The sequence below is a fragment of the Pristiophorus japonicus genome, chromosome 21 (assembly GCF_044704955.1).
Source record: "Pristiophorus japonicus isolate sPriJap1 chromosome 21, sPriJap1.hap1, whole genome shotgun sequence".
Lineage (NCBI taxonomy): Eukaryota > Metazoa > Chordata > Chondrichthyes > Pristiophoridae > Pristiophorus > Pristiophorus japonicus.
Window position 1 is genome coordinate 79,098,792 of NC_091997.1, and position 136,375 is coordinate 79,235,166.

Consider the following 136,375-nt stretch of genomic DNA (forward strand, 5'->3'; position numbering starts at 1 on the left):
TGGAGGAAGAGAACCTGATGCTGCGCAGGCGGGTGGAGGAGCTGCACAAGCAGGCGTCCAACCTGATGGCCACCAACGAGATGCTGCTGGAGCAGAACGCCCACTACCGGTGCCAGCCCAAGGTGGTGACGCTGGCGGCCGCTGGCGAGCCCCGGCTGACTCTGCCCGCCGTCGGCGACTACAACCACACCATCGTGCAGGCCCACAACCCGCTGGGTGGCCAGCCGTCGCTGAGCCGGTCCGAGCTGGGCGGTGTGCCGTCAGCCGGCGCCGGGCCCCACCCCCCAGCCAGCGCTGCCCCCGGCCCCCACCTCACCTCCGAGCTGGCCCTGGCCCAGACCCTGGCCCAGACCTTGGCCACCCCCGTCTCCATGGCGCCCGTCACCGTCTCCATCGCCCAGCCCATCCCCTGCCTCACCATGAGCCACGCCACCACGCCCATGGTCAGCTACGCCATCGCCTCGCAGAGCATGCGGATCACCCCGTTGCCCCTCTAAGAAGAGCCAACCCACGTCTAGCTCGCTGCAGTGTTTCACCGCCGAGCTCGACTGCAACCACCGCTCCGCGCACCTTCATCGATAGAATCCCAGCGTGCTTAGCAATCTGCTGCGGTAATTCCCGATCCCGGTAACCCCTCCATTTTACCACTGCTGCAAGCGTCCAACTCCACCCCGGATGCCCATAACATTTCCCGCTCTGACTTTGCGGGGTCGGGGTCGAATACTGTGTGTCGCCCCACGTGCCATTGAGCCCGGCTCAGCCCACAACAACATTTCAACTCCGTGCCACACCATCCCGAGCCTCTGCGTGGTCCCAGCCGGCTGGTGTACAGGTGCAATCTCCATGGACACGGCGAGCTCCCACGTTCCCACTTTAACAACGCGCGGACCGTGATCCGTAGCCCAGAACATTTGAGTTCAAGTGTAAACTTTGGCACGCAGCTTCCAAAACCCCTTTTTATGTTTAATTTCAAAAATGCTCAGTGCATTTTGCAACGTGTCTATTTTCTGTTAGCGTATACGAAGAGTTTGAGTGTGATTTTTAACGTTTTTCTGAGGTTTTTCTCACGCCTCGTGCCTGTCCGTTTATAGTCTGCGTATGTTCCACCGCTTCTATGGACCCTAATGTCAAAGTGAACCTTGTGTTTAGAAGATGATCTTGTAAATTCTGCAGTTTAAGAACCCCACCAGCAAATAAACATCAACTGCTTGTGTCTGTCTCCCACGCGGTTTACACTTCTTCAAACAAAAATTCCACGTATTGGCTTCAAAACGTCTTCTGATTTGTCCTAAATATGTGTTCAACTTTTAGACCATCGTGGAGAAGGCATGGCAGATGTGGATATACACATCTTACAGGAGTTGTTCGGGTAGGTAGGGGGCGTAACCTTAAAATTAGAGCCAGGCCGTTGAGTGATGTCAGAAAGTGCTTCTTCACACGCAGGGTGGGATCGGGCAAGGAGTTGTAATAACACCAATCCAGATGGAGAGAAACTGTTCCCATTGGCAGAACGGTCGAGAACCAGAGGAGAGGGCGGGGGAGTGGGATGAGCTGAGGTGCTCTTGCAGAAAGCCGGCATGGGCTCGACGGGCCGAATGGCGGCCCCCTGTGATTCTACGTCTTTTTGGCTACTAAATGTGCTGAGGGAGCTTCTATTTCTGTGTGGGTAGTAATGGCGGTGCACTAGAATATTATGACTTTGGAGCAGGTTACAAATAGGCTGTCAACACCAAAGCCACTCACCTAATGTGAAATTCAAATTGGCAATAGCCAAAAGCGAACCTTTCGTACTTACCTGCTAAAATGCAGTGCGTATCTGAACAGGTGCAAACACTGTACAGAAAAGCACACTTCACTGACGGCTCAGTAACTTTGTCAAGTGAGTGACTGAACCATACGGACCAGAAAGGGCCCAGACGCGATCGCCAGTCTGTGTTTGAGTTCGCCCATCATCGCCACGGTAACAGTCGAGCCCCACGTTTGGTCTCTGCTCTGGATTAATCAACCAGGGTTCCCACTCCTGCCTTCTCCCCAGTGCCTCCTGTAGTCTGCCAACACTCACTCTCTACGCTCGCACTAAGTCTTGGCCCATTGTGTGTAAATACCAGGTACAGTTCCTTTATTTTCTATGGCGGTACTCCATGAAGATCATACAGAGGAGTAGCTCGATTTCATGGAACCGTGGAATGTTACAGCACAGAAGGAGGCCATTCGGCCCGTCCAGCCCTCTGCAAGAGCACTTCAGCTAGTCCCACTCCCCTGCTATCTGAATGTAAATCATTGGCCTATATGGGGGGGTCTGCCTCTGTATATGCAGGGAAATGTTAGTCACAGTTTGAAAAGACCACAAGGAGCACTGCACAGCAAGTCTGGTGTTACAGGAGTCCAGCACTTCCACTGTTTCGGCTCCGTCGCTATTTACATTCATTTGACAGACGGCCAGTGTTCATTTCCAGCCCGTCAAATCCAATTGCATTGGTTGGAAAAATGAAGGTTGTTCAAACTGAGGCCAATCTTTGGCCAAACCTGCACAGCTTCTGTGCAGAAACCGCTGAATTGACAACTCCCAGTTGACCTCGTGGTCACCCAGAATTATTCTCACAAGCTTAACATTTCATAATTGGAAATTTAGAAATAAAAGCTCAACTAACTGCTGCAACGCTGTAATGAACTTCAATATACAGCCGTGTGATTGACACTCAACACTGAATGGTCTGGGAATTGGTAAAACATTTGCGTATCCCCAGCAGAGACTGGCTTCTGCTGCACCAATGTTTCAATACAGGTGTCATCTTAAATTGCACCAAACAAACTCTTCTGTCCAATACTCTCGCACTAACCATAGAATCGTAAGACATTTACAGCACAGAAGGAAGCCATTTTGGCCCATTGTGTCCGCTGACCCTTTCAAGGGGCTTCTGTTACTGGGATTTGTAACTGGCTACTTGGGCGTGAAGTTGTTTGAATGATTCAGACGGTTCAGCAGTCGTGATGTTTTAATGAATGTAAAAGACTTGGATTTATATAGCGCCTTTCACGACCGCCGGTTGTCTCAAAGCGCTTTACAGCCAATGAAGCACTTTTTGGAGTGAGATCACTGTTGTAATGCGGGAATGCAGTAGCCAACTTGTGCGCGTGCAAGCTCCCACACATCATATCGTAGGCAGTCCCTCGAGTCGACTTGTTTCCACGGCAAAAAGTTCACAGGTGTTTCAATGACAAAACCTAATACTCCAGATCCCGAACTAAATCTTGGAAGGGTGGAAGATGCCTGTGCGTGGATTTTTTTTAACGTGTGGTGACCGTTGCACACCAGCCACCACACGGGCTTGACAGAGCTAAGTTTTGGTCCGGTGGCATGGGTTATCCAAGACGACTGGAGACCTGCTCTTCTGCACGGGCCTAGTGCGCACACATATCGCAGTGTGGGCTGGCCTATGTGGTCTATGACTGCAGGTCAAGAAATACTTACCAATGTAACCCAAATTACTGACACTGGCAGCCCCTACTTAGTTCTTTAATTGTACTTCACAATACCCAACATTAGAAATCACAGAAAGGGGATTTTACAGCTGTAGTCCTCTGTGTCCTATTAAAGAGGAATCTGAACTTGTTAAACCAGGTTACTGATTGGCTCTCACTGCCCCGTTAGACCAAGAGCTGTTACTGCAGCTTTGTAGCTGTACTACAGTGTACAATTCTTCCTCAGCAGTAGCAAATTGGCCGGCTGATCCACTCCCGCCAGTATTGCGCCCCCATTGAAGTTAAGTTTTACCATCTCGTGTGTCATTACAGTTGTGTCAGCTTGGCTCAGTCGAGAGCACTCTGAGTCACAGGTGTAAGATCAAGCCGTATTCTAGCACTTGAGCAGATTCTAGGCTGACAATTCGGTACAGTACTGATGGAGGCAGGCGTTCTGGGATGGTCATAACATGAATTTGTAACTCTAATACAGCAATATGGCAATGACCAGATAATCTGTTTTTATGTTGATTGAGGGATAAATATTGGCCAGGACACCGGGGATAACTCCCCTGCTCTTCTTCGAAATAGTGCCATGGGATATTTTACATCCACCTGAGAGAGCAGATGGGGCCTCGGTTTAACGTCTCATCCGAAAGACGGCACCTCCGACAGTGCAGCACTCCCTCAGCACTGCACTGGAGTGTTGGCCTAGATTTATGTGCTCAAGTCCCTGGAGTGGGACTGGAACCAACCTTCTGATGGCGAGGTGAGTGTGCTACCCACTGAGTCACTGGCTGACACTGGGGGTGCGGGAGGGGGGTTGTGGAACTCATATTGGGAAGTATTTAGTGTCTCATTCCGACACAAGCTCGTGAAGCAGGTTAGTTAGAGAAACTCAAGAATATTGTTTGTTAACCAGAGAGGCTGATTACATGAAAAAAAACACCGACATATGGCTATACTTGCTGAAATATCCAGCCCAGTGACCACATGCCTGCCAGACTTAATGATCTGCTCTTAAATGGGATTTCAGTCATGTTAGGGACATAGCCAAGTGAGCACAGCGCAAGTACCGGGATACATCTGGCCTTGACCTGTTGCCGAAGTTCACACGAGACGGTTATTTAGTTGTATTAACCCGGGCGGGTGTCCCCCACCCCTGAACGGCTGCAAACTGTGGTGAGCAGGGTCGGTCGGGGGGTTGGAGAAAGAAAACATTAGTTCCTGCCCCCCAGTCTTTTGTAAGCCCTTACCTTTAAAATTCTTCATCAGGGTCCAGCTCCTTCCCTGCCCCGGTTCCGGCCTGTAGATGAGCCGGCATACCTGCTTCCACTTGGACCAGCACGGCAGCTGTGAAAACTTCCCGGCTGTGCTTCCCTTCTACGCCACTGACTCCTCTCAGGATTGCCAGGAGGCTGGGCCCCTCGCAAGGCCTCACTTGAAGGCCGGGACCCTAATTGGCGGCACTTCTGGCTGGGCTTATGGCGGGACCAGGCCGGAAGGGCGACAGCTCTGTGGCACCTATGTGTTTGAGAACCTCATCTCGGAGACGAGCAAAACTACTCCCTATCGGGATCAGCAGGAACCTGGGACCAACCCGATGATGATGGTTACAGAAAAGGAGTCAACAGGGTGCCATTTATAGTACTGCCCAGTCAGTGTTTATAATGTGTACTTTTATTTGTCATAATCCAATCAGTCTTTATAGCCTCTCGACTCTTCAATTTCTAAGTCAAGTAATTGGAGCTTTTAAATGGTTGTCTTGTCATAGGATGGATTGTCGATATTCTTACTAGAACCAGTCAATAAAATTCTTAATAAGATGGGGGGCACAGTAGCAAAGTGGTTATGTTACTGGCAGTAATCCAGAGGCCTGGACTAATGATCCAGAGACCTGAGTTCAAACCACAGTAGCTGGGGAATTTAAATTCAGTTCATTAAATAAATCTGGAATTAAAAAGTTAGTATCAATAATGGTGATTGGCATAAAAACCCATCTGGTTCACTCATGTCCTTTAGGGAAGGAAATCTGCCGTCCTTACCCGGTCTGGCCTATATGTGACTCCAGACCCACAGCAATGTGGTTGACACTTAACAGCCCTCTGAAATGGCCCAGCGAGCCACTCAGTTGTACAAAACTGCTACGACAAAGCCCGCACTGTGGGAGTATCTTCAACACATGGATTGCAGCGGTTCTAGAAGGGTCACCTCGTCCTCGAGGGCAATTAGGGACGGGCAATAAACACCGGACACCCACATCCCATGAATGAATTTGGACATGCAAATCAATGAAACATTGACCATTAATTTATTACAGCTTTAGTGACTAGAAAGGTTTAAGCGGACTTACGATGGTGTACGTAATGATGCATGGGGCAATATTAATAGCTTTAATTCATTTGAACTTTCGCGATGAGCATTTTTTATTGAATAAAAAGCTCACTAAAGTTTCTTTCAGTACCAGATTAATGACCTGTTCTCAATATTCTGGTGTTCTCATTATTCATTAATCTAACAGTTATATTGGATGTAATCAGTTTGCCCAATTGAAGACAACTCCAGTTCTATCAGATGCTATGGGAATGCCCTGAACTGATGACTTGCACAAATTACATATGTGCAACATAAAATCAAAATCATCTTTCCTGTGGTGATTGTGTTTGTACGGATTTTTTTTGGAGAGGGAGGGGGTGAAAACATAGTTTAGGCTTCAATAATATTTGGAAGCCGTATTAATTGCCCTTGAATCTTCACCACACAGATGGCAGAAAATAGCAAAGATCTCCTTGGCCCATAATTTGCGGTCAGTGGCAAAGCAAAGGCATTCACCGCCAGCCCCGAAGAAAGCTGTCCACAAAGATCTCGCCATCTCTGTGGCGAGGTATTTGGATTTTCCGACGTACGCTCGGGATCCGTGCCATGTAGCAGGAATCCCCGAGTGCGATCTGCTCTGATGTCAACAAGCAGTCCGAGCAGCCAATCACAATGCAGAATTCTCGCAGACCGGAAACCCAGACGTGAATAAGCTTTTATTCTAACTTGAGAAAAATGTTACAGAGAGCAAAACAAAGGTTGGGCCTCTCACATGGGGAAAAAAGATAAATCTGAAATAAATATGACCAAACTTAAAAACATTTTTTTTAACTTTCTTAAAAATTGTAACTTATTATAATGTATAAATTTTACACTCTACAAAATGTAAATTAGTTTTAGGTAGCAGTCAATAATCCAACAATGCCTAACATTTAATGGGGTATTTAACAGCGATTTTACTGCTGAAATGCCCCAGTTATCAGTTTCACTGATTGTCGGCTAAGAGAGTGGGTGGGACACAACACAGCCAGTGTCCGAGCAGTGAATCACTAACCACAACTTCAGGATTTCCGCGTTCGAATGCGTAAAATTCTGAAGTTGCGGTCCGTTTCAAAAGGGTAATAACAGCAAACTGCAAATTCCATCGGATTTATTCCACCCCCCCTTTAGTATCTGTGTTGACGCACTTGGACCACCGTTGCATTTGAATTAGAACTGTGTTCTGCATGATTCCCCACTACTTAGATTGATAACGACTCTATTATGTGGGCTTACTGATCTATATCTAATTTAAAAACGTTTTGCAAAGTGCGCGTGCTCCATTGAAAAGTGCTATACAGCCATCTCCTTTGGGAACGGCAACATTAAAATGTCCACACTTGCCTGCACTGTACATTTCCCATCACCCAATGGGAATTCCAAAGTTTAAATACAACAATGAATATCTGTTACGCTGTTGGGTGTCGCAGTGATCTTGTCCCCACAAATTACACAATCCTGGAAAAATAAATTTCCTCTGTAACCAAAATTTACGATGTCGAAAGTAAGCTTTTAAACAATAAAAAAAACCATAGTTCACTGAAACCTGATTAAATCTATCCCGTGAAAAGACCGTACCCGGCCTTAATGTCTTCATTAAAATTGCTACTTGAAGGCCTTGGCCTCTGCCAAAAGCCTGGGCTTGGACATGATACTCTTGGCTAGAGCTGTTCGCACCCTTAGTATCCTACTTGACCCCGAGATGAGCTTCCAGCCACATATCCGCTCCATCACCAAGACTGCCTACTTCCATCTCAGTAACATCGCCCGACTCAACTCCTGCCTCAGCTCATCTCCTGCTGAAACCTTCATGCCTTTGTTACTTCTAGAGTTGACTCTGCCAATGCTCTATTGGCTGGCCTCCCAGTTTCCACCCTCCATAAGATTGAACTCATCCAAAACTTTGCTGCCCGTATACTAATTCACACCAAGTCCCATTCACCCTTCACGCCTGTGCTCGCTGACCTACGTTGGCTTCCAATCCAGCAACGTCTCAATTATAAAATTCTCATCCTTGTGTTCAAATTCCTCCATTGCCTCACCCTCCCTATCACTAACCTTCAGCCCTACAACCCTTCCAAATCTCTGCGTTCCTCCAATTTTGGCCTCTTGTGTGTCCCCTATTTTAATCACTGCACCATTGGTGGCCGTGCTTTAAGAAGCCTGGATCATAAACTCTGGAATTCCCTTCCTCAGCTTTCTGTGTCTACCTTTCCTCCTTTAAGACGCTCCTTAACATCTATCTCTTTGACCAAGCTCTTGATCACCTGTCCTAATATCCCCTTATGTGGCTCAGTGTCATATTTGTTTGATCATCATCATCATCATAGGCAGTCCCTCAGAATCGAGGAAGACTTGCTTCCACTCTTAACATGAGTTCTTAGGTGGCTGAACATTCCAATATGAGAACCACAGTCCCTGTCACAGGTGGGGCAGATAGTTGTTGAGGGAAGGGATGGGTGGGACTGATTTGCCGCACGCTCCTTCCGCTGCCTGCGCTCCCGGATGCACTTCCTCCACTTAGGGCAGTCTTTGGCCACGGACTCCCAGGTGTCAGTGGGGATGTTGCACTTTTTCAGGGAGGCTTTGAGGGTGTCCTTGTAACGTTTCCTCTGCCCACCTTTGGCTCGTTTGCCGTGAAGGAGCTCCGAGTAGAGCACTTGCTTTGGGAGTCTCGTATCGGACATGCGAACAATGTGGCCTGCCAAGGGAGCTGGTCGAGTGTGGTCAGTGCTTCAATGCTGTGGATGTTGGCCTGATCGAGGACGCTAATGTTGGTGCGTCTGTCCTCCCAGGGGATTTGTAGGATCTTGCGGAGACATCGCTGGTGGTATTTCCCCAGTGACTTGAGGTGTCTACTGTACATGGTCCATGTCTCTGAGCCATACAGGAGGGTGGGTATTACTACAGCCCTGTAGACCATGAGCTAGGTGACATTGACGACGAGATTCAACACCGCCTCCAGTGCGCCAGTGCAGCCTTTGGCCGCCTGAGGGAAAGAGTGTTTGAAGACCAGGCCCTCAAATCTGCCACCAAGCTCATGCTGTTGTGACTCTTAGCTGAATGCAGATTGTACAATATACCCAATTTCCTAGGATGCATTGATGCCATTTATTCAGCTGAAGATGATGCAACATTTTTATTTAGCTTCTAACTTGTTCCGTTTTTCAAAATTGTTTGAAGAAAATCTACAGGACAAGTTACAAAAGCATTATTCAGGTAAAGTTTATGGTGAGGAGGCGTGCTGATTATACACCTATTGTAGTTTTGCAAAATATTTAAAGCGTAGAAACAGACCATTTGGCCCAACAGATGTATGCCGGTGTTTATGCTCCACACGAACCTCCTCCCACCCCTCTCCATTGAACCCCATGAACATAACCTTCTATTCCCTCCTCCTATTGCAGTTTGTTTGGTGTTCCATGTTAAGTGGAGAGGGACTTTACTCATCTGAATTTGAGTTCAATTTTTTTTATTAAACATTAATCTTTGAAGCAATCAGAGAATCGCTACAACAACCTGCATTTACATAGTATCTTTAACTTAGAAAAATTGTCCCATGCTAGATGTCAGCTGTGGCTCAGTGGGTTGTGGGTTCAAGTCCCATTACAGAGATTTGAACACAAAAATCTAGGCTGACACTCCAGTGTGGTGCTGAGGGAGCGCTGCACTGTTGGAGGTACCATCTTTCGGATGAGATGTTAAACCAAGGCCCCGTCTGCTCTCCCAGGTGGAAGTAAAATATCCCATGAGACTATTTAAAGAAGAGCAGGGGAGTTATCCCTGGTGTCCTGGCCAATATTTGTCCCTCAACCAGCATAACAAAAACAGATGATCTGGTCATTATCACATTGCTGTGTGAGGGAGCTTGCTCTGTGCAAATTGGCTGCTGTGTTTCCCACATTGCAACAGTGACTACACTTCAGAAGCATTTCATTGGCTGCAAAGCTCTTTGGGACGTCTGATGGTTGTGAAGGGCGCTATATAAATGTAAGTCTTTTTCTTTCATGCCACTTCAAGCAGCCTGCAGCCCTTTTGTGCAAGCTTACTGCCCAAACATAGCCAGACTGCCCCACAAGAAGGTAAGAATGGACCAACTGAGGGCATAGCCATAAGCTAAGGTGGATTGGCTTCCATTTTATTGATCTCCCCCCCACCGCCACCCCCCCCCCCGTTGAACCCCAAGGATGCAGTTAAATTATCCTGACCCCCAAAAATGCATTTTCCCCAGAGTGCTCAACCACACCAACAGCCGCAAGGTGAAAGAAAGACTTGCATTTGTATCGCAACTTTCATGACCTCAGTACCCAAAGCACTTTACAGCCAATGAAGTATTTTCGAAGTGTAGTCACTATTGTAACGTAGGAAACGTAGCAATTTGTGCACAGAAAGCTCCCACAGACAGCAATGAGATAATGATCAGATCATCTGTTTTTACATGTTGGTTAAAAGACAAATATTGGCCAGATCACTGGGGATAACTCCCCTGCTCTTCTTCGAACTTGCATCATGGGATCTTTTACATCCATCTGAGAGAGCAGACGGGGCCTCGGTTTAACGTCTCATCCGAAAGATGGCACCTCCGACAGTGCGGTACTCCCCTGGAGTGTCAGCCTAGACTTTTGTGCTCAAGTCCCTGGAGTGGGACCAGAACCCACAACCTTCTGACCCAGAGGCGAGTGTGCTGCCCACTGAGCCACAGCTGACACTTCCAAACAGAATGGGAAGTGGGGAAAATGTGAGTTTCCTCAGAATAGCAGAAAGTAAAGCGTGACTTTTCTATCAGGATTTCTACGTTTACATTGTTTAACTTTAGACGTTGCATTTCGCTGGTGTTCTGCTGCTAAGAATGTTCAAAAACCTGCATGGGATTAAAACTATTGGAGTCAGCTTTATGTGCAAGTGTAGTCACTAGATGGCATTGTGTCACATAAGCTTTCTATTTGGCTGAGCCTCGGGAGAAAAAGCAATCGTGCTTGGTCCCACGTGCGTGCATTTTGTCCGAACGCTGTAAGTTCCTCATCCTCAATTATCTGTCCAGCTCCCTTTCACAATTCTTTACCGAATCAGCTCCCACCACCTTTTCAGGACGAGCGTTCCGGATCCTGACAACTCTCAGTGAAAATATTTCCCCATTCCCCCTCTAGGTCTCCTGCCAATGATTTTAAATCTGTGCCCTCTGGTTATTGACCCACTCACCAGAGGGAATAGTTTATCTCTGTCTACTCTATCAAAGTCTCTCAGTATCTTGGTGACCGTCTCTTAACCTTCTCTGTTCCAAGGAGGACAGTCGGAACTTTTTCAACTTCTCCTAACTAAAATCCCTCATCCCTGGTAACCTCCTGGTAGATCCCGTCTTTACTCTTTCTAAGGCCTTTACATCTTTCCGACATCATGGTGCCCAGAATTGTCCACAATACTCGAGCTGAGGCCGAACCAGCGATCTATAAAGTCCTAGAATGAACTCTTTGCTTTTATATTCTGTTCCTCTCCTTATAATCCCAAGTAACCCATATCCTATTTTAACCACCTTATTAACTTGCTGCTCCACCTTTAAGGGTTTATGTATATGGACACCAAGGTCCCTCTGCTCATCTACACTTTTAAAATTCATGCCATTTATAGTATACTGCCTTTCAATAGTGCATCATAGAACGGTTACAGCACGGAAGGCGGCCATTCGGCCCGTCGAGCCCTTTGCCGGCTCTTAGCCAGCCCCGCCCTTTCCCCGTAGCCCTGCAAATCTTTTTCCTTCAGGTACTTATCCAACTCCCTTTTGAAAGCCGCGATTGAGTCTGCCTCCACCACCCTTTCAGGCAGCGCATTCCCGATCCTAACCACTCGCTGCGTGAAAAAGTTTTTCCTTACATCACCTTAAATCTGTGTCCTCTGGTTCTCGACCCTTCTGCCAATGGGAACAGTATCTCTCTATCTACTCTGTCCAGACCCCTCAGGATTTTGAACACCTCCATCAAATCTCCTCTCAACCTTCTCTGCTCCAAGGAGAACAACCCCAGCTTCTCCAGTCTATCCACGTCACTGAAGTCCCTCATCCCTGGAACCATTCTCGTAAATCTTTTCTGCACCCTCTCTAAAGCCTTCACATCCTGCCTAAAGTGTGGTGCCCAGAATTGGACACAATACTCCAGTTGGAGCCGAACCAGTGTTTTATACAAGTTCATCATAATTTCCACACTTTTGTTATGAAGTCCAAGATCCCGTAAGCCTTTTTAACTGCTTTCTCAACCTGCTCTGCCACCTTCAACGATTTATACACACATACCGCCAGGTCTCTCTGTTCGTGCACCCTCTTTAGGATTGTACCATTTAGTTTATATGTCCTGTCCCTATTCTTTCAACTATAATGCACGAGTTCACACTTTTCTGCGTTAAATTTCATCTGCCATGTGTCTGCCCATTTCACCAGCCTGTCTATGTCTTCCTGAAGTCAATCACTCTCCTCCTCACTGTTCACTATACTTCTCCGCATTGAACTGCATCTGCCATGCTTCTGCCCAGTTCGTCATCCTGTCTGTGTCATCCTGCCTTTAACAAATCACTGCTGGCTCCCCTTGCTTAACCAATGCCTTTCCGAATGAAAGTAGATTTTGACCCTGATCCACCGATGTTCGGCTGACTGACCTGTAGTTTCCTGGTTTGTCCCCCTCCCCTTTCTTGAATATTAGTATAAGATTAGCAACCCGTCAGTCCTCCAGCACTAGCCACTGTCTACCCCACCTGTGATAGAGACTGTACATCCTGCATTGGACTCATCAGTCACCTGAGAACTCATATTAGTGTGGAAGCAAGTCATCCTCGACTCCAGGGGATTGCCGGAGAGACTACTTCTATATCCAATGAGAACTGAAAATTTGTGTCCAATGCCTCTGCTATTTCTACCTTTGCTTCTATCAGCAACCTTGGATGCATTCCATCTGGACCAGGCGACTTACCAAATTCCAATAATGCTAATTTTATTAGTACGGCTTCTCCACCTGTTACTATAGTTCACTATCAAAGATTCTGATTTAACTTCCCACATCCAAAAGTGTGTGCATAATATAAACTGATGGCTGATCATCCAGCTCTCCTGGAGAGCTGCTCACACAAACCATGGTGTTACATGCTACAAGAGTCATCATCATCATAGGCAGTCCCTCGGAATCGAGGAAGACTTGCTTCCGCTCTTAACATGAGTTCTTAGGTGGCTGAACAGTCCAATACGAGAACCACAGTCCCTGTCACAGGTGAGACAGATAGTCGTTGAGGGAAGGGGTGGGTGGGACAGGTTTGCCGCACGCTCCTTCCGCTGCCTGCACTTGCTTTCTGCACGCTCTCAGCGACGAGACTCAAGGTGCTCAGCGCCCTCCCGGATGCACTTCCTCCACTTAGGGCGGTCTTTGGCCAGGGATTCCCAGGTGTCGGTGGGGATGTTGCACTTTATCAGGGAGGCTTTGAGGGTGTCCTTGTAATGTTTCCGCTACCCACCTTTCGTTCATTTGCCATGAAGGAGTTCCGAGTAGAGCGCTTGCTTTGGGAGTCTCGTGTCTGGCTTGCGAACAATGTGGCCCGCCCAGCGGAGCTGATCAAATGTGGTCAGTGCTTCGATGCTGGGGATGTCGGCCTGGTCAAGGACGCTAACGTTGGTGCGTCTGTCCTCCCAGGGGATTTGCAGGATCTTGCGGCGACATCGTTGGTGGTATTTCTTCAGCGACTTGAGGTGTCTACTGTACATGGTCCATGTCTCTGAGCCATACAGGAGGGCGGGTATTACAAGGTTTGCAATATACAAGCTGTGGACACTTTCATGGGAGATTTCAACAGGTTTATTTGAAGCAATCAATTGTATTACAGTATGTGGGTGACAAGGTATAAAAGAAAGACTTGCATTTTTTTCGCACCTTTCACAACCTGAGGATGTCCCAAAGCGCTTTACAGCCAATGAAGCACTTTTTCCAAGTGTAGTCATAGTTGTAATGTAGGAAGCATGGCAGCACACAGCAAGCTCCCACAAATAGCAATGTGATAATGATCAGATAATCTGTTTTACTGATGTTGATTGGGGGATAAATGTCAGCCAGGACACTGGGGATAACTCGCTGCTCTTCTTCAAAATAGTGTCAGGGGATCTTTTACGCCCAGGAGTGTGAGGAGCCCCATCACAATGTCACGGCCTTAGAGAGGGTGCAGAGGAGAATTCTCAGAATGGTACCCAGGATGAGGAACTTCAGTTATGTGGAGAGACTGGAGAAGCTGGGTGTTATATATGCAGACTATAGATATACTCTCTGTGTAGTCACTGTATAGTTGCATAAGATGGAGACTTGTTACCTGATGTATTGTCAATAAGGCTTACGCTGTGTATACACTATGCTGGCACCACTAGAGGGTGCAACTGGTGGAGACCGGGGTTTCCTGCTCCTGTGGCAGAGGCTGTCCACCAGAGGGCACTACGGTGGGAGACCTCAGGGTCACCTGCATAGATGTGCAGGGCCCAGTATATAAGGCTGCCCACCATGCTTGTGCCTCACTCTGGAGTTACAAATAAAGGACCAGGGTCACTACAGTTTGAGTACAATACATTGCCTCGTGGAGTCATTCATAAGTGCATTACAGACATAACACTGGGGTTGTTCTCCTTGGAACAGAGAAGGCTAAGGGGAGATATAATACAGGTGTTCAAAATTCTGAGGAGTTTTGATAGAGTCGATAGGCTGAAATTATTTCCACTAGCGGGAGAGTCAGTAACCAGTAAGATAATTGGCAAAAAAATAGAGGGAAGATGAGAATTTTTTTTTTACACAGCGAGCTGGGATGATCTGGAATGCACTGACAAAATGTGGTGGAAGCAGATTGAAAAGGGAATTGGATATATACTCAAAAAAGGAACCATTTGCAGGACTATGGGGAAAGATCAGGGGAATGGGACCAATTGGATATCTCTTTCAGAGAGCCGGAATGGACAGAATAGTCTCTTTCTGAACTGTATGAGCAGTATTCAGTGCTTGGATTTGCAGAGAGCTGAGAGTTGTTGAAGGAAGAGAGGTGTTTGACATGAAAGAGTTAAACAAGCCTCACGGAAGCAGTTTCTGGGATGGAGGAGCAATGGGCCTCCAAGTGAGGCCAAGAATGCCAATTGACGATGAAACAATGAAGTTAAGGCCATCTAAAAAACTTATATTTCTGTAGCTTCTTTCACGACCACCGGACGTCTCAAAGCGCTTCACAATGAATGAAGTTCGTTTGGAGTGTAGTCACTGTTGTAATGTAGGAAACATGGCAAACAATTTGCACACAGCAAGCTCCCACAAACAGCAATGTGATAATGACCAGATAATCTGGTTCTGCTTTGTTGATTGAATGACAAATATTGGCCTCAGGACACCGGGGATAACTCCCCTGCTCTTAACATAGAAACATAGAAACATAGAAAATAGGTGCAGGTGCAGGCCATTCAGCCCTTCTAGCCTGCACCGCCATTCAATGAGTTCATGGCTGAACATGAAACTTCAGTACCCCCTTCCTGCTTTCACGCCATACCCCTTGATCCCCCGAGTAGTAAGGACTTCATCTAACTCCCTTTTGAATATATTTAGTGAATTGGCCTCAACTACTTTCTGTGGTGGAGAATTCCACAGGTTCACCACTCTCTGGGTGAAGAAGTTTCTCCTCATCTCGGTCCTAAATGGCTTACCCCTTATCCTTAGACTGTGACCCCTGGTTCTGGACTTCCCCAACATTGGGAACATTCTTCCTGCATCCAACCTGTCCAAACCCGTCAGAATTTTAAACGTTTCTATGAGGTCCCCTCTCACTCTTCTGAACTCCAGTGAATACAAGCCCAGTTGATCCAGTCTTTCTTGATAGGTCAGTCCCACCATCCCGGGAATCAGTCTGGTGAATCGTCGCTGCACTCCCTCAATAGCAAGAATGTCCTTCCTCAAGTTAGGAGACCAAAACTGTACACAATACTCCAGGTGTGGCCTCACCAAGGCCCTGTACAACTGTAGCAACACCTCCCTGCCCCTGTACTCAAATCCCCTCGCTATGAAGGCCAACATGCCATTTGCTTTCTTAACCGCCTGCTGTACCTGCATGCCAACCTTCAATGACTGATGTACCATGACACCCAGGTCTCGTTGCACCTCCCCTTTTCCTAATCTGTCACCATTCAGATAATAGTCTGTCTCTCTGTTTTTATCACCAAAGTGGATAACCTCACATTTATCCACATTATACTTCATCTGCCACACATTTGCCCACTCACCTAACCTATCCAAGTCACTCTGAAGCCTCATAGCATCCTCCTCGCAGCTCACACTGCCACCCAACTTAGTGTCATCCGCAAATTTGGAGATACTACATTTAATCCCCTCGTCTAAATCATTAATGTACAATGTAAACAGCTGGGGCCCCAGCACAAAACCTTGCGGTACCCCACTAGTCACTGCCTGCCATTCTGAAAAGTACCCATTTACTCCTACTCTTTGCTTCCTGTCTGACAACCAGTTCTCAATCCATGTCAGCACACTACCCCCAATCCCATGTGCTTTAACTTTGCACATTAATCTCCTGTGTGGGACCTTGTCGAAAGCCTTCTGAAAGTCCAAATATACCACATCAACAGGTTCTCCTTTGTCCACTTTACTGGAAACATCCTCAAAAAATTCCAGAAGATTTGTCAAGCATGATCTCCCTTTAACAAATCCATGCTGACTTGGACCTATCATGTCACCATTTTCCAAATGCGCTGCTATGACATCCTTAATAATTGATTCCATCATTTTACCCACTACTGAGGTCAGGCTGACCGGTCTATAATTCCCTGTTTTCTCTCTCCCTCCTTTTTTTAAAAGTGGGGTTACATTGTCTACCTTCCACTCCATAGGAACTGATCCAGAGTCAATGGAATGTTGGAAAATGACTGTCAATGCATCCGCTATTTCCAAGGCCACCTCCTTAAGTACTCTGGGACGCAGTCCATCAGGCCCTGGGGATTTATCGGCCTTCAATCCCATCAATTTCCCCAACACAATTTCCCGACTAATAAAGATTTCCCTCAGTTTCTCCTCCTTACTAGACCCTCTGACCCCTTTTATATCCGGAAGGTTGTTTGTGTCCTCCTTAGTGAATACTGAACCAAAGTACTTGTTCAATTGGTCTGCCATTTCTTTGTTCCCCGTTATGACTTCCCCTGATTCTGACTGCAGGGGACCTACGTTTGTCTTTACTAACCTTTTTCTCTTTACATACCTATAGAAGCTTTTGCAATCCGCCTTAATGTTCCCTGCAAGCTTCTTCTCGGACCCCATTTTCCCTGCCCTAATCAAACCCTTTGTCCTCCTCTGCTGAGTTCTAAATTTCTCCCAGTCCCCAGGTTCGCTGCTATTTCTGGCCAATTTGTATGCCACTTCCTTGGCTTTAATACTATCCCTGATTTCCCTAGATAGCCACGGTTGAGCCACCTTCCCTTTTTTATTTTGACGCCAGACAGGAATGTACAATAATGCCGTGGGATCTTTTACGTCCACCTGAGAGAGCAGACAGGACCTCGGTTTAACGTCTCGTCCGAATGACAACACCTCCGACAGTGCAGCGCTCCCTCAGCACTGCAGGGAGTGTCAGCCTGGATTTTTTTGTGCTCAAGTCCCGAGAGTGGAACTTGAACCCACAGGCAAGTGTGCCATAGCTGACCATCGGGAAAGAAGTGTGACATAATAGAGGAAAATAAGCTTTGAGTACAGGGGCAGGGAGGTGTTACTACAGTTGTACAGGACCTTGGTGAGGCCACACCTGGAGTATTGTGTACAGTTTTGGTCTCCTAACTTGAGGAAGGACATTCTTGCTATTGAGGGAGTGCAGCGAAGGTTCACCAGACTGATTCCCGGGATGGCGGGACTGACATATCAAGAAAGACTGGATCAACTGGGCTTGTATTCACTGGAGTTCAGAAGAATGAGAGGGGATCTCATAGAAACGTTTAAAATTCTGACGGGTTTAGACAGGTTAGATGCAGGAAGAATGTTCCCAATGTTGGGGAAGGCCAATTCACTAAATATATTCAAAAAGGAGTTAGATGTAGTCCTTACTAGGGGGATCAAGGGGTATGGCGAGAAAGCAGGAATGGGGTACTGAAGTTGCATGTTCAGCCATGAACTCATTGAATGGCGGTGCAGGCTCAAAGGGCCGAATGGCCTACTCCTGCACCTATTTTCTATGTTTCATGTCAGCAGTCTCAGGAATAGAGGAAGGATAAGGTTCCAAGTTGAGGCCAAGAATGCCAAGTGATGATGAAGCAATGAGATTGTAACTATTGGGTTTGACTTGCCAGAGCTGTGAGGCAATTGTGCCATTGAAGAATTGGAAGAGACGAGATTGTCACTGTCCCATTGGAAGGCATACCGGATGTCTAGATGCATTGAACTAGTCACTGGTCTATGCTCTGAAGTTGATTAATGTGGAGTGGAAAAGAATGGGTGGTTAATGCCCTCAGTGCGGGCCAAGTCTTTATTTCCGCAATGTCTCGAAATGCTCGCCTAATAGAAACTGAAACGTATTCGCCATAAACAACCAACTGAACCTGGATTTATCGGAGGACCATTTTGTTTTTATATACAGTCTGCTCTTTATTCAAGTTGCATGACAATTCATCTTTTTTGGCAATACTTTCGAACTTTATCTTGCTTAATTCAATTTATTTGAATAATTCAAGTTGTTATTAGCACTAAAAAAAAAAGGATTTCGGATTTTGGCAGCTGGAATATTCTGAACCGGCATGGGACCTGTAAGATTTCATGCCAGTTCATTTCAATCAGGATTATTAAAGCCTGTTCCAGATTGTTTATAAGCAATGCGCCCTGCTATATCTGTGGCAATAAATTCCTGGGGCATAGGTTGGGCAGGAATCGGTTGAAATTCAGGCTTCTTTGGGTATATGTTGAGACATGAATATACACCTGTCAGATAGCAGGGCACCGAAAATAGGAGCTGCAACTATTTTAGTAGAAACTTTAAATCGAGTGCCCCCTCGAACCCACAAATGAACAACTTAACACTGTAACAAAAAACCTTAATCAAATTAGAATTTGGTTGCCGGGGGTGATGATGCACTCCAGTCCCTCCGGCGCCCACCTCTCGCGGAAGGCCGCGAGCGTACCGGTGGAGCTGTAAGCCGCAGGAACAATGTGTTTTATTGGCTTGGAGCTGCGTTGCTGTCGTCGATGCTGAGCCCTATTTAATGGGTATGTATCTTGGACTTGGCTGAAAATCAACGCCACAAGCAACTCGGCTTAGTCATTGTGACGCAGAATAAATTATTGCGATGAAGCCGGGCTCGGAACCTCCCCGGGGCTCAGTGGTTTTTCTTCAGCCCTTAGATTGGAACCGGTTCCAAGGGGTGTCCGGTTTGGTTGCCAGTCTGTCCTGAGTTAGGTGATTTGAGACAGAATGTTGGCAATTGTTTTCAGCATTCCTAGCCAAGGAAGGTGTGGAAGGGTGGGTGGGGGGGGGGGGGTGGGGGGACCCTTAATTGCTCGTTGGAAAGTGTGCATCAGGTGAGGACGGTGTCGGTCTGGGCTGTGCTGCCCCCACAGTCGAGCAGCCTGTCAGCACACACTGTCACACGTGAAGGATGGACACTTCAATGAGGGAATAGAATGGGTTTCCAAAAAGAACAAGTGTGGCTGAAAGATATTTTGCAAACATTAAGAGCTTTGTATAAAGACATGCATTTATAGAACACCTTTCACGACCACCGGAAGTCCCAGAGCACTTTGCAGCCAATTTTTTTGACGTGTAGTTACTGTTGTAATGTAGGAAATGAGACAGTCAATTTGCGTACAGCAAGCTCCCAAAAACAGTAATGTGATAATGACCAGATAATCTGTTTTAATGAAGTTCATTGAGGGATCAATATTGGCCAGGATACCAGGGATAACTCCCCTGCTCCTTCCTCAAAATAGTGCCATGGGATCTTTTACATCCTCTTGAGAGAGCAGACAGGGACTCGGTTTAATGTCTCATCCGAAAGACAGCACCTCCGACAGTGCAACACTCCCTTAGCACTCATCATCATCATCATAAGCAGTCCCTCGGAATCGAGGAAGATTTGCTTCCACTCCTGAAGTGAGTTCTTTGGTGGCTGAACAGTCTAATGTGAGAGCCACAGTCCCTGTCACAGGTGGGACAGATAGTCGTTGAGGGAAGGGGTGGGCGGGACTGGTTTGCCGCACGCTCTTTCTGCTGCCTGCGCTTGATTTCTGCATGCTTTCGGTGACGAGACTCGAGGTGCTCAGCGCCCTCTCGGATGCACTTCCTCCACTTAGGGCGGTCTTTGGCCAGGGACTCCCAGGTGTCAGTGGGGATGGTGCACTTTATCAGGGAGGCTTTGAGGGTGTCCTTGTAGTGTTTCCGCTGCCCACCTTTGGCTCGTTTGCCGTGAAGGAGCTCCGAGTAGAGCACTTGCTTTGGAAATCTCGTGTCTGACATTCGGACTATGTGGCCTGCCCAGCGGAGCTGATTGAGTGTGGTCAGTGCTTCGATGCTGGGGATGTTAGCCTGAGTGAGGACACTGATGTTGGTGCGCCGGTCCTCCCAGGAGATTTGTAGGATCTTGCGACGACATGCAGGCCGTGATCCTTACCAATGGATCCATCACAGACCCAATTCAAGTCCGGACCGGAGTCAAACAGGGCTGCGTCATCACCCCAACCCTCTTCTCAATCTTTCTCGCTGCCATGCTCCACCTCACAGTCAACAAGCTCCCCGCTGAAGTGGAACTAAACTACAGAACCAGTGGGAACCTGTTCAACCTGCGCCATCTCCAGGCCAGATCCAAGACCACCCCAACCTCTGTCGTCGAGCTACAGTACGCGGACGACACCTGCATCTGCGCACATACAGAGGCAGAGCTCCAGGACATAGTCGACGTATTTACTGAGGCGCACAAAAGTATGGGCCTTATGCTAAACATCCGTAAGACAAAGGTCCTCCACCAGCCTGTCCTCACCGCACAGCACTGCCCCCCAGTCATCAAGATCCACGGCACGGCCCTGGACACCGTGGACCACTTTCCATATCTCGGGAGCCTCCTATCAACAAGAGCAGGCATCGACGACGCAATCCAACACCACCTCCAGTGCACCAGTGCAGCCTTCGGTCGCCTGAGGAAAAGAGTGTTTGAAGACCAATTTGAAGACTAATTTACTGGAATTCTTTGAGGATATAACGAGCATGGTGGATAGAGGTGTACCGATGGATGTGGTGTATTTAGATTTCCAAAAGGCATTCGATAAGGTGCCACACAAAAGGTTACTGCAGAAGATAAAGGTACGCGGAGTCAGAGGAAATGTATTAGCATGGATCGAGAATTGGCTGGCTAACAGAAAGCAGAGAGTCGGGATAAATGGGTCCTTTTTGGGTTGGAAATCGGTGGTTAGTGGTGTGCCACAGGGATCGGTGCTGGGACTACAACTGTTTACAATATACATAGATGACTTGGAAGAGGGGACAAAGTGTAGTGTAACAAAATTTGCAGATGACACAAAGATTAGTGGGAAAGCAGGTTGTGTAGAGGACACAGAGAGGCTGCAAAGAGATTTAGATAGGTTAAGCGAATGGGCTAAGGTTTGGCAGATGGAATACAATGTCGGAAAGTGTGAGGTCATCCACCTTGGGAAAAAAAACAGTAAAAGGGAATATTATTTGAATGGGGAGAAGTGCAGAGGGACCTGGGGGTCCTTGTGCATGAATCCCAAAAAGTTAGTTTGCAGGTGCAGCAGGTAATCAGGAAGGCGAATGGAATGTTGGCCTTCATTGCGAGAGGGATGGAGTACAAAAGCAGGGAGGTCCTTCTGCAACTGTATAGGGTATTTGTGAGGCCGCACCTGGAGTACTGCGTGCAGTTTTGGTCGCCTTACTTAAGGAAGGATATACTGGCTTTGGAGGGGGGTACAGAGACGATTCACTAGGCTGATTCCGGAGATAAGGGGGTTACCTTATGATGATAGATTGAGTAGACTGGGTCTTTACTCGTTGGAGTTCAGAAGGATGAGGGGTGATCTTATAGAAACATTTAAAATAATGAAAGGGATAGACAAGATAGAGGCAGAGAGGTTGTTTCCACTGGTCTGGGAGACTAGAACTGGGGGGCACAGCCTCAAAATACGGGGGAGCCAATTTAAAACTGAGTTGAGAAGGAATTTCTTCTCCCAGAGGGTTGTGAATCTGTGGAATTCTCTGCCCAAGGAAGCAGTTGAGGCTAGCTCATTGAATGTATTCAAGTCACAGATAGATAGATTTTTAACTATTAAGGGAATTAAGGGTTATGGGGAGCGGGCGGGTAAGTGGAGCTGAGTCCACGGCCAGGTCAGCCATGATCTTGTTGAATGGTGGAGCAGGCTCGAGGAGCTAGATGACCTACTCCTGTTCCTAATTCTTATGTTCTTATGTAAGACCAGACCCTCCAAACCGCCACCAAGCTCATGGTCTACAGGGCTGTAGTAATACCTGCCCTCCTGTATGACTGAGAGACATGGGCCATGTACAGTAGACACCAAGTTGCTGGAGAAATATCACTAAAGATGTCTCCGCAAGATCCTCAGCACTGCAGTGGGAGTGTCAGCCTAGATTTATGTGCTCACGTTCCTGGAGTGGGACTTGAAGCCACAACCTTCTGACTCAGAGGCAAGAATGCTACCCACTTAGCCAACAATAAAATGCCATCATTTGTTCAAGGTAATCTGCAGGATATTTTCCAATGTTCATCTCTATATGAGTATCTTTTTGAGTCAGTGTCTCAGCCTAGATATCTACATTCACCCCTCACCCCCCGCCCCTTTAAGCCAGAACAAATTTAAAATTGGCGCTAACATTTGGATATAGGCCCAGAAATCCCGGCCTCCCCAGGTCCGTACGGAGTGTGTACGGACCCGGGAAGGCATACAATGCGCATGCGCTGAAAACCAGCTTTTCCGATCTGTCAAGCTGGAGCTCGACAGATCGCACGCATATCGGGAGCGAGGACAGGATTGCGGGATTTATCCCTATCTTGCCCAACAAATGTCCTCAAAACTCTCGCGCCTGTTAAAACATACAAAAATACACTTAAATTAAATTTTAAAAAACACATTTTATTGTTAAAAACCCTGCCTAATAAGGTAAGTTTATTTTAACCCTAATTACAAAACTTTGTTTTTTAAATTGGAAATGTTATTTTTTTCTAAAGCATTTATTAACTTTAATTTCAATGAATTTTAATTAAGTGAGGTGTGCTTATTTTTTTATTGGTGTTTAGTGTGTTTGGTTCTTTTTTCTCATTAATGGCAATGAGAATTCGTAGATACGGAGTTCCCATTGCTATTAATGAGAAAGCTGTGGAATACTGTAACTGATTGGCTGAGCAGTCACACGTGACTGGATCGTCTCCATGGGAACCTGGAGGACGGGAGCGCGTCCCACACGCGGGAAGAGAAGGCCTCCCCACCACAATCCCACGCTCCTCCGGGACCACCAGGTACTTTCGTAGAAAGGTTTCAGGTTGGAGGCATCTGCCCTCCGACTGCAATTTCTGGGCCATGCATGGGCGGTGGTTTTTCACAACAGTGTGAAGAATCCTTCTGCCGTCTCTCTGGCCCAGAATTTGTGGTCAGCGGCAAAGCAAAGACAATTGCCGTGGACCCCGAAGTAAGCTTCGCACACAGATCTTCCGACCTCTCTGTCTAGAAGTTCAGGTTTTCCGAACGTTATTCAAACCAAAGAACTATAGTGGGGATCCCCTCGTGCGAGCTGCCGTGTCGTCAACAAGCTGCCCGAGTAGCCAATCAAAAGGCAAAGTTCTCACTATCAGCAAAGCGAGTGAGCTCTTAGAATTCTAACTAATGCTAGAGAGCGGAAAATAAAGATTGGGGCGCTCACATGGGGAAAATGCAAACCTGAAATAATGAACAAACTTCAAAAAAAATTAAAACATTGTTTAAAAAAGTTTCTTCTGGCTCTGTTGTGCGGGACAGGGTGGGGGGGGGGGGGGGGAGGAGGAGAGAAAGTGGTGGTTAAGGGAGGAAAGAAGGGGGGGGTGTTAAGGGGATGGGAATTGGGGAGAAGGGGGGATTGAGGGGAAAGATAAGGAGGGTTAAGGGGGTGGGAAAGGAGGGTTAAAGATGGGGAAAGGGTAAAGATAAGGGGGGGTTAAGGGGGTGGGACCAGGAGGGGGAGGGGAGCACAGCGAAGCCTGTGGGAGCAGTGAACGACACATTGCAACTTGCGATTCCCCGCACCTGCCAAATCCCAAAGTTGCGCTGTTTCAAAGGCGGAATGATGGGGAGCGCTGTCAGTTTGCCCTCATCCCCACCGCAGATTCCGGGTCAATGTTTCAGGCCGATGACCTTTCATCAGAATGCTCATTGGTTCAAGCAATTTAAAGTTGATTAATCCGAAGGATCCGACAACTCAAGTTTGTCAGCACGAACTTCCTGACAGCCTTTCAGAAGTTGTGAATGTGCCAGTCGAGAATCAAAGAAAGAGGCCATTCGGCCCATCGTGACTGTGCTAACCAATTAAACCCATTCCCATGACACAAAGTGTCACCTGTGGGTTGCACTCTCGCCTCTGAGTCAGAAGGTTGTGGGTTCAAGTCCCACTCCAGGGACTTGAGCGCATAAATCTCGGCTGACACTCCAGTGACACTTCTAGGTGTCCTGGCCAATATTTATCCCTCAATCAACATAACAAAAACAGATTATCTGGTCATTGTCATGATGGTGTTTGTGGGAGCTTGCTGTGCACAAATTGGCTGCTGTGTTTCCCACATTACAATAGTGACCTCACTCCAAAAAGTACTTCATTAGCTGTAAAGCGCTTTAAGACATCCGGTGGTCATGAAAGAAACATAGAAAATAGGTGCAGGAGTCGGCCATTTGGCCCTTCTAGCCTGCACCGCCATTCAATGAGTTCATGGCTGAACATGCAACTTCAGTACCCCATTCCTGCTTTCTCGTCATACCCCTTGATCCCCCTAGTAGTAAGAACTACATCTAACTCCTTTTTGAATATATTTAGTGAATTGGCCTCAACAACTTTCTGTGGTAGAGAATCCCACTGGTTCACCACTCTCTGGGTGAAAAAGTTACTCCTCATCTCGGTCCTAAATGGCTTACCCCTTATCCTTAGACTGTGACCCCTGGTTCTGGACTTCCCCAACATTGGGAACATTCTTCCTGCATCTAACCTGGCTAGACCCGTCAGAAAGGCGCTATATAAATCCAAGTCTTTTACATTTATTAAAACATCTCGACTGCTGAACCATCTCAATCATTCAAATAACTTCATGCCCAAGTAGCCAGTTACAAATCCCAGTAACTGAAACTCCTTGACATGGTCAGCGCGGACACGATGGGCCAAAATGGCTTCCTTCTGTGCTGTAAATGTCTCATGAGTCTATGGTTAGTGCGAGAGTATTGCACAGAAGAGTTTGTTTGGTGCAATTTAAAATGACACCTGTATTGAAACATTGGTGCAGCAGAAGCCAGTCCCTGCTGGGGAAACGCTAATGTTTTATCAATTCCCAGACCATTCAGTGTTGATATAGTCAATCACACGGCTGTACATTGAAGTTCATTACAGCGTTGCAGCAGTTAGTCGAGTGTTTTTTAAATTTCCAATTATGAAATGTTAAGCTTGTGAGAATAATTCTGGGTGATCTCGAGGTTAACTGGGAGTTGTCAATTCAGCGGTTTCTGCACAGAAGCTGTGCAGGATTGGCCTCAGTTTCAACAACCTTCATTTTTCCAACCAATGCAATTGGATTTGACGGGCTGGAAACGAACACTGGCTCTCTGTCAGATAAATGTAAATAGTGACGGAGCTGAAACAGTGGGAGTGCTGGACTCCTGTAACACCACCGACTCGCTGTGCAGTGCTCCTTGTGGTCTTTTAAAAACTGTTACCAACCAATATTTTCCTGCATATACAGATGTAGGCACTATAGTTCGGTATCAATTTAGCCGTTGCAATCTCTCACCCCAGGTGCTCTTACAGAGAGCCGGCTCAGGCTCGACGGGCCGAATGGCCGCCTTCTGTGCTGTAACCATTCCATGATTCTATGAAATCGAGTGGCCCCTCTATATGATCTTCATGGAGTACTACCACAGAAAATAAAGGAACTGTACCTGGGTATCTACACACAATAGGATGGAGTATAAAAGCAGGGAAGTCATGCTACAGTTACACAAGGTATTGATGAAGCCACACCTGGAATACTGCGCGCAGTTTTGGTTTCCATATTTACGAAAGGATATACTTGCTTTGGAGGCAGTTCAGAGAAGGTTCACTAAGTTGATTCCGGGGATGAGGGGGTTGACGTATGAGGTTGGGCCTCTGCTCATTGGAATTCAGAAGAATGAGAGGTGATCTTATCGAAATGTATAAGATTATGAGGGGGCTTGACAAGGTGGATGCATAGAGGATGTTTCCACTGATGGGGGAGACTAGAACTAGAGGGCACGATCTTAGAATAAGGGGCCGCCTATTTAAAACTGAAAAGAGGAGAAATTTCTTCTGAGGGTTGTAAATCTGTGGAATTCACTGCCTCAGAGAGCTGTGGAAGCTGGGACATTGAATAAATTTAACACAGAAATAAACAGATTCTTAAACGATAAGGGGATAAGAGGTTATGGGGAGTGGGCAGCAAAGTGGACCCGAGTCCATGATCGGATCAGCCATGATCTTATTGAATGGCGGAGCAGGCCCGAGGGGCCGAATGGCCGACTCCTGTTCCTATTTCTTATGTTCTTACAATGGGCCAAGACTTATTGCGATTGTAGAGAGTGAGTGTTGGCAGACTACGGGACCACAGGACGCACTGGGGAGAAGGCAGGAGTGGGAACCCTGGTTGATTAATCCAGGGCAGAGACCAAACGTGGGGTCCGACTGTCACCGTGGCGATGATGGGCGAACTCAAACACAGACTGGCGATCGCTTCTGGGCCCTTTCTGGTCCGTATGGTCCAGTCACTCATTTGACAAAAGTTATTGCGCCATCAGCGAAGTGTGCTTTTCTGTAGTGTTTGCACTTGTTCAGATACTCACGGCATTTTAGCAGAAAATGCAAAAGGTTTGCTTCTGCCTGTTGCCAATTTGAATTTCACATTCGGAAAGTGGCACTGGTGCTGGTACCCTATTGTAACCTGCGCCAATGTCATCAATTTCCAGTGCACTTCCCACCAATTACACACACACACACACACACAGACTGAAATAGAAGCTCCCTCAGCACATTTAGTAACCAAAAAGACATAGAATCACAGAATGATTACAGCACAGGAGGCCATTCGGCCCGTCAAGCCTGTGCCGGCTCTCTGCAAGAGCACCTCAGCTCGTCCCACTCCCCCGCCCTTTCCTCTGATTCTCAACCGTTCTGCCAATGGCAACAGTTTTTCTTCATCTGGATTGGTGTTATCACCCTGTGTGTGAAGCAGCACTTTCTAACATCACTCCTGAACGGCCTGGCTCTAATTTTAACAGAAAATATTCCCTCTTGTTCGAGACTCTTCCCACCAAAGGAAATAGTCTGTTCTCTATCTACCTTAACAACTCCTTTAATCCTTTTCAAATGTGTATATCCACATCTGCCATGCCTTCTCCACTATGGTCCAAAAGTTGGACACATATTTCCATTGGTGGAGGGGTCTATTACGAGGGGACATAGCTTTAACGTGGTTGGTGGAAGGTTTAGAGGGGATCTGAGGGGAGGGCTTCTTTACGCAGAGGGTTGTGGGGATCTGGAACTCACTGCCTGGAAGAGTGGTGGATGCAGAAACCCTCACCACTTTTAAGAGATGGTTGGAAGGACACTTAAAGTGCCGTAACCTGCAGGGTTATGGACCTAGAGCTGGTAATTGGGATTAGACCTTTTGTTGGACAGCGCAGATATAATGGCAAGTGCTGCAGGGAATCGAATACGGCCAGGGTGATCTCCTGGAATAGTTTCGATCACCTGGATGGGTCGGAATTTTCTCAGATTTTTTCTCCCTAAATTAGCCTGGGTTTTTAATCTGGTTTTTGCCTCTCCCAGGAGATCCCATGACTCCGGTTGGGGTGGAGTGTAGAATGTTTCAGTATAAGGGGTGTTGCAGTGGTGTGAGGCCAGCAAGGTGCTCTTTACCTTTCCGCCATTGTTCATTGTTCATAGGTTTATATGTAACCTTCAGGGCTGCTGACCGAGGGCCGAGCGGCTCTTTGTCGGCCGGCGCGGACACGATAGGCCGAAATGGCCTCCTCCTGCGCTGTAAATTTATGTGTTTCTATATTTAGGACAAATCAGAAGACGTTTTGAAGCCAATACGTGGAATTTTTGTTTGAAGAAGTGTAAACCGCGTGGGAGACAGACACAAGCAGTTGATGTTTATTTGCTGGTGGGGTTCTTAAACTGCAGAATTTACAAGATCATCTTCTAAACACAAGGTTCACTTTGACATTAGGGTCCATAGAAGTGGTGGAACATACGCAGGCTGTAAACGGACAGGCATGAGGCGTGAGAAAAACGTTAAAAATCACACTCAAACTCTTCATATACGCTAACAGAAAATAGACACGCTGCACAATGCACTGAGCATTTTTGAAAAGGGGGACAGAAGATCTTTTGGAAGCTGCATGCCAAAGTTTACACTTGAACTCAAATGTTCTGGGCTACGGATCACGGTCCGCGCGTTGTTAAAGTGGGAACGTGGGAGCTCGCCGTGTCCATGGAGATTGCACCTGTACACCAGCCGGCTGGTACCACGCAGAGGCTCGGGATGGTGTGGCACGGAGTTGAAATGTTGTTGTGGGCTGAGCCGGGCTCAATGGCACGTGGGGCGACACACAGTATTCAACCCCGACCCCGCAAAGTCAGAGCGGGAAATGTTATGGGCATCCGGGGTGGAGTTGGACGCTTGCAGCAGTGGTAAAATGGAGGGGTTACCGGGATCGGGAATTACCGCAGCGAATGCTAAGCACGCTGGGATTCTATCGATGAAGGTGCGCGGAGCGGTGGTTGCAGTCGAGCTCGGCGGTGAAACACTGCAGCGAGCTAGCCGTGGGTTGGCTCTTCTTAGAGGGGCAACGCCGTGATCCGCATGCTCTGCGAGGCGATGGCGTAGCTGACCATGGGCGTGGTGGCGTGGCTCATGGTGAGGCAGGGGATGGGCTGGGCGATGGAGACGGTGACGGGCGCCATGGAGACGGGGGTGGCCAAGGTCTGGGCCAGGGTTTGGGCCAGGGCCAGCTCGGAGGTGAGGTGGGGGCCGGGGGCAGCGCTGGCTGGGGGGTGGGGCCCGGCGCCGGCTGACGGCACACCGCCCAGCTCGGACCGGCTCAGCGACGGCTGGCCACCCAGCGGGTTGTGGGCCTGCACGATGGTGTGGTTGTAGTCGCCGACGGCGGGCAGAGTCAGCCGGGGCTCGCCAGCGGCCGCCAGCGTCACCACCTTGGGCTGGCACCGGTAGTGGGCGTTCTGCTCCAGCAGCATCTCGTTGGTGGCCATCAGGTTGGACGCCTGCTTGTGCAGCTCCTCCACCCGCCTGCGCAGCATCAGGTTCTCTTCCTCCAGGTAGCGGTAGTCGACGGGAAAGGGCCGCGGCACGCCATAGTCGTACGAGTCGAAGCGCAGGCTCTCCACCGCCCGCCGCCGCTTCAGCAGCGGGTCGCCCAGATCGCCGGCACCGAACGGCTCGAAGCGGGCCAGACTGCCGGCGCCCTCCGGCTCAAGGTGGCGGAACTTGCAGCTGCCGCCCCGCTGGCAGTCGCCGTTCTGGTGGTCGCGGCAGACGGGCACCTCCCCCCGGCCGGCGGGCAGCTCCTCTGAGCCCGGCTCGCCCAGCTCCGGGTGCTGGTACTTGCAGCGCTTGCCCCGCTTGCAGACATTGCGCAGGAAGTCGCGGCACACGTTGGTCGCGCTGTGGCCGGCCGTGTCGCCGCCGCTGGTGAAGGCACCGTCCTTCTCCGGCATTCTGGTTTGTATATTTATTGCAAAGTAGAGTATTGCCGCTCTCCGCAGTCTGAAAAAGAAAGAAGGAAAGTTTCAGCTCTCGTGGCTCAGTGGGCAGCACTCCCGCCTCTGAGTCAGAAGGTTGTGGGTTCAAGTCCCACTCTAGAGACTTCAGCACATAAACCTAGGCTGACACTCCCAGTGCAGTGCTGAGGGAGCGCTGCACTGTCGGAGGTGCCGTCTTTTGGACGAGACATTAAACCGAGGCCCCGTCTGCTCTCTCAGGCAGCTGTAAAAGATACAACGGCACTATTTCGAAGAAGTGCAGGTGAGTTATCCTCGGTGTCCTGGGACCAATATTTATCCCAGAATTATCTGGTCATTATTACATTGCTGTTTGTGGGAGCTTGCTGTGCACAAATTGGCTGCCGCAGTCCTTCATTACAAGTGACTGCACTCCAAAGTTACTTCATTGGCTGTAAAGTGCTTTGAGACATCCGTTGGTTGTGAAAGGTGCTATATAAATGCAAGTCTTTTTTAAACTTTTGAGAATGTGGTGGGGAGTTCCCCCCCGCAGAGGATCCACTCAAAAGAAACACCCGATTTTACAAGGAAAATGAGCACAGTATTTTAATTAGAGTACCCCTCCCCATCCTTCTTGCTTTCTCTCTCTGTATCCCTCCCATCCGTCAACAACCGAGCTCTCCTCCCCAACCTTCCACCCTCCCTCTCTCCTCTCTCTCTCCTCCCCAACCTTCCACCCTCCCTCTCTCCTCCCCAACCTTCCACCCTCCCTCTCTCCTCCCCAACCTTCCACCCTCCCTCTCTCCTCCCCAACCTTCCACCCTCCCTCTCTCCTCTCTCCTCCCCAACCTTCCACCCTCCCTCTCTCCTCTCTCTCTCCTCCCCAACCTTCCACCCTCCCTCTCTCCTCCCCAACCTTCCACCCTCCCTCTCTCCTCCCCAACCTTCCACCCTCCCTCTCTCCTCCCCAACCTCCCTCTCTCCTCCCCAACCTTCCACCCTCCCTCTCTCCTCTCTCTCTCTCCTCCCCAACCTTCCACCCTCCCTCTCTCCTCTCTCTGTCCTCCCCAACCTTCCACCCTCCCTCTCTCCTCTCTCTCTCCTCCCCAACCTTCCACCCTCCCTCTCTCCTCTCTCTCTCCTCCCCAACCTTCCACCCTCCCTCTCTCCTCTCTCTTTCTCTCTCTCCCTCCCACAATCTGGGGCCTGCAGTGTCGGGAGGCCTGTCTCCCAGGGACCCCGCGGCCTGAGGGACAGAGATGGGGGTTCGCGGTCCTGTGCACCCCCTCCTATCCCGGGGCTCTCTCTCTCCCCCCTCCCCCTATCCCGAGGGTCTCTCTCTCCCCTCCCCCTATCCCGGGGGTCCCGGGCCCACAACAACAACAAAGACGCGGCCCTACCCGCCGAGCGATTCCTCCGGCGCCAAAGAGCCGCTTCCGCTCCTCCCAGCCAAGAGGGACCTCCGACAGCCGCGCGGAACTCCCGCGCCAACGAGCACCGCTGTGGTCCTCCAGCCAAGAGGTGCCGCACTCCCAAACCCCTCAGTTGTTGTTGTTGTTGTCCATGGGCATCCATGGGGTCAGGGGTCAGACTGAGCTGGGCCTGAGGGAGCAGATTGAACAGTAACTTGCAAAAAAAAGGCAATTGGATCAAAGACTTGCATTTATATAGCGCCTTTCATGACCACCAGGCGTCTCAAAGGGCTTTACAGCCAATGAAGTACTTTTGGAGTGCGGTCACTGTTGTAATGTGGGACTGCTCCTGGGCCTGGCCAAGGGGGCCATCAGCCGGTCCAGGCAGCGGGCGGTCGAGGGGGTTGTTCAGCCCGACTGCCTGCCTCTCTTCCACGGTTACATCCGAGCCAGGGTGTCCCTGGAGATGGAGCACGCGGTGACCACCAGTACGCTCGCGGCCTTCCGCGAGAGGTGGGCGTCGGAGGGACTGGAGTGCATCATCACCCCCGGCAACCAAGTTCTAATTTGAACCATTATTGTAAAAAGTTAATTTTGTTTAATTTGTCGGTTTTAGTGCCCCTTTAATAAGGGGGCACTTCATTTATTGTTTTACCAAAAATAGATGTAATGTGGGAAACGTGGCAGCCAATTTGCGCACAGAAAGCTCCCACAAACAGCAATTCGATAATGACCGGATGATCTGCTTTAGTGGCGTTGGTTGACGGATAAATATTGGGGATCCCACTTGGGAGGGCAGACGGAGCCTTGGCTTTACATCTCAGCCAAAAGACGTTAAATGAAGATCACCAACAACTGCACAGAAAACCTGACACGTGCGCTAAATAAGGTGAAACCGAAGAGCAGCCCTGATGAGTCAAACCATGTAGATTCCTGAGCGTTGTAACTTACGCTGTCAATATACACAACAGATATATTGGAGGAAAACAAACACCAGTTCCTGAAAGGCTGAAGGGGGTAAATATTGATGTTGCAATTCTAGGGACTCCGGGAGCTCTTCCTGGAGTATTTTTAATGATTGCATTAAAACTTCTGCCTAATTTTGATCACTTTTACACAATGCAATTTTTAATCTTGAAAGCAAAACAGCGATATTTGGATTTTCAAGCAGAACACCGCTCCTCCAGAAAGTACCTCAACAACAACAACTTGTATTTATATAGCGCCTTTAACGTAGTGAAACGTCCCAAGGCGCTTCGCAGCAATATTATGCGATAAAAATTTGACACCGAGCCACATAAGTAGAAATTAGTGCAGGTGACTAAAAGTTTGCTCAAAGGTAGGTTTTAAGGAGTATCTTGAAGGAGGAAAGAGAGGTATCGAAGCAGAGAGGTTTAGGCAGGGAGTTCCAGAGCTTGGGGCCTAGGCAACAGAAGGCACGGCCACCGATGGTTGAACGATTATAATCAGGGATGCTCAAGAGGGCAGAATTAGAGGAGCGCAGACATCTCGGGTGGGGGGGGGGGGGGCGTTGTGAGGCTGGAGGAGATTACAGAGATAGGGAGGGGCGAGGCCATGGAGGGATTTGAAAACAAGGCAGAGAATTTTGAAATCGAGGCGTTGCTCAACCAGAAGCCAATGTAAGTCAGCGAGCACAAGGGTGATGGGTGAGCGGGACTTGGTGTGAGTTAGGACACGGGCATCCGAGTTTTGGATCACCTCTAGTTTACGTAGGGTAGAATGTGGGAGACCAGCCAGGTATGTTGGAATAGTCAAGTCTAGTGGTAACAAAGGCATGGATCAGGGCTTCAGGAGCAGATGAGCTGAGGCAGGGGCGGAGACAGGCGATGTTACGGAGGTGGAAATAGGCGGTTTTAGTTATGCTGCGGATATGCAGCAGGGTCAAATATGACACCAAGGCTGCAAACAGTCTGGTTCAGCCTCAGGCAGGAGTTGGTGAGGGAGAAGGATGGAGTCAGTGGCTGGGGAACGGAGTTTGTGGCGGGGACCTAAAACAATGGCTGTCTCTCTCATCCAGTCCTTTCCACTCCACTTCACAGTGGCACTCTCTATGCCCATCAGGATCCCAACCACTCCCGTTTCACAGAGCACTTTCCCCCCCCCCTCCCCTACAACACATCCTGTCAATACTGGCACTCTGCTCCTTCACCACCTCAATTCAACCTGCCACCCATCTCCCCTTCTTCATTCATGCAGGTACTTTCCCCTCTCCCGTCAGTTATATTTCTTTTCTCACCCTCCCCAGTCCGTGATGTCACCCCAGCCACCGCAGAGAGCCGGCTCCGCTTAGCGGGTGACCCGAAATGGGACTGGCGCTTGCCAGTCGGGACGGGAGGTAGAGATGGAGCGATGGAGCAGTGACAGGTGTGGGGCAAGGGTGACCATGGACTAGAGGGCAAGGGGAATGGGGTTTATAGGGTGGTGGGGGGAGGGGGTAGAGAGTGGCAGCGGACTGGGGATCGTAAATGGGGGTTCAGGGGCAGAGAGGGAGACTGGGAATTTGGGGGTTGAGAGGGAGGTTGGGGGAGGATAGAGGGAGACCGGAGAATGGGGGTCAGGAGATGTGGATTTAGGGGAGAGGTAGACTGCGGAATATGGGCTAGGAGGAGAGAGGGAAGCTAGTGATTAAGGTTTGGGGTATAGGAGGAAGGGAGACGGAGGGATAGAGAGGGAGACTGGGTGATTGGAGCTTGGGTTGCGGGGGAATAGAGAGGGAAACTGGGTGATTGGAGCTTGGGTTGGGGGGATAGCGAGGGAGACTGGGTAATTGGAGCTTGGGTTGGGGGGATAGCGAGGGAGACTGGGTGATTGGAGCTTGGGTTGGGGGGATAGCGAGGGAGACTGGGTGATTGGAGCTTGGGTTGGGGGGATAGCGAGGGAGACTGGGTGATTGGAGCTTGGGTTGGGGGGATAGCGAGGGAGACTGGGTGATTGGAGCTTGGGTTGCGGGGGAATAGAGAGGGAAACTGACAAATCGGTGGGTGTGGAACCCAGCATTTCCTGCAGAGCCGGGAGCAGCAGCAACATGGTGAGTGGGAGCGGCAGTGAGAGAGCAACCACCCATAATTGGATTATCGAAACCCAGGGACTTCACTGTGGGGAAACAGATTGTTCCCACTGGTGGGCGAGTGGGGAATAAGGGGACCGAAGATTCTAGCGAGGAATAACAAAGGGGGAAGTAATGGTTTTAACCAGTGCTATTCGACCATGAGATGCTTCACCACAAGTGGCTATGGAGGCAGAGACTGGAGCATCATATAAAAGGGAATGCACTAACGATTTGAAATAGGGAATATAAAAGTATCGGAGGAGAATGCGGCTCCAGGAGGGACAGCCAGCACAGGCATTGGGGGCCGAATGGCCTTCTCCTGTGCTCTAATTTCTAGAAATCTATTGAAACTCTCCCTTTATTGAGTACGGGCACAAGGAGCGGTTTAGAAATGTTGGTGCTGAGTTGCCTTTAGGACAGAAGTTGGGGAGAGGGATGGAGCCAGTGGTTAGGGAACGGAGTTTGTGACAGGGGCTTTGGTCTTCCCAATATTCAATTCTGCTCATCCAGAACTGGATGTGGGACCAGCAGTCTGACAGTTTAGAGACCATGGAAGGGTCTATCAGTGGGTTATAGGATTACTACTAGTTACAGGTAGGATATCAGGTCATTGCACTTGAGGGTATGGGGCCAGAAGAGCCGAGGGCCCAGGGGCAGCACGGGGCCAGCCCACACTGCAATATTTGTGCGCACTAGGTCCATGCAGCAGAGCAGGTCTCCAGTCATCTTGGTTAACCCTTGCCACTGGACTAAGACCTAGCTCTGTCAAGCCCGTGTGGTGGCTGATGTGCAACGGTCACCCCACGTTAAAAAAATCCACGCACAGGCATCTTCCACCCCCTCAACTGGAGTTCAGGACTGGAACATCGGGTACTTCATTGAAACATCTGTGAACTCGTGTGGAAGCAAGTCATCCTCGTTCCAGGGCCCGCCTATGATGATGATCAGTTCCTTATAGATTATCAGTGAGTTACTGTATTACTGTTATGGGGGTCTCTAAGTGTTACAAATATTACTATTAATTATTGGTGCACATTCAGTGAGTTACCAGTGGAATCAAAGTTCCTTGGACCTCTGGTTTTCCCATCCTTAGTGTCCCTTCTTTCGCTACTCACAGGTGACCTCTTGGGTTCTCAGAACTTCTCGGACACCAGCTGCTGGCCGGAAACCATAAGCAAAGGAACTAAGCGGCAGGGGACCCAACCTTTACACCGTGAATGCAATAACATCCGCAAACATCTCATGGTCAGGGGTCACGTGGTCGGATGTCACGTGATCAAAGCTCCTGGAACATAGGAACAGGAGGAGACCATTCAGCCCCTGGAGCCTGTTCTGCCATTCAATGAGATCAAGGCTGATCTGCGATCTAACGTCTTTGCACCATATCTCTCAATACCTTCAGTTAACAGAAAGCTATCAATCTCCGACTTGAAATTAACAATTGATCGATTGCCGTTTGCGGACGAGAGTTCCAAACTTCTACCACCCTTTGTGTGTGGAAGTGTTTCCTAATTTCACTCCTGAAAGGTCTGGCTCTAATTATTAGACTATGCCCCCCTAGTCCGAGAACCCCCAACCAACAGGAATAGTTTCTCTATATCTACCCCATCTGTTCCCTCTGATATCTTGAAAACTTCAATCAAATCACCCCTTAACCCTATAAATTCTTGGGAACACAACCCCACTGAGTGTAATCTCTCCTCAAAATTTAACCATTGGAGTCCGGGTATCATTCTGGTAAACCTACGCTGCACTCCCGCCAAGGCCCATAACAACAACAACCAGTAATTATATAGCACCTTCAATGCAGTAAATCATCCCAAGGTGAGTCACAGGAGCATTGTCAAACAAAATGTCAGCCAGTGGCTCAGTGGGCAGCACACTTGCCTCTGTGTCAGAAGGTTGTGGGTTCAAGTCCCACTCCAGGGCCTTGAGCACAAAAATCTAGGCTGACACTCCCAGTGCAGCACTGAGGGAGTGTCTTTCGGATGAGACGTTAAAATGAGGCCCTGTCTGCTCTCTCAAGTGGACATAAAAGATCCCATGGCACTGTTTCGAAGAAGAGCAGGAGAGTTATCCCCGGTGTCCTGGCCAATATTTATCCCTCAATCAACATAACAAAAAAACCCCAGACTATTTGGTCATTATCACATTGCTGTTTGCGGGAGCTTGCTGTGCGCAAATTGGCTGCCGCGTTTCCCACATTACAACAGTGACTGCACTTCAAAAGCGCTTTGAGATGTCCGGTGGTCTTGAAAGGCGCTATATAAATGCAAGTCTTTCTTTTTAAGCCGCACACTTGCGCCCCCATGCAGTAATGGGCAAGGTCCTGCGCAGGTCGCACACCGGGTTTAACATTGTAAATCCCGTGCATGCCTGGAAATTTAAAGGGACCGCGCATTGAAAGAAACATGCCCCGCCCCCGCAGAACAAAGGGCAGCTTGCAGGGGTCATTGATCTTAGTTCGTCATTCCGTGTCCAGAAACCCTTATTTCTTTGATGCATCTACAAATTCTCTCCAATAAATGATAACCGAACCGTTCCTCTTGTGGCCTGATTCACAATTTAGACTTCTTGACGTTGCAAAGAGCTCACACGGGAGCAAAATTCAGCTGCTGCAGCATTTTAAATACGGTTGGTCTCCCCCTTTTAATTTCATAACAAAAAAAAAAATCACGATCTGGTCATTATCACATTGCTGTGTGTGGGAGCTTGCTGTGCGCAAATAGGTGTTTCCCACATTACAACAGTGACTGCACTCCAAAAAGTAGTTAACTGGCTGTAAAGTGCTTTGAGACTTGCAGTGGTCGTGGAAGGTGCTATATAAAGGCACGTCTTTATTTTAGATGACGTCTGCTGCACAGTGTAAGAGACTGTTTAAAAAAAAATTAAATACAGGCAAAGCTCATAGTTGGCCAGCCGACTGGGGCTGTTCCTGGAAAAGCAGGTGGTTGGCCAGTGACTAGGAAGAGCCAGTGCTTGTGCTCAGCTGATTGGCATCAGGTCCTGGTGGAAGTGCAGCCTGGAGGCACCATGGTGAGTGTTACAGTGTACCAGGGGCAAGGGGCTGCACCCAGGCTTGTGCATCCCCTTCTGCAAGGGAGGTAGAAGCAGGCAGGCATGATGCTGCTCAGACATGCCACAAAGAAGATCAGAGGCAAAAGGCTAAACCCTTGCCCCCCAAATTGACAGCTCTGCAAGGGAGCCACTTGCAATTGAAGCTCACTGTGAATAGGGTGTGTTCCAGCGCTTGGGGCTCAGCTCACAGTGCAAAGCCAGGCTCTGGGGAGATGGGGGCAAGTCTGAATTGCAGTCTGAGTGTAAATCTGATGTCCACACCTTCAATTTTCTGTGTGTGTGTGTGTGAGAGACAGTGAAAGAGCTAGTGCAAAAGTTATCCAGCATCTAGTGTTTAAAACATTGCCTGTGTGTGTGTGTGTGTGTGTGTGTGTTGCAACACTTGCCTCTTTCCTGCTCGCAAAGTTTAACCCATTCGCTTAGGTCACGTTATGCAACTTCGAGAAAGAAAAGTGACTTGGAATCTGAAGTTCAACTGGGCTGGAGTCAGTTTCTTTAAAGGGATGTTGCCTCTTTTTTTTTTCCTGTTTCAGTTCCTTTATAAGGGCCTCTACCAACAAACTTTACAACAAAGTTCACATGGCTTCAGATGTAACGAATATTTTGTGTTTAAATGCAGTCATGATACGCGATTCAGTGTCAACTTTCAAAAGGGAATTGGATGTATACTTGAAGGGAATGAATTTGTAGGGATGAGGGCACAGAGCGGGGGAAGTGGGATTAATTGGATCGCTCTTTCAAAGAGCCGGCACAATGGGGCGATTGGCCGCCTCCTGTACTGTACCTAGAGCAAGCACTCTACTCGGAACTCCTGCACGGCAAACGAGCCAAAGGTGGAAACAACTACAAGGACACCCTCGAAGCCTCCCTGATAAAGTCCCCACCGGCACCTGGGAGTCCCTGGCCAAAGACCAGTCCGCCCTAAGTGGAGGAAGTGCATCCGGGAGGGCGCTGAGCACCTCGCGTCTCGTCGCCGAGAGCATGCAGAAACCAAGCGCAGGCAGCGGAAAGAGCGTGCGGCAAACCTGTCCGTCCCACCCACCCCTTTCCTTCAGCTGCTGTCTGTCCCACCTGTGACAGGGACTGTGGTTCTCGTATTGGACTGTTCAGCCGCCTAAGGACTCATTTTAAGAGTGGAAGCAAGTCTTCCTCGATTCCGAGGGACTGCCTATGATGATGATGACCTCACGAGCAACAGTCACAAGAGAATTATATTCAGCCTCTCTCACTGCACAGGATGGCTGGCCTTGAGAGAAATCCCTAGTTGCTTTTGAGAAGGTGGGTTATCGTCTTGAACTGCTGCAGCCCCTGGTAGTGATAGTGTTGGGTATTGAATTCCAGGATTTTCACCCGGCGATGATGAAGGGACGGCGGTGCACGTCCCACACCAGCTTGGCGTGAGGCTTGGAGGCGGCGTTCTCACGATCGTGATTTCCTGCCCTCCCTGATGGCAGAGTCGTGGGCTTGGGAGGTGCTGGGGGGGGGAGGTTGGATATTGACTTGTGGTTGAGCTGTTGATCAAGCGGACTGCTTTGTGCTGGTTGGTTCCACTATTGAAAACTGTGGGCTAGAAATTCGGTTGGTTGACGCCTCCCGCCCGAGCGCCGCGAACTCCAGTGACGGCTTAGCGGCGGCGTTGACTGTTTGCGCTGCGCTCGCTGGCCCCGCCCGCTGGGTGACATCACCGAGTGCGTAACACCCCCGTGGCCCTGCGTTTGCAAAATTGACTCTTTCGCCCGCGGTAGCGCCCGGCGCTGAGACCGGACGGGGAAAGCAGTCGGTCTCGCGACGATCCCCCGCCGATATCGTCCTGGGTGCAAGCTAAGGGTTGAAATTTCACTTTTTCAACTTCTGTTTATTTGCTGCAGCGGTTGGGGAAGTGTGGCTGAGGTTCACTGACATTTTCACCGGGATTTTGGTTTCCAGCTTTAGGAGTGAAGATGCCTAAAATAAAAAACTGAGTGGGCCTCCTGCGCTATCGGTCCGTTCGCGCCCGAGGAGGTGTGTGGGACGCTTCCCTTAGTGCCCCACTCCCCTCTTGGGGCGATGCAACTGAATATCCCACTTTGAGGCGGTAAACATCGCCCGGCGCTAAACGTAGCACCCGGCACCGTCACCGCCTCACAGCGGGCGGCACCGAATTTCTCGCCCTCTATCTCGATCTCTAGTTTAATTGTTTATTTCTCGACTTTGTTGCACGTTGCATAGAATGTCCAGCCCAGAAACACGTCGCTCAGCCCCACCGCTCCGTGCCAGGGTTTATGCTCCACACCAGCCCCCTCCCACCCCTCTTCATCTCACCCCATCAACATATCCTTCTATTCCTTTCTCCCTCGTGTGTTTATCCAGCTTCCCTTTAAATGCATCGATGCCACTCGCCTCAACCACCTCCCTGTGGCAGCGAGTTCCACATTCTCACCGCTCTCTGGGGAACTTGGTATCTCCTGAATTCCCCATTGGATTTATTAGTGACTATCTTCTATTTCTAGCCCCTAGTTTTTGACACTCCCACAAGTGGAAACATCTTCTTTATGTCTACCCTGTCAAACTCTTTCATTATCACAAAGGCCCCTATCCAGTCACCCCTCAGCCTTCTCTCTTATAGAGAAAAGAGGCCCAGCCTGTTCAGTGTTCCCTGATTGGGTATAACCTATAACCTTGTATACATATTGTTCTGTTTCTTTTACGTGCTGTCTGTTCCAGAATATTTTCAAATCCTTAATATGAACCATTGCAATGCTCTTGCAGAGAGCTGGTGTGGGCTCGACGGGCCGAATGGCAGCCTCCGGTGCTGTACCCATTCGATGACGCTCGATGTTTGTATTTCGGATTCATGCCCTTTTAATGTTGCGTTATGACTTTCACGTGACCTGCAGAGGGAGACGCTAACGCTGTGACCTTCTACCTTGCAGAGGTTCCGTTTCTGTGGCGACCTGGATTGCCCCGACTGGGTCCTGGCTGAGATCAGCACCTTGGCAAAAATAGTTGAGTATCCAACCGTCTAAATGTCTGAGGGTTGTTGTGCTGTATGCGCTAATCTAGTAACTGTGCCAAGGGAAATAGTCTTTACACTGATACCGGTTATCCAATAGTCACCCTCAAATCATCATCATAGGCAGTCCCTCGGAATCGAGGAAGACTTGCTCCCACTCTAAAAGTGAGTTCTCAGGTGACTGTACAGTCCAATATGGGGATTACAGTCTCTGTCACAGGTGGGACAGACAGTCGTTGAGGGAAGGAGTGGGTGGGACTGGTTTGCCGCACGCTCTTTCCGCTGTCTGCGCTTGATTTCTGCATGCTCTCGGCGACGAGACTCGAGGTGCTCAGCGCCCTCCCGGATGCACTTCCTCCATTTAGGCCAGGGACTCTCAGGTGTCGATGGGGATGTTGCATTTTATCAAGGAGGCTTTGAGGGTGTCCTTGCAATGTTTCCTCTGCCCACCTTTGGTTCGTTTGCCGTGAAGGAGCTCCGAATAGAGCGCTTGCTTTGGGAGTCTAGTGTCTGGCATGCGGACGATGTGGCCTGCCCAGCGGAGCTGATCGAGTGTGGTCAGTGCTTCGATGCTGGGGATGTTGGCCTGGTCTAGGACGCTAGCGTTGGTGTGTCTGTCCTCCCAGGGGATTTGTAAGATCTTGTGGAATCACCCTCAAAGCCTCTTTGATAAAGTGCGACATCCCCCACTGACACCTGGGAGTCCCTGGCCAAAGATTGCCCTAAGTGGAGGAAGAGCATCCGGGAGGGCGCTGAGCACCTCAAATCTCGTTGCCGAGAGCGTGCAGAAAACGAGCACAGGCAGCGGAAGGAGCATGCGGCAAACCAGTCCCACCCACCCTTTCCTTCAACCAGTCTGCCTCACCTGTGACAGAGATTGTAATTCCTGTATTGGACTGTTCATTCACCTGAGAACTCACTTTTGGAGTGGAAGCAAGTCTACCTTGATTTCGAGGAACTGCCTATGATGAGTCTGACGGATTCTAATCATGTGATTGGTAAACTAAATAGTTGCTCTTTAAGAACGTAAGAAATAGGAGTAGGAGTAGGCCATTCGGCCCCTTGAGCCTGCTCCGCCATTTAATACGATCGTGGCTGATCTTCTACCTCAACTCCACTTTCCTGCCCGATCCCCATATCCCTTGATTGCCTTACAGTCCAAAAATCTATTGACCTCTGTCTTGAATATACTCAAAGCCTGAGCCTCCACAGCCCTCTGGGGTAGAAAATTCCCTCTGAGTGAAGAAATTTCTCCTCATCTCAGTCCTAAATGGCCGACCCCTTATTCTGAGACTGTGACCCCTGGTTCTAGACTCCCCAGCCAGAGGAAACATCCTCCCTGCATCTACCCTGTTCAGCCCTGTAAGAATTTTGTATGTTTCAATGAGATCGTCTCGCATTCTTCTAAACTCTAGAGAATATCGGCCTGGTCTACTCAATCTCTCCTCATAGGACAATCCCCCCATCCCAGGAATCAGTCTGGTGAACCTTCGTTGCACTCCCTCTATGGCCACTATATCCTTCCTACGGTAAGGAGACCCACACTGTGCACGATACTCCAGGTGCAGTCTCACCAGGGCACCTTTTTATTTGACATCAATGTAACATTTTGTCACAATCAATAATTTTACAATATTTTGTTGACAGAAATATAGAGCAATGCACTAAAATTCAAAGTGCTGCTTTGGCGCGCTCTCTTTTTTTTCATGAAAGAGATAAAGAACTTGCATTTATATAGCGCCTTTCAGGGCATTCCAATGCGCTTTACAGCCAATGAAGTACTTTTGGAGTGCAGTCACTGATGTAATGTGGGAAACGCGGCAGCCAATCTGCGCACAGCAAGCTCCCACACACAGCAATGTGATAATGACCCAGATAATCTGTTTTAGTGATGTTGGGGATGAATATTGGCCCCAGGACACTCCTCTGCTTTTCTAACTAGTGCAGGGGGATCACATTCACCTGTGTTTTATGTTATGTTGATTGAGGGATAAATATTGGCCAGGACACCGGGGGTAACTCTCCTGGTCGCCTTTGAAATAGTGGCCATGGGATCTTTTACAGCCACCCGGAGAGAACAGACAGAGCCTCGGTTTAACGTCTCAACCGAAAGACGGCACCTCCGACAGTGCAGCGCTCCCTCAGCACTGCACTGGGAGTGTCAGCCTAGATTTATTGTGCTCAAGTCCCTGGAGTGGGACTGAATTAGATGTATAACCTTGCATCATTTCAAAAAGAAAATCTGTTGATACGTACAAGAAAATGGTATGATTGTTAATTTCGGGGGGCATATTAACCAATGCTGATTGTGCATCGCTTGAGGGTAGCACCCAAGCGATGCACAAAGTCTTACCAATTTTAAGTAAAGAGAGAATTTTTAAAAATGATTTTATCCTCCATTCACTGATGTTCAGCGAAGACGTCTGTAAAATGAGGTACAAGTGAATTGCTATCTAATTAATGCAAAAATTAATTGCTCCAGCCTTGTGATGTCTAATTAAACTGACTGACATTGTTAATTTCTTGCATTTTGTCAGTTTCACTCCAAAATTAATGATCCTGGCCGTTGCCAAGTGGGAAGTGATGGAATTGGGCAGCTGTGTCTGCCAACAAGGCAGAGGCAGGGCAAGAACTCCCCTCTCCTTATTGAAAGGAATAATCTCTGGCTACAGCGAGCCATTCCGTTAGCATCGAATTGTAGAAGTGTTTGGCATGGAAGGAGGCCATTAGGCCCATCGTGTCTGTGCCGGCCACGAAAGAGCTATCCAGCCTCTCCAGCTTTTGATCTGTAGCCTTGTAGATTCTTCATCATCATCATCATCATCATCATCATCATCATCATCATAGGCAGTCCCTCGAATCGAGGATGACTTGCTTCCATGTCAAAAAGTTCACAGGTGTTTCAATGAAGGACCTAAAATTCCAGGTCCTGAACTACATCCGGAAGGATGGAAGATGCCTGTGCGTGGATTTTTTTAATGTGTGGTGACCGTTGCACACCAGCCACCACACGGGCTTGACAGAGCTAGGTCTTGGTCCAGTGGCAAGGATTAACCAAGACGACTGGAGACCAGCTCTGCTGCACGGGCCTAGTGCGCGCACACATCGCAGTGTGGGCTGGCCCGTGCTGCCCCTGGGCCCTCGCCTCTTCTGGGCCCAAACTCTCGCCTCTCCTGGGCCCCGATCACTTGTCGCTTGCAGCACTTCAAGTGCATATCCAGGTACTTTTAAAAATGCGATGAGGGTTTCTGACTTTTAAAAATGCGATGAGGGTTTCTGCCTCGACCACCCCTTCAAACAGTGAGTTGCGTGCTGTAAATTTCCGTGCTGTAAATTTCTATGATTCTGTGTCAAAGGGTTTCACATTCATGGTGGAATGGGCAATCCGTGCGTGAGGCGAATCTGAGAATGATTTTTCGATTGTGCTCCCTTGTCCATTAATATCATTGATTTTTTTTCTTGCAGTCTTCCGTGAAGATGAAGTTGCTGTGTGTCCAGGTACTGAAGGACCTGCTGGGAGATGGAATCGATGTAAGAGGCATTGTTAAAATTTATTATTTGACCTGTGTAGCAAAGGCCTTAAAGGGGCAATGTGCTTCAGCACTCGGTGTCTCACGCGATGGAAAGTTCCATGTTTGTGTGATGTCTTTCTGGCTTTCATTTTTACCAAGCAGCTGTGTAAATACTATCTTCCCTTCCCCCTCCCACCACCTCAGTTATATTACACTCACACTGCGCACTATGAATTCCACGTAGAGAGAGGTCCTGTGGGAAGGAGGGTAGTGGGAGTATGTTTGAGTTTGTGTGCGTGTATTGGCACATGCGGAGGAGCCTGGTCTCCAGTCGTCTCGAACCCCCTTGCCACTGGACCAAGACCTCGCTCCGTCGAGTCCGTGTGGTGGCTGATGTGCAACGGCCACCACACGTTAAAAAGATTCACGCACAGGCATCTTCCACAGTTTACCTTGAGTTCAGCAGTCACCTGAGTACTCATTTTTAGTGTGGAAGCAAGTCATCCTTGACCCCGAGGGACTGTCTATGATGATTGCACCATAACCCGCGACCTCTACCACCTAGAAGGACATTGGGAGCGAGGGAACACCACCACCTCCATGTTCCCCTCCCAGTCACACACCATCCTGACTTGGAAATATATTGGCCGTTCCTTCATCGTCGCTGGGTCACAATCCTGGACCTCCCTCCCTAACAGCACTGTGGGAGCACCTTCACCACACGGACTGCAGCGGTTCAAGAAGGCAGCTCACCGCCACCTTCTCAAGGGGCAATTAGGGATGGGCAATAAATGCCGGCCTTGCCAGTGACATCCACATCCCAAGAATGAATGAAAAAGGAAATGACCGTTATATAATGTACTTTATGGTTAACTCATTTGAGAAATCTACAAAATGTTTTACCCCAGGGCGATTTTGTATGGGTTCCAAAGACATCCTTCTAAAGAGGGTTGACTGTACTATACGACCGAGTGTCTGCACAGCACATAACTGCTTGTAAGCAGATCCTTTCCAAGTGTGAAGATTTTGACGGCAGATCCCTTTAAGATCATTTTTCTGTGAGCCTTCTATTTAAATTGGGGTTCTGGCCACTCGTGTAAAGGTTAGGGTTGGGTCAGCGGGCAGTACACTCGCCTCTGAGTCTAGAGGGTTGTGGGTTCAAGTCCCACTCCAGAGGCTGACACTGCAACTGCAGTGCTGAGGGAGCGCTGCACTGTCGGAGGTGTCGTCTTTCGGATGAGACGTTAAACCGAGGCCCCATCTACTCTCTCAGGTGGATGTAAAAGATCCCAGGGCACTATTTATCCTTCAATCAACACAACAAAACCAGATTATCTGGTCATTATCACATTGCTGTTTGTGGGAGCTTGCTGTGTTTCCCACATTACAACAGTGACTACATCTCAAAAAGTACTTCAATGGCTGTAAAGCGCTTTGGGACATCTGGTGGTCGTGAAAGGCGACATATAAATGCAAGTTTTTCTTTCTTTTACAAAAGGCACCAACATGCTCATTTCCCCCCCCCCCCCCCCACCCCCGATTGTTTATTTTCTGCACTGGGTACTAACTTATCATTGAATCACTTCAATGTTTTAATAATATATTCTTTGAATGTGGGCAACCTGTCCCTGGTGACCCTGACCCTAGGTTGATTCCGGAGATGAGGGGGTTGTCTTATGAGGAAAGGTTGAGTAGGTTGGGCTTCTACTCATTGGAGTTCAGAAGAATGAGAGGTGAACGTATCGAAAGTTATGATAATGAGGGGGCTCGACAAGGTGGATGCAGAGAGGATATTTCCACTCATAGGAGAAACTAAAACTAGGGGACATAAGTCTCAGAATAAGGGGCCGCCCATTTAAAACTGAGATGAGGAGGAATTTCTTCTCTGAGGGTTGTAAACCAATGGAATTTTCTGCCCCAGAGAGCTGTGGAGGCTGGGTCTTTGAATAGATTTAAGGTGGAGATAGACAGATTTTTGAATGATAAGGGGGAGTCGAGGGTTATGGGGAGCGGGCGGGGAAGTGGAGTTGAGTCCATGATCAGATCAGCCATGATCTTATTGAATGGCGGAGCAGGCTCGAGGGGCCGAATGGCCTAATCCTGCTCATATTTCTTATGTTCTTAATGTCTTGTGTTTATGAGAAGCTTTCTTTGCATTAGCAACAAATTAGACTTTAGTTGTGCCAGCAATCATTTACTGTCTGTTATCTCTGTCCTTTCAGTATGAGAAAATTTCAAAACTCACTGTGGATGCCAAGTTTGGTAAGTCTGTATAAAACCTTTCCATGCATACTGACCAATTAGCTTTGCAGTGCAATGCTTAACTTATTTAAAACACGTTATGCACTTGTACAGTGCCAAATAACGCGAATGCTATTTTCATATTGGCCAGCGAATGTTATTACCTACATGGCGAATAAGAGGCTCAGTCTGGTATCAACATGTAAAAAATGTATGGTGAGCAAAGGCCATCACATCCAGCAAGCCCACACCAGACAGGCAACAGTGCAACCATGGCCATCATTGATCAAACTGCCAACCATGGCCACTATTGATCTGACTTCCAACCATGGCCACTGTTGATCCAATTGCCAATCACTTAATCTCTTGGGAGATGCCAAAGACCTGTGGCCAATTAGGAAAAATGCTAGGAACTTTCTCTCTGGCTCCGACTCTGCAGTAAGTCGCATAACCTGATGGCTGACAGTTCAATCTTCGCATGGATCTGGCTGTGTGATGAGAAATTTTGAGACCAAGGTGGGAAAATGCACTGTCCTAAACCACAGAGTTCCCAGGTTTGATTCTCAATCCGTGCTGAACATAAGGAAGTCGGCCATTTGGCTCCTCGTGCCTGGTCCGCCATTTAATAAGATCATGGCTGATCTGATCTTGGCCTCGCCTCCACTTCCCTGCCCGCTCCCCATAACCCTTGACTCCCTTATCATTCAAAAATCTGTCTATCTCCACCAGTTAGCCTAACACCTGTGGTTGGGAAAATATTGGAGTCCATTATTAAAGAAGCAGTAGCAGGACATTTGGAAAAGTAAAATTCGGTCAGGCAGAGTCAGCATGGATTTATGAAGTCATGTTTGACAAATTTGCTACAATTCTTTGATGATGTAACGAACAGGGTGGATAAGGGGGAACCGATGGATGTGGTGTATTTGTACTTCCAGAGGCATTTGGCAAGGTGCCACATAAAAGAGCATAAGAACATAAGAAATAGGAGCAGGAGTAGGCCATACGGCCCCTCGAGCCTGCTCCGCCATTTAATACGATCATGGCTGATCTGATCATGGACTCAGCTCCACTTCCCCGCCTGCTCCCCATAATCCCTTATTCCCTTATCGTTTAAGAAACTGTCTATTTCTGTCTTAAATTTATTCAATGTCCCAGCTTCCACAGCTCTTTGAGGCAGCGAATTCCACAGATTTACAACCCCCTGAGAGAAGAAATTTCTCCTCATCTCTGTATTAAATGGGTGGCCCCTTATTCTAAGGTCGTGTCCTCTAGTTCTAGTCTCCCCGCCCCCCCCCCCCCCTCCCATCAGTGGAAACATCCTCTCTGCAACCACCTTGTCAAGCCGCCCCCTCATAATCTTATACATTTCGATAAGATCACCTCTCATTCTTCTGAATACCAATGAGTAGAGGCCCAACCTACTCAACCTTTCTTCATAAGTCAACCCCCTCATCCCCAAAATCAACCTAGTGAACTTTCTCTGAACTGCCTCCAAAGCAAGAATATCTTTTCATAAATATGGAACCCAAAACTGCACGCAGTATTCCAGGTGTGGCCTCACCAATACCTTATATAGCTGTAGTAAGACTTCCGTGCTTTTATACTCCATTCCCTTTGCACTAAAGGTCAAGATACCATTGGCTTTCCTGATCACTTGCTGTACCTGCATACTATCCTTTTCTGTTTCATGCACAAGTACCCCAGGTCCCGCTGTACTGCAGCACTTTGCAATCTTTCTCCATTTAAATAATAACTTGCTCTTTGATTTTTCTGCCAAAATGCATGACCTCACACTTTCCAACATTTTACTCCATCTGCCAAATTTTTGCCCACTCACTTAGCCTGTCTATGTCCTTTTGCAGATTTTTTGTGTCCTCACACATTGCTTTTCCTCCCATCTTTGTATCGTCAGCAAACTTGGCTACGTTACATTCAGTCCCTTCTTCCAAGTCGTTAATATAGATTGTAAATAGTTGGGGTCCCAGCACTGATCTCTGCCGCACCCCACTAGTTACTGGTTGCCAACCAGAGAATGAACCATTTATCCCGATTCTCTGTTCTTTGTTAGTTAGCCAATCCTCTATCCATGCTAATATATTATTCCCAACCCCATGAACTTTTATCTTGTGCAGTAACCTTTTATGTGGCACCTTGTCAAATGCCTTCTGGAAGTCCAAATACACCACATCCACTGGTTCCCCTTTATCCACCCTGTTCGTTACTGCACAAGATAAAAGTTTATGGCGATGTCATCAGCATGCTTTACATAAGCAATAGGAGCAGGAGCAGGCCACTCAGCTGCTCGAGCCTGCTCCGCCATTCAATAAGATCATGGCTGATCTGATCCCGGTCTCAACTCCACTTCCCCGCCCGCTCCTTGTCTAGTTTAAAACACTTAATTTCGCAACTGTTTTTAGTTTTTCTTCAGAGTTATTTACTTTTTGCAAATGTTCTATTACAATGAGTTGGGCAAAGAACATTCAATACTCTGAAAAAAAATTAATTGCATCTTTTTATTTTTTTCCATTTGTGAATTTCAGAAACCAGTGATATCAAGGCCACTATTGCGGTGCTAAACTTTGTTTTCTCGAGTGCTGCCAAGTATGGAGTTGACGGTGAATCGTTGTCCAGTGAATTACAGCAACTCGGTCTGCCAAAAGGTATTGTTGTTCCACCTGTCGCGATAATAGTTGCACTTTTAATTTAAGAAACTCGATTCGTGTAATCGTTAATAAATCAGAGAGGGAATTCAGGAGAAACTTCTTTACCCAGAGATTGGTTAGAATACGCCAATGGTGGGGCGAAGGGAGAGGGGGCGATGCACAGGGGAGCAGAGTCAGAGGAATAGAGGGGAGGGTTGTAAAGCTGGAGATTGTTAGACCATTTTGGACCGTCGCTGAAGCCCTTCAGCGATCTCCCCTCAGCCTTGATGCCCGATGGCGAAATGCTTGGACGAACTGCGACATACAGAATGGATTCCCTATCGAGGGCCCCACAGTACAACCTGAAGGATCAAACCTTCCTCGCAAACAGTGGACAACCATCAACTGCCTCAGAACCGGTCACGGTCGATGCTGCCACCTTCTCCATAGGTGGAAGGTTAAAACCTCCCCATCATGTGACTGTGGAGCTCCTAATCAGACCCTGGAGCCCATCGAGCACTGCCCTCAGAGAGAATTCACAGGCAGCCTACAGGATATCCACGCTGTTACACCGGAAGCTTTGGCCTGGATATCCAACTTGGATATTGATGTTTGATTTGCTTTGCTACTAGCATACGGAAGAAGAGGAGTTTGGGAATGAAGGATGAGGCTAAGAAGGGATTTAAACACTAGGGTATACATCTGCACAAGTATAATCAGACTTTCCTTTTGCAAAGATTGCAAAGGGACGCATTATTAGCTTCCAGCATTTTCTGTTTTTAATTTCCCAGTCATTCTTTAAGAGCGATTTTCAGTTTTCTGTCAATATGACCGCCTCCTTGTGACAATAATTGGGAGTGTTTCGGATTAGTGGGCTGGTTTGAACAGTGCGCTGTCATAACGAGCATTCCACTGTACTCTCTAAACGGCCTCTGATATCTTTAATACGGGGCCAGGGATCTCCTTTACTGTATCTCCTGTTTAACATTGCAGAACATGCTGCTGCACTCTGTAAATCCTACGAAGACAAACAGCCTGCCCTTCAAGATCGACTCCGGGACAGCAGCCTCCGGCGTAAGTGGCATTTTCCTTGGCAATAAGTCGGTTATTTGGACTTGTTCCAACTGAGCACCGCGTGATCGAGATGTTCTCGAGCGCAGTAGACAGTTTCAAGGGTCGCGGGAGTGGATAGGAATTTTTTTTTCTCCCCTCTCCTTTTGTAAACTGTGTCATCACAGGCAGTCCCTCGTATCGAGGATGACTTGCTTCCACGCCAAAAAGGGAAGAGTTCACAGGTGTTTCAATGAAGGCCCTAATATTCCAGATCCCGAACTACATCCTGAAGGGTAGAAGATGCTGGGTGCGTGGATTTTTTTAACATGGGGTGGCCGTTGCACACCAGCCACCACACGGGCTTGACAGAGCCAGGTCTTGGTCCAGTGGCAAGGGTTGACCAAGGCGACTGGAGACCAGCTCTGCTGCACGGGCCTAGTGCGCGCACATATCGCAGTGTGGGCTGGGCCCTCGTCTCTTTGGGCCCCGAACTCTCGCCTCTCCCGGGCCCCGATCACATCCCGCTCCTTCGCCCCGACTTTGTCGCCCCTGCTGTACCTGCCCACGCTCCAATCAGCGACCTGGACCTTGATGACGTCGCTCTTCGCTGCCGTCGCCCTCCTGCACCAGCTCTCGCTGTGCCTTGCTGTGGTACGCCACCACGCTGCCCGGGGGACTCCGCTCGCCCCTCCTTTTATGGCCTCGACCTGCCGCTGGTGGTCCCTCGCAGGTCGGGGCGTGACCCTAACTCGACTGACGGTATGTGCTTTGTGTGCAGTGAACAAGCTGGAGTCCGTGTCGTGGCGAGTGGACTGCACGCTGAGCTCCAGCGAGCTGAAGGAGGTAAATGAGCCCGTTGTTCAGCTGAAGATTAACGTTCGGAATGTGGACACCGGTGCCGTGGAGCTCACCGCTGTTTCCATCACGGCCAACAAGTTCCGAGTCTTACTCACTGGTAGGTCAGGCCTTAAACCAATGGGAGGAGGTTAGATAATCGACTGGGTCCGTTTTGTCTCTGTAAAATCTTATTTTGCACTTATTTTATAAGAACATAAGTAATCGGAGTAGTGCAGCCCTTTACAGTAACAGGAGCCCCAAATGGTGACCTTATAGTGCAAGTTTGTGGAACTGATACCATTAACGGTTGGAGATCAAGCAACACTTCCTATGTTAAAGGTGCTATACAAATGCAAATAGTTATTATTCATAATAAGAAATAGGAGCAGGAGTGGGCCATTCGGCCCCTTGAGCCTGCTCTGCTATTCAATACGATCATTGCTGATCTGACCTTGGCCTCAGCTCCCCATCCCCGCCCGCTCCCCATAACCCTTTACTCCCTTATCGTTCAAAAATCTGTCTGTCTCCACCTTAACTATATTCAGTGACCCAGCCTCCACAGCTCTCTGGGGCAGAGAATTCCAAAGATTCACCACCCTCAGAAAAAAATTCCACCTCATCGCCATTTTAAATGGGCGGCCCCTTATCCTGAAACTATGCCCCCTAGTTCTAGATTCCCCCACGAGGGGTAACGTCCTCTCTGCATCTACCCTGTCAAGCTCTCTCAGAATCTTATACATTTCAATAAGATCACCTCTCATTCTTCTAAACTCCAATGAGTATAGGCTCAACTTTTCTTCATGAGACAACCCCTTTTATCTCAGGAATCAGCCTAGCGAACCTTCTCTGAACTGCCTCCGTCCATTTTTAAAATTCTCCTCATCGTGTTCAAATCCCTCATGGCCTTGCCTCCTTCCCATCTCTGTAACCCTTCAAGACCTCTGTGCTCCTCCAACTCTGGCCCCTTGTGCGGCCATGCCTTCAGCTCTCCAGACCCTAAGCTCTGGAATTTGTTCCTTAAACCGTTCCACCTCTCTCATCTACTTTCAGCCGCTTGCTAAAACCTACCTCTTTTGACCAAATTCAAGAAGATCCAACACCATCCAGGACAAAGCAGCCCGCTTGATCGGCCCCCCATCCACCACCTTCAACATTCACTCCCTCCACCACCGGCGCACCGTGGCTGCAGTGTGTACCATCTACAAGATGCACTGCAGCAACTCGCCAAGGCTTCTTCGGCAGCACCTCCCAAACCAGCGACATGTACCACCTAGAAGGACAAGGGCAGCAGGCTCATGGGAACACCACCACCTCCACATTCCCCTCCAAGTCGCACACCATCCTGACTTGGAAATATATCAGCCGTTCCTTCATCGTCACTGGGTCAAAATCCCGACACTCCCTCCCTAACAGCACTGTGGGAGCTCCTTCACCACACGGACTGTAGCGGTTCAAGAAAGCGGCTCACCACCACCTTCTCAAGGGACACCCACATCCCAGGAACAAAAAAAAAACTTTTGGCCCTGAAATTCCGGCCTCCCTGGGTCCATACGGAGTTCCTACGGACCCGGGAAGGCATCGGAAATGCGCATGCGCTGGAAACCGGCACTTCCGATCTGTCAAGTTTCTGGCTTGACCGATCGCACGCGTCTCGGGAACGAGGACACGTGTAAGTGGAAATTTCCGATATTTACGCTTACAAATGTCCTCAAAAATCTTGTGCTTGAAAAAGCAGGCACATAGCCTACTGTTACAGGCGCAAGTGTTTTAAAAAAAACATCTAAAAAAATAAAGTTATTAAAATATATTTTATCATTAAAAACCCTCCCCACAACGGTAAGTTTATTTTAAAAAAACTTTAAAAAACATTGGGAAATTATTTTTTATTAAGACATTAATAACTTTAATTTAAATGAATATAGTTATTTAATTATTTTCTATTTTTTATTATTGTTTTGGGTATTTTGGGCTGTGTTTTGGGTGTTTCGTGCTCTATCACAAAATCATAGTATTGGGGGTTTAGGACCCTGCTGATCTCCTATTACTATGATACTTTACCTAATTGTAACTAGCAGAGTGGACAAGGGAGAACTAGTGGATGTGGTGTATTTGGACTTTCAAAAGACTTTTGACAAGGTCCTGCATAAGAGATTGGTGTGCAAAATCAAAGCGCATGGTACTGGGGGTAATGTACTGACGTGGATAGAGAACTGGTTGGCATACAGGAAGCAGAGAGTCGGGATAAACGGGTCCTTATCAGATTGGCAGGCAGTGACTAGTGGGGTGCTGCAGGGCTCAGTGCTGGGACCCCAGCTCTTTACAATATATATTAACGATTTAGATGAAGGAATTGAGTGTAATATCTCCAAGTTTGCAGATGACACTAAACTGGGTGGTAGTGTGAGCTGTGAGGAGGATGCTAAGCGGCTGCAGGGTGACTTGGACAGGTTAGGTGAGTGGACAAATGCATGGCAGATGCAGTATAATGTGGATAAATGTGAGGTTATCCATTTTGGGAGCAAAAACAGGAAGACAGAATATTATCTGAATGGCGGCAGATTAGGAAAAGGGGAGGTGCAACGAGACCTGGGTGTCATGGTTTATCAGTCATTGAAAGTTGGCATGCAGGTACAGCAGGCGGTGAAGAAGGCAAATGGTATGTTGGCCTTCATAGTTAGGGGATTTGAGTATAGGAGCAGGGAGGTCTTGCTGCAGTTGTACAGGGCCTTGGTGAGGCCTCACCTGGAATATTGTGTTCAGTTTTGATCTCCTAATTTGAGGAAGGACGTTCTTGCTATTGAGGGAGTGCAGTGCAGGTTCACCAGACTTATTCCAGGGATGGCTGGACTGTCATATGAGGAGAGACTGGATCAACTGGGCCTTTATTCACTGGAGTTTAGAAGGATGAGGGGGGATCTCATAGAAACGTAAAAGATTCTGATGGGACTGCACAGGTTAGATGCGGGAAGAATGTTCCCGATGTTGGGGAAGTCCAGAACCAGGGGACATGGTCTTAGGATAAGGGGTAGGCCATTTAGGACTGAGATGAGGAGAAACTTCGTCACTCAGAGAGTTGTTAACCTGTGGAATTCCCTGCCGCAGAGAGTTGTTGATGCTAGTTCATTGGATATATTCAAGAGGGAGTTAGATATGGTCCTTACGGCTAAGGGGATCTGGGGATATGGAGAGAAAGCAGGAAAGGGGGTACTGAGGGAATGATCAGCCATGATCTTATTGAATGGTGGTGCAGGCTAGAAGGGTCGAATGGCCTACTCCTGCACCTATTTTCTATGTTTCTATGATTGGCTGCCCAGAGCCATGTGACTCCAGCTGTAGGCCTGCGCACGCGTCGACGTGCACGCGCTGCGACTGGCAGTCAGGAGAGGCCTCAGCATCGGAAAGTCCAACGTGGGCAGCAGCTTAAGGTAGGTGCGTATTTTTTTCTCTAAAATGCCCGCGGGAAGGCCAAACCGGAATTTCAGGGCCCATGTCTTCTTCTTAGGCTTGGTGCCAATCTTTGTCTGATTACGCTCCTACAAAGCACATTGGGGCGTTTTACTACATGAAAGAAACGCTATATAAATGCAAGTTATTGTTAGAGTTGATAATAGCTGATGTCTACTCTTTTTTTTTTTCCACCCCATAGAACTCAAGCAAGCACAAGCACTGATGAATGCCTTGAACTAAATGATTCTGTACCACAATGTTCAACTTTTCTGGTCGTGTGAGCTTGTTGGATTTACAGGACATTGGAGGGAGAGAGGGCAGATGTTCAGACATATTTATATAAAAAAAAAGACCTAGTGACTCCTGTTGCTCTGTGAAAAGGCTGCTTGGGCTGTGGATCTCAGAGTTTGAACATTCCATTTGGGCAATTGATGCAAACGATGCAGGAACGTGTTTGTTTGTTCAGAAGATTAGAACCTGAATTCGTATTTTAACAAAGCACTTTCTAGAGAATGGTTTGTGTGTAAATGATTTAGCTTTCAGCGCTGCGATATCTTGGGAATATGAATGGTACCAGCTGAATTACCACCGACTGGTATCAATGGCAACGTGAGAAATTGGAGCCTGTTCAAGGCTGCCTGAGTCCCATCAATGGGTTGCTTTAAATGGCCAAGCTGACTGACCTCTGAACTGCGGGTTGAGTGAGGTTGGCCAGATGGGTATAGCAGGTTGAAACATTCTCCATTCACTTCTGAAATCTGGATGCAAATCCAGCGGAGACAATACAGGTCAAAGCCTTCTCTCTCCAGTGGTTACTAAGGGGCACTAAATTAAGCGTCTTAATCCAGGTTGCATGATTGATTCTTCAGCTCATGATTTCCAGAATTTTACCAGCTTCAGTTTTGTAGGATTTGGTACAGAAAATGGAAATGTCAGTTCAGCTGAGGAATTGGGACTTGAGTAGGACAATGGCGGCCGTCTCCGCGTTTAATGCTGTGCATTACCTGCGAGAGCTCAACGCTAGCTGCGAGCACAGATAATTGTTTGTGTGCCAATACTGTCATTCTTCTAATGACCACAAAACTCAGAATTAATTCATGAACTTTTGAGGTTTGCCCAAATATCTTTGGCCTCTTTTACGGTTCGAGTGAAGCGTGAGACGGTTGAGCTTTCGATCAAAAAGCCTCTGTAGCCGGAACACACTTCCATCTCTGTAATCTCCCAGGAATGTGTCGTTAGTTGGACAATCAGGGATTGTGGAGTCAGTTTGGTCTCCAACGGAAATGTTTGTTGGATCTGGATTGACACCAAGTAAAACGTTGACCTCCGAGTCGGTGTACTTTCGAGGAGTCCATGGGTTTGTTCCTGGCTGTGTGACGTTACTCTCGTGGCTTTGGGGGTAAAGGAGCTTCTCAATGAACCTGCCTTCCCAACCTTACCATGCTCGGATCTAACCACTTTCGTAACCTGGAGGAAGTTCGCCCATAGCCAAGCAGTAAATGTGACTCTTGCCACGGATTTAAAAATAAGCTGGTTAACTTCAGCTCTCTCCGTTTAAAGTGACACAGTGGGTTACCACATTGGCTTGTGAACCTTTGTGACCTGGCGTCAGAAACAGCCAAGTCTGATACTCTGTCGTTTGGCTAAGTTGGTTCTCCAGTTCAGAAAGGTCGCAGGTCGGCTGCTGTGGGAATGGGTAACTCCCTCTGGTCCAATAGGGGCATCTTATGGGGCTGAGGGAACACATAGGGCAGAATACAGGAAGCTTCAGTCTTCAGCTACTTGTGCTGTAGTTGCTGTGCGAATGTTCGGCTCGGACCCTGGTTGCCTGAAGGTGTTCCATTTCTCAGCACCCATCCGTTCACCTCGACAAATGCAAGGATTCATTCTTAAGATCACACTCTCCAAAATAGAATCGAATACAGCTGGCATCATGAAGATGGGCTTGGAGAGTTTTTCTTCCAGGTAGATCGTAAGTTTTCCAATGGTCTGGGTGCTTTTCTTTTTGGCTTCCTACTTGCCAAGAGGGTAGGGTCTGTGCCACAGCGTAAATGGAACACAACGATTGAAGCATTTTTCACGTCCAGTTTTGAGTTTCGCTTGCTCGCAAAATCAAAAATATTTAAGCTGGTCTGAAGCAGACACACTGAGAATAGGAGACTTGGCTTCGAATTTCAGGAACAGGGCAACTGGTGATTGGAGAATTATTGCGTTTGAGTTCTCGATATTTATGGGATGTCGAACAATTTGTATCCTCACAGCAGAAATGTTAATGAGAATGTCCATTCCAAACTAGAATGCGTGGTGTGTAATTGTTTACATATATATATGTATGTTTAATTAAGTTACAGAAAAAGAGAGCGGCTCGGAAGAAATTTAAATTTGCAAGTACGTCATTTAATTTCAATTTTGTAATATTTGTTTTCAATTATATTCTGCTTCCTGCAGAAACCCATGAGGTGATATAACAAAGTGATATTGTAACTTTTCTTAATCAGGGACTATAAACATGTAGTATTGTGACTGGGTAGTATTGCTAGCCAGCTTTCATAACTAGTGTGGTCACATTCGGTCACAGTTTGAAGACCTTTCTGCGTACTACAATTCACCAGTAGGTTTATATTCTATGTACAGATATTTTTTGTTTTTTTGCGTGCAAACTGGGGCACGAGGTGAGCACTGGTGCAGCTACTTGACAGCGGCATGTAAACTTCTAAATTGTGAAAATAAAGTTTAAGTTTATCCGAACTGAGGCTCTATCTTTTCTTTTTTTTTTAATCAATTTCTTCGGTCCTTGTGTTAATGGCTGAAGCATCGGCTAACTAGAACAGGGATTTAGACAAGAGTGCCAAGGCATTGAGACCACTTGAAGTCGGCCAACTGAGCAGAAACTAGGAATTGGATCTGATCTCTCGGTTAGTGTTGCGGTACTGTAATTTATTCATTCATGGGATGTAGGCTTTGCTGGCAAGGCCAGCATTTATTGCCCATCCCTAATTGCCCTGGAAAAGGAGGTGGTGGTGAGCCACCATTTCAGAGGGCAGTTAAGAGTCAACCACATTGTTGTGGATCTGGAGCCGCATGTAGGCCAGACCGGGTAAGGGCGGCAGATTTCCTTTCCTATTAGAAACATAGAAACATAGAAACATAGAAAATAGGTGCAGGAGTAGGCCATTCGGCCCTTCTAGCCTGCACCGCCATTCAATGAGTTCATGGCTGAACATTCAACTTCAGTACCCCATTCCTGCTTTCTCGCCATACCCCTTGATCCCCCTAGCAGTAAGGACCTCATCTAACTCCTTTTTGAATATATTTAGTGAATTGGCCTCAACAACTTTCTGTGGTAGAGAATTCCACAGGTTCACCACTCTCTGGGTGAAGAAGTTCCTCCGCATCTCGGTCCTAAATGGCTTACCCCTTATCCTTAGACTGTGACCCCTGGTTCTGGACTTCCCCAACATTGGGAACATTCTTCCTGCATCTAACCTGTCTAACCCCGTCAGAATTTTATATGTTTCTATGAGGTCCCCTCTCATTCTTCTGAACTCCAGTGAATACAAGCCCAGTTGATCCAGTCTTTCTTGATAGGTCAGTCCCGCCATCCCGGGAATCAGTCTGGTGAACCTTCGCTGCACTCCCTCAATAGCAAGAATGTCCTTCCTCAGGTTAGGAGACCAAAACTGTACACAATACTCCAGGTGTGGCCTCACCAATGCCCTGTACAACTGTAGCAACACCTCCCTGCCCCTGTACTCAAATCCCCTTGCTATGAAGGCCAACATGCCATTTGCTTTCTTAACCGCCTGCTGCACCTGCATGCCAACCTTCAATGACTGATGTACCATGACACCCAGGTCTCTTTGCACCTCCCCTTTTCCTAATCTGTCACCATTCAGATAATAGTCTGTCTCTCTGTTTTTACCACCAAAGTGGATAACCTCACATTTATCCACATTATACTTCATCTGCCATGCATTTGCCCACTCACCTAACCTATCCAAGTCGCTCTGCAGCCTCACAGCATCCTCCTCGCAGCTCACACTGCCACCCAACTTAGTGTCATCCGCAAATTTGGAGATACTACATTTAATCCCCTCATCTAAATCATTAATGTACAGTGTAAACAGCTGGGGCCCCAGCACAGAACCTTGCGGTACCCCACTAGTCACTGCCTGCCATTCTGAAAAGTACCCATTTACTCCTACTCTTTGCTTCCTGTCTGACAACCAGTTCTCAATCCATGTCAGTACACTACCCCCAATCCCATGTGCTCTAACTTTGCACATCAATCTCTTGTGTGGGACCTTGTCGAACGCCTTCTGAAAGTCCAAATATACCACATCAACTGGTTCTCCCTTATCCACTCTACTGGAAACATCCTCAAAAAATTCCAGAAGATTTGTCAAGCATGATTTCCCTTTCACAAATCCATGCTGACTTGGACCTATCATGTCACCTCTTTCCAAATGCACTGCTATGACATCCTTAATAATTGATTCCATCATTTTACCCACTACCGATGTCAGGCTGACCGGTCTATTATTCCCTGTTTTCTCTCTCCCTCCTTTTTTAAAAAGTGGGGTTACATTGGCTACCCTCCACTCCATAGGAACTGATCCAGAGTCAATGGAATGTTGGAAAATGACTGTCAACGCATCCACTATTTCCAAGGCCACCTCCTTAAGTACTCTGGGATGCAGTCCATCAGGCCCTGGGGATTTATCGGCCTTCAATCCCATCAATTTCCCCAACACAATTTCCCGGCTAATAAGGATTTCCCTCAGTTCCTCCTCCTTACTAGACCCCCCGACCCCTTTTATAACCGGAAGGTTGTTCGTGTCCTCCTTCGTGAATACCGAACCAAAGTACTTGTTCAATTGGTCCGCCATTTCTTTGTTCCCCGTTATGACTTCCCCTGATTCTGACTGCAGGGGACCTACATTTGTCTTTACTAACCTTTTTCTCTTTACATATCTATAGAAACTTTTGCAATCCGTCTTAATGTTCCCTGCAAGCTTCTTCTCATACTCCATTTTCCCTGCCCTAATCAAACCCTTTGTCCTCCTCTGCTGAGTTCTAAATTTCTCCCAGTCCCCAGGTTCGCTGCTATTTCTGGCCAATTTGTATGCCACTTCCTTGGCTTTAATACTATCCCTGATTTCCCTTGATAGCCACGGTTGAGCCACCTTCCCTTTTTTATTTCTATGCCAGACAGGAATGTACAATTGTTGTAGTTCATCCATGCGGTCTCTAAATGTCTGCCATTGCCCATCCACAGTCAACCCCTTAAGTATCATTCGCCAATCCATCTCAGCCAATTCACGCCTCATACCTTCAAAGTTAGCCTTCTTTAAGTTCTGGACCATGGTCTCTGAATTAACTGTTTCATTCTCCATCCTAATGCAGAATTCCACCATATTATGGTCACTCTTCCCCAAGGGGCCTCGCACAACGAGATTGCTAATTAATCCTTTCTCATTACATAACACCCAGTCTAAGATGGCCTCCCCCCTAGTTGGTCAGTTGGGTTTTTATGACAATCTGGTAGTTCCATGGTCACCATTACTGATACAAGCTTTTTATTCTAGATTTATTTAATTAACTGAATTTAAATTCCCCAGCTGCCGTGGTGGGATTTGATCTCGTGTCTCCGGATCATTAGTCCAGGCCAACTAGTCCTGGATTACTAGTCCATCATCATCATAGGCAGTCTCTCGAAATCGAGGAAGACTTGCTTCCACTCTAAAAGTGAATTCTCAGGTGACTGTACAGTCCAATACGGGAATTACAGTCTCTGTCACAGGTGGGACAGACAGTGGTTGAAGGAAAGGGTGGGTGGGGAGTCTGGTTTGCCGCACGCTCCTTCCGCTGCCTGCGCTTGTTTTTTGCATGCTCTCGGCGACGAGACTCGAGGTGCTCAGCGCCCTCCCGGATGCTTTTCCTCCACTTCGGGTGGTCTTGGGCCAGGGACTCTCAGGTGTCAGTGGGAATGTTGCACTTTATCAAGGAGGCTTTGAGGGTGTCCTTGAAACGTTTCCACTGCCTGCCTGGGGATCGCTTGCCGTGTAGGAGTTCCAAGTAGAGCGCTTGCGTTGGGAGTCTTGTGTCTGGCATGCATCGCACCAACCCTCTTCTCGATCTTCCTCGCAGTAACATAGCCACCATGCTACCGTACCCAGATTGCTTTACACTTCTCTCTGCAAGCAAGCTGGACAACTCCGTTATTTTGTCTAGCTGGTAAGCTGATGCTCTAAACCCCAGATTTTCCTCTTGGCTTGATCCAGGTCCCATTCGTAGGTCCCATTCGTTACTCCCATCCATTCTCCAGCATCTGAAAGCCTGTTGCAGTCCCTGCACTGTAAGCTTTGCCCTCTGCTTCCTGCAGGTTCAAAGCTTCTGTCGGAATCTGCTTCCAAGCTGTCCTCCAGGTCCCAAACTCTTCCCCAGGGTGAAAGCGATTTGGGCAGCCATCTTGTGATGGCCCAGTGATAGCTGCTATAAAACGCCGGTTCATTCTTGTCTAAACTGACTTTGCAGAAATAAAAAGACAATAGTTATTTAAAGAAAGGGGGAAAAAAAAGACTTGCATTTATATAGCGACTTTCACGACCACCGGATGTCTCAAAGCGCTTTACAGCCAATGAAGTACTTTTGGAGTGTAGTCACTGTTGTAATGTGGGAAATGCTGCAGCCAATTTGCGCACAGCAAGCTCCCACAAACAGCAATATGATAATGACCCAGATAATCTGTTTTTGTTATATTGATTGAGGGATAAATATTGGCCAGGTCACTGGGAATAAATTCCCTGCTCTTCTTTGAAATAGCGCCATGGGATCTTTTACGTCCACCTGAGAGAGCAGACAGGGCCTCGGTTTAATATTTCATCCGAAAGACGACACATCAGACAGTGCAGCACTCCCTCAGCACTGCACTGGGAGTGTCAGCCTAGATTTATGTGCTCGTCCCTGGAGTGGGACTTGAACCCACAACCTTCTGACTCTGAGGTGAATGTGCTGCCCACTGAGCCACAGCTGACACTGTTAAAGATAAGATCAAGGTGACTTTGTCCAGATATCTAATTTGTTTCGCTAAATGAGATGAGTAAGTAGTTCTCTGTAACCTCTTCCAGCCCTACAACTCCCCCCCCCCCCCACCTCTCGAGATCTCTGCACTCCTCCAATTCTGGCCTTTTGTGCATCCCTGATTTTCATCGCTCCACCATTGGTGGCTGTGCCTACAGCTGCCTGGGCCCCAAACTCTAGAATTCCCTCCCTAAATCTCTCTGCCTTTCTCTCCTTTAAAATGCTCCTTAAAGCCTACCTCTTTGACCAAGCTCTGCCCTAATATCTCCTTATGTGGCTCGGTGTCAAATTTTGTTTGACAGCGCTCCTGTGAAGCGCCTTGGGACAGTTTTACTACTTTAGAGGAGCTACATATATATATACAAGTTGTTCACCGATTCATGCCAAAGCCCCTCCAAAAAAGACATATACAAATTAATTACAATATCCAAGAATTATTCAGTGGATATTATTGTATGAAGAATTTAAATCTGCTGATCAATACACCAGATTAAGCCTCAAAATGAACATTTCTTGGAGAACATGTCCCCCCCGATACACAATACACTGACTTGCATAACTGATATGGGACCATGAATCATTGACTTCAGGCAGAATGTTTGGGAGTGTATTTATAAAACGCCTATCACTTCCTCAGGACATTGTAAAATATTTTACAATCAATGAATTACTTGTTAGAGTATGGTCAGACTTGTAATGCAAGCAAGCATGCCATTCTGCACACAGCAAGATCCCACAAACAGCAATGAGGTGAATGGCTAGTTGATGATGTACTTTGGTGGTGGTGGTTGAGAGATTTTGCCTGGGATTCCAGAAGAACTCGCCTACTCCTTGCCAAACAATTCCACGAGGGTCTTTGCGTCCGCTAGGGTTGCCAATCCAATTTTTCTGGGGTCTTCAGGGTTTAAAGATTAAGTTGCCGGGAACTGCTGTGAGCAACCTTTTCTGATGATCTGCCTGCGGTGAGAGTATCCGGGAGAAACATCGCTGGGAAAAGACCTGCCAAGGGGAGAACATAAGAACAAAAGAAGTAGGAGCAGGAGTAGGCCATTCGGCCCCTCGAGCCGGCTCCACCATTCAATAAGATCATGGCTGATCATCGACCTCAACTCCACTTTCCTGCCCGATCCCCATATCCCTTGATTCCCTTGCCCAACAACAATCTATAGCATTGTATCCCTGAGAGTGAACACTCACCTTTACAGTAGAAGAACTCGGCATTGAATGATACAACAACAACAACTTGTATTTATATAGCGCCTTTAACATAGTGAAACATCCTAAGGCGTTTCACAGGAGTATTATTCGATAAGAATTTGACACCGAGCCGCATAAGTAGAAATTAGCGCACGTGATCTAAACCTTGGTCAAAGAGGTAGGTTTTAAGGAATGTCTTGAAAGAGGAAAGAGAGGTAGAGAGGCGGAGAGGTTTAGGGAGGGAGTTCCAGAGCTTGGGGCCCAGGCAGCTGAAGGCACGGCCACCGATGGTTGAGCGATTATACTCAGGGATGCTCAAGAGGGGCAGAATTAGAGGAGTGCAGACATCTCGGTGGGGTTTGTGGGGCTGGAGGAGAGTACAGAGATAGGGAGGGACGAGGCCCATGGAGGGATATGAAACCAGAGATGAGAAGTTTGAAATCGAGGCAGCGCAGAAGGATGTCGTTCAGCCCGTCGTTCCTGTGCCGGCTCTTTGCAAGGGCATATTCCGTTTGTTCATGCGTTGGTAAGCTGCAGAGCAAGCAGGCGCCCTGCGGCACTCCCTCACCCACGGAGTTCCCGAGCGCCGAGCACTCACTGGCGCTCTGTCCGCCCACCGCGGCGATCGAGCAAGGTGACTTCTCTGTCCCATGGAGCTGATAACACGCTGCTGCTTGCTGGCCGGCGGGAGCAGCCCCTCATGTCCTCCTGCATGCTGCATGGATGGCCTTTATCACAAGAGGATAAGAATAAAGACGTCTTACTGCAATTATATAGGGCCCTGGTGAGACCGCACCTGGAGTGTTGGGAACAGTTTTGGTCTCCTTACCCCAGGAAGGATATACTTGCCATAGAGGGAGTGCAATGAAGGTTCACCAGACTGATTCCTGGGATGGGGGGGGATTGTCCTATGAGAAGAGATTGAGTAGACTGGGCCTATATTCTCTAGTGTTTAGAAGAATGAGAGGTGATCTCATAGAAACATACAAAATTCTTACAGGGCTTGATAGGGTAGATGCAGGGAGGCTGTTTCTTCTGGCTGAGTAGTCTAGAACCAGGGGTCACACAGTCTCAGAATAAGTGGTCGGCCATTGAAACAAAGAAACATAGAAATTTACAGCGCAGAAGGAGGCCATTTCGGCTCATCGTGTCCGCGCTGGCCGACAAAGAGCCGCACGGCCCTCGGTCAATAGCCCTGAAGGTTGAGGACTGAGATGAGGAGAAATTTCTTCATTCAGAGGGTGGTGAATCTTTGGAATTCTCTACCCCAGAGGGCTGTGGAGGCTCAGTCATTGAGTATATTCAAGACAGAGATCGATAGATTTTTGGATATTAAGGGAATCAAGGGATATGGGAATAGGGCAGGAAAGTGGAGTTGAGGTCGAAGATCAGCCATGATCTTATTGAATGGCGAAGCAGGCTCGAGGGGCCGAATGGCTGACTCCTGCTCCTAATTCTTAATGTTCTCCCCTTGACCCGACGCTTGGTGGGTCTTTTTCCGGCGATGCTTCTGCCAGACTCTCTCACCGCGGGGAAGTCACATGACGCAACATCCCTGAATCCAATCAGAGTTGGCAACACTCCATCTGCCCGCAAACGGGTTGGGGGAGGGGACTATGGTTTCACGTCTCATTGGAAAGACTTATAACAATCCAGCACTGCCTCTGGTCTGCACTAAATTGTTAGCCTAGATGAAGCGCTCAAGTCATGGTTTGAACTTTCTGACTTAGAGTTCTAGCCAAGATGACACACATGAACAGGAGGAGGCCATTCAGTTCCTCGGGGCAACTTCGCCATTCAAACAGTTCAGGGCTGATCTGTACCTCAACTCCATGTTCCTTTGCTCCGTATCCCTTGATATCCTTGCATAACAAAAAAATTGTCTCAATCTTGAAATCTCCAATTGACACACAAAATCCACTGGGGGGGCGAGAGTTCCAGTTTCCTCCTACCCTTTTTGTGAAAAAATGGTTCACGCAATGGAGGAGCCGGAGAGCTCAAAATCCTTTTTAAAAACAACCGTCCATTGGTATTGGTCATATTTTGTTTTAATGTAATGTCAGCCGTGGCTCAGTGGGCAGCACCCTCGCCTCTGAATCAGAAGGTTGTGGGTTCAAGACCCACTCCAGAGACTTGAGCACATAAATCTAGGCTGACACTCCAGTGCAGTACCGATGGAGCGCTGCACTGTTGGAGGTGCTGTCTTTCAGATCAGATGCTAAATCAAGGCCCTGTCTGCTCTCTCAGCTGGATATAAAAGATCCCATGGCACTATTTGGAAGAAAAGCGAGTGAGTTCTCGCTGCCCAATATTTATCCCTTGATCAGCATAAAACAGATCATCTTGTCATTGTCACATTGCTGTTTGTGGGAGCTTGCTGTGCGCAAATTAGCTGCTGCATTTCCTACATTACAACAGTGAATATACTTCAAAAAGTTATTCATTGGCTGTAAAGCGCTTCGGGATATCCTGTGGTTGTGAAAGGCGCTATATAAATGCAAGTCTTTCTTTTAAGTACAGTACTGCATTGGCTGTAAATCACTTTGGGACGTCCAGTGGTCGTGAAGGGCGCTATATAAAGACAAACCTTTGCTTTATTTCCTTTTTATACTCTGTCCCTTTAAGACTGAAGGGACTACAAGTCCCAGATTGCATCACTGAGAAACGGTGAGGAAGTGAAACCCACATTGGAAGAGGCACTGATTCTGTTCGGGGGTTTGTTCAGACTAAAAGTTGCATTGCAAACTCATTTGATGCAACTGCACCGGTCTTTTCTCACGCGTGTGTGCTTTGGTCGGTATCATTGTGGTCTTGTTGCATTCTTTGCGCTGTTTTGCAACAAAGTTGCTCACGTGTCGGACCCGACAGGCATTTCATTGCAAAGGCTGGGAAATTCCCTGGCTAGAAAGGGAGGTCTATATAACTTCATCTTCCAGCAGCCGTGCTTAATCCAACCACTTTTACTTGCTGCACTGTTGTGAAGCAACACTGCATATGTGACAGTGTCACTATCCAGCCTACCCCGAGCGAAGGGTTAGTGTGTGTGTGAGTTAGGTTCCTGTCGCTTTGTTGGACAGCTTATGCACATCGTAATGACCATATTTACTATATACCAGCCTCGATTTAAGGTGACACCTGAGTCAGAAGGTTGTGGGTTCAAGTCTCACTCTAGAGATTTGAGCACAAAAATCTAGGCTGACACTCCCATTGCAGTACTGAGGGAGCGCTGCACTGTCGGAGGTGCTGTCTTTCGGATGAGACGTTAAACCGAGGCTCCGTCTGCTCTTATCAGGTGGACGTAAAAGATCCCATGGCCACTATTTCGAAGAAGAGCAGGGGGAGTTATCCCCGGTGTCCTGGCCAATATTTATCCCTCAACCAACATCGCTAAAACAGATTATCTGGTCATTATCATATTGCTGTTTGTGGGAGCTTGCTGTGCGCATGTTGGCTGCTGTGTTTCCCACATTACAACAGTGACTACACTCCAGAAGTACTTCATTGGCTGTAAAGCACTTTGAGAAGTCCGGTGGTCATGACAGGTGCTATACAAATGCAAGTCTTTTTATTGCAACAGTGGCTACTCTTCAAAAAGTAATTCATTGATTGTAAAGCGCTTTGTGATATCCTGAAGCCGTGAAAGATACTATACAAATGAAAGTCTTTACTGGTGTAGATTTTCAACTTGGGCTTAAAGGTTTAGATGTGGATTAGATGCTAATTATTGAGACCGTCCAGATTTAATTTCCATTGATTTTTCTAGGCATAAATGGAATGAATTGCCAGAGTTCAGGAGCTGAATGAGGCCTGTGGCTACATGTGAAACATTGCTGTATAATCCATACATCTTTTCTTGGTTGTCTTATGAAGAAAGGATGAGCGGGTTGGGCCTATACTCATTGGCGTTTAGAAGAATGAGAGATGATCTTGTTGAAACGTGTAAGATTCTGAGGGGGCTTGACAGGGTAGATGCAGAGAGGATGTTTCCCTCGTGGGGGAATCAAGAATTAGGGGGCATAATCTCAGAATAATGGGTCGCCCATTTAAAATGGAGATGAGGAGGAATTTCTTCTCGCAGAGGGTGGTGAATCTGTGGAATTTTCTGCCCCAGAGAGCTGTGGAGGCTGGGTCATTGAATATATTCAAGGTGGAGATAGACAGATTTTTGAACGATAAGCGAATTAAGGGTTATGGGGAGCGGGTAGGGAAGTGGAGCTGAGGGCAAGATCAGATCAGCCATGATCTTATTGAATGGCGGAGCAGGCTCAAGGGGCCAAATGGCCTACTCCTGATCCTATTTCTTCTGTTCTTATGATGTATAATGATGTATGATGATATATTGAGTAGACTGGGTCTTTACTCGTTGGAGTTCAGAAGGATGAGGGGTGATCTTATAGAAACATTTAAAATAATGAAAGGGATAGACAAGATAGAGGCAGAGAGGTTGTTTCCACTGGTAGGGGAGACTAGAACTAGGGGGCACAGCCTCAAAATACGGGGGAGACAATTTAAAACCAAGTTGAGAAGGAATTTCTTCTCCCAGAGGGTTGTGAATCTGTGGAATTCTCTGCCCAAGGAAACAGTTGAGGCTAGCTCATTGAATGTATTCAAATCACAGATTTTTAACCAATAAGGGAATTAAGGGTTATGGGGAGCGGGCGGGTAAATGGAGCTGAGTCCACGGCCAGATCTGCCATGATCTTGTTGAATGGCGGAGCAGGCTCGAGGGGCTAGATGGCCTACTCCTGTTCCTAATTCTTATGTTCTTATGTTAACAACTACTTGCATTTGTATAGCACCTTTAACGTAGAAAGCGTTGCTTGATCTCCAACTGTTAATGGTATCAGTTGCACAAACTTGCACTATAAGGTAACGATTTGGGGCTCCTGTTACTGTGAAGGGCTGCACTGTATTGATATTTCCGTGTTATATTGTGACATTAGGCAGGCAGTGTTTTTTGGATAGTGTATCATGCATGTTGTATGCAACAAGACTGAGTACTCATAGAGGGACTGTTTACCAAGTATATATATTTTATTCATTCATGGGATGTGCGTGTCGCTGGCAAGGCCAGCATTTATTGCCCATCCCTAATTGCCCTTCAAGAAGGAGGTGATGAGCTGCCGCCTTGAACCGCAGAGGGACAGTTAAGAGTCAGCCACATTGCTTTGGGTCTGGAGTCACACATAGGCCAGACCGGGTAAGGGCGGAAGATTTCCTTCCCTAAATTACATTAGTGAACCAGATGGGTTTTTACGACGATCTAGCTGTTTCATGGTCACCATTACTGATACTAGCTTTGTTAATTCCAGATTTATTTAATTAACTGAATTTAAATTCCCCTCAGCTGCCGTTGTAGGATTTGAACTTGTATCCCTGGATCATTAGTGCAGGTCATAGAATCATAGAAATTTACAGCAGGGAAGGAGAACATTTCGCCCATCGTGTGCGTGCCGGCCGACAAAGAGCTATCCAGCCTAATCCCACTTTCCAGCTCTAGGTCCGTAGCCCTGCAGGTTACGGCACTTCAAGTGCACATCCAAGTACTTTTTAAATGTGGTGAGGGTTTCTGCCTCTACCACCCTTTCAGGCAGTGAGTTCCACACCCCCACCACCCTCTGGGTGAAGTCATTTCCCCTCAAATCCCCTCTAGACCTCCTACCAATTACTTTAAATCTATGCCCCCTGGTTGTTGACCCCTCTGCTAAGTCAAATAGGTCCTTCCTATCCATTCTATCTCGACCTCTCATAATTTTATACACCTCAATGAGGTCTCCTCTCAGCCTCTTCTGTTCCAAAGAAAACAAACCCAACCTATCCAATCTTTCCTCATAGCTAAAATTCTCCAGTCCAGGCAACATCCTGGTAAATCTCCTCTGTACCCTCTCTCGTGCCATCACATCTTTCCTGTAATGTGGTGACCAGAACTGCACACAGTCCTCTAGCTGTGGCCTAACTAGTGTTTTAAGCCTCTGGATTACTAGCCCAGTAACAACCACTATGCTACCGTACCCACTGTGTGACAAATGGGCAGCATTTGAGATATTTAGAGGCTTTTCTGTCCGTGAGTAACCAGGGTAAATTGTGTCAGAGACCAGAGAAGCTGGGATTGTGGTCTTCAGAGCAGAGAAGGTTAAGAGGAGATTTAATCAAGGTGTTCAGTGTTGGAATAGATCAGAAGAAACGGTTTCCACTGCCAGAAGCCTCGGCAACCAGAGGAGGCGGATTTAAAATAATTGGCAAAGGAACCAGGAGGGAAATTAGCTGTGATCTGGAATTCAGTGCCTGAAACATAGAAACATAGAAAATAGGTGCAGGAGCAGGCCATTCAGCCCTTCTAGCCTGCACCGCCATTCAATGAGTTCATGGCTGAACATGAAACTTCAGTACCCCCTTCCTGCTTTCTCGCCATAACCCTTGATCCCCCGAGTAGTAAGGACTTCATCTAACTCCCTTTTGAATATATTTAGTGAATTGGCCTCAACTACTTTCTGTGGTAGAGAATTCCACAGGTTCACCACTCTCTGGGTGAAGAAGTTTCTCCTCATCTCGGAAGGTGTGGTGGGAGCAGATTCAATTGTAACATTCAAAAGGGAGTTGGTTAAATACTTGAAAAGGAGACATTTGCAGGACTATGGGGAATGAGCAAGGGAGAGTGCAACTAATTGGATAGCTCTTTCAAAGAGCTGGCACGGGCACGATGGGCCGAATGGCCTCCTTCTGTGCTGCAAGATTCTGTGATCAGGGAATTACATGCAGGGCAGCACGCCTGGGATTTCCCGGCCAGCCAGTGTGGCTTTTCGCTGGCCGTGTGGCTTTGGAAAATTGGCTCCATTGTTTCAACCGCAGTCCTGCACTGTAAAAATAAAGAAAAACTTGCATTTATATAGCGCCTTTCACAACCACCGGACGTCTCAAAGCACTTTACAAGCAATTTGGAGTGTAGTCACTGTTGTAATGTGGGAAACACGGCAACCAATTTGCGCACAGCAAGCAGCAATGTGATAATGACCAGATAATCTGTTTCTGTTCTGTTGATTGCGGGATAAATATTGGCCCCAGCACACCGGGGATAACTCCCCTGATCTTTTTCAAAATAGTGCCCTGGGATCTTTTACATCCACCTGAGAGAGCAGACGGGGCCTCGGTTTAACATCTCCGAAAGACGGCACCTCCGGCAGTGCGGCGCTCCCTCAGCACTGCACTGAAGTGTCGGCCTAGATTTATGTGCTCAAATCCCTGGAGTGGGACTTGAATCCACAACCTTCTGACCCAGAGGCGAGAGAGTGCTACCCACTGAGCCACAGTTGACACATATAGCTTGTAATCCTCAACCACTCAGCGACACAGCCCACGCCCAAACAAGCTTTGCATGTAACTCGAATGCATCTTGAGAATCAAAAATATGGACCTGCAGTGACTGAAACTAGGTTTAAATATATCTAATGGAAAATTTAATCATCTTTTAAGAAACCTCAGAAGGCTGAGACATCTGGCAAATGTTGCGAATTGAGTGGGGGTTCCAGCAATGAAGGGTCTTGCACCTTTCCTCATGTTCCTATGGCATTCTTTGTAAAATCCAGTTATTAAGTTTGCATTTTGATGCGTTTCAGTTATCTTTGTGCTAATTTTACTGGCAGCTCAGTGACATAGAGCAGTACGTTTCCCACATTACAACAGCGACCACACTCCAAAAGTACTTCATTGGCTGTAAAGCGCTTTGAGACGTCCGGCAGTCGTGATAGGCGCTATACAAATGCAAGTATTTATTTTTTACCTTGCACTTTAAAAAGATATTCTGTGTAGGTATTTGCCCCTGCCTCATCCGTTGAAACCCTCATCCATGCCTCATCTGCTAAATAACAGAGCATCTGGTCATTGTCACATTGCTGTTTGTGGGAGCTTGCTGTGCGCAAATTGACAGCCGCGTTTCCCACATGACAACAGTGACCACACGTCAAAAATTACTCAATTGTCTGCAAAGCGCTTTGCGGCATCCAGTGCTTGTGAAAGGCGCTATATAAATATTTCTTTTTTTATATATGGCCTTCTGTCCTGATCACTGTTTTTTCTTTAAATTATTCATCTAGATTGTCTTCTAAAATGCCTGAAGGACCCGAACTTCACTTGGCAAGCCGGTTTGTTAACCGAGTCTGCAGTGGCGCCGTGTTTTCAGGCAAAGTGGAAAAGTCGGCAGTGAGCAAAAACTGCGAGGTGCCTTTTGAGTGCGACGCTTACGTCATCTCCGCCGCCTCGCGAGGGAAAGAGGTCAAGCTGACTCTCACCCCCATCAAGGAGGAGGACGTCAAGCCACCTGCGCTGGAGCGCACAAAGGGATTGCCCGGTCCCATGGACATCGTCTTCCGCTTCGGGATGTCGGGGTCCTTCAAACTGACGAGCGAGGAAGAGGTCCCCAAACACGCCCATCTCAAGTTCTTCACCAACGGGAGGCCCAGGCAGGTGCTGTGCTTTGTTGATGCGAGGCGGTTCGGGAGCTGGGAGGTCCACGGGACCTGGCAGCTGGACAGAGGGCCTTGTGTGATGTTTGAATATGAAAAGTTCAGGTATGATTGTGTTTCTTTTCTCTCCTAATTTCTGTGAGAGGGGGAGGCTGGCCAAAGGCTGTCCTTGTCCATTTGCCCTATCCTCATCAACGTAGGCAGTCCCTCGAAATCGAGGAAGACTTGCTTCCATTCTAAAAGTGAGTTCTCAGGTGGCTGTACAGTCCAAGACGAGAACCACAGTCCCTGTCACAGGTGGGACAGATAGTTGTTGAAGGAAAGGGTGGGTGGGGAATCTGGTTTGCCGCACGCTCCTTCCGCTGCCTGCGCTTGTTTTCTGCATGCTCTCGGCGACGAGACATAGAAACATAGAAAATAGGTGCAGGAGTAGGCCATTCGGCCCTTCAAGCCTGCCCCACCATTCAACAAGATCATGGCTGATCACCCACCCCAGCACTCCCCCCCCCCCCCCCCCCACCCACAACCCCCCCCCCAATCCCCCCAGCCGCAAGGACCACATCCAACTCCCTCCCGAACACATCCAATGAACTGGCATCAACAACTCTCCGCGGCAGGGAACCCCACGGGCCAACAACTCCCTGAGTGAAAAAGTCTCTCCCCATCCCAGCCCCAAACAGCCCACCCCCCCACCCAACACCGGAAACACCCCCCCCCCGCACCCAACCCGCCCCGTCCCGTCAGAATCCTTCCCAAATGCCGAATACCCCCGGATGTCGAGCCCCCAGCCCCGGCCACCCCGGAGCCACACCCCCGCGACGCCAACCACACCACATCCACCAACCGCCATCTACGCAGTCAACCCGTCCACCCCCACTCCGAATACTCCCCGCACCGAGGCACAGAAACTCGAGGTGTTCAGCGCCCTCCCGGATGCTCTTCCTCCACTGAGGGCGGTCTTTGGCCAGGGACTCCCAGGTGTCGGTGGGGATGTTGCATTCTATCAAGGAGGCTTTGAGGGTGTCCTTGAAACGTTCCCTCTGCCCACCTTCCGAGTTCCGAGTAGAGCGCTTGCTTTGGGAGTCTCATGTCTGGCATGCGGACGATGTGGCCCACCCAGCGGAGCTGGTCGAGTGTGGTCAGTGCTTCGATGCTGGGGATGTTGGCCTGGCCGAGAACGCTAACGTTGGTGCGTCTGTCCTCCCAGGGGACCTATCCTATGGTCCAGCTGAACAGACGTGATTATCTGAGCCGCAACCTTCTCTGACCTAGTTCTGATCCTAGTGCGACAACTTGAGTCTTGCTAGCTTTGAGAGGGAATGCTTCACTCCTGTGCGTTGTATAGCAGCCCTGTCGAGTATTCTGTATTCGACCAAAGGTAAGTGAATTGTCTGATTGCCTTGGATTGGGAGCCTGGTACTCGTATCTAACTTGTGTGGGGCAGTACTTTGAGTTTACAGTGCCCTGCTGAACAGAAACCTAACATCATAAACTGTAATAGGTCCAGTATATCACTGAGCGCATTCCTTCCAATATTAGCATATTGCACTGTCCTCCCACACGCAGGAACTTTGTATTTAAAAGAAAGAAATGACTTGGCACAGAGTGTCAGCCGTGGCTCAGTGGGCAGCACACTCGCCTCTGAGTCAGAAGGTTGTGGGGTCAAGTCCCACTCCAGGGACTTGAGCACATAAATCTAGGCTGACACTCCCAGTGCAGTGCTGAGGGAGTGCTGCGCTGTCGGAGGTGCCGCCTTTTGAATGAGCCATTAAACCGAGGTGGATGTTAAAGAACCCAGGGCACTATTTCAAAGACGAGCAGGGGAGTTCTCCTTGGTGTCCTGGCCTAAAATTCATCCCTCAACCAACATCGCTAATATCAGACTTTCTGGCCGTTTACATTGCTGTGAGTGGGAGCTTGCTGAGAGCAAATTGGCTGTCTCATTTCCTACATTACAACAGTGACCGCACTTTCAAAATGTTCTCAATTGGCTGTAAAGCGTCTTGCGATGTGTTAAGAGTGCTATATAAATGCAAGTCCTTCTTTCGTGGCAATTATTCCCATTTCCCTCCTCTCCTAAAGCATTGACTCTTTGTGGGGCTACAGTTACAGGCAGAGTTTACATGGGTGCTGGCCATTTAGTCAAACGCAAGTCTTGACAGTGACTCCTGCTCCTAATTTTTATGTTCTTATATTCTAATTAGGGGGCACAGGATAAGGGGTGGGCCATTTAAAGCAGAGGTGAGGAGCAATTTCTTCACTCAGAGGGTGGTGAATCTTTGGAATTCTCTGCCCCGGAGGGCTGTGGATGCTGAGTCTCTGAATATATTCAAAGCAGAGATCGATAGATTTTTGAAGGAGTCTCGGGAAATCAAGGGATCTGGAGATAGGGCGGGAAAATGGAGTTGAGGTCGAAGATCAGCCATGATCTTATTCAATGGCGGGGCAGGCTCAAGGGGCCGTAGGACCTACTCCTGCTTCTGTTTCTTGTGTTCTGAAGAATGTTGGCAGACTGTTACCACACACGTGTGCCATTCCACCAGGAGTTGCTGGATAATGATCAAGAATAGGGATCCCAGCCCATTGTCTCCTCATTAGGGCGAGGGTGCTGAGGCTAATTGTGCAACTGTCCAGACTGAGATCAACCAACTCGGCACAATCCAGAGATTGAAGCTGGGGTCATCAGGGCCAAATGGCGCAGCTACTGGCTGGCTAGGCCTAGGGATGGGGATGGGATGGGGACGAGGTCAAAGGAGAGCTCTGTGCACAGCTTTATTTTTGAACTCGAGAGGAGCATCAACCCTGAGCATGGACCAATTGGGCCGAATGGCCGGTTCCTGTGTATTATGTACAATATTGGCGGACGAGCCCCTTTCTTGCAGGAACTAGGCTGAGCGTTTGGTCTTTGGCCAATATTTATCCCTCAATCACCATAACACAAAACAGATTATCTGGTGATTCTCACATTGCTGTTTGTGGGAGCTTGCTGTGCGTAAATTGGCTGCCGCGTTTCCCACATTACAACAGTGACTACACTTCAAAAGTACCTCGTTGGCTGTAAAGCGCTTTGAGACGTCCGATGGTTGTGAAAGGCGATATATAAATCCAAGTCTTTTTAATCTAGCCTTCAACTCGAGATCTCTACACTTTGAGGCTCTTTTCTTTGTCTATCCATTAATCCACCCTGTGCCAAGGAGGATTGAAAGCTGCACAGGCCCGAAAGAGATCCCACCAATCTTGTCTGTTGTGGGCTCCAAGTCTACTGATTCAGATCTGTTTTTTCTCAAGAGCAATGTCTGATGTTGTCAAACCAAAATTTCCGTGGACATCCCATTCTGGAATTGACCGTCCACAATAGTCCATGTGAGCTCTCCATCACTGGCATAAACTGCATAGCCAAACAACATTTGTTGGAAGGCCAATGGTATCTTGGCCTTTATTGCAAAGGGGATAGAGTATAAAAGCAGAGAAGTCTAGCTACAGTTATACAAGGTATTGGTGAGGCCACACCTGGAATACTGCGTGCAGTTTTGGTTTCCATATTTACGAAAGGATATACTTGCTTTGGAGGCAGTTCAGAGAAGGTTCACTCGGTTGATTCCGGTGATGAGGGGGTTGACTTATGAGGAAAGGTTGAGTAGTGGGGCTTCTACTCATTGGAATTCAGAAGAATGAGAGATGATCTTATCGAAACTTATAAGATAATGAGGGGGCTTGACAAGGTGGATGCAGAGAGGATGTTTCCACTGATGGGGGGAGACTAGAACTAGAGGGCATGATCTTAGAATAAGGGGCCGTCCATTTAAAACAGAGATGAGGAGAAATTTCTTCTATCGGAGGGTTATAAATCTGTAGAATTCGCTGCCTCAGAGAGCTGTGGAAACTGGGACATTGAATACATTTAAGACAGAAATAGACAGTTTCTTAACCGATAAGGGACTAAGCGGTTATGGGGAGCAGGCAGGGAAGTGGATCTGAGTCCATGATCATATTAAATGGCGGAGCAGGCTCGAGGGGCAGTATGGCCTACTCCTGCTCCTATTTCTTATGTTCTTATATTCCTTTTTTAAAGCAGTTATTTTTCCCTTCTCAACAATGGATAGAAATAAATGGTGATCCTTGTGCTGTTGACTTTGCTCTCTTTGTGTGTCCCCTCCATCCTTCATCCTTCACCCCACTATTGGCGGCCGTGCCTTTAGCTCCCAGACTCTGGAATTCCCTCCCTAAACTCCTCTGCCTCTCCACCTCCACCTCTACCTCTATTGACCCTCCTAAAATGCACCTTTGCCACCAAGCTGTTGGGCACCCCCACGCTAATCTCTCCTTTGGCTCAGCATCCATTTATCATACACGGAATGTACAGCACAGAAACATGCCATTCAGCCTAACTGGTCCGTGCCGGCGTTTACTACAACAACAATGACTTGTATGTATATAACGCCTTTAACGTAGTAAAATGTTCCAAGGCGCTTCACAGGAGTGTTTTAAGACAAAACAAATAAGTTTGACACTGAGCCAAATAAGGAGAAATTACGGCAGATGACCAAAAGCTCGGTCAAAGAGATAGGTTTTAAGGAGCATCTTAAAGGAGGAAAGAGAGATAGAGAGATAGAGAGGTGGAGAGGTTTAGGCAGGGAGTTCCAGAACTTGGGGCCCAGGCAACAGAAGGCACGGCCACCGATGGTTGGGCGACATTAATCATGGATGCTCAAGAGGGCAGAATTAGAGTAGCGCAGATATCTCAGGAGGTTTGTGGGGCTGGAGGAGATTACAGAGATAGGGAGGGGCCAGGCCATGGAGGGATTTGTAAACAAGGATGAGAATTTTGAAATTGAGGCCTTGTTTAACCGGGAGCCAATGTAGGTCAACGAGCACAGGGGTGATGGGTGAGCGGGACTTGGTGCGAGTTAGGACACGGGCTGCCGAGATTTGGATCACCTCTAGTTTACGTAGGGTTAAGCTCCACACGAGCCTCCTCCCACCCTTCATCGAACCCCATCAGTATAACCTTCTGTTCCTCGCTCCCTCATGTGATTATCTAGCTTCCCCTTAAATTACACCTCTGTGAGGTGCCTTGGGGTGTTTTTCAGTGTTCAAGGTACTTTAAGGTATCATCATCATCATCATCTTAGGCGGTCCCTCGAACGAGGATGACTTGCTTCCACAAGAGTTCACAGATGTTTCAATGAAGGACCTGATGTTCCGGTCCTGAACTCCAGTTGAAGGGTGGAAGATGCCTGTGCGTGGATTTTTTTAACGTGGGGTGACCGTTGCACACCAGCCACCACACGGGCTTGACAGAGCTAGGCCTTTATCCAGTGGCAAGGGTTAACCAGGACGACTGGAGACCTGCTCTGCTGCACGGACCTAGTGCGCGCACATATCGCAGTGTGGGCTGGCCCGTGCTGCCCCTGGGCCCTCGGCTCCTCTGGGCCCCATACCCTCATTCGCCGCTCCTCCGCCCACGATGTTCAAGGGCCTGGCGCTCCAGCTCTATTTATAGCCCCGGCCTGCGATGGTGTTCTCACACAGGTCGGGGCGGCCCACGATTTATGTAAGTTGATGTTAGTGACACTGCCTGCGATGTAGCTACAAGTTTAATATTTAACTTTGCTTTTCACCTATCCCAGATTGAATGTGCTATCAAATTTGTCAGACAAAGCCTTTGACAAGCCAATCTGCGAGGTTCTATTAAACCAAAAATACTTCAACGGTATTGGGAATTATCTCCGAGCAGAGATTCTATTCAGGTGAGGCAGACTTCATTTTATTTTCATTCTTCCCCAACTCCCACTTCCTTCTTCACCGGAAATGATTGGGTAGGATAGTCCGGGCCTGTCGGGATAGTCCGGGCCGGTCGGGCCTGTTGGATAGCCTGGGCCGGTCGGGATAGCCTGGGCCGGTCGGGATAACCTGGGCCGGTCGGGATAGTCTAGGCCTGTCGGGATAGTCCGGGCCTGTCGGGATAGTCTAGGCTTGTCTGGATAGTCTGGGCCTGTCAGGGACAGTCCGGGACGGTCAGGACAGTCTGGGCCTGTAGGCCTCTCCACAGTCACTGAGTAAATCCTTCCTGTGTCCCACCCTTGTGAGACGGGGGGTACTCTCACCGCACTCTGTGTCACGGTTCAACGCGGATCGTAAGTGCTTGAATGACGTGCGTAGGTGTTTGCTCAAGGCTTGAAGTTGAACCCCGGTTCAGAGTTCAGCTGTTGAGTCCTGCATCTGACATTTTCTTTAATATAAATTCGTTTATCTTTAGAGGCCAAAGCCACAGAGAGAGCTGTGGCTCGGTGCCTTAGTGCCTGTCGGGATATTATCTTGGAAAGAGTATAGAGTGGAATGGCGTGGATGATTTACTGGCTGCAGGAGTTTGCAGTGAGGAAATATTGAGGAAATCGGGCTTGTTTTCTTTGGAAGAGAGGAGATGGCAATATGATCTATTTTTTCCCCCCAGAATTAAGGCAGGAATGAAGCAATCGATCCAGGCTGAAAGGGTTTATAAACCAGGAGTGAACAGTTTAAAAACATATATCAGGACGGTAGGAGTGAGAAGAGAGCTCGTCAGCTAACTGCCAATAGCGTTGACAGTATTGATGGATTCAAGAGCCAAACGATGTTTTTGGAAAGAAGAGATTGAGGGATATGGTGAGGTGGCACTTAAGTGAGATCATCATCATAGGCAGTCCCTCGAAATCGAGGAAGACTTGCTTCCACTCAAAATGAGTTCTCAGGTGGCTGTACAGTCCGATAAGGGAATTACAGTCTCTGTCACAGGTGGGACAGACAGTGGTTGAAGGAAAGGGTGGGTGGGGGGTCTGGTTTTCTGCACGCTCCTTCCGCTGCCTGCGCTTGTTTTCTGCATGCTCTCAGCGATGAGACTCGAGGTGCTCAGCGCCCTCCCGGATGCACGTCCTCCACTTGGGGCGGTCTTTGGCCAGGGACTCCCAGGTGTCGGTGGGGATGTCGCACTTTATCTGGGAGGCTTTGAGGGTGACCTTGAAACATTTCCTCTGCCCACCTGGGGCTCGCTTGCCATGTAGGAATTCTGAGTAGCGCGCTTGCTTTGGGAGTCTCATGTCGGGCATGCGGACAATGTGGGATAAATCTGTTCTAAATGGCGAGGCTTGCTGGGCTCCATGTCCTTTTCCTGTTCTTAAAAGTTCTTAATATTTCCGACGAACGCAGAAGTGTGGAAAAGTCTGCCTGAAAATGTGTTCATTTGTGAGTTCTGCTTTCTCTGTGAGGCACCAGGAGTCTTGTGTCACTGCCTGTTTTGACTAGGGATGGTTGAACAGTAACTAGGTAGGTACCTTGTAAAGATTTTAGCGCCGTGAAGACCACCTATGGCCCAAGCACACAAGGTCCTATTCCACTGAGAGCCAAGGACGAGGAGGTGCTCATCAAGGACAGAGGGGCAGTCAGTGCCCGCTGGAAGGAGCACTTCAAGGATCTGCTCCTTGGGGCCTACCATCAGCAAGGACAGACGAAGTCCAACACCGCCTTCAGTGCACCAGCGCTGCCTTTGGCCATCTGAGGAAGCGTGTGTTCGAAGACCGGGATCTCAAACCCGACACCAAGCTCATGGTCTACAGAGCAGTCATGATACCCGCCCTCCTTTATGCTTCAGAGACATGGACTATGTACAGCAGGCACCTCAAAGCACTGGAGAAGTACCACCAACGCTGCCTCCACAAAATCCTGCAAATCCATCGGCAGGATAGCCGCACCAATGTCAGTGTTCTCTCTCAGGCCAACATCCCCAACATCGAGGCATTGACCACACTCGACCAGCTCCGATGGACGGGCCACATTGTCCGCATGCTCGATACTAGACTCCCGAAATAAGCGCTCTACTCCGAGCTCCGTCACGGCAGGCGAGCCCCAGGAGGGCAGAGAAAATGCTTCAAGGACACCCTCAAAGTCTCCTTGAGAAAATGTAACATCCTCATCGACTCTTGGGAACCCCTGGCCCAAGATCGCTCAAAGTGGAGGAGGAACATCCAGGAAGACGCCGAACACCTCGAGTCTCTGCGCCGGGAGCATGCGGAAGCCAAGCACAAACAGCGGAAGGAGCGTACGGCAAATCAAGCACCCCACCCACCCGTCCCTTCAACCATCACCTGTCCCACCTGTGACAGAGTCTGTAGATCCCGTATTAGTCCCATCAGTCACCTTAGAACTCATTGTTAGTGTGGAAGCAAGTCATCCTCACCTAAGAAGAAGAAGAAGAAGGGCCTTGTAAAAATGGTCAAATCTTTAGAAGCAAAGAAAGGAAATCATTTGGATGTTCTTTCAATTAATAAAAAAGGTATTCCCCCTAGTGGTTACTGATCTTGTTTCACCCACTGGCTCTAGCAGTTTAAGAATTTGAGGAATCTGTTCCCACAGCAACAACAACAACAATTTGCATTGAGATAGCGCCTTTACCGTGAAACGTCCCAAGGCGCTTCACAGGATTATTATAAGAATTAGGAGTAGGAGTAGGCCATTCGGCCCCTCGATCCTGCTCCGCCATTCAGTGAGATCATGGCTGATCTTATGAGATAAAAAGATTTAACACCAAGCCGCATAAGTAGAAATTAGCGCAGGTGACCAAAAGCTTAGTCAAAGAGGTAGGTTTTAAGGAGCGTCTTGAAGGAGGAAAGAGAGGTGGAGAGGTTTAGGCAGGGAGTTCCAGAGCTTGGGGCCCAGGCAGCTGAAGGCACGGCCACCGATGGTTGAGCGATTACAATCAGGGATGCTCAAGAGGGCAGAATTAGGCAGCTGGCCTCTGTGATCATCTGGCTCAGTAATGACATTGAAAGATAGAGGTACTGTACTATGTTGAAAATGCTTTTCATGTGCTGATGTGTAGGCCCCAGTCAGAGCAGTGGGATCAGCCAATTCAGGGCCTATACAGAAGACTGTGCCTCCGTGAGGTGGGTGTGACCGACAGATGCCTGAAGTGATTAAAATCTCTCTCTTTTTTTGCTTTAGGTTGAAAGTTCCCCCGTTTGAGAAGGCGAGGACTGTGTTGGAACCCTTGTTGCATAAAGAAACGGTAAGATTTAAAATCTAGCCCCCCCCCCCCCACCCCCCCCAGGCTTTCACAGATGCAAGGCAGGACTGGAGTGTTCAGGGATCTGTGCACTTCTGACGTACACGAATGAAGAGCAGTACATGGATTAACTCCAGCTGGTATATTGCGAAAGCTCCGTCTTAATCTTAATGAGCACAGACCCATTGGGTTGTTTGACTACAGTGCATTCGATAGTTTTTCCTTGACACATTCCTTCTAGACAAGCAAATTATAATTTAAATGGAGAAAAATTGCAAAGTGCTGCAGTACAGAGGGACCTGGGGGGGAGGTCCTTGTGCATGAAACTCAAAAAGTTAGTATGCAGGTATAGCAAGTAATCAGGAAGGCAAATGGAATGTTGGCCTTTATTGCAAAGGGGATGGAGTATAAAAGCCGAGAAGTCCTGTACAGGGTATTGGTGAGGCCACACCTAGAGTACTGCGTGCAGTTTTGGTCTCCGTATTTAAGTAAGGATATACTTGCATTGGAGGCTGTTTAGAGAAGGTTCACTAGGTTGATTCCAGAGATGAGGGGGTTGCCTTATGAAGATAGGTTGAGTACGTTGGGCCTATACACATTGGAGTTCAGAAGAATGAGAGGTGATCTTATTGAAACATATAAGATAATGAGAGGGCTCTTCATGGTGAATGCAGAGAGGATGTTTCCACTCATAGGGGAAACTAAAACTAGGGGACATAGTCTCAGAATAAGGGGCCACCCACTTAAAACTGAGATGAGGAGGAATTTCTTCTCTCAGAGGGTTGTAAATCTATGGAATTCTCTGCCCCAGAGAACTGTGGAGGCTGGGTCATTGAATATATTTAAAGTGGAGATAGATAGATTTTTGAGCGATAATGGAGTAAAGGGTTATGGGGAGCGGGCAGGGAAGTGGAGCTGAGTCCATGATCCGATCGGCCATGATCTTATTGAATGGCGGAGCAGGCTTGAAGGGCCAAATGGCCGACTCCTGCTCCTATTTCTTATGTAAGTAAAACTAGCAAAGTCTTCGTCATATACCAGTAATGTCTGCAGGTCATTTACTGAGCCTCAATCTATGCATTAAGAATCCTTAAACCTCCTTCTGATGGGGCTATGTGGCAGAATGGGTTAGAACGTAGTCTGTGGAACTCTGAGACCCAGATTTGTCCTTTATTTAAGTTATTCCGGCAACAATGAATTTATCCCTCACTGTCTTGAGAAAGTAATGATGGGCCTTTATAATGTATTTGCTTCATGGGTTCTTTGCTTAAGAATTCATAGCAACACATTGCCATCAAAAACTAATTGGTTTATTAACAAAGGTTTAACAATCACACTACACATTACCAGTTCATCCACTAGGCTCACAACTGCATACCTCATCGTGGATGATGTAGACCCAACTGGCCGGGGTTTTATTGAGTCATGTGAAAACCCGTGACCGGCTAAGCCACTCACAATGCAACAGCTCTACAACTATTTTAGTTGTGCACTTTAATCAAGTGCCCCCTGGTTAAAGGGAGGCTCACTCCAAACACTTTCAAACAAGTGCCCCCTTGTTTTTTTTTGAGGGCACCAGAAACACAAATTATACAAGTGCCCCCTGACTAAAAGGAGGGGGGGGGGGGAAGGGGCACTAAAACCGACAAACTTAAAGAAATTAAACATTAGACAAAACATCAAATTAAAATTTGGTTGCTGGGTGATGATGCACTCCAGTCCCTCTCGCGGAAGGCCGCGAGCGTACCGGTGGACACCACGTGCTCCATCTCCAGGGACACCCTGGCTCGGATGTAACCGTGGAAGAGAGGCAGGCAGTCGGGTTGAACGACCCCCTTCTAATGGCTCTACAACTCTTTTGATAGGACAAAATTAAACATTTAAGTCAAGTGCCCCACGATCTGGGGACACGCTAAACACTTTTCGCATGCCCTTTGTTTTTGTTTTTTTTTGTTGTTTTTTTTTGTGATTTTTGTGTTTTTTGGGGGGTTTTTTTGGGCAGTAAAACCAGAGCTATATATACAAGTGCCCCCTATAAAAGGGGAGGGGGACACTAAAAACCCGGCAATTAAAACAAATTAAACTTTAAAACATATAAAGTCAAATTAAAATTTGGTTGCCGGGGGTGACGATGCACTCCAGTCCCTCCGGCGCCCGCCTCTCGCGGAAGGCCGCGAGTGTACCAGTGGACACCGCCTGCTCCATCTCCAGGGACACCCTGGCTCGGATGTAACTGCGGAAGAGAGGCAGGCAGTCAGGCTGAACGACCCCTTCTAATGGCTCTACAAACCTGTGAGCATACTCGCAGGTGCATACATTACAGCCGGCTTCTTGAACTAATTTTTATTCGTTCATGGAATGTGAGCATTGCCGGTAAGGCCGGCATTTATTGCCCATCCCTAATTGCCCCTTGAGAAGGTGGTGGTGAGCCGCCGCCTTGAACTGCTGCAGTCCGTGTGGTGAAGGTGCTCCCACAGTGCTGTTAGGGAGGGAGTTCCAGGATTTTGACCCAACGAGAATGAAGAAACGGCCGATATATTTCCAAATCAGGATGGTGTGTGACTTGGAGGGGAACGTGGAGGTGGTGGTGTTCCCATGCGCCTGCTGCCCTTGTCTTTCTAGCACACCTCTGCATACCTCATCGTGGATCCCCCAAAACCAACTGGCCGGGGTTTTATTGAGTCTTGTGAACATCACGTGACTGGCTAAGCCACTCACAACTCAACAGCTCTACAACTATTTTAAATTATAACTTTAAGCCAAGTGCCCTCTTTGGTAAGGGAACTAGAACCCACAAATGATGATGATGAGGTTGTAGAGATCACGGGTTTGGGAGGTGATGCCGAAGAAGCCTTGGTGAGTTGCTGCAGTGCATCTTGTAGATGGTACACACTGCGGCCACGGTGTGCCGGTGGTGGAGGGAGTGAATGTTTAAAGGTATGATTCTGTAAGCATGACTTATGTCAGGCTGTTGCTTGACTAGTCTGTGTGACAGCTCTCCGAATTTTGCCACTGCAGGAGTCCTTGTACTAATGGTGTTTCCATGATGGTGTTAGGCAGTGAATTCCAGCATTTGGACTCTGACCATGAAGGAAGAATGGGTGGTGATTGGATTAGAACCTGGTGCTGATGGTGTTTCCGTGACATTGATGTTCAAGTGGACTGTGGACTGATGGGATGAGAGGCTAGCCTCTGATGACTGTATGGCCGCTACAGGAAGTGGCCATACATAGCCCAACCCTGTTGAAACGTAAGATTCTGAGGGGGATTGACAGGATGGATGCTGAGAGGTTGTTTCCCCTGACTGGAGAGTCTGCAACTAGGGGGCACAGTCTCAGGATGAGGGCTCGGCCATTTACAACTAAGATGAGGAGGAATTTCTTCACTCAGAGGGTTGTGAATCTTTGGAATTCCCTGCCCCAAAGGGGTGTGGATACTGAATTGTTGCGTCAAGGCTGAAATAGATAGATTTTTGTATTCTCGGGTAATCAGGGGATCTGGAGATCGGGCGGGAACGTGGAGTTGAGGTAGAAGATCAGCCATGATCTTATTGAATGGCAGAGCAGGCTCGAGGGGCCGAATGGCCTACTCCTGCTCCTATTTATTATGTTCTAATGGGCGTCCATTCACCGCTCATGGTCTACAGGGCCGTAGTAATACCCACCCTCCTGTATGGCTCAGAGACATGGGTCATGAACAGTAGACACCTCAAGTCACTGGAGAAATACCACCAACGATGTCTCCGCAAGATCTTACAAATCCCCTGGGAGGACAGACGCACCAACGTTAGTGTCCTCAACCAGGCCAACATCCCCAGCATTGAAGCACTGACCACACTTGATCAGCTCCGCTGGGCAGGCCTCATTGTTCGCATGCCAGACACGAGGTTCCCAAAGCAAGTGCTCTACTCGGAACTCCTTCACGGCAAACGAGCTAAAGGTGGGCAGAGGGAACGTTACAAGGACACCCTCAAAGCCTCCCTGATAAAGTGCAACATCTCCACACCGACACCTGGGAGTCCCTGGCCAAAGACTGCCCTAAGTGGAGGAAGTGCATCCGGGAGGGTGCTGAGCACCTCGAGTCTCGTCGCCGAGAGCATGCAGAAATCAAGCGCAGGCAGCGGAAGGATCGTGCGGCAAACCAGTCCCACCCACCCCTTCCCTCAACGACTGTCTGTCCCACCTGTGACAGGGACTGTGGTTCTCGTATTGGACTGCTCAGCCACCTAAGGACTCATTTTAAGAGCGGAAGCGAGTCTTCCTCGACTCCGAGGGACTGCCTATGATGATGATAATAAACTGTTTGCAATTTGGCATTCTCAAGAGAAACAAAGATGCTGAAGTGAACAACAGGGTTGATTTAACGTCTGCAGTCACAAATATAGGTTTGATAAACTACCCTTTAACAAGGAGCAATTTTTAAAACTATTTTCTTGCCTCTTTCAAAAATAAAAGCTGAGATGGGGAGAAGCAGAATTGAGAAGGAAAGGGAAAATGGGACTAACATAAACTGCCAAAAGAGAGAGATGTAATAATGGGGGACATCGTATTAAATGCAAGGTACGGAGATACAGTGTTTTCTGTAGCGACAGAGCGCTTGAGAAGTAAAGTGTGTTGTTCGCTGAAGGGCAGAGCAGGTGTTTGGGCAGGATATGAAATATTTAATTTAAGCATTCTGATTCTGAAGCTTAAATATAACCCAGATGAACGGAGAGCCTGGTGGGGGGACTAGGTGGATGCAGTTTGCAAATGGTTTGGGCTGACTTTTGTTTAATTGGGACTGTTTTGATGAGTTGTCACAATTTAAAAAAAAAAAAAAATCAAATTAAATTTTTTAAAATCCTGGTACTTTGGAGCGAAATCGCACTCGCCACCAGTGGATTGCGAAGATCACGAGATCGCATCGTGACCAATCAGCAGCCTTTGAACCAGCAGATCGCTGAGCGGCCCAGCCGGTGGGTTGAAGAGGTTGTGTCTACCCCATGGTGTTTAGTCTCGGTAGCAGTTTATTTATGTCGGCTCTGTCGGAAGAGTCCGTACTCCGCAGCAACTTGAATCAAAATGGGACTTCAAAGAGACGGCACCATCTGCTCGCTGGAATATTTAACCCCTTTTGAGTCAAAGCCCTATTAAAACACATTTTAAAATATCTCTCATTTTTATTTCTAAAATATTTAATTCCATTTCAAATAATTTTAAATATGTGAGGTGTTTTTTAAATTGGTGTTTTGTGTTTCTGTGTTTTGGGGGTATTCTCATTGATAGTACAACCGGAACTCCCCATTACTATCAATGAGGACATACGAACATAAGAAATAGGAGCAGGAGCAGGCCATATGGCCCCTCAAGCCTGCTCCGCCATTCAATAAGATCATGGCTGATCCGATTATGGACTCAGCTCCACTTCCCCGCCCGCTCACCATAACCCCTTATTCCCTTATCTCGCCAATGGCTCCGGCCTGCTGATGGTCTTGCTGGGCCGGGACCATCAGAGGGAGCAGCGTGCGGCGGCATACCACTGCGGGGAGCAGCGCGTGCTGCTGCAGGAGGGCGACGGCTGCGAAGCCAGGTCGCTGATTGCAGAGCGGGCAGGGCACAGCAGGAGGGGCGAAGGAGCGGCGAGAGTTTGTAGAGGGAAGTGACCGGGGCCCAGGAGAGGCGTGAATCTGGGGCCCAGGAGAGGCGTGAATCTGGGGCCCAGAAGAGGCGAGGGCCCAGGGTCAGCATGGGCCAGCCCACACTGCAATACGTGCACACACTAGGCCCGTGCAGCAGAGCTGGTCTCCAGTTAGTCTTGGTTAATCCTCGCCACTGGACCAAGACCTGGCTCCGGCAAGCCCGTGTGGTGGCTGGTGTGCAACACTGCACATTAAAAAAATCCACGCACAGGCATCTTCCACCCTTCACGATGTAATTAGGGATCTGGAATATTAGGTCCTTCATTGAAACACCTGTGAACTCATCCCTTTTCGGCGTGGAAGCAAGTCATCCTCGCTTCTTGGGACTGTCTATGATGATGATCCCCTTATCGTTTAAGAAATTGTCTATCTCTGTCTTAAATTTATTCACTGACCCAGCTTCCACAGCTCTCTGAGGCAGCAAATTGCACAGATTTACAACCCTCTGAGAGAAGAAATTCCTCCTCATCTCTGTTTTAAATGGGCGTATTCTTATTCTAAGATCGTGCCCTCTAGTTCTAGTCTCCCCCATCAGTGGAAACATCCTCTCTGCATCCACCTTGTCAAGGCCCCTCATAATCTTATACGTTTCGATAAGATCACCTCTCAATCTTCTGAATTCCAATGAGTAGAGGTCCAACCCACTCAACCTTTCCTCATAAGTCAGCCCCCTCATCCCCGGAATCAACCTAGTGAACCTTCTCTGAACTGCCTCCAAAGCAAGTATATCGTTTAAACTGTACGCAGTATTCCAGGTGGAGCCTCACCAATAACCTGTGATACTACATTGTGATTGGCAGTGCAGAGGCCTGTACGCTCCCGGGAAGCGTGACCTCTGCACTGCGCTGCGCATCTAGACCTCGGAGCGCAAGTGTTCGTTCCTCCGGGACAACCAGGTACTTTCATGAAAAATATTTTGGTCAGATACGTCCGCCAGTGGGAAGCCTCTAACCGTAATTTCTGGTCCATTATTGCTCTGGGGCTATGTCACTGTGTTGCTCTTAACTGCTTCCCCATCTCTCTCTCTTTCTCAAGACTGCAGAGTTGACCCTGAGTAAGAAGATAAAGCTGAAGTTGGAGAACCCTGATCTTCTTGAGCTTTGCCACATGCTACCCACGGAGGTGATTAATTTGGGTAGGTCGCTCTGTCCTTGTGTCTAGTGTCCAGCGTAGTCCTCAACTCCAGGGGTGGAAGATGGTCAAAGAGGAAATTAACGCAATAGTAAGAAAGGACATTAGCTTGGATGATGTGGAATCTGTATGGGTGGAGCTGCAGAATACCAAAGGGCAGAAAATGCTAGTGGGAGTTGTGTACAGACCACCAAACAGTAGTAGTGAGGTTGGGAATGGCATCAAACAAGAAATTAGGGATGCGTGCAATAAATCATGGACGACTTTAATCTACATATAGATTGGGCTAACCAAGTTGGTAGCAATGCGGTGGAGGAGGATTTCCTGGAGTGTATTACGGATGGCTTTCTAGACCAATATGTCAAGGAACCAACTAGAGAGCTGGCCATCCTAGACTGAGAGAAGACTAATTAGCAATCTTGTTCCCCCTGGGGAAGAGTGACCATAATATGGTAGAATTCTTTATTAAGATGGAGAGTGACACAGTTAATTCAGAAACTAGGGTCCTGAACTTAATGAAGGTCCTGAACTCGATGGTATGAGACGTGAATTGGTTATGATAGACTGTCAAATGATACTTAAAGGGTTGACAGTGGATAAGCAATGACAGACATTTATAGATCACATGGATGAACTTCAACAATTGTACATCCCTGTCTGGAGTAAAAATCAAACGGTGAAGGTAGCTCAACCGTGGCTAACAAGGGAAATTAAGGATAGTGTTAAATCCAAGGAAGAGGCATATAAATTGGCCAGAAAAAGCAGCAAACCTGAGGACTGGGAGAAATTTAGAATTCAGCAGAGGAGGACAAAGGGTCTAATTAGGAGGGGGAAAATAGAGTATGAGAGGAAGCTTGCAGGGAACATAAAAACTGACTGCAAAAGCTTCGATAGATATGTGAAGAGAAGAAGATTGGTGAAAACCAACGTAGGTCCTTTGCATTCAGAATCAAGTGAATTCATAATGGGAAACAAAAAAATGGCAGACCAATTGAACAAATACTTTAGATCTGTCTTCACTAAGGAAGACACAAATAACCTTCCAGAAATACTAGAGGTTCGAGGGTCTAGCGAAAAGGAGGAACTGAAGGAAATCCTTATTAGTCAGGAAACTGTGTTAGGGAAAATGATGGGATTGAAGGCCGATAAATCCCCAGGGCCTGATAGGCTGCATCCCAGAGTATTTAAGGAAGTGGCCCTAGAAAAAGTGGATGCATTGGTCATCATTTTCCAACATTCTATTAACTCTGGATCAGTTCCTAAGGACTGGGGGGTAGCTAATGTAACACCACTTTTTAAAAAAGGAGGCAGAGAGAAAACAGGGAATTATAGTCCGGTTAGCCTGACATCGGTGGTGGGGAAAATGTTGGAATCAATTATTAAAGATTAAATAGCAGCGCATTTGGAAAGCAGTGACAGAATCGGTCCAAGTCAGCATGGATTTTTGAAAGGGAAATCATGCTTGATAAATCTTCTAGAATTTTTTGAAGATGTAACTAGCAGAGTGGACAAGAGAGAACCAGTGGATGTGGTGTATTTGGACTTTCAAAAGGCTTTTGACAAGGTCCCACACAAGAGATTGGTGTGCAAAATTAAAGCACATGGTATTGGGGGTAATGTATTGATGTGGATAGAAAACTGGTTGGCAGACAGGAAGCAGTGAGTCGGAATAAACGGGTCCTTTTCTGAATGGCAGGCAGTGACCAGGGGGGTGCCACAGGATTCAGTGCTGGGACCCCAGCTCTTTACAATATACATCAATGATTTAGATGAAGGAATTAAATGTAATATCTCCAAGTTTGCAGATGACACAAAGCTGGGTGGCAGTGTGAACAGTGAGGAGGATGCTAAGAGGCTGCAGGGTGACTTGGACAGATTAGGTGAGTGGGCAAATGCATGGCAGATGCAGTATAATGTGGATAAATGTGAGGTTATCCACTTTGGGGGCAAAAACAGGAAGACAGAATATTATCTGAATGGTGACAGATTAGGAAAAGGGGAGGTGCAATGAGAACTGGGTGTCATGGTACAGCAGTCATTGAAAGTTGGCATGCAGGTACAGCAGGTGGTGAAGAAGGCAAATGGCATGTTGGCCTTCATAGCTAGGGAATTTGAGTATAGGAGCAGGGAGGTCTTACTGCAGTTGTACAGAGCCTTGGTGAGGCCACACCTGGAATATTGTGTTCAGTTTTGGTCTCCTAATCTGAGGAAGGACGTTCTTGCTATTGAGGGAGTACAGCAAAGGTTCACCAGACTGATTCCCGGGATGGCTGGACTGACATAGGAGGAGAGACTGGATCAACTGGGCTTGTATCCACTGAAGTTTAGAAGAATGAGAGGGGATCTCCTAGAAACATATAACATTTTGACGGGACTGGACAGGTTAGAGGCAGGAAGAATGTTCCCGTTGCTGGGGAGTTCCAGAACCAGGGGTCACAGTCTAAGGATATGGGGTAAGCCATTTAGGACCGAGATGCGGAGAAACTTCTTCACTCAGAGAGTGGTTAACCTGTGGAATTCTCTACCGCAGAACGTTGTTGAGGCCAGTTCATTAGATATATTCAAAAGGGAGTTAGATATGGTCCTTACGGCGAAAGGGATCAAGGGGTATGGAGAGAAAGCAGGAAAGGGGTACTGAGGGAATGATCAGCCATGATCTTATTGAATGGCGGTGCCCACTCGAAGGGCCAAATGGCCTGCTCCTGCACCTAATTTTTATGTTTCTATGCCTGTGCGTGGATTTTGTTTAACGTGTGGTGACTGTTGCACATCAGCCACCACACGGGCTTGACAGAGCTCGGCCTTTATCCAGTGGCAAGGGTAAACCAGGATGACTGGAGACCTGCTCTGCTGCATGGACCCAGTGCGCACACATATCGCAGTTTGGGCTGGCCCGTGCTGTCCCTGGGCCCTCGCCTCTTCTGGGCCCTGTACCCTCATTTGCCGCATCTCCACCACAAACATTCGCCGCACCTCCGTCACGATCTCGCGCCGCTCCTCCGCCACGATCTCTCGCCACTCCTCCGCCACAAAAACTTTCACCTTATGTTCTTATGTTTAATGGTCGTTCTGCCTCTCGCCCAACTACAGATGGCAAGGGTTATGACCCTGAGCATTCGGACGATTCCTCGGCCTTCGAAGCCTGGCTCCGCTGTTACTATGTCGCTGGGATGCAGTTGCTACGTGACGGTAATGGAAGAACCATTTGGTTCCAGGTAATGAATGCTGCGTTACTACCAGTTCAAAAGCCCCCCCCCCGCCACCCCCCGCCGAGTATCTCAGCGAACGGGCTTCATCTGATTTTGTGATGAGGGATGAGATCTTCTGCTGGTTTTAACGGTTCTGTCTTTCTGCGTGGAATTGTGAGAACAGTTTAAAATGGTTTCATAGAATCTTACAGCACAGAAGGAGGCCATTCGGCCCATCGTGCATGTGTCGGCTCTTTGGTGGAGCGCTCCAGTTAGTCCCACTCACCCCTGCTCTTTCCCCACAGCCCTGCAAATTTCTCCTTTTCGAGTATGTATCCAATTTCCATTCGAAAATTACTACTGAGTCTGCTTCCACCTCCCTTTCCGATCATAAGAACGTAAGAATTGGGAGCAGGATTCGGCCATTCGGCCCCTCGAGCCTGCTCCGCCATTCAATGAGATCATGGCTGACCTTCGACCTCAAAACTCCACTTTCCTGCACTATCCCCATATCCCTTGATATCCAAAAATCTATCGATCTCTGTCTTGAATAGACTCAAAAAGACTGAGCCTCCACAGCCCTCTGGGGTAGAGAATTCCAGCGATTCACCACCCTCTGAAGAAGTTTCTCCTCGTCTCAGTCCTAAATGGCCGACCACTTTGAAAGAGCTCTCCAATTAGTTCCCCCCCCTGCTCCCACAACCCGCTCTTTCCCCACAGCAAATTTCTCCTTTTCGAGTATATATCCAATTTCTATTTGAAAGTTACTATTGAATCTGCTTCCACCGGCCATTCAGATCATAACTCAGTGATTTAAAAAAATATATATTCTCCTCATCTTCCCGCTCTGTTTTTTTTGCCAATTATCTTAAAAAGAGTTTTCTATGAAGGAATTCTTTTCTGGTTGGTTACTTAGAGGGATAGAGTTTATGTTCTCATTTTATATCCTTAATATGAACTGATGCCATGAGTGACATTATAATGTAGTACATGAACTTGGGGTTTATCTCTGAATCAATGGAACCTTTGTGTGTAATTATAAAGAAACTTCGTTGACAATCGAGTGATTTAAATCCCCTGCTCCCGATGCGTGTCCTTGATCTGATGTAGGATTTTTTTTGTTTAAGTAACACGCTGACGACACCCAGCTCTACCTCACCACCACTTCTCTCGACCCCTCCACAGTCTCTAAATTGTCAGACTGCCTGTCCAACATCCAGCCCTGGATCAGCAGGAATTTTCTCCAATTGAATATCAGGAAGACCGAAGCCATTGTTTTCGGTCCCCGTCACAAACTCCGTTCCCTAGCCACTGACTCCATCCCTCTCCCCAGCTTCTGTCTGAGGCTGAACCAGACTGTTCGCAACCTTGGTATCTGTCATATTTGATCTTGAAATGAGCTTTCGACCACATAGCGGCAGCATAACTAAGACCGCCTATTTCCCCCAGCGTAACATCGCCCGTCTCCGACCCTGCCTCGACACATCTGCTGCTGAAGCCTTTGTTACTCTAGACTTCACTATTCCAACGTTCTCCTGGCTGGCCTTCCACATTCCACCCTACGTAAACTAGCGTTGATCCAAAACTTGGCTTCCTATGTCCTAACTTACACAAAGTCCCGCTCACCCATCACCCGCTGTGCTCGCTGACCTACATTGGCTCCCGGTTAAGCAACGCCTCGATTTCAAAATTCTCATCCTTGTTTTCAAATCCCTCCATGGCCCCTCGCCCCTCCCTATCTCTGTAATCTCCTCCAGCCCCACAACGCCCCCGATATGTCTGCGCTCCTCTAATTCTGCCCTCTTGAGCATCCCTGATTATAATCGCTCCACCATTGGTGGCCCTGCCTTCTGTTGCAGCGTTTTGAGGTGTTGTTGGACCAGGGGCTAGAGCAGGTGAGCAAGCACAGGGGTGATGGGTGACCGGGACTTGGAGCCAGTAAACGATCAGCAGAGTTGTCCTTCATTGTACCATCACAGATCTGGCCACACTATACGTTAAGTTAATCGCCGCTCCACCAGACGCAGGCAGACTCTCCTGCAATCCCCATCTTAAAATAGCGAATTTAAGGATGGCATTTTTTTGACCAATGTTTAAAATTCAGTCGATTATATATGCCAGGGTAGACAAATGGAACTTTAATTTCTGAAGCTAATAAGGATATAATGGTAAGTACTGCAGGGAATCGAATACGGCCAGGGTGATCTCCTGGACTAGGTTCGATCGCCTGGATGGGTCGGAGAGGAATTTTCCCAGATTTTTTCCCCCAATTGGCCTGGGTTTTTATCTGGTTTTTGCCTCTCCCAGGAGATCACATGGCTCCGGTTGGGGTGGAGTGTAGAATGTTTCAGTGTAAGGGGTGTCGCAGTTGTGTGAGGCGGACTGGTTGGGCTGGGTGCTCTTTACTTTTCCGCCATTGTTCATAGGTTTATAGGTAACCTTCAGGGCTGCTGGCCGAGGACCATGTGGCTCTTTGTCGGCCGGCGCGGACACGATGGGCCGGAATGGCCTCCTGCGCTGTAAATTTCTATGTTTCTGTGATTGCCTGTGCATGGTACAACGGAATAACCACAATATTGTAAATGTGTTTAATGTTGAATGACTCTATTCACACGCCTGATCTCTGAAGCTTAGCAGAGAACGCCTGCATACAGCAGGTGCCGTAAGCTTAAAAAATACCAAAGGGGGTGAAATTCGGTTGCGGTAAAATTTGGGGGCGGTAACATTCGGGAGGCGGACATCCTGTCCCGCTCTCAAAATTCAGTGTACCATCCCCGAAAGTAAGTGGGGCGCAAAATAATAGCGCACTCCACTTTCTTTCTGGGCGTGAGTGCGGTGGTTGGGAGCAGGGTGGACGGGACGGGTCGGGGGCCGGGTGCAGCGCTACGCACTGGGCCGCGTGGGAGGGGCTCTCCCGGTCATTAAAGGGAAAGGCCCAAGCTGCAAACTCTGCAGTGAAGAAACAGGCCTCCCGGGGACCACTGGGGGATGCCAGCACTCGAAGCAGAGAGCTGGGGCTGAGCGATCGCGGCACGGGACCCCGCGTTCGAAGCGCCGACGGGGCACAGAAGAGATTTGACATTTTTTTTTTTTTTAAATGGCCGCCGCTTCCCCGTTAAGCGGCGCCCCGCGGACGGCTGGCTGCCCGGTTCACGTCCCACAAGGCCGTCGCTGGCATCGCCCCGCGCAGTTTCGGGGTGGGGGGTGGGGGGGCACCCCCAAATTTTGTTCTGGGGTGATAACGGGATGTTGCGCACGGGTGGTGATGTCATCGCCGGCGCAGCGGAGCAGGGCACCACGGGTTACCACTGCCACGAAATTTAGCGGGAGTCGTTAGCCGTGCCCCGTTTGGGTGAAAGGTTGTTTGCGGCCCCTAGGGGGGCGGGGGGAGCGCTAACGGAAGGCGCAAATGACCCCAGACTCTCGGCCAAAGAACCCAGCTCACCACCCTTGCCTCCGCACAAGCCCATATTTGCTCTTGCTTCCCCGTACCAATCCCCTGGCCCGCTCACGATCCCATATGTCCTCAATTATCATGAACTCACTGTGTCCTCGCTTTTATACATAAATGCAGCACCGTAAAGCACAGCTTCAATCAGCAAGAGTTGACTTCCAAGTCTCGGAAGATCGCCCTCCATTGGGCAGAACCGGTATGTCTTGGGTGCTTGATTCGTGTTTGATGAAATGTTACTGGCCCTGAAATCCCGGCCTCCTGGGTCCGTACGGAGTGTGTCCGGATCCGGGAAGACGTCGCAAGAGCCGATTTTCAGCGCGCAATGCGCATGCGCCGAAAACCATCTTTTCCGATCTGTCGAGCTCCGGCTTGACGGATCCAATGCACCTTGGCAGCCAGCACATTCACATGGGCGAGATTGCGGGATTTACCCATCTCCAGTCCAGCGAATGTCCTGAAAACTCTTGTGCCTGATAAAAGCAGGCGCATAGCCTATTTTTTTTTACCAGCGTAAGAGTTTTAAAACATACAGAAACATATAAAAATAAAATTTTAAAAACACATTTTAATGTAAAAACCCTGTCCACTAAGGTAAGTTTATTTTAAACCATAATTAAATTTTTTTTTTAAATTGGAAAAATATATCTCTTTTTTTCTAAGACATTTATTAACTTTAATTTAAATTAATGTTAAATACGTGATTTTTTTTTCTTCTATTTTTTTAATTGGTGTTTGGGTGTTTGGCGGGGGTTCTCAATCATAATGAGAACTCTTCCATACGGAGTTCCCATTATTATGAATGAGAAAATACTGTACCTTGATTGGCTGCCCAGAGCCATGTGACTCAGCTCCAGCAAACGGCCGCCCCGATGTGCACGTGCTGCGACGCACAGGGAGTGGAGACCTCGGGAGCGGGATCGCTGGTGGGCCCAGCATGGAACGGGTAAGTGCGCCTCTTTTGTCTCGAATTGAGTCGAACGGCCGCGGGAACCGGGAATTCGGGGCCAGTGTCGGAAAACCAGCTGATGGGCCCCAAGTAACGCTCCCTCTCGCTCAGTGAGGAAACACCTAAGGGCTGCAAAAAGGACCCGGCTGGACCCATCAGCGACCTGCTCTGGATGTACGTTATCCGTAAGGGGCTGTTACGGCAGCTCTCCCTGCTGTATTTTCGATAAATAATAATGCATTTCTATAGCCCCTTTCGCAACCTCAGGACGTCCCAAAGCGCTTTACTGTGAAGTACTGTTGTAATGTGGGAAAGGCGGCCGCCAATTTGCGCACAGCAAGCTCCCACAAACAGCAAATGTGATAATGACCAGATAATCGCTTTTTGGCGATGTTGAGTGAGAGATAAATATTGGCCCCAGGACACCGGGGATAACTCCCCTGCTCTTCTAACGGAGTGCAGTGCGATCACAGTCACCTGAGAGGGCAGAGGGGGCTTCAGTTTAATGTTTCATCTGAAACGCGGCACTTCCGACAGTGCAACGCTCCGCTCCCTCATTACGGCTTTGGAACTTTGTCAGCCTGGGTTATGTGCTCTGCGTCTCTGGAGCGGGAACTTGAACCCACAGCATGCTGACTTAGAGGGGGGGTGTGCTCCCCACTGAGCCAATTGTGACCTGCTCCGGGGTTGGAGAGCTGGATGCCGGGTAACGGTGAATTTTGTGTAGCTCAAGCACCTCTGCCAAATGCACTGGCCCTTTTCCTGAGATTGAGGTGGGTCGCTTTGCTGAGCAGGCATGACCCCGAGCGTCCGGCCGCTTGCCATTTTAGTTCTCCGTCCCACTCTACTCGGTCCCCTCTGCCCTCGGCTTTCTACATCGTTCCAGTGAAAGTCGTGGAACAGCACCTCATCTTTCAGTCAGGCACTTTACAGCTTTCTGGACTCAGCATCGAGTTCAGCAATTTCAGACCGTGACCTCTGACCCCACAGGTGCCGGTTATGATTCTGATGTTGTCATTTACACCTCTTCCAGACCCACCTTTTGTGTCTTTACTTGTCCCATTGCCATCTCCTTTAGCCTCACGCTATTGTCCCTTTTGTCGTTTAATCTCTCCTGCCTCCCACCCAATCACAGATCATCCCCCCACCCCCCCCCCCCCCCCCCCCAACCCCTTTCCCTGCCCCTGCGCTCGCTTAAAAAACAGTCGTTACTTTTTCCAGGGTCGTCGAGCTGAAACATTAACTCTGTTCCTCGCTCCACAGATGCTGCCTGACCCGCTGAGTGTTTCCAGCATTTTATATTTGTATTGCTGAGATTACACTCTGGCGGTGGTGGGGGTGGGGGGTGGGGGCGGGGTGTATTTCAATATCTTTTCTACGTTAGGTGCTAGCAAGTCACAATTGCAGATTGGTTTAATGGAACACTCCCACCAATTCGAAATGAACTTGCCAGGGTTCCTGTGTCTCCGCTGTTGTTTTCTGTTTTGAAGATGCCTTTCACATTCTTGAGATGGGATTGGAGGGAAATGGGATGCCTGTGTCGGGCTGGAATTCAGTAACGGGGTGCTGGAATATGTGTGTGGGAGCTTCCATGTGTTGATGCTGGGAGAGGCCAGAATCAGCTCCAGCTCAAAGTCTTGCTCACCCATCATCATAAGAACATAAGAACATAAGAATTAGGAACAGGAATAGGCCATCTAGCCCCTCGAGCCTGCTCCGCCATTCAACAAGATCATGGCTGATCTGACCGTGGACTCAGCTCCACTTACCCGCCCGCTCCCCGTAACCCTTAATTCCCTTATTGGTTAAAAATCTATCTATCTGTGACTTGAATACATTCAATGAGCTAGCCTGGGACTGGGAGAAATTTAGAACTCAGCAGAGGAAGACAAAGGGTTTGATTAGGGCATGGAAAATGGAGTACGAGAAGAAGCTTGCAGGGAACATTAAGGCGGATTGCAAAAGTTTCTATAGGTATGTAAAGAGAAAAAGGTTGGTGAAGACAAACGTAGGTCCCCTGCAGTCAGAATCAGGGGAAGTCATAACGGGGAACAAAGAAATGGCAGACCAATTGAACAAGTACTTTGGTTCGGTATTCACTAAGGAGGATACAAACAACCTTCCGGATATAAAAGGGGTCAGAGGGTCTAGTAAGGAGGGGGAACTGAGGGAAATCTTTATTAGTCGGGAAATTGTGTTGGGGAAATTGATGGGATTGAAGGCCGATAAATCCCCAGGGCCTGATGGACTGCATCCTAGAGTACTTAAGGAGGTGGCCTTGGAAATAGCGGATGCATTGACAGTCATTTTCCAACATTCCATTGACTCTGGATCAGTTCCTATGGAGTGGAGGGTAGCCAATGTAACCCCACTTTTTAAAAAAGGAGGGAGAGAGAAAACAGGGAATTATAGACCGGTCAGCCTGACCTCAGTAGTGGGTAAAATGATGGAATCAATTATTAAGGATGTCATAGCAGTGCATCTGGAAAATGGTGACATGATAGGTCCAAGTCAGCATGGATTTGTGAAAGGGAAATCATGCTTGACAAATCTTCTGGAATTTTTTGAGGATGTTTCCAGTAAAGTGGACAAAGGAGAACCAGTTGATGTGGTATATTTGGACTTTCAGAAGGCTTTCGACAAGGTCCCACACAAGAGATTAATGTGCAAAGTTAAAGCACATGGGATTGGGGGTAGTGTGCTGACGTGGATTGAGAACTGGTTGTCAGACAGGAAGCAAAGAGTAGGAGTAAACGAGTACTTTTCAGAATGGCAGGCAGTGACTAGTGGAGTGCCGCAAGGTTCTGTGCTGGGGCCCCAGCTGTTTACATTGTACATTAATGATTTAGACGAGGGGATTAAATGCAGTATCTCCAAATTTGCGGATGATACTAAGTTGGGTGGCAGTGTGAGCTGCGAGGAGGATGCTATTAGGCTGCAGAGTGACTTGGATAGGTTAGGTGAGTGGGCAAATGCATGGCAGATGAAGTATAATGTGGATAAATGTGAGGTTATCCACTTTGGTGGTAAAAACAGAGAGACAGACTATTATCTGAATGGTGACAGATTAGGAAAAGGGAAGGTGCAACGAGACCTGGGTGTCATGGTACATCAGTCATTGAAGGTTAGCATGCAGGTACAGCAGGCGGTTAAGTAAGCAAATGGCATGTTGGCCTTCATAGCGAGGGGATTTGAATACAGGGGCAGGGAGGTGTTGCTACAGTTGTACAGGGCCTTGGTGAGGCCACACCTGGAGTATTGTGTACAGTTTTGGTCTCCTAACTTGAGGAAGGATATTCTTGCTATTGAGGGAGTGCAGCGAAGGTTCACCAGACTGATTCCCGGGATGGCGGGACTGACCTATCAAGAAAGATTGGATCAACTGGGCTTGTATTCACTGGAGTTCAGAAGAATGAGAGGGGACCTCATAGAAACGTTTAAAATTCTGATGGGTTTAGACAGGTTAGATGCAGAAAGAATGTTCCCAATGTTGGGGAAGTCCAGAACCAGGGGTCACAGTCTGAGGATAAGGGGTAAGCCATTTAGGACCAAGATGAGGAGAAACTTCTTCACCCAGAGAGTGGTGAACCTGTGGAATTCTCTACCACAGAAAGTAGTTGAGGCCAATTCACTAAATATATTCAAAAGGGAGTTAGATGAAGTCCTTACTACTCGGGGGATCAAGGGTTATGGCGAGAAAGCAGGAAGGGGGTACTGAAGTTTCATGTTCAGCCATGAACTCATTGAATGGCGGTGCAGGCTAGAAGGGCTGAATGGCCTGCTCCTGCACCTATTTTCTATGTTTCTATGTTTCTATGTTTCAACTGCTTCCTTGGGCAGAGAATTCCACAGATTCACAACCCTCTGGGAGAAGAAATTCCTTCTCAACTCGGTTTTAAATTGGCTCCCCTGTATTTTGAGGCTGTGCTCCCTAGTTCTAGTCTCCCCGACCAGTGGAAACAACCTCTCTGCCTCTATCTTATCTATCCCTTTCATTATTTTAAATGTTTCTATAAGATCACCCCTCATCCTTCTGAACTCCAACGAGTAAAGACCCAGCCTACTCAATCTATCATCATAAGGTAACCCCCTCATTTCTGGAATCAGCCTAGTGAACCGTCTCTGTACCCCCCTCCAAAGCCAGTATATCCTTCCTTAAGTAAGGTGACCAGAACTGCACGCAGTACTCCAGGTGCGGCCTCACCAATACCCTGTACAGTTGCAGCAGGACCTCCCTGCTTTTGTACTCCATCCCTCTCGCAATGAAGGCCAACATTCCATTCGCCTTCCTGATTACCTGTCATCCACATAGGCCGTCCCTCGAACGAGGCTGACTTGCTTCCACAAGAGTTCACAGATGTTTCAATGAAGGACCCGATGTTCCAGTCCTGAACTCCAGTTGAAGGGTGGAAGATGCCTGTGCCTGGATTTTTTTAACGTGGGGTGACCGTTGCACATCAGCCACCACACGGGCTTGACAGAGCTGGGCCTTTATCCAGTGGCAAGGGTTAACCAGGACGACTGGAGACCTGCTCTGCTGCACGGACCTAGTGCGCACACATATCGCACAGTGTGGGCTGGCCCGTGCTGCCCCTGGGCCCTCGGCTCCTCTGGGCCCCGTACCCTCATTCGCCGCTCCTCCGCCCACGATGTTCCAGGGCCCGGTGCTCCAGCTCTGTTTATAGCCCCGACCTGCGATGGTGTTCTCACACAGGTCGGGGCAGCCCACAATGCCATCACCCCTGTGCTAGCTGACTTATATTGGCGCTCAGTCCGGCAATGCCTCGAATTTAAAATTCGCATCCTTGTGTTCAACTCCCTCCATGGCTTCGCCCCCTCCCTATCTACGAGACCGTCTTCAGCCCCCACAACTCTCCGAGGTCTCTGCACCCAATCCAGTTCTGGCCTCTTGCGTTCATACTTTCAACAAGGCACATGGGAACACCACCTCCCCCAAGTTTGGCAGAAATAATAGAAAAGCAAATTATAATTTAAATGGAGAAAAATTGCGAAGTGCTGCAGTACAGAGAGACCTGGGGGTCCTTGTGCATGAAACACATAAAGTTGGTATGCAGGCAGAGCAAGTAATCAGGAAGGCAAATGGAATGTTGGCCTTTATTGCAAAGGGGGATGGAGTATAAAAGCAGGGAAGTCCTGCTACAGATGCACAGCGTATTGATGAGGCCACACCTGGAGTACTGCATACAGTTTTGGTCTCCGTATTTAAGGAAGGATAGACTTGTATTGGAGGCTGTTCAGAGAAGGTTCACTAGGTTTGATTCCGGAGATGAGGGGGTTGATTTATGAGGAAAGGTTGAGTAAGTTGGGCCTCTATTCATTGGAGTTCAAAAGAATGAGAGGTGATTTTATCGAAACTTATAAGATTATGAGGGGGCTTGACAAGGTGGATGCAGAGAGGATGTTTCCACTGATGGGGGAGACTAGAACTAGAAGGCATAGTTAGAATAAGGGGCCATCCATTTACAACTGAGTTGAGGAGGAATTTCTTCTCTCAGAGGGTTGTAAATCTGTGGAATTCTCTGCCCCAGAGAGCTGTGGAGGCTGGGTCATTGAATATATTTAAGGCAGAGATAGATAGATTTTTGAGCGATAAGGGAGTAAAGGGTTATGGGGAGCGGGCAGGGAAGTGGAACTGAGTCCATGATCAGATCAGCCATGATCTTATTGAATGGTGGAGCAGGCTCGAGGGGCCAAATGGCCGACTCCTGCTCCTATTTCTTATGTTCTCCTCCAAGTCACACACCATCCTGATTTGGAAATATATCGGCCGTTCCTTCATCATCACTGGGTCAAAATCCTGGAACTCCCTCCCTAACAGCACTGTGGGAGCACCTTCACCACACGGACTGCAGCGGTTCAAGAAGGCGGCTCACCACCACCTTCTAAAGGGGCAATTAGGAATGGGCAATAAATGCCGACCATGCCACACCCCATCAATGAATACAAAAGAAAAACCCCAAAGTGGTACTTCTCAAATGAAGTCGCTGGCACATCCTCTATAGGATGTCCATGCTTGCAGGAGTATCAAAGGTGAGGTATAATATGACCATAAAAGGAGTGGAGGTGTGGCGGCCTGAGAGCACCGAGAGCTAGTGCAGGAGGGCAACGGCAGCGAAGAGTGACATCAGCAAGGTCCAGGTCGGTGATTGGAGCGTGGGCAGGTACAGCAGGAGCAGCGAGAGACTGTGGAGGGACGTGATCGGGGCCCAGGGGAGGCGTGGGTTCGGGGCCAGGGGCCCAGGGGCAGCACGGGCCAGCCCACACTGCGATATGTGCGTGCACTAGGTCCGTGCAGCAGAGCAGGTCTCCAGTCGTCCTGGTTAATCCTTGCCACTGGACCAAGACCTAGCTCTGTCAAGCCCGTGTGGTGGCTGGTGTGCAACGGTCACCACACGTTAAAAAAAATCCACGCACAGGCATCTTCCAGCCTTCAGGATGTAGTTCGGGATCTGGAATATTAGGTCCTTCATTGGAACACCTGTGAACTCATCCTTTTTTGCCGTGGAAGCAAGTCATCCTCGATACGAGGGACCGCCTATGATGATGATGATAATATGTTGAGATTTTCCCGTGAGAACATCCATACTCCTGGTAATGCGGCACTACGCCGTGAGCTATCTTGGCCCATGGGCCGAGTTCTCGTGTTGCCAATGAGCTGGGCTAAAGAGGTGCAAGAGCCCATCATGTGCAGGTCAGACTGCGGAGAACTGGCCTCAGCACACATCAAACTAATCCTGCACTGCTCACTCCTCCAGGAGCTTTCTTAAAAATCAAAAATAACACAACATACATTATTTTTTTCGTGCTTAGTATAAAAGCAGACAAGATGAAAAGAGAGACTTCAAAGGGCTTGCCTCTTAGGGAAAAGTGAAATAAGAAAAGACACTTTTCTCCTGCCGTGGTGATGTACATGACAGCTCGTTCCCATGTTGTCTTGCTGATGGTGTCGTCATAGCAACTCCATAGCAGTGCAGTTACACCTCTGATCTTGCAAGTGACTGGACACTGTGTTAAGTTTCAGTTTGATTGCCTCCCAAGGCAGGTTTGTACCAGATTCTACCGCAAGCCTTCCCCTTTCTACTTGTAACTTGCACGTTTTCAGTGTGATTCGTGTCGGCAAAGTCTTGTAGCTGTTGTCTGCGTCGTGATGCAGGCAACAGGCACTTCTCATCATAGCCATCATCAGAGCCAGCCCCTCGGAATCGAGGAAGCCTTACTTCTGCTCTTAACATGGGTTCTTAGATGGCTGAACAGTCCAATATGAGAACCACAGTCCCCGTCGCAGGTGAGACAGGTAGTCGTTGAGGGAAAGGGTGGGTGGGGAGTCTGGTTTGCCGCACGCTCCTTCCACTGCCTGCGCTTGGTTTCTGCATGCTCTTGCCGATGAGACTCGAGGTGCTCAGCGCCCTCCCGGATGCACCTCCTCCACTTTGGGCCGTCTTTGGCCAGGGACTCCCAGATGTCGGTGGGGATGTTGCACTTTATCAGGGAGGCTTTGAGGGTGTCCCTTGTAACGTTTCCTCTGCCCACCTTGGGCTCGGTTGCCGTGAAGGAGCTCTGAGTAGAGCGCTTGCTTTAATAATAATAGTAAGGCCTTACAGCAGGGATTCGGCCAAGTCAGGTGCTACAACCTGCAACCATGACAACAGTAGACGGTGCTCCTTGTGACTGGTCGACCCTAAGGCTCGAGTAGCTGTTTAAAAAGACCTTGCATTTCTATAGCGCCTTTCACAACCACCGGACATCCCAAAGCACTTTACAGCCAATGAAGTACTTTTGGAGTGTAGTCACTGTTATAATGTGAGGAAGACAGCAATCAATTTGCGCACAGCAAGCTCCCACAAACAGCAATGTGATAATGACCAGATAATCTGGGTTTTTTTGCCATGTTGATTGAGGGATACCGGGGATAACTCCCCTGCTCGTCTTTGAAATCGTGCCATGGGATCTTTTACGTCCACCTGAGAGAGCAGATGGGGCCTCGGTTTGATGTCTCATCCAAAAGACGACACCTCCGACAGTGCAACGCCCCCTCAGTGCTGTGCTGGGAGTGTCAGAGATTTATTTTTTGAGCTCAAGTCTCTAGAGCAGGACTTGAACCCATAACCTTCTGACTCAAGAGGCCAGAGTGCTGCCCACTGAGCCACAGCGGACACTGAATGAGCTAGATACCTGAACAAAGAGGAATATTGAAGGGTCGGGGGTGTGGGCAGGAGATTGGGTTCAGACAATGTGGCTTGTGTTGAGTAAGATACCGGCACAGGCTTGATGGGCTGAATGGCCATTCTATGTAACAGTTTAATATTCTTCAAGTTTATCTCTTGATTTTATTCCAGGGCATCCCAGGACCAATGGCACCAAAAGGTGAGTGTGACTTGATTTGTTTTTTTAGTTTAATGTTTTCTTTCTGTCTCACACCCATTATTAAAAAAGAATTGATGATCCAAGTCTCGTGAATTGGACCCTACCTGCCACGGAGGCACCTCACTGTCCCCAACTCTCAGCCCTCTGCCCCCCCCCCACCCGAGCAGGTCCGACTGTAGGTGTTGCAAATTAGTGCTGTCGGCACGGAACTTTGTTTGCAGATGGTACAAACGGCACGCCTGCTAGGCAGCCTTCGACCAGGGAGGAGGGTCCTCAGTCACGTGGAGAGACTGGAGAAGCTGGGGTGGTTCTCCTCGGAGCAGGGAAGGTTAAGGGCAGATTTAATCGAGGTGTTATTCTGGCCTCTTGTGCCTGCCCGAATTTCATCGCTCCACCATTGGCGGCCGTGCCTTCAGCTGCCTAGCCCCTATGCTCTGGAACTCCCTCCCTAAACCTCTCCAACTCTCTCTCCTCCTTTAAAATGCTTCATTAAACCTACCTCTTTGACCAAGCTTTTGTTCAATTCTGTCCTAAAATCGCCTTGCGTGGCTTAGTGTCGAATTGTGTTTGATTAGTTTGTTTCTGTCGTTTTGTGAAGCGCCTTGGAATATTTTACTATGTTAAAGGTACTATATAAATGCAAGTTGTTTTTGAGAATTCAGAAGCACAAAATAAGCCAATAAGTGACTTAAGGGAAGCAGTCAAAGTCAAGAGATCGTTTCTTAAGCCCGATGCGGTTGTCAGCTGTGGCTCAGTGGGCAGCACTCTCACCTCTGAGTCAGCAGGTCGTGGGTTCAAGTCCCAGTCCAGAGTCTTGAGCCCATAATCTAGGCTGACGATCCCGGTGCAGTGTTGAGGGAGTGCTGCACTGTCGGAGGTGCTGTCTTTCAGATGAGACGTTAAACCGAGGCCCCTGAATGACCTCTCAGGTGGACGTAAAAGTGCACAGTGTATAACATTAAACAAGTGCTTCCAGGGATGTAGTTAGTTTCCTCATGATGAGCCGTTATAAACTTTTAAAGCTCTGTTCCCTCCTTCCTTGATGTCACCTGAACCCTTGGATGAAATTCCGGCCTCATGACCATTCCCAAATCTCCATTATTCTGCGATGAACTCTTCATTATCCTCACTGCAATCATCCCCCACATTGTTCCCCAAGTCTTAAACCGCACGCAAGATGTTCCAGCTGCCTGTTCTTGGTGAATGAAAAGAACGTGGGGTCAGGTTATTGTAGAATAATGGTTATGTATTAGCATGGATAGAGATTTGGCTGGCTAACAGAAAGCAGAGAGTCGGGATAAATGGGTCTTTTTCAGGTTGGAAATCGGTGGTTAGTGGTGTGCCACAGGGATCGGTGCTGGAACCACAACTGTTTACAATATACATAGATGACCTGGAGGAGGGGACAGAGTGTAGTGTAACAAAATTTGCAGATGACACAAAGATTAGTGGGAAAGCGGGTTGTGTAGAGGACACAGAGAGGCTGCATAGAGATTTAGATAGGTTAAGCGAATGGACTAAGGTTTGGCAGATGGAATACAATGTCAGAAAATGTAAGGTCATCCACCTTGGAAAAAAAAACAGTAAAAGGGAATATTATTTGAATGGGGAGAAATTACAACATGCTGCGGTGCAGAGGGACCTGGGGGTCCTTGTGCATGAATCCCAGGTGCAGCAGGTAATCAGGAAGGTGAATGGAATGTTGGCCTTCATTGCGAGAGGGATGGAGTACAAAAGCAGGGAGGTCCTGCTGCAACTGTACAGGATATTGGTGAGGCTGCACCTGGAGTACTGCGTGCAGTTTTGGTCACCTTACTTAAGGAAGAATATACTAGCCTTGGAGGGGGTGCAGAGACGATTCACTAGGCTGATTCCGGAGATGAGGGGGTTACCTTATGATGATAGATTGAGTTGACTGGGTCTTTACTCGTTGGAGTTCAGAAGGATGAGGGGTGATCTTATAGAAACAGCTAAAATAATGAAAGGAATAGACAAGATAGAGGCAGAGAGGTTGTTTCCACTGGTCGGGGAGACTAGAACTAGGGGGCACAGCCTCAAAATACGGTGGAGCCAATTTAAAACCGAGTTGAGAAGGAATTTCTTCTCCCAGAGGGTTGTGAATCTGTGGATTCTCTGCCCAAGGAAGCAGTTGAGGCTAGCTCATTGAATGTATTCAAGTCACAGATAGATAGATTTTTAACCAATAAGGGAATTAAGGGTTATGGGGAGCGGGCGGGTAAGTGGAGCTGAGTTCACGGCCAGATCAGCCATGATCTTTTTAAATGGCGGAGCAGGCTCGAGGACCTAGATGGCCTACTCCTGTTCCTAATTCTTATGTTCTTATGTTCTTATGTACTTATGTTACTGAACCAGTAACCCAGAGGCCTAGATTAATGATCCGGAGACATGAGTTCAGATCCCATCAGGGCAGCTGGGGAATTTAAATTCAGTTTATTAAATAAATCGGGAATAAAAAGCTTGGGGCCGAAATTGCCGATTTATTTAATAAACTGAAAGTGCCGATGGCCGCCGAAGTCCCTGGTGGTTCCCTGGACGGGATATTCATGAAGAAGGTCCCTCGAAGGTCGGTGGGCGGTAAACGAGCGATGGACGCCGTCAATCTGGGCGGCAACGGGCGGGAGCTCCCAATCTCGCCGGCAAAGGCGCTTGCCGCCCGAGTGCCGCCGAGGATGGAGTCGGGTCGAAGAGCTGGAAAGGAAAAGCTTCAAAAGAACCCGAAAAAACATCTGAAGACCTTCAGGGGACTCCATCCAGGTAAGTCCCTGTTTAAAAAATAAATTACAAAAAGTTCACTAACCTTTTTTTTCAGCATCTTCCTACCTACCGTCGGGGACAGACCAGCCCCCAGCTATCGGTCCACCCCCGTTCTGCCGCAGACTCCCGCCCGCACCAATATTGCAGCTCGGCGCGCGGGGGCTCGGTTGCACTACTCGGCCGCCCGCTGACGTCGGCGGGCACTTCCCGGCGGCTCTCCCCTCCTGCCCGCTCCATGCCACCTCGAAAGTGGCACTGGGCGGTTGGAGCAGGGCAATGTCGGCGGCAGTGGGCGGTGAGGCCATCAGTTTCAGGCCCCCTAGTATCGGCAATGGTGACCATGAAACTACCGGATTGTCCTAAAAACCCATCTGGTTCACTAATGTCTTTTAGGGAAGGAAATCTGCCGCCCTTACCCGGTCTGGCCGATATGTGACTCCAGACCCACACCATGTGGTTGACTCTTAACTGCCCTGTGAAATGGCCCAGCGAGGCACTCAGTTGTACGACACACCACACAGACTGCAGTGATTCAAGAAGGTGGCTCACTTTCGAGGGCAGTTAGGGACGGGCAATAAATGCTGGTTTTTCCAGTGACGCTCACATCCCAGGAACTAATATAAACAAAATTGTTTTTATTGTGTTTGCCTTAATTGCGGAACCATTTGTGCAAAATGCGGGGACTCTATATTCTTCCCCAATCCCTGTTAGTCACCGCAGCGAGTGTGGGTTGGGGAGGCGAGGCGGGGGGAGCTACGGGAGATTTTGGGGCCCCACGGTATTACAACTGTGGCTTTATTCTTAAAACCAAACCTTCTCTCTCTCTCTCTCTCTCAAAGGATCCAAAACTCCCAAACCCAAGTCCCGGAGGAGGAAGACAACGGACGAAACCGAGAACAAGGAGCTTGAACCCGAGGTAAGGCTCGCTCTAAGGTCAGAGGGCAAGTGGGTAGCACAGTTGGCTCAGCCATGTAAATCCGATGGGTGTTTACATCCACCGCTCTCTCTGGCTTGGTAAGAGCTATCCACCAATCCAGCAAGGGGTCAGAGGGCGTGTGGTCCCCTCCACGAGCGAAGACATGAAAAAAAAAATAAAGACTTGCATTTATATAGCGTCTTTCACGACCACCGGGCATCTCAAAGTGCTTTACAGCCAATGAAGTACTTTTGGAGTGTAGTCACTGTTGTAATGTGGGAAACGCAGCAGCCAATTTACGCACAGCAAGCTCCCACATACAGCAATGTGAGAATGACCAGATAATCTGTTTTTTTTTGTTGTGTTGATTGAGGGATAAATATTGGTCAGGACACTGCTCTTCTACCACGGGATCTTTTAAATCCACCTGAGAGAGAAGACGGGGCCTCGGTTTAACGTCTCATCCGAAAGACGGCACCTCCGACAGTGCAGCATTCCCTCAGTACTGCACTGGGAGTGTCAGCCTAGATTTATGTGCTGAAGTCCCTGAAGTGGGACTCGAATCCACAACCTTCTGACTCAGAGGCCAGAGTGCTGCCCACTGAGCCACGGCTGACACTAAATGAGCTAGATACCTGAACAAAGAGGAATATTGAAGGGTTGGGGGAGTGGGCAGGAGATTGGGTTTAGACAATGTGACTCGTGTTGAGTAAGATACCGGCACAGGCTTGATGGGCTGAATGGCCTGTTTCTGTGCTGTCACATTCTATGTAACAGTTTAATATTCTTCAAGATTGTCTCTTGATTTTATCTCAGGGCATCCCAGGACCAATGGCACCAAAAGGTGAGTCTGACTTGATTTTGTTTTTTCGTTTAATGTTTTATTTCTGTCTCAAACCCATTATTAGGGGTCCCACGGTATTACAACTGGGATTTTATTCTTAAAACCAAACCTTCTCTCTCTCTCTCAAAGGATCCAAAACTCCCAAACCCAAGTCCCGGAGGAGGAAGACAGCGGACGAAACCGAGAACAAGGAGCTTGAACCCGAGGTGAGGCTCGCTCTAAGGTCAGAGGGCAAGTGGGTAGCACAGTTGGCTCAGCCATGTAAATCCGATGGGTGTTTACATCCACCGCCCTCTCTGGCTTGGTAAGAGCTATCCACCAATCCAGCAAGGGGTCAGAGGGCATGTGGTCCCCTCCATGAGAAAAGACATGAAAAAAATAAAGACTTGCATTTATATAGCACCTATCACGGCCACCGGATGTCTCAAAGCGCTGTACAGCCAATAAAGTACTTTTGGAGTGTAGTCACTGTTGTAATGTGGGAAACGCAGCAGCCAATTTACGCACAGCAAGCTCCCACAAACAGCAATGTGACAAAATGACCGGATAATCTGTTTTAGTGATGTTGATTGAGGGATAAATATTGGAACAGGACACTGGGGATAACTCCCCTGCTCTTCTTCAAAATAGTGTCACGGGATCTTTTACATCCACCTGAGAGGGCAGACGGGGCCTCGGTTTAACGTCTCATCTGAAAGACTGCACCTCCGACAGTGCAGCAGTCCCTCAGCACTGCACTGGAGTGTCAGCCTAGATTTATGTGCTAAAGTTCCTGGAGTGGGACTTGAACCCACAACCTTCTGACTCAGAGGCGAGAGTGCTGCCCACTGAGCCACAGCTGACACCAAATGAGCTAGAAACCTGAACAAAGAGGAATATTGAAGGGTTGGGGGAGTGGGCAGGAGATTGGGTTTAGACAATGTGGCTCGTGTTGAGCGAGATACCGGCACAGGCTTGATGGGCTGAATGGCCTGTTTCTGTGCTTGTTTTTTGTTTCAAAATTATACTTTATTCATATAAAATTTTCACGTTACATTGGAAAATAGTTCAGTACATTGCGGTCAGCAATTGCATACAATTCATTTGGATGCTGACAGCAGTTCCATACAACGCACTAGCATGCATTTCATTTCAAGGTACAGTTTAGTACAATCTGCAAATCCCGTTACATGTAGTACTGTGCAAATAAGAGTATTACATGGAGCAGATAAGAACAGGTTTACATTACATTCCAGGATACATTTCAATACCGATCACCAATCACGTTACATGTAGCACTATGCAGATGAAAGCAGTACACGGAACGGATGAGAATACATTTACATTTCTTTACAAGTTACTAAACAGTGCAGAGACTTTCATTATACATGGCACAACATTACTTGTTGGAGTTCAGAAGGACGAGGGATGATCTTATAGAAACATTTAAAATAATGAAAGGGATAGACAAGATAGAGGCGGAGAGGTTGTTTCCACTGGTCGGGGAGACTAGAACTAGGGGCCACAGCCTCAAAATACGGGGGAGCCAATTTAAAACCGAGTTGAGAAGGAATTTCTTCTCCCAGAGGGTTGTGAATCTGTGGAATTCTCTGCCCAAGGAAGCAGTTGAGGCTAGCTCATTGAATGTATTCAAATCACAGATAGATAGATTTTTAACCAATAAGGGAATTAAGGGTTATGGGGAGAGGGTGGGTAAGTGGAGCTGAGTCCACGATCAGATCAGCCATGATCTTGTTGAATGGCGGAGCAGGCTCGAGGGGCTAGATGGCCTACTCCTGCTCCTAATTCTTATGTTCTTTTGAACACAGGTGTTTTTCAGTACATGGTGCTCTATGTATACAAGCAGATTAACAAGAACAGCTCGAGGGGGGTCTGATTCCAGCCCCTGGGTTTACCGTGGCGGAAGGACCTTAAACTGTTGCTCTTCCCCATCGTGCCTTTGCGGCGACTGCACCAACCTTTAGTGCGTCCCTCGGCACGTACTCCTGGCCTGTTTCTGTGCATTCTATGTAACAGTATAATATTCTTCAAGTTTGCCTCTTGATTTTATTCCAGGGAATCCCAGGACCAATGGCACCAAAAGGTGAGTCTGACTTGATTTTGTTTTTTAGTTTAATGTTTTATTTCTGTCTCACACCCATTATTAGGGGTCCCACGGTATTACAACTGTGGCTTTATTCTTAAAACCAAACCTTCTCTCTCTCTCTCTCTCTCTCAAAGGATCCAAAACTCCCAAACCCAAGTCCCGGAGGAGGAAGACAGCGGACGAAACCGAGAACAAGGAGCTTGAACCCGAGGTGAGGCTCGCTCTAAGGTCAGAGGGCAAGTGGGTAGCACAGTTGGCTCAGCCATGTAAATCCGATGGGTGTTTACATCCACCGCCCTCTCTGGCTTGGTAAGAGCTATCCACCAATCCAACAGGGGGTCAAAGGGCATGTGGTCCCCTCCATGAGAAAAGACATGAAAAAAGATAAAGACTTGCATTTATATAGCGTCTTTCACGACCACCGGACGTCTCAAAGCGCTTTACAGCCAATGAAGTACTTTTGGAGTGTGGTCACTGTTGTAATGTGGAAAACGCGGCAGCCAATTTACGCACAGCAAGCTCCCACAAACAGCAATGTGATAATGACCGGATAATCTGGGTCTTTTTGCTGTGTTGATTGAGGGATAAATATTGGTCAGGACACTGCTCTTCTACCACGGGATCTTTTACATCCACCTGAGAGAGAAATCGGGGCCTCGGTTTAACGTCTCATCTGAAAGACGGCACCTCCGACAGTGCAGCATTCCCTCAGTACTGCACTGGAGTGTCAGCCCAGATTTTTGTGCTTAAGTCCCTGGAGTGGGACTTGAACCCACAACCTTCTGACTCAGAGACGAGAGTGCTGCCCACTGAGCCACGGCTGACACTAAATGAGCTAGATACCTGAACAAAGAGGAATATTGAAGGGTTGAGGGAGTGGGCAGGAGATTGGGTTTAGACAATGTAGCTCGTGTTGAGTAAGATACCGGCACAGGCTTGATGGGCTGAATGGCCTGTTTCTGTGCTGTCACATTCTATGTAACAGTTTAATATTCTTCAAGTTTGTATCTTGATTTTATCCCAGGGCATCCCAAGACCAATGGCACCAAAAGGTGAGTCTGACTTGATTTTGTTTTTTAGTTTAATGTTTTATTTCTGTCTCACACCCATTATTACAACTGTGGCTTTATTCTTAAAACCAAACCTTCTCTCTCTCTCTCTCTCTCTCTCTCTCAAAGGATCCAAAACTCCCAAACCCAAGTCTCGGAGGAGGAAGATAGCGGACGAAACCGAGAACAAGGAGCTTGAACCCGAGGTGAGGCCCGCTCTAAGGTCAGAGGGCAAGTGGGTAGCACAGTTGGCTCAGCCATGTAAATTCGATGGGTGTTTACATCCATCGCCCTCTCTGGCTTGGCAAGAGCTATCCACCAATCCAGCAAGGGGTCAGAGGGCGTGTGGTCCCCTCCATGAACAAAGACATGAAAAAAATAAAGACTTGCATTTATATAGCGTCTTTCACGACCACCGGATATCTCAACGCGCTTTACAGCCAATGAAGTACTTTTGAAGTGTAGTCACTGTTGTAATGTTGGCAATAGGGCATTGCACTGTATTTTCAATTTTGAATTTAACCCTAAAGCTATATCGTTGGCCTTCATTTACAAATAAATTCCTTTTCTCCACCCCCCCTTTTTTTAAATTAAAAAAATTTAAAGGAGGTTGTGATAAAGAGTATCATTTCCTTACAGATATTCCAGATATTTCCCCCTTAATGAACCTGGGTTTTTATCTGTGTACTCCTCCCCCCCAGGTGATCACATGGCTTCCTGGTGGGCGTGGGGTGTCTGTATGGTGATGCACAAGGCATTGCGACTTGATGGGACAGGCCAAATGGACCAGTGTGGCTTTTCCCATTTGCCGTTTTTCGAATGTCCGCACCTGTAATGTATGCACCTGTGCGCATGCTCACAGGTTTGTGGAGCTTTGTGTAGGACCCCTCCTGGGCACGGCCAAGGGGGCCATCAGCCGGTCCAGGCAGCGGGCGGTCGAGGGGGCCGTTCAGCCCGACTGCCTGCCTCTCTTCCGCGGTTACATCCGAGCCAGGGTGTCCCTGGAGGTGGAGCATTCGGTGTCCACCGGTACGCTCGCGGCCTTCCGCGAGAGGTGGGCGCCGGAGGGACTGGAGTGCATCGTCACCCCTGGCAACCAAATTTTAATTTGAACCACGTCAAAAGTTTAATTTGTTTAAGTTGTTGGTTTTAGTGTGCCCCCTTTTAGCCAGGTGGCACTTGTATAATTTGTGTTTTGGTGCCCTCAGGAAAAAAAAACAAACAAAAAAAACAGGGGGCACCTGAAAAGGTTTAGGAGTGTGACACCCCCCCCCGCATTAACCAGGGGTCATTTGATTAAAGTATTACAACCAAATAGTTGTGGAGCTGTTGAGCTGGGAGTGGCTTCGCCAGTCACGTGATGTTCACAAGACTCAATAAAACCCCAGCCCGTTGGGTTCGGGGGATCCGCGATGAGGCAGGTGGTTGTGAGCCTGGTGGATGAACTGGTAATGTGTCGTGTGATTGTTAAACCTTTGTTAATAAACCAACTAGTTCTTAATAGCAATGTGTTGCTATGAATTCTTAAACAAAGAACCCATGAAGTTCCTGCTGTGCATTTCCAGCATTTTCTGTTTTGTTTTTGTTCCAATTTAAATCTGTCTCAACGATTGCAATTTCTTTCGGCATTTATACTTTTAAAGAGGAATATTTTGTCTGGTCAGACAGCATCTGCTATGACCTGCAGCTTAATGAACGACTCCAATCTCCTCACCTCTCCTTCAGCTGTCTTTATAATTGTGCCAGCCGTGGCTCAGTGGGCAGCACTCTCGCCTCTGAGTCAGAAGGTTGTGGGTTCAAGTCCCACTCCAAAGACGTGAGCACATAAATCTAGGCTGACACTCCCAGTGCAGTGCTGAGGGAGCGCTGCACTCTTGACGGTACGAGTTTTCAGGTTAGACATTAAACTGAGGCCCCGTCTGCTCTCTCAGGTGGACGTAAAAGATCCCATGGCACTATTTTGAAATAGAGCAGGGGAGTTCTCCCCAGTGCCCTATCCAATATTTATCCCTCAACTAACATCACTCAAATAGATTATCCAATCATTTATCTCATTAATTTCTGTGGCAATTTGGCGACTGTGTTTCCTACGTTACAGCAGTGACTACACTTTAAGCATACTTCATTAGCTGTAAAGCGCTTTGGGACGTCCTGAGGTTGTGAAAGACACTATTTAAATGGGAGTTTAAAATAAATCTGTCAATAATGTCCTCGGGAGGGGCGGTAATGGCGGCGGAAAGCACGTGCGCCCAGGCGGCGAACTTCCAGCGCCCCCCCAGGACATTCGGGGCTGGTATCGACGGGGTGCGGAGCACTGCCGCCCGGGAGAAGCGAGTCGGTGTGCAACGCCCCTGGTCGCGACACCGGCTCCTGCCTGACCCGTAGCGCCCCCCCCCCGGTGGGAACGCCTGTGAAAGCGGGCGGTCCGAGCTGTCGCGGCCACAGCGAGATCAGACCTCAGGTAAGTGTGATTGTTTAAAAAAAAACATTTAAAAAAAAAAATTTATGTTCTGGTGGCGTGAGCTATGTATTGGGAATGTTTCTAGTGTTTTTATTTCATGGTTATTTTCCCCCAGGCCTCTGTTATGGCACTGTGAGGCCGGCGGTTTCGCTCGGGACGGTTTAGCGCCCTAAACCCTTAGCGCCCCGCTCCAAACTCCGGGCCCGGCTGATGAATTTTGCGGCAGTAGACGCAAGCCATTTGCCGGCGCAAAATGTACCGCTCCGCCCGGGACACCGCCCCAACTGAGGCCCGACCAAATTTCCACCCCCTTGACTTTTGAATCTGAAGGGAAACTTAAGTGAGAGCTTCTTACAATGAGCCCGATTAGTTTTCAGTCGATCCCTTTGAAGAGGACATCCGATTCATGTATTCTTCCTCTGATTCGACGTGTCTTGTCGAAGGGAGCCTGTGTGTGGAGATCTGTGTGGTGGATGGGTAACTTTCACCTTTGCCCTTGTGGTTTCCGGTTTGTCTTTGAACCGATATTTCACACTGCTGTAACTGAACTATTGCATGTTAATAGCTCCCAGACCTTGCTCAGACGACAGCCAGAAGCATTATCCAAACAAAGAGTTCCCACATGTTAGTGAATTAAAAACGCACAAGAAATATACCCAGTAGCATGTAGAAGTTTATTTCCCCCTTCTGTTTGCCTTGTGCTGATGAAATGTGATGTGGAGTGTCTGTTCTTAAACAAAACAGTTCAAAAAAAAAAATCCATTCTCAGGATGTGAGCGTTGCTGGCAAGGCTGGCATTTATTGCCCGGCCTGTTCGCAATATTGAAGCCCGTGGGATTAACAGGACAGTGCCAGTATGGATATGAAATTGGCTCAGGGACAGAAAGCAGGGAATAGCGGTGAACGGTTGTTTCTCAGACTGGAGGGAGGTTATACGAAGGTGTTTGCCAGCGGTCAGTGTTGTGACCACTGCTCTTTTTGATATGTATCTATTAATGACCTGGATTTGTCTGTACAGGGCATAATTTCAAAGTTTGCAGATGACACGAAACTCAGAAATGCAGTAAACAATGAGGAGAAATAATAACAGACTTCAGGAGGACATAGACAGACTGGTGACAATTTTAAAGCGGGTGCAGGAACAGAGAGACCTGAGTCTGAACACAAATCTTTGAAGGTGGCAGGGCAAGTTGAGGAGGCGCTTAAAAAAGCCGAAGGGCTCCTTGGCTTTATAACTAGAGCATTGAGTGCAAAGGCAAGCAAGTTACACTAAACATAGAAACATAGAAAATAGGTGCAGGAGTAGGCCATTCGGCCCTTTAAGCCTGCACCATCATTCAATATGATCATGGCTGATCATGCAACTTCAGTATCCCATTCCACTTTCTCTCCATACCCCTTGATCCCTTTAGCCGTAAGGGCCACATCTAACTCCCTCCTGAATATATCTAACAAACCGGCCTCAACAACTTTGGTGGTAGAGAATTCCACAGGTTCACCACTCTCTGAGTGAAGAAGTTTCTCCTCATCTCGGTCCTAAATGGCTTACCCCTTATCCTTAGACTGTGACCCCTGGTTCTGGACTTCCCCAACATCGGGAACATTCTTCCTGCATCTAACCTGTCCAATCCCGTCAGGGTGTTATATGTTTCTATGAGATCCCCTCTCATTCTTCTAAATTCCAGTGAATATAAGCCTAGTCGATCCAGTCTTTCTTCATATGTCACACCTGCCACCTTGGGAATCGGTCTGATGAACCTTTGCAGCACTCCCTCAATAGCAAGAATATCCTTCCTCAGATTAGGAGACCAAAACTGTACACAATATTCCAGGTGAGGCCTCACCAAGGCCCTGTACAACTGCAGTAAGACTCCCCTGCTCCTATACTCAAATCCTCTCGCTATGAAGGCCAACATACCATTTGCCTTCTTCACCGCCTGCTGTACCTGCATGCCAACTTTCAATGACTGATGTACCATGACACCCAGGTCTCGCTGCACCTCCCCTTTTCCTAATCTGTCACCATTCAGATAATATTCTGCCTTCCTGTTTTCCTGAACCTTTATACACTGGTTAGGCCTCAGCTGGAGTTGTGTGTCCACTTCTGGGCACCACACTTTACGAAGGATGTCGAGGCCTTTGAGAAGGTGCTGAAGAGATTTATTAGAATTGAACTTCAGTTGTGTGGGGAGTCTGGAGAAGCTGGGGGTGTTCTCCTTGGAGCAGAGATGGTTAAGACGAGATTTGATGGCGGTGTTCAAAATCGTGAACGGTTTTGATCGAGTAAATAATGAAAAACTGTTTCCAGTGGCACAAAAGTTAATAACCAGAGGACACAGATTTAAGGTGATCGGCAAAAGAACCAGAGGTGAGATGGTTTTACACCGCGAATTGTGGTGACCTGGAACGCACTGCCTGAAACGGTGGTGGAACCTGATTCAATGGTCATTTTCAAATGGGAATTGATTAACTACTTGAAGTGCAAACATTTAGAGGGCTTTGGGGACAGAGCAGGGGAGTGGGGCTAATTGGAGAGCTCCACCAAAGCCTCAGCACCGGTACAATGGGCCGAATGGCCTCCTGCGCTATATCATTGTATGATTCTTCCCTCTTGGCCCTCGAGAAGGTGCTGAAGGATCACCTTCTTGAACCGCTGCAGTCCGTGTGGTGAAGGTGCTCCCATAGTGATGTTACGGATCCAGAGACAGAGAACGAACGGCCAATATATGCTGTTTGTTGGATCTTGCTGTGTGCAGTTTGGCCTGTGTTTCCTACATTATGACAGTGACTACACTTCAACAGCACTTTGTTGGTTCTAATCATCAGAACATCAGAACGTAAGAATTAGGAGCAGGAGTAGGCCCTTGGCCCCTCGAACCTGCTCCGCCATTCAAAAAGATCAAGGCTGATCTTCGACCTCAACTCCACTTTCCCGTCCTATCTCCATATCTCTTGATTCCCCTCGACTCCAAAAATCCATCGATCTCAGCCTTGAATATATTCAGAGACTCAGCATTCACAGCCCTCTGGGACGGAGAATTCCAAAGATTCACAACCCTCCGAGTGAAAAAATTCCTCCTCATTTCAGTCTTAAATGGCCGACTCCTTATCCTGAGACTGTGCCTCCTGGTTCTAGACTCCCCAGCCCAGGGGAAACAACCTCTCAGCATCTACCCTGTCAATCTCCTTCAGAATCTTGTAAGTTTCAACTAGATCACCTCTCATTCTTCTAAATTCCAGAGAGTATCGGCCCATTCTACACAATCTCTCATCATAAGACAGCTCTCTCATCCCAGGAATTAATCCAGTGAACCTTCGTTGCACCGCGTCCAAGGCAAGTATATCCTTCCTTAGATAAGGAGACCAGAACTGTGCACAGTACTCCAGGTGTGGTCTCACCAAGGCCCTGTACAATTGTAGCAAGACTTCCTTACTCTTGTACTCCAACCCCCTTGCAATAAAGGACAACATGCCATTGGCCTTCCTTATTGTTTGCTGAACCTGCACGCTAGCTTTGTATGTTTCATTCACAAGGACACCCAAATCTCTCTGAACACCAACATTTAAAAGTTTCTCACCATTCAAAAAATATCCTGTTTTTCTATTCTTTGGAAGTCCCGAGGACGTGAATGGCGCTATTTAAATGCAAGTTATTTCTTGACGACAGGCGGCGCCTTAAACAGCCACAATGCTTCATCGTGCAATTTTTGTCCGTCGCTAGGATTGCGAATCCAGGAAGGGGAAGAGGAAATCGGAGCCGCGACAGGCTACGGAGATCCCAAAGGATCCTTCCCAGAAGCCGCCCCGGAACTCCAAGGCAGCCAGGAAGCAAAGTGCTGAGGGATTGCAGACAGCGGCGGAACCGAGGCGGTCGCCCACGCGCAGGCGGAACAAGAGCTCCGGCGAACCGTCGCCTCCCCCAGAGGCTCCAAAAGGTAACGGGGGCAGGCGGTTAAAAGTAGGTCAGAAAAGGCAGCAAAGCCAGATCTATAGCCCGAAGCAGCAGGCGACTCGATGGGTTACCGCGTTCCCTGCGCAAACCTTTCGCGGGACAAGATTTAGCACTGTGGCATTAACGTTGACTTGAAGATCAAAAAACAATATCTATTGCTAAAACTATCCAAGTCCTGCAATGGAACAGAGTTAAAGGAGAAAGTGGACCATCTGAGCCAAACTGGCAAACTTGGCTGATTAGTATCTATCATTCAGTGGGAAAGGTGACATTAGTTTGGTAGATTGATTGCAACCTCTGACAGGGCGACAGGGTCAAGTACCTAGACAATGATAGCAGGAGCAGCCTACTTCTGCGAGCGATGTCTGAAAAACCCAGGCTACCATTTTCCCCCGCTAAATTTTTCATTTTTACTTATGCGTTCACGGGATGTGGGCGTTACTGACAAGGCTGGCATTTATTGTCTATCCCTAATTGTCGTTGAGAAGGTGGTGGTGACCCAGCGAGGATGAAGGAACAGCTGATATATTTCCAAGTCAGGATGGTGTGTGACTTGGAGGGGAACGTGGAGGTGGTGGTGTTCCCATGCACCTGCTGCCCTTGTCCTTCTAGGCGGTAGAGGTCGCGGGTTTGGGAGGTGCTGCCGAAGAAGCCTTGGCGAGTTGCTGCAGTGCATCTTGTAGATGGTGCACACTGCAGCCACGGTCACCATAGGCAGTCCCTCGAAATGAGTCCTTAGGTGGCTGAACAGTCCAATACGAGAGCCACAGTCCCTGTCACAGGTGGGGCAAATAGACGTTGAGGGAAGGGGAGGGTGGGACAGGTTTGCCGCACGCTCTTTACGCTTGGTTTCTGCATGCTCTCGGCGACGAGACTCGAGGTGCTCAGCGCCCTCCCGGATGCACTTCCTCCACTTAGGGCGGTCTTTGGCCAGGGACTCCCAGGTGTCGGTGGGGATGGTGCACTTTATCAAGGAGGCTTTGAGGGCATCCTTGAAACGTTTCCTCTGCCCACCTTTGGCTCGTTTGCCGATGGTGGAGGGAGTGAATGTTGAAGGTGGTGGATGGGGTGCCAATCAAGCGGGCTGCTTTGTCCTGGATGGTGTCGAGCTTCCTGAGTGTTGTTGGAGCTGCACTCGTCCAGGCAAGTGGAGCGTATTCCATCACACTCCTAACTTGTGCCAGAAGGTGGAAAGGCTCTCTTGGTCACTGTTTGGAGCTCCCGCTTTACTGCCCATGTGTTGCTTCTGATGTTAAATCTCTCTCTCTCTCTCTGTCTCCGCAGAGTCTGAAACCGCAAATAAATGATGCAGGAAATCCAGGACAAAGTAGAGAGCGGGTCGCATCGCAGGCCACTTTGATGTGCGAGGTCAAAAGCCGAGAGAATCGTTGGATTGAGCTACAAGTGAGAAAGGATTGGAGGAGGACGGGCAGTGAAGTTGGAGAACAATCGAGGAACTGTTGTGACATGACCTGGCTGCTGGTTTAGCTCTCCACTAGATTGCAATGCCTGGAGCTTTCCGTTTCCATGGCACCCTGTCCCTCTTCTCTTCAAATGCACAGAATAAGATGACCCTCCTTAAGTAACAGAAATTGATTTTTTTAAATGTACATTCTATTTTTTAAACTTCGGCCGAACTTTTTTTTCACTGGAATAAAATCGAGTCAACATTTTAATGAAAGAAATTGTCCTGTTTCCAATGTCTGGTCAAAGGCCTGCTCAGCTGGGGATAAGCGTGAGGTTTTGTAGCTAAGCTTTCGGGGAATTATTCAGACCCTGGGGTTATCACTGGTGCCGAAATAAGTTGAAGTGTAACTGGTCTCAAATAATGCAACAGCAAAATGGTGCGGGTGCTGGGAATCTGAAATAAAAACAGAACATGCTGGAAATACTCAGCGGGTCGGGCAGCATCTGTGGAGAGAAACAGAGTTAATGTTTCAGGTCGATGACCCTTCGTCAAATAATAGTCCATTTTCTTGGCAAATTGCCTCCCGGCTGAGCTACGACAGTGGTGCAGCAGGGAGGGATTCAAATTCCTGGGGCATTGGGACCGGTTCTGGGGGAGGTGGGACCAGTACAAACCGACGGTCTGCACCTGGGCAGGACCGGAACCAATGTCCTAGGGGGAGTGTTTGCTAGTGCTGTTGGGGAGGATTTAAACTAATATGGCAGGGGGATGGGAACCAATGCAGGGAGACAGAGGGAAACAAAAAGGAGACAAAAGCAAAAGACAGAAAGGAGATGAGGAAACGTGGAGGGCAGAGAAACCCAAGGCAAAGAACAAAAAGGGCCACTGTACAGCAAAATTCTAAAAGGACAAAGGGTGTTAATAAAACAAGCCTGAAAGCTTTGTGTCTTAATGCAAGGAGTATCCGCAATAAGGTGGATGAATTAATTGTGCAAATAGATGTTAACAAATATGATGTGATTGGGATTACGGAGACGTGGCTCCAGGATGATCAGGGCTGGGAACTCAACATTCAGGGGTATTCAACATTCAGGAAGGATAGAATAAAAGGAAAAGGAGGTGGGGTAGCATTGCTGGTTAAAGAGGAGATTAATGCAATAGTTAGGAAAGACATTAGCTTGGATGATGTGGAATCTATATGGGTAGAGCTGCAGAACACCAAAGGGCAAAAAACGTTAGTAGGAGTTGTGTACAGACCTCCAAACAGTAATAGGGATGTTGGGGAGGGCATCAAACAGGAAATTAGGGGTGCATGCAATAAAGGTGTAGCAGTTATAATGGGTGACTTTAATATGCACACAGATTGGGCTAGCCAAACTGGAAGCAATACGGTGGAGGAGGATTTCCTGGAGTGCATAAGGGATGGTTTTCTAGACCAATATGTTGAGGAACCAACTAGGGGGGAGGCCATCTTAGACTGGGTGTTGTGTAATGAGAGAGGATTAATTAGCAATCTCATTGTGCGAGGCCCCTTGGGGAAGAGTGACCATAATATGGTGGAATTCTGCATTAGGATGGAGAGACCATGGTCCAGAACTTAAAGAAGGGTAACTTTGAAGGTATGAGGCGTGAATTGGCTAGGATAGATTGGCGAATGATACTTAGGGGGTTGACTGTGGATGGGCAATGGCAGACATTTAGAGACCGCATGGATGAATTACAACAATTATACATTCCTGTCTGGCGTAAAAATAAAAAAGGGAAGGTGGCTCAACCGTGGCTATCTAGGGAAATCAGGGATAGTATTAAAGCCAAGGAAGTGGCATACAAATTGGCCAGAAATAGCAGCGAACCTGGGGACTGGGAGAAATTTAGAACTCAGCAGAGGAGGACAAAGGGTTTGATTAGGGCAGGGAAAATGGAGTACGAGAAGAAGCTTGCAGGGAACATTAAGGCGGATTGCAAAAGTTTCTATAGGTATGTAAAGAGAAAAAGGTTGGTGAAGACAAACGTAGGTCCCCTGCAGTCAGAATCAGGGGAAGTCATAACGGGGAACAAAGAAATGGCAGACCAATTGAACAAGTACTTTGGTTCGGTATTCACTAAGGAGGATACAAACAACCTTCCGGATATAAAAGGGGTCAGAGGGTCTAGTAAGGAGGGGGAACTGAGGGAAATCTTTATTAGTCAGGAAATTGTGTTGGGGAAATTGATGGGATTGAAGGCCGATAAATCCCCAGGGCCTGATGGACTGCATCCTAGAGTACTTAAGGAGGTGGCCTTGGAAATAGCGGATGCATTGACAGTCATTTTCCAACATTCCATTGACTCTGGATCAGTTCCTATGGAGTGGAGGGTAGCCAATGTAACCCCACTTTTTAAAAAAGGAGGGAGAGAGAAAACAGGGAATTATAGACCGGTCAGCCTGACCTCAGTAGTGGGTAAAATGATGTGGGTAAAATAAATAAGGATGTCATAGCAGTGCATCTGGAAAATGGTGACATGATAGGTCCAAGTCAGCATGGATTTGTGAAAGGGAAATCATGCTTGACAAATCTTCTGGAATTTTTTGAGGATGTTTCCAGTAAAGTGGACAAAGGAGAACCAGTTGATGTGGTATATTTGGACTTTCAGAAGGCTTTCGACAAGGTCCCACACAAGAGATTAATGTGCAAAGTTAAAGCACATGGGATTGGGGGTAGTGTGCTGACGTGGATTGAGAACTGGTTGTCAGACAGGAAGCAAAGAGTAGGAGTAAACGGGTACTTTTCAGAATGGCAGGCAGTGACTAGTGGAGTGCCGCAAGGTTCTGTGCTGGGGCCCCAGCTGTTTACATTGTACATTAATGATTTAGACGAGGGGATTAAATGCAGTATCTCCAAATTTGCGGATGATACTAAGTTGGGTGGCAGTGTGAGCTGCGAGGAGGATGCTATTAGGCTGCAGAGTGACTTGGATAGGTTAGGTGAGTGGGCAAATGCATGGCAGATGAAGTATAATGTGGATAAATGTGAGGTTATCCACTTTGGTGGTAAAAACAGAGAGACAGACTATTATCTGAATGGTGACAGATTAGGAAAAGGGAAGGTGCAACGAGACCTGGGTGTCATGGTACATCAATCATTGAAGGTGAGCATGCAGGTACAGCAGGCGGTTAAGAAAGCAAATGGCATGTTGGCCTTCATAGCGAGGGGATTTGAATACAGGGGCAGGGAGGTGTTGCTACAGTTGTACAGGGCCTTGGTGAGGCCACACCTGGAGTATTGTGTACAGTTTTGGTCTCCTAACTTGAGGAAGGACATTCTTGCTATTGAGGGAGTGCAGCGAAGGTTCACCAGACTGATTCCCGGGATGGCGGGACTGACCTATCAAGAAAGATTGGATCAACTGGGCTTGTATTCACTGGAGTTCAGAAGAATGAGAGGGGACCTCATAGAAACGTTTAAAATTCTGACGGGTTTAGACAGGTTAGATGCAGAAAGAATGTTCCCAATGTTGGGGAAGTCCAGAACCAGGGGTCACAGTCTGAGGATAAGGGGTAAGCCATTTAGGACCGAGATGAGGAGAAACTTCTTCACCCAGAGAGTGGTGAACCTGTGGAATTCTCTACCACAGAAAGTAGTTGAGGCCAATTCACTAAATATATTCAAAAGGGAGTTAGATGAAGTCCTTACTACTCGGGGGATCAAGGGTTATGGCGAGAAAGCAGGAAGGGGGTACTGAAGTTTCATGTTCAGCCATGAACTCATTGAATGGCGGTGCAGGCTAGAAGGGCTGAATGGCCTGCTCCTGCACCTATTTTCTATGTTTCTATGTTTCTATGAAAGTTCAAAGAGTATTGGAGAGTATGTCTTTACTCAAAGAGAAAGAAAAAGAAAGACTTGCATTTATATAGCGCCTTTCACAACTACCAGATGTCTCAAAGCGCTTTTTAGCACTTTTTCACACACCGGTTAGTAGAAATCTGGGAAATTCGGGTCATTTGCACCTCCTGTTAGCGCCCCCCGGGGGAAACAAATGAATTTGCGAGCGGGCGCGGCGCTGCTAATGACTCCCGCTAAATTTGGCGGGGGTTTAGCGGTGGGGTAACCCGTAGCACCCCGCTGTGCCGCGCCGGACCGTAAGCTGGGTATTGCCCCCTGAAGCTACTCCGGGCGATGCCAGCGACAGCTTCAGAGGGCAATTTGCGGGGCGCAAGTTAAAGGGGAGGTGTGGGCCATGCAGAAAAAAACTCATCCGGTTGTTTCTCGCCTCGAATGCGGGGTTCGTTGCCGCAATCGCTCAGCCCGGCACTCTACTACCGTGCCAGGCTGTTGGCAGGGCAACCCGCTCCCCCGTGGTCCAGAGAGGACCATTGTTCCAGTGCAGGGTCTGCAGCTTGGGCCCTCCCCTTTAATGATGGGACGAGCACTTCCTACATGATGGTGCATCGCGGCCCAGTGCATAACGCTGTGGCCTGCCCCGACCCGTCTGCCCGACCCGTCGGCCCCGCCCCCAACCCATCGGCCCCGCCCCCGACCCGTCGGCCCCACCCCCGACCCGTCCGCCCCGCCCCCGCCAGCGCTCCACTTCCTCTCTGGGGGGGTGGGGGGGGCGGTTACCTGAAGTTCGCGAGGGAGCGGAACTTCCGAGCGTGCTGCAAAATGACCCGCCTTCCGGCTGATACCGCCCCAAACGGGCGCAACGGAATTTGGATGCCGGGAGATAAGTGGATCCTTAGAGACTGAGGTCGGGAGATGTTTGTTAAGTAAGTGTATCAAGAGATATGGAGCGGGAGCTTTGCTTTGACCCAATCCGGAGTAACTGTGTTGAGTTTGGGCCCCGCCCCTCAGGAAGGATATATTACCCTCGGATGGGGAGATTCACCAGACTGATACCGGGGTTAAAAGGGTTAAATTCCATGGAAAGGTTACATAGGTTTCGGGATGATGTAATAGAGGCGTTTTAAGATAATTAAAAGATTTGATGGGGTGGAGACAGAGAAACGATTTCCTCTGGTCTGGGAGAGTCCATAACAAGGGGGCATGATCTTAAAATTAGAGCTAGGCATTTCGTAGAATCAGAGAACGGTTACAGCACAGAAGGAGGCCATTCGGCCCGTCGAGCCTGTGCCGGCTCTCTGCAAGAGCACCTCAGCCAGTCCCACTCCCCCGCCCTTTCCCCGTAGCCCTGAAAATTATTTTCTTTCAGGTACCTGTACAACTCCATTACGAAAGCCGCGATTGAGTCTGCCTCCACCAGCTTTTCAGGCAGCGCCTTCCCGATCCGAACCACTCGCTGAGTAAAAACGTTTTTTCTTACATCGCCTTTGGTTCTTTTCTTTGGCTCACGGGGTGATGTCAGGGAGCACTTCTTCACACAAAGGGGGGGGGGGGGTGGAGGGTATCTGGCACCCTTCCAAAAAGCTGTGGAGGCTGGGTGTCAATTGAAAATGTCAAAACTGATATGGTCTTATTGATCAATTTTTGTTTGAACATAAGAAATAGGAGCAGGCCATTTGGCCCCTCGAGCCTGCTCCTCCATGCAATAAGATCATGGCTGATCTGATCTTGGGCTCAACTCCACTTCCCCGCCCGTTCCCCATAACCCTTGACTCCCTTATCGTTCAAAAATCTGTTTATCTCCGCCTTAAATATATTCAATGACCCAGCCTCCACAGCTCTCTGGGGTAGAGAATTCCAAAGATTCATGACCCTCAGAGAAGAAATTCCTCCTCATCTCTACTTTAAATATGTGACCCCTTATTCTGAAACTATACCCCCGAGTTCTAGATTCCCCCACGAGGGGAATCATCCTCTCTGCATCTAGCCTGTCGAGCCCCCTCAGAATCTTATATGTTTCAATAAGATCACACCTCATTCTTCTAAACTCCAAGGAGTAGAGGCTCAACCTGCTCAACCTTTCTTCATATGACAACCCCTTCATCACAGGAATCAACCGAGTGAACCTTCTCTGAACTGCCTCCAACGCAAGTATATCCTTCCTTAAATAAGGAGACCAAAACTGTACGCAGTACTCCAGGTGTGGTCTTACCAATGCCCTGTGCGGTTGGAACAGGACCTCCCTACTTTTATGCTCCATCCCCCGTGAAATAAAGGCAAGGATACTAAGAGTTATGGAACCATGTAGATGGAGTTAAGATACAGATCAGCCATGATCTAATTGAATGGCGGAGCAGGTTGGAGGGGCTGAATGGCTGACTCCTGCTCCTATTTCTGTTATTTGGACAAGCATCAATGCTCAATAAATGTGACTATGCCAGTCAGCTGTATCCTGAGAAATTAAAAAATAAAATTAGCTGTTTATTAAAAATGACCTGTAACACTTCAAAGTATCGTAGGAAAAAAAGATGTCGGAAAATACCTTCAAATTGAACCGAGAAATCTGATGGTGCAATTAGCCTCCAGCTGACCTCCGAATGAGACCGCACTAAACTCTTGTGCCTTTAAAGGGACCGAGTAGTTTACCCCTTGGCAGTGGAATAATACTCTGTGCATTAGATAGCGTTCCTCCCTTTGGCTTTCAGTCAGCAGTGCCACACGAGTGCTGCCAGTTCCGAATTTAAACATTGTGCGATACACGTATTTGCAAAGAGTTTGTGTACTTGCAAAGCGTTTGTGTACTTGTCAAGCAGAAACGTTTTTGGCGTGTAAAGATTTGTGCTCTGAAAGCTGCAGCAGAAGCAATTCAAGGTTAACTAAAGTCATGGAGAGTTCAGCTGAGGAGATAAAAATATTTCCACCACAAACGCTTTGTCAAAAAGTACCAACACATTACCCTTTGCCAGCATTGACCTAAATTGCTCCAACATGGAAGACTCACCTGGAATATCAAGAAGCTGAAATGTGAAGCTAGTTGGTGGAACTTCCCTGCTCTTCTTTTGACTAGGTCTGTGGGATCTTTTACATCCACCTCGGTTTAATGTCTCATCCGAAAGATGGCACCTCTGACAGTGCAGCACTCCCTCAGCACTGCACTGGAGTGTCAGCCTAGTGTCTCGAGTGTCTGAAGTGGGACTTGAACCCACAACTTTCTGACGCAGAGTGACGATGACTTCCTTCCACACTAATATGAGTTTTAAGGTGACTAATGAGGCCTATGCAAGATCTACAAACTCTACCACAGGTGGGGCAGGCGGTGGTTGGAGGGACGGGTGGGTGGGGTGCTTGGGTTGTCGTACGCTCCTTCCATCTTTGTGCTTGGTTTCCGCGTGCTCCTGACGAAGAGACTCGAAGTGTTTGGAGCCTTCTTGAATGCTTCTCCTCCACTTTGAGAATATAGAGCATGCACTCTATATTAAACAGAAATTGCAGTTGTTCTCAGTAATGGTCCAGGGCCATTAGTTGGTTAAACCCTGGCAGTACCCTGCGGAATATTCAATGCCAGTCACTCGGGCTTCCCTAAACTTTTGGCTTTTGCCAATCCCAAGGCCTATGGACTTGGGTAAGAAGAGCATATCCCTACAGGGAGGGAGCATGCACTCTATATTAAACAGAAATTGCAGTTGTTCTCAGTAATGGTTTGGCGACTCCTGGTAATGGGCTTACACACATGTCACACATCCAGGCAACCCTCCCACCCAAACTGAAATTGTCAGTGACTAGAATCTCTGCTTGAAAAAGAAAGATTTCCATTTATATAGCACTTTACATGACCCAAGGACATCCCAGAGCACTTCACAGCCAATGCAGTACACTTGGCAGAAAAAAAATCAAAGAGCAAGTTATTATTTAAATGTAGAAAGATTGCAAAGTGCTGCAGTACAGCGGGACCTGGGGGTACTTGTGCATGAAACACAAAAGGTTAGTATGCAGATACAGCAAGTGATCAGGAAAGCCAATGGTATCTTGGCCTTTATTGCAAAGGGGATGGAGTATAAAAGCAGGGAAGTCTTGCTACAGCTATACAGGGTATTGGTGAGGCCACCCCTGGAATACTGCATGCAGTTTTGGTTTCCATATTTACGAAAGGATATATTTGCTTTGGAGGCAGTTCAGAGAAGGTTCACAAGGTTGATTCCGGAGATGAGGGGGTTGACTTATGAGGAAAGGTTGAGTAGGTTGGGCCTCTACTCATTGGAATGTAAAAGAATGAGAGGTGATCTTATCGAAATGTATAAGATTATGAGGCGGCTGAAAAGGTGGATGCAGAGAGGATGTTTCCACTGATGGGGGAGACTAGAACTAGGGGGCATAATCTTAGAATAAGGGGCCGCCCATTTAAAACTGAGATGAGAAATTTTCTCAGGGTTATAAATTTTTGGAATTCGCTGCCTCAGAGAGCTGTGGAAGCTGGGTCATTGAATAAATTTAAGACGGAAATAGACGGTTTCTTGAACGATAAGGGGATAAGGGGTTATGGGGAGCGGGCGGGGAAGTGGAGCTGAGTCCATGATCAGATCAACCATGATCTTATTGAATGGCGGAGCAGGCTCGAGGGGCATATGGCCTACTCCTGTTCCTATTTCTTATGTTCTTATGAAGTACTTTTTGGAGTGTAGTCACTTTTGAAGTGTAGAAACGCGGCAGCCAATTTGCGCACAGCAAGCTCCCACAAACAGCAATGTGATAATGACCGGATAATCTGTTTCTGTTATGTTGATTGAGGGATAAATATTGGCCCCAGGACACTGGGGATAACTCCCCTGCTCTTCTTCAAAATAGTGCCAAGGGATCTTTTATGTCCACCTGAGAGAGCAGAGGGGGCCACGGTTTAACGTCTCATCTAAAAGACGGCACCTCCGACAGTGCGGCACTCCCTTAGCACTGTGCTGGGTGTGTCAGCCTGAATTTCTGTGCTTAAGTTCCTGGAGTAGGATTCTATTTCGGGGCATCAATGTGATGGAAGTGTCGGACTAAGAGAGAAAATAGATCAGTGTTATTTTTTTTAATCTACAAAAAATGAAAGTCAATGTGGTTGTACACAACTTCCGGAGATGAAACAATTATTTTCCCCTCAAGAGATCTGTGGCTTTACTCAGTTAGAGTTTGGGCACTTCAAAGACCTCAGCAGGTCGGTGATTGCGGTACACCCTTTCAAATGCTAATGCCTCATGAGTTTAATATACGCTGCCACTCATCGACTGCAGAAGGCAGATAACAGGATAAGCCGCTCCCACTAATGATTTGGGATCTCAAAAGCAGAACAGATTGCAGTGCCAAGCTGTAGGAAGTCCCGTTACCTAGAACTGCTTCTCTGTTCTTGTAGCGAAGCTCCTGCCACAATGAAAGGACGCCCTACTGAAGTCAAGTGCTCCTGACGTGGTTTTAAAGAAAGAACTTCCATTTCCACCTCAGGATGTCCGAAACGCTTTACAACCAATGACGTATAGGCACTGTTATAATGCACAGCAAGCTCCCACAAACAGCAATAGCATAATGACAAATAATCTGCTTAGTGATGTTGGTTGAGGGTAAATATTGGCCAGGACACCAGGGAGAACTCCCTCTGACTTTCTTTGCAGCAGTGGCATAGAATCCTTTATATACTTAACACTTGCCTGGATGAGTGCAGCTCCAACAACACTTAAGGGGTCACAGTCTAAGGATAAGAGGTAAGCCATTTAGGACCGAGATGAGGAGAAACTTCTTCACTCAGAGAGTGGTGAATCTGTGGAATTCTCTACCACAGGAAGCTGTTGAGACCAATTCACTAAATATATTCAAAAAGGAGTTAGATGTAGTCCTTACTACTAGGGGGATCAAGGGGTATGGCGAGAAAGCAGGAATGGGGTACTGAAGTTGCATGTTCAGCCATGAACTCATTGAATGGCGGTGCAGACTAGAAGGGCCGAATGGCCTACTCCTGCACCTATTTTCTATGTTTCTATGTTTCTATGACACCATCCAGGACAAAGCAGCCCGCTTGATTGGCACCCCATCCACCACCTTCAACATTCACTCCCTCCACCACCGGCGCACCGTGGCTGCAGTGTGTACCATCTACAAGACGCTTCTTCGGCAGCATCTCCCAAACCCACGGGCTCTACCACCTAGAAGGACAAGGGCAGCAGGTGCACAGGAACACCACCATCTCCCCGTTCCCCTCCAAGTCACACACACCATCCTGACTTGGAAATATATCGGCCGTTCCTTCATCGCTGAGTCAAATTCCTGGAACTCCCTCCCTAACAGCACTGTGGGAGCACCTTCACCACACGGACTGCAACGATTCAAGAAGGTGGCTCACCACCACCTTCTCAGGGCAATTAGGGATGGGCAGTAATTGCTGGCCTTGCCAGCGATGCCCACATCCCAGGAATGAATAAAAAAAAGTTTCCTATCTCTTACTGAAAGACAGCACAGCACTCCCTCAGTACTGCACTGGGAGTGTCAGCCTTGAGTTTGTGCTGGAGTCGGACTTGAACCCACAATCTTCTAACCCAAAAGCAAGTGCTATGCACTGAGCCACAGCTGACACCTGAGGTAAAAGATAACCATGGCTGAGGACAGTTGACCCAGCCAGAAGAACCTGTGGGTCCTCACTCACACTGTCCAATTGCCAGCTGTGGCTCAGCGGGCAGCACTCTTGCTTTGGAGTCAAAAGGTTATGGGTTCAAGTCCCCCTCCAGGGATTTTAGCATATAAATCTAGGCTGACACTCCAGTGCAGTGCTGAGGGAGTGCTGCACTGTCAGAGATGCCGTCTTTCAGATGAGACGTTAAACTGAGCCTCACCTGCCCTCTCAGGTGGACGTAAAAGATCCCATGGCACTACTTTAAAGAAGAGCAGGGGAGTTATCCCCAGTACCATGGTCAATATTTATCTCTCAATCAACATCACAAAAGCAGAATAGCTGGTCACTATCACATTGCTGTCTGTGGGAGCTTGCTGTGTGCAAATTGGCTGCTGCGCTTCCCACATTGTAACAGTGACTACACTCCAAAAGTACTTCATTGACTAACTCGCACCAAGACCTGCTCACCCATCACCCCTGTGCTCGCTGACCTAAATTGGCTTCCGGTTAGGAAACGCCGCGATTTCAAAATTCTCCTCCTTGTTTTCAAATCCCTCCATGGCCTCGCCCCTCCCTATCTCTGTAATCTCCTCCAGCCCCACAATCCCCCCCCCGAGATGTCTGCGCTCCTCTAATTCTGCCCTCCTGAGCATCCCTGATTATAATCGCTCAACCATCGGTGGCCGTGCCTTCTGTTGCCTGGGCCCCAAGCTCTGGCACACCCTCCCTAAACCTCTCTGCCTCTCTACCTCTCTTTCCTCCTTCAAGATGCTGATTAAAACTTACCTCTTGAACCACCTATGCGGCTTGATGTCAAATTTTTATCGCATAGTACTCCTGCGAAGTGCCTTGGGACTTTTCACTCCATTAATGGCGCTATATAAATACAAATTATTATTGTTTTAAAGAGCTTTGGGACATCCAGAGGTCATGAAAGGCAAGTCTTTCTTTCCTAAATGGCTCCAAAGTTTTTGCCTCTACCTGGATGTCCATTGCAAATGTCAATCTCTCTTTGCGTGTACCAGAACTTTCTGACATCTACTCCAAGCTTACCTCTCACCGGTTTGAACCTGTGTTTGTGGCAAATGTCTTCATTTAGTAGAAGGTCACAGCAAATAAAATCAAAGGTTCTTGGGGCGTCATTTGTGAAGCGAAGAATAGGAACTTAAGGCTTGGTCAATAAACAATCCCAGGTTCCATTTCTGGTCTGTGCTGACGTGACTGATCGTTACCTTATGGCAGTGGTAGCACAACAGTTCACTTCCGTCTCAATAGACTGGAGAAATGTGGCGACAAAAGCCAATGTCCCCACTCATAGAATCATAGAAATTTACAGCACAGAAGGAGGCCATTTCAGCCCATCGTGTCCGCGCCGGCCGACCGAGATCTACCCAGCCTAATCCCACTTTCCAGTTTTAAAAAAAATTGTTTCATTCTATATTTCTTAAAGATTAAGAAGGCACAACAGGAAGACAGATATCCCAGTTTGCCGATGATGCAAATATTGGTGGGATGGTAAGTAGGGCAGTCGTTAGCGTATACTTATAAATATATATTGATAGATTAAACGAATGGACGATTCAGTGGCAGATAGATTCCAAACAGGTAATTGTGTGGTCACCCATTTTAGATCACAAAGTTTAGATCCGAGTCCTAATTAAATGGAGCACAGCTCGGAGGGATGGATTTCCAAAGTGGTTTGCAGTCCAAGTGCCCATCCCGCTAAGCTGCAGTAGCAAGTTACAAATATATTCGAAACACCTAATGGCATGTTAGGATTTATAACTAGGAGTTGGACTATAATGCAATGGAAGTTTTTCTTCAACTGAACAGAGATGTAGTTAGACTATATCTGGAGTACTCTAAGTTATAGAATATAATAGATTCATAGAAGTTTGCAGCACAGAAGGAGGCTGTCTATCTCCACCTTAAATTTATTCAATGACCCAGCCTCCACAGCTCTGTGGGGCAAAGAATTCCACAGATTTACAACCCTCTGAGAGAAGAAATTCCTCCTCATCTCAGTTTTAAATGGGCGGCCCCTTATTCTGAGACTATGCCCCCATAGTTCTAGTCTCCCCATCAGTGCAAATATCCTCTCTGCATCCACCTTGTCGAGCCCTCTCATTATCTTACATGTTTCGATAAGATCACCTCTCACCCTTCTGAACTCCAATGATTACAGGCCCAACCTACCTTCATAATTCAACCTCCTCATCTCCGGAATCAACCGAGTGAACCTTCTCTGAACTGTCTCCAATGCAAGTATATCCTTCCTTAAATATGGAGACCAAATACGCGCTACTCCAGGTGTGGCCTCACCAATACCCTGTACAGCTGTAGCAGAACTTCTCTGCTTTTATACTACTTTACATACTTATGCTGGCCAGCACCCCTGAAACTAGTTGGTCAACACCATACAACCATATAGTATGTGTTAGCGTGAATGTTTTCCTGGAAGAACCACTCGACACTTGGGGTCGGTTCCAACGCCAAAACGGCCTTTATTATGCCAGCGGGGAGAGAGCCTCTGGTCCAACTCCAGGCACTCCACTCTGCCGAACAAAGAAATTTGTCGATATTTATATATTGTACAACAGTTCATTCCAGTTACTCAGCCCACATCGGCTGGACACAATCCAATCATAACGATTATAGATTACCTATGGGTTTCTTTGGGCCAATAGAATTAACCCCGGTACATCAGGGGGCTGCATGCTCGGTTCATATCAGCTGGGGCTGCTTCCTGTCCTTGTGATGTTCTCCAGGCCCCCTTATCTCTGTTGCTCGTGGGTTCTGCCGGTGCCTAGTTTTCTTATCTCAACATGGTTGCTGGGCACCCCATCTGGAGTCATTGATTTAAGGACATCCCGTACCAGGTACTGCAGTGTTCTGTTCGGGTATCTTGTCTCAAGTTGTTGATTCAAGACATTCCTGATACCAGGCACTGCAGGGTCAGCACTCAGTCAGCAATTTAGCTAACTTGGCTAACTGAGTTCCCATCATGCTTTGCGAAGCCCCCTGGCAGCCATTTTATATCTGGCTACCATTTTAAACATACATACATATATTCAGCAGGTGCCACTGCCTTTTAAAGCGCCCTACAACAGTATGTAAGGATAGAGTCTGCCCACAAGAGCACAACAGGGGAAGCTGTGTGATTTTGATTTTGAAATCAGCCATTTGAATTTACAAGTACCTACACTTCTATAAGCAGGGGTTAATCTAGTCAGCTGTGGCTCAGTGGGTAGCACTCTCGACTCGGAGTCAGAAGGTTGTGCGTTCAAGTTCTGAGAGAAAAATCTGGCCCGACACTCCAGCGCCGTGCTGAGCAAGTGCTGCACTGTCGGAGGTGCCGTCTGTTGGATGATACATTGGATATAAAAGATCCCATGGCACTATTTTGAAGAGGAGCAGGGGAGTTATCCCCGGTGTCCTGGCCAATATTTATCCCTCAATCAACATAACAAAAGAACATATTGTCTGGTCATTACCACATTGCTGTTTGTGGGAGCTTGCTGTGCACAAATTGTCATTTCCCACATTACAACAGTGACTACGCTCCAAAAGTACTTCATTGGCTGGAAAGTGCTTTGAGACGTCCGGTGGTCATGAAAGGCGCTATATAAATCCAAGTATTTTTTTCTAATCTAATTAGTACATGTGATGGAGTGGCCAATCACGTAAAGTGAAGATTTCCTTTTTAAGCCCAGTAGTTGTTCCATGTTGTTGGTATCTTTTATCAGTTTACTCAAATAGTTTTCAATCACAGTGTGGAAAATTCATTCAGTTATATGTGTGCTATGCATGATTATCAGTAGATATCGTGTAGCTAAAGTATGTGTGGTTGATGAATTAAGCTTATCTTTTTTCTATCTGCCTGCAATGTTAACTATGTAATCTTGCAAAAGCCTGTCAGATAAATCGTAGCATTGTGTGTAGGTATACAGTTAAGGAATCGGCGCAAGTAACAACATTTAAAGCACCACCAAGCACCAAACAAATCACAAAAAGTAATAAGCAATTAATTAACAAATAAAATAGAAGGAATCCTGCCCCTAAAGCACCAAGACCAAAGTAATAAGCAATCAATAAATAACAAATAAAAAAAATAGAAGGAACCCTGAACCTATAGCACCAAAATCAATCAGTAAATAACAAAGAAAAAATAGAAGTCCTACCTTAGGGAACGTAGTGGGCTGCCGATGAGGGAGCCCATTCGGCCAGGGCTAGGGGCGGCGTGCTTCGGGCCCCTCCCACACAGCCTGCAGCGCGCGTTTGCAGAAACAGCCTGCCAGGAGCTACTGCACATGCGCGCAGACTCTAGCGCGCATGTGCAGAGGTCCAACACGGTTTTCAGCGCCGGGACCTGGCTCCGCCCCCAATCCATTGGGCCACGCTGCGCCAGAACCGAAGAGAGGCTGGGGAGCGGCCAGAATACCCCCGTCTTTTTTTCGGCGCGCTTGGAGGCGGACAAAAACGGTGCAGCTCGGGTGAGGGCACCAGAAAAACAGGTTAGGGAAACTCTAGCTCATGGTATTATTATTGAGAAAGGTCTGGCTTGATCTAATGCCAGGGATGCCAAAACTACTGGCTAGCTGACCGCAAGGCCACATTCTGACACCTGGGAGATAAGTTAAAAGAATTAGGGAACAACTTGTCAGATAAGAGCTTGGTTCTATTTCTGGAGGAAGTTGTTCAAGTTATGTGACATAGGGCTAGGATTTCCTATCAGCCTACCAATGCCCGATCGCCGCCGAAAAGATCACTAAGATTGGGAAGATTATTGTCGGCAAAAACCTCCCCCCCCCCAAAAATATAAAAATCCACCCAGCAAAAAACATGGGCCTTGCAGCCCCATTCTGGCCAAAAAAGTGCAATTTAGGGTCGATTGGACGGTTTGTAATCAAAATGGGCGAAAAATTAAAAAATCAATAAAAATTTACCCCCAGGCTGCGGGTTGGGCCTAGCAGCAGAAAAAACCGTAAAAAATAATTTTTTTAAAAACGTCAACTAAAAATCAGCAAAACATTCCCAAGACACATTTTGCAACTAAATCACCACAACACATTGTTAAAATAATTTGTTTAAAAAAAAAACAATGACTAACCTTTTTCTTGCAGTGCTACTCACCTACAGGCCAGCTCCGCTGGTCCTCATGGGCGGTTTCATTCGTACTTACCGACAGGTCACCGTTGACCCAAAGATTGCACCAGGGTGATCTGAGGACGGAGCACGCTGGCGGTCTGCTCCCCAGCGCTACCTCGAAACCGTCGGCGTAACTCGGGTGAGGAATTTTTCGCTCACCTGATTACTGCCCACAATGGCCAATATCGCCCAGAAACCGGGTGGTAAGCCTTAGGAAATTCCAGTCCATAGAGAGATAAATACACAAGCTTTATGGAGTGGTTATTTGCACAAACAAGTTTGAGTTGTTCTGTGCATGCATACTGTATAGGGGTGGAGGCTATAGACCATCCGTTCCTGCACCCCCCTCCCCTCCCCCCCACCCCCCCATTCCCCCAACTGGGTTCCTGTAGGCCCAGCTCAAATCCCAGACCCTGGTGTCCATTCACCAGCTGTAGGCCCAGGCGCTCAGGGGGCAGGGGAGAAGGTCGGGACCTTGTTGGGGGAGAAGGTCGGGACCTTGTTGGAGCGGGGGAAGGTCAGGAACTCATTTGGGGTGAGGGGTGGGGGGAGAAGTTCCTAACTCAGGAGGGTGAGCCCTGTCTGTTCTGTGAAAGCAGTAATGTTAGCACCATGAACTTTAGAGCCTGGCTGTCACAATGAATGGATCAAATGACACTTTGCAAAGGTCTTGATTACTCATGCAGGATCCAGGTACATTCCAGACAAACTACTGGGTGTGTCTTGTTCTCCAAGGCGACCAATCAAAAATCTGGTGTTGCAAATAGTTGCAGCCCAAGCTTTTTAAATAGATTTTTGAACACTAAGGAAATCAAGGGATATGGAGATTGAGCGGGAAAGTGGAGTTAAGGTTGAAGATCAGCTATGATCTTATTGCATGGAAGAGGAGTCTCGAGGGACTGTATGGCCTACTCCTGCTCCTAATTTTTGTGTTCTTATTTCTTCCAAATTTTCAACATCCTTGTTCAATTAGTGGTGGAAAAACCCTCAAAATAACACAGAATCTCAACAAGAGTCCAAAACAGTGGCAACATTACTTCAGCAGTACATAACCTTCTCCCTGTTCCTTTCTCACTGCCAACCTCACCCAAAAAACCTGCCCCAGGTAGATTCTTGGATCTGGTAGCAGTGGCTGAAGGTTGTGGGTTCAAGCACATCAATCTAGGCTGACACTTCAGTACAGTACTGAGGGAGCGCTGCACAGTCGGAGGTCTTTCAGATGAGAAAAGCGAGACCCCGGCTGCCCTCTCAGGTGGATGGAACAGATCCCCTGGCACTGTTGGAAGAAGAGCTGGCGAATTCTCCCCGGGACCCTGGACAATATGTTTCCCTCAACCAACGCCCAAAACAGACCATCTGGTCATTTATCACACTGCTCTTTTTGGGACTGTGATATGTGTGCGCGCACTAGGTCCGTGCAGCAGAACTGGTCTCCAGTTGTCTTGGGTAATTCTTGCCACTGGACCAAGACCCAGCTCTGTCAAACCCATGTGGTGGCTGGGTGTGCAACGGCCACCATATGTTAAAAAAATCCACGCACAGGCATCTTCCACCCTTCAAGATTTAGTTCGGGACCTGAAATTTTTTGACGTGGAAGCAAGTCTTCCTCGATTCGAGGGACTGCCTATGATGATGATGGTTTTTGGGACCTGGCTATGGGCAGATTGGCTGCCACGTTTCCTTCGATTAAAACAGTGACTACACTTCAGAAGTATTTCATTGGCTGGAATGCACTTTTGGGATGTCCTGAGGTCATGGATATAAATGCAAACACTTTCTTTGAATTGACTGCTTATCCCACTCACGTTAATCTGCACTTGATCTTACAAGTGCTTCCTTGCAGTGAATAGTGTTTTAATTCTTTGGTACATAAATCTTTTGTGGGTTCCTCTTTCTCTCTATTCTTTTGCCAGTTCCATGTAATTTGAAGCTGCATGACAGCTATTTATGTCAAGTGGCCTCCTCCAGTCAATTGGCTGTTGGTTAATTAGTTAGTTAGTCCTGTTTATAAATGTATGTAGATTTGTAATTAAATATTGTTGTAAAGTGCACACTTCCTTTAAGTGTCACATTTACTTCCTGTATCACTTTCCCCCCATCACACTTTGTTGGTAAACACCCGATTGTTGTAAAGCAGCATATCCTCTGAATTACTGTGAGCAATGCCATGGTTTACAGGTCTTGCATCTAGCACGTGGTGGTAATACCCCGGACATCATACACCAGACAGGAGACATCAGCCTTCACACATCAGACATCACAGATCAGAACACAACAGAGGTCACACAGCAGACGTCACAGACCAGACATCAGACAGCAGACATAACACACCAGACAGCACAGGGCAGACATCAGACAGCAGACATAACACACCAGACAGCACAGGGCAGACATCAGACAGCAGACATAACACACCAGACAGCACAGAGCAGACATCATACACCAGACATCACACACTAGACATTACACACTAGACAGGAGACACCAGTCATCACAGAGCAGACATCACACACCAGACGTCGCACGCCAAACATTACGCTTCGGATGTCAGACGCACCCAAACACCAGACACCATATGCCAGACATCATACACCAGACGTCACACACCGGAGGTCACACAGCAGACGTAACACACCAAACG

General features: G+C 48.0%; 4 protein-coding genes across 10 annotated transcripts in view; 3 read left to right on the forward strand and 1 right to left on the reverse strand.

Moving 5' to 3' along the window:
- LOC139233727 (zinc finger CCCH domain-containing protein 10-like) overlaps positions 1 to 1,219 on the forward strand; it is a 7,716-nt gene extending 6,497 nt beyond the window's left edge. The window contains exon 2 of the mRNA XM_070864186.1: positions 1 to 1,219. This exon is cut by the window's left edge and continues 449 nt beyond it. Within this exon, the coding sequence (XP_070720287.1) occupies positions 1 to 497 (497 nt within the window). The 3' untranslated portion in view covers positions 498 to 1,219.
- A 26,971-nt stretch (positions 1,220 to 28,190) lies between these two features.
- On the reverse strand, positions 28,191 to 31,299 carry LOC139233728 (zinc finger CCCH domain-containing protein 10-like). The gene is made up of 2 exons (XM_070864187.1): positions 31,200 to 31,299; positions 28,191 to 29,845 (listed from the first exon to the last, which is right to left on the reverse strand). The coding sequence occupies exon 2, from the start codon at positions 29,794 to 29,796 to the stop codon at positions 28,900 to 28,902; it is 897 nt and encodes a 298-aa protein (XP_070720288.1). The 5' UTR covers positions 29,797 to 29,845; positions 31,200 to 31,299; the 3' UTR covers positions 28,191 to 28,899.
- A 5,872-nt stretch (positions 31,300 to 37,171) lies between these two features.
- Positions 37,172 to 56,831, forward strand: commd4 (COMM domain containing 4). Of its 2 annotated transcripts, none has more exons than XM_070865094.1 (8): positions 37,172 to 37,317; positions 40,272 to 40,343; positions 43,817 to 43,882; positions 46,086 to 46,125; positions 48,645 to 48,764; positions 49,740 to 49,820; positions 50,578 to 50,754; positions 54,283 to 56,831. In XM_070865094.1, the coding sequence occupies exons 1-8, from the start codon at positions 37,315 to 37,317 to the stop codon at positions 54,321 to 54,323; spliced, it is 600 nt and encodes a 199-aa protein (XP_070721195.1). In that variant the 5' UTR covers positions 37,172 to 37,314; the 3' UTR covers positions 54,324 to 56,831. The 2 variants fall into 2 exon arrangements, with proteins under 2 accessions (XP_070721195.1, XP_070721196.1); XM_070865095.1 differs by lacking the exon at positions 37,172 to 37,317 and adding an exon at positions 38,508 to 38,637.
- Positions 56,832 to 65,023: 8,192 nt separating this feature from the next.
- neil1 (nei-like DNA glycosylase 1) lies at positions 65,024 to 118,381 on the forward strand. 6 transcript variants are annotated; one of them, XM_070864190.1, is made up of 16 exons: positions 65,024 to 65,030; positions 70,454 to 70,927; positions 76,453 to 76,572; positions 79,799 to 79,862; positions 86,572 to 86,671; positions 89,758 to 89,882; positions 102,613 to 102,640; positions 106,255 to 106,331; positions 107,148 to 107,175; positions 107,305 to 107,381; positions 109,231 to 109,258; positions 109,396 to 109,472; positions 110,286 to 110,313; positions 110,440 to 110,516; positions 116,493 to 116,706; positions 118,008 to 118,123. In XM_070864190.1, exons 2-16 carry the CDS (start codon positions 70,467 to 70,469, stop codon positions 118,028 to 118,030), a joined length of 1,527 nt encoding a protein of 508 aa, XP_070720291.1. In that variant the 5' UTR covers positions 65,024 to 65,030; positions 70,454 to 70,466; the 3' UTR covers positions 118,031 to 118,123. The 6 variants fall into 6 exon arrangements, with proteins under 6 accessions (XP_070720291.1, XP_070720290.1, XP_070720289.1 ...); XM_070864189.1 differs by lacking the exon at positions 65,024 to 65,030 and adding an exon at positions 65,035 to 65,396; XM_070864188.1 differs by lacking the exon at positions 65,024 to 65,030 and adding an exon at positions 65,035 to 65,156.
- Positions 118,382 to 136,375: the final 17,994 nt, after the last annotated feature.

Bases quoted from the DNA above. Each gene is read 5' to 3' on its own strand.
- commd4 (XM_070865094.1), top strand. The intron at 43,883-46,085 runs GTAAGAGGCATT...CTGTCCTTTCAG, and splicing joins TGCTGGGAGATGGAATCGAT to TATGAGAAAATTTCAAAACT. The intron at 50,755-54,282 runs GTAGGTCAGGCC...TCCACCCCATAG, and splicing joins GTTCCGAGTCTTACTCACTG to AACTCAAGCAAGCACAAGCA.
- neil1 (XM_070864190.1), top strand. From the start codon at position 70,467: ATGCCTGAAGGACCCGAACTTCACTTGGCAAGCCGGTTTGTTAACCGA. The intron at 79,863-86,571 runs GTAAGATTTAAA...CTCTTTCTCAAG, and splicing joins CCTTGTTGCATAAAGAAACG to ACTGCAGAGTTGACCCTGAG. The intron at 106,332-107,147 runs GTAAGGCTCGCT...ATTTTATCTCAG, and splicing joins ACAAGGAGCTTGAACCCGAG to GGCATCCCAGGACCAATGGC.
- LOC139233728 (XM_070864187.1), bottom strand. From the start codon at position 29,796: ATGCCGGAGAAGGACGGTGCCTTCACCAGCGGCGGCGACACGGCCGGC.